Source organism: Rhinolophus sinicus, linkage group LG10, assembly GCF_036562045.2.
Source record: "Rhinolophus sinicus isolate RSC01 linkage group LG10, ASM3656204v1, whole genome shotgun sequence".
Classification (NCBI taxonomy): Eukaryota; Metazoa; Chordata; class Mammalia; order Chiroptera; family Rhinolophidae; genus Rhinolophus; species Rhinolophus sinicus.
In genome coordinates, this window is record NC_133759.1 from 13,382,071 (window position 1) to 13,503,966 (window position 121,896).

The window sequence follows — 121,896 nt, forward strand, 5'->3', positions numbered from 1 at the left end:
ATTTAATAAACCATTTCCAACTGGTGAACATTTACCTTGTTTCAAATTTTTATATTAAAAACAACGCTGCCCAGAACAATCTTATGTATACTTTCTTGTACATATAAGTGAAAATTGCTCTAGGGTACATACTCTCAAGGGTTGTATATACTCCAAAGTAGTCAAACCAAATTATACCAGAAGTATCAAAGGTTCCTGCTTACCCTCATCATATCCACACTTGGATGTTGTCAGAAATATTAATTTTTGTTAATACGATGAAAAGGTAAACCACTGATATTTTAATCGTACTTTCCTGATTCCTTTTTTTTTCTTATCACTTAGAATTTTTATTTTGTACTTATCTCCCTTTCAGATTTTTAAGACATGGATTACATATCACTTCATGAACACACAAAATAGAGTATGTAAAAGAAAACCTAATCATTTAAGGTAAAACTTCATAGAGTCTGACTCTTCTGAATCATGTAAAACAAAAAAAAACAAAAATACTTTTTATTGTGAGATAACTGTAGATGCACATGCCCTTGTAAGAAATAATTCAGAGAAATCCTGTATGCCCTCCATCCAGTTTCTCCCAAAGAGAATATCTTTCATAACTGTGCTACAATATCACAACCAGGAAATTTATGTTGATACAATCCACAGTTCTTATTAAGAGCTCACCAGTTTTTCATGCATTCATGTATGTGTGTATTCTGTTTTATGCAGTTTTATCACAGCGATTTTTATGACGACCGCAGTAAAGAACACAGAACCATTTCGTCACAAGGATTCCTTGGGCTCCCCTTTATCAGGCACACTCACCATCCTCTCCACTCCACCTCTAAACCCTGGCAGCTATTAATATGTTCTCCATCCCTATAACTGTGTCATCTCGATAACCTCACATATTATAGAATCGTGCAGTATGGAATCTTAAATTGATATGTAGTTGGTCTTCTTCACTCAGCATAATTCCCTTGAGATCCATCCAAGTCCTTGTGTATCAATAGTTCATTCTTTTTCATCGCCGAGTAGCTTTCTGTGGTATAGATGGATCACAACTGTGTAACCATTTACCTACTAAAGGTCATCTGTGTTGTTTCTAGTCTTCAGCTATTAAGAATAAAGCTGCTGTGAACACTTATGTATAGGTTTTTGTATGAACATAAGTTTTCATTTCTCTGGAATAAATGTCCTAGAGTGCTCCCGTAGACTGAATGCTTGTGTCCCCTCCCAAAAATCGTATGTGGAAACTTAATTCCCAGTATGATGGTATTTGGAGGTGGTGCCTTTGGGAGGCGATTAGGTCATGATGGCAGAGGCCTCATGAATGGATGCCTGCCCTTATTACTAAGGCCCCAGAGAGCTCTCTTGCCCCTACCACCATGTGAGGATACACTGAAAATAGAGTCATCTGTGAACACAGACGCACGTCCTCACCAGACATCAAATCTGCTAACACCTTGATCTTGGATTTCCCAGCCTCCAAAACTGTGAGAAATAAATGGCTATTGTTTTAAAGCACCTAGTCTGTGGTATTGTGTTATAACAACCCAGATGAACTAAGACAAGTGCCATTGCTGATTCATACGGTTACTTTTATAAGAAATTGCTAAATAATTTTCTAGCATGGCTATACCATTTTACTTTCAATGTATAAGTGATTGAGTTTCCCCACAGCCTCATCAGCATTCAGTGTTATCACTATTTTGTATTTTAGCTGTTCTGATGGATACATAGCGATCACATTATGATTTCAATTTGTACTTCCCTAATGGTTAATGATGTTGAACATCTTTTCATGTCCTTATTTGCCATCTGTAAATCCTCTTCAGTGAAATGTCTATTCATATCTGTTGTCCATTTTTCAATTTGATTGTTTGGGTGTTTGGCTTCCAAGAGAGTGTTGCAAAAAAAAAAATGAAGGCAGAAGCTGCAGATTTCTTAAGGTTCAGCCTCAGAAGTTACATAACATCCCTTCTGCTAAATTCTATTGGTCAAAGCAAGTCACCTGGACAACTCAGGTTTCAGAGGAAGTAAAACATACTCTGTCTCTTAATGGGATTTCCCAAAGAATTTGCAGCCATTTTAATCCACCACAATCAAGGAGATACTGCAACTGCTGCATTGTGCCTCTTTGGACCATAAATCTAGTAACAGGTCACTAGAATACTAATATAGAAAAGCCCAGGGTGGACGGATGACTCAGTTGGTTAGAACGCGAGCTCTGGGCAACGAGGCTGCTGGTTCGATTCCCACATGGGCCAGCAAGCTGCACCCTCTGCAACTAGAATGAAGTCAATGAGCTGCCGCTGAGCTCCCAGGTTGCCAGATGGCTCAGTTGGTTGGAGCATGTCCTCTCAACCACCAGGTTGCCGGTTCGACTCCCACAAGGGATGGTGGGCTGCGCCCCCTGCAACTAACAACGGCAACTGGACCTGGAGCTGAGCTGCGCCCTCCACAACTAAGATTGAAAGGACAACAACTTTACTTAGATGGAGCTGATGAGTCCTGGGAAAAACACACTACTGTTCCCCAATAAAAAGTCCTAGAAATACTCACTGTTCCCCAATAAAGTCATGTTTAAAAAGAAGAAGAAAAGCCCAACATCGCCCTGACCACACTTGCCAGCAATAACAGCCAAAGCACCAGGAGGATGGTTTCAGGAGGATGGTTTCCGCTATTCAAATCTCATGTCATCACATCTAATGCATGGAACCTAAATTCAAGCCCAGAACTCTATCTGCAAAGGAGTCTGGGAAATGTAGTTGCTAACTTTCTGGCTTGAGCACAGAAAGGTGTGGTAGAGGGCTGTTAAAGTGGAAGTTGAGTGCCTAAGCTATTATGTCCATCACAGCAATGATTGGATAGTGTCAGAAGCATCAACCAGCTCTATTTTCCTCCTTGGTGTGACACAACAGGTACAGACCAGGCAAGTGAGCCAGGAGGCAGAGGGAGGGCTGCTCCCTGCAGTCCACTCCCAGAGGCCTGGATAGGAGAAGGCATTCCTCCTGGATGTTTGTCTGCCTGGGCAGGGCATCCCATATGGATCCCTTAGGTTACAGATAAAGGGCTGACAGCTGAGGTCTAGACCCTGGGGATAGATGCGAGCCATTCAGCAGGGACTTCTAAAAGAGCAAAAGCCAAGGCAGTGTTCTCCCTTATCTTACCCTGGAAAGGGCCATTGATAAGAGTGTGGTTCTGGTGTTGCCCCAGGCGGAAGCCAAGCTCCCCGGGAAATGTGGCTGATCTGGTCCCCAACACTCCTTTCCCAGAATGGGGGCCCCAGAGATCCTGTTCTGTGCAGCCCTCAGAAACGATAAGGCCGCCTCCTTTCAACAGAGGAGTCCAGACAATTTTGTCCTCCCCCAGTGCACATTCAGGATGCCAGATCCCCAGGCCCGCCCCCAGGGACCCCTGCAGCAGCCACTGCCACTTACAGACCCTAGGCAGGTCACTCCTGGTCCTGTCTCCCACCATTGGAGCAATGAGGGGCCTGGAGAGATTGCCGTCTGCGCCCTGGCAGCCCAGAAGCTCTGAGCCTGTGAGAGTAGGAGGCAGCTCTCCTGTTCTCCTGTCACCGTTCCCTTGAGAAGCCTGCACTCCAGCCCCTGCCTCTTATCTCCTCAGAAGCTGATACACTTGCAGACAAGAGGCAGCTTTTGTCAGTCGCTGCCAGTTCTGAGTATTTTCTGGCCTGAAGCATTGACTTCCTGCGAGAAAACCAATTTCCCTACAAAGTCTTCTAAATTCTCCTGTCAGGTCTGGCACCTTTGTTCATCCACTTCTCTTGGGAGTGTGTAGGTGGCGTGGGGGTAGGCGGTTTACCAGCCAGGGCCTCCCAGGACTCAAGTCAGTGTTTGGATGCCACGATGGGGGAGGCAGCCGCAGGCAGTCCCTCTTTGGATGCCTACAGAGCTGTGGGTACCCTTCCTTTGTTACTGCACATTCTTGCAGAATGTTAGAGGAGAATCTCGTAATCCCAAGGCTTTTCTCTTAGAGATGGGGAAACTGAGGCTCGGAGGAGTCTAGCAATTAGCCTGCAGAGCACGAGGACGTGGGTCAATTAGGGCTGCTGACCCCACCTCCAGTCCTCTTTCTGTACCAGGGCGGTTTTCATTTTTAAGAAGCCGTGGGTAGCGGAGAGGGGCAGAAGCTGGGGAGGCTCAGAAGCTCCCTAAACATGGGCCAAGGATGCAGTCACGGGCCCTCTCCCCTTTTCTCCCACCTCAGCATTGGGGAGGAGATGTCTGACCAGAGAAACAAAGCAGCACAGAACCAAAAAATAAACTGTCTTTCATTTCAAAGTCCACGACCCCTGTTTCTGGGCAACCAGACCTCTAGCTGAAGCTCACGCACAGAGCAGTAGAGATTGAATACCTGAAGTCCAGGGTTGTTCCAGTTCTTTGGGGCTCAGGATAGTGGCTCTGACTACCATTTCTTCGAGAACCACACCTACCTCTGGTTTCTCTTCTACACACCCACACAGCCACACACTCACACATCCCTGAAGGAAGTACCACTTCTGTTCAAAAAGGTAAAGATGCCTTCCTTTTTACCTTTTAAATTTGCATTTACTTACATCTTAATTTACATTCAGGAAAATTCATCCTTTTTGCTACAGTTCTAGGAGTTTCTAACAAATGCAGAGTCATGTAACGACCACCGCTGTCAAAATACAGGACAGTTCCATCACCCTAAAATGCTCCCTCCCTCGTGCTGCCCCTTCATAACCAACCCCACCTGTCCCTCCATGCCCACCCCCTGGCAACCATTGATCTGTTTCCTGTTCCTTTAATTTTGCCTTCTCGAGACTGTCATGTAAATGGAATCCTATGGTATATATGTCACCTTTTGAGGACGACTTCTAATGCGCCTAACAGCACATCTGAGATTCACCCATGTCATGTGTATCAACAGAAATGCTTCTTAAAGGCATAAAAATCAAGCTGTGGTGGAAACTCAGTACCCAAGCACAATGCCCATCTGACCGAGGTCTCCAGCTCTGAGCACAGGTCACCAGCTCCCTATAACCCACGTCATTCTCCCCACCAATCTCAGGCCCATCCCTGCCCCTGATGTGCTTGCTCGTCACAATACAGCCGCCCGGAGCCAGCATTCCCAGCCTCCCATTGTACCACCGACTTCTGATTCTAGTTCGCATGGCTACATTGGGGGCTCCAGAGTCCTCATGGGGCTGCTTGGCCCTAATCCAGGAGAGAAAAACTCGAAGGCCTGCAGGGCCACGCAGATAATGTTAATAAACACAATATGATAAGGAGTGGTGGAAACCAACGAGAACTGGAGAGTGCGTGTCCCACCTAAAGACATTCACAGTGTAATAAACTATTTGACGATACACGGTACCTACCTTGTTGCCCCCCAACACACACACACACACACACACACACACACACACACACACACATGCATCTGTCGCTGGGACTCCAGTTTGCAGCCTCTGAATGTCTCACGCTGAACCTTTTCCTCACCGCTACTACCGCATTGACGTGAACTATGACAGGACGCAAGGCAACCGTATCACCGTTATGAAGGTGGCAGAACAATAGACTATGGGGAAATGGGATATCCCATGTGGACTTGGGTACTTACAGGAAATGTGCAGTGTGTAGGGAAAGCTGTCCGAAACGCCAGCCACGTGGGAAGGATAATGCCTGGAGATCACACCCCAGCCGCAGCAGTCTGTTGCTTCTCACTCTGCAAAACCCAAAGCCAGGGAGTTTCTCCGTGTACAGAATCCATCTTTGGCTCTTTTCTTATACCTGTCATATGGCATCCACCAAGAGCACTCCTGACTGCATGGGGGAGGAAATGTCTGACCAGAAAAACGAACCAGACCGGAACCAAAACATATTCTCTTGTTTCAAAGTCCACGACCCCTGTTTCTGGGCAACCAGAGCCTCTAGTTCAAGCTCATGTGCAGAGCCGTGGAGGCTGAATACCTGCCGTCTAAGACTGTCTAACACATACTCCCCCACATATACAACCAAGGGTAGAGGGGATGCTGCAGTGAGCTGCCCGGATGCCCTTTCAGGTCAGAGGTACTGTTGTCCCTCCAGCTGCCGGGAGTGTGGCTGCTGATGGCTCACAGCTGCGTCCCTGTCCATTGCCCTAGCCTCAAGGGAACTGCCTCCTCCAAGCTTATGGCCCCTCAGCAGGTGCTGTCCACCACCAATGACTGGTTGAAATGGAGGCAAAAAAGCTTGCTCACTCTCCTCCGGCCTCAATTTGGGACAACTCCAAGGGGTCATCGAGCTCCAGAGCTTCCTGTCGGCGTGGCTGAGGCCTTTGTTGCAACTGCATTGAGGGTCCACTTCTCCCTCTGCCGAACCCTGCATCCCTCACATCCTTACGGATGTTGTTCCCAAGTGTACCCTAGAAACCTCCTGCATGCAAATCTCTTTCTCAGGGTCTGTTTCTAGGGAACACAACAGAAGCAAAATCATGGATAGCCTTTAGTTAGTATGACTGCTTGGTTCTGTAAACTATTTATTCCATTTCAAACACTTTTCCACACGTTATTTCATTTGATCCTCTCAACAATTCAGTGAGGTGAGTATATAGTTATTCCATTTTATATGTGAGCAAAGAAAGGTTCAGAAATATTATGTGTCTAGTCCAAGGTCACATGGACAATAGCAATAAATTTGATCTAAGCTTCTGGCAGGCTGCCACATACAGTTGTGTTTCACACAATCTTGGGATATGATGCGCATTCCTGGTCATCAGAGATTTGTGTCTATTTCCTCTCCACTCTCCAGCAGATGGCAGTCAAGTGTCTCGAGGATCGGACAGCTCTTCCTCTTTTGGAGACTGGCCTCATGTGGGCTGGTGGGGAGCCAGCAGAGGCAAGGGGTGTGTGTGAGAGTGTGTGTGTGTGTGTGTGTGTGTGTGTGTGTGTGTGTGTGTGTCTGAGGGCACATGCAGGAGACAGCAGAGCCCATCTGGCAGAAGTCCATCTGATAAGGGCATTAGCCTGACCAACACCTAGGTATAAAGGAGAGATCACCCCCTTTGGAAGCAGGTCGTGCCCTTGCCCTAGACCATGAATACATTTCTCTTTTTCTCTCCTAAGGGAGAAGCTCTCGACTGCTCAAGCATTCAAAATAAAGCAAAGTCTCTTCCTAGGAGAACACTGAGAACCCACAAGAGTAACATCTGATTACTCCTTAAAATTAGCTGTGTAGAAACTGAAATGGGGGACTTTCTTCAAAATATAGTAGATTCGAAGCTATCTCTTGAGACTTCACCCAATGACAGTGAAATAATTTTGAAAGGCATAAACCTACAAGCACAAAATTTATAGAAGAGGAAGCAAGAGCAGATGTGACTAAAGTAGGTCCCGGTGGGGACCCCGTAGGAGAGGCCTCAGACGTCTCACAACGTCCCCAGCCCACCTTTCCTTGACCTATAGCTTAACAATGGATCATCCCCCTCTGCAGCTTGAGCTCAGAATGTCCTCTGTCCCAATTCCCTGTTTTAGAAAATTACCTAGAAACTTATGATTAATACCCTTCGACTCACTGGTCACAATCTCTGTGGTCTAGCATTCTTTCCAAGCTACTCCCATTATTGTTCCTGGGTTGCTGATGCCACTAGAGAATCATGTTGCCAGAGGGAAGGCTCCATGCAGACCCCACCGAACCAAAACCTGGCCTCTGGAGGAAAGCCCAGATTTTCCCTTAAGTACCCTAAGCCAATCTGAGAATGTAAGGCAGTGTTTGAAGGTGTTAACCTGCTGCCTTCTCAGACCACCACTGCTCTGACAATAAATGTTTATCCTATAGCTCAATTCCTGTGTTGGTCTATTGGCTGAGAGGTGCAGGCAGCATGAGCCCCGGACTCTGCTGACCTTCTGATTTCATGACAACTTTTTGGAAGTTTGAATGGTAACTGATAGGGAAGGCTGAATTTGACGTGCCCGCAGAGGGAGAGGTGCCAAAAGAAAGCAAAGGATGCCCTCCTCAAAACCCTAGAAAGTTTCTGGAGCTCTGGCACCAGGTACCTTTGAAGAGGGAGGAGAGTATGACTAAAAACAGAAGGGCTGGTAAACAGTTTGTATTACGAGCACCTGGGCTTCCAGATCACTCCCCACCCAACACAATCTGGCTGCAGTTACAGAGAATCCCTTCTCATTTGTTCACACAAAGAGTGGAAGAGAAGTCTGAAGGTGCGGGCTCTGTGGCTCACTCTCATCGGGCCAACATCTGCACATCTCCTGCCCTTCCCCTCATGGTTGTGCGATGGCTTCGTCAGCTCTAAGCATCGTGGCCCCTTTCAAGGCAGGAAGAAGGGCAAGAGGGAAGAGAGCTCACCCAGCTGCTCCTGTCCTCTTTTACCAGGAAAGCAATGCTTTCCCAGAAACCACCCTTCCCCAGCAAAGCTTTGCTTGTGACTCGTGGCCATTACCGAGTCACATGGCCAGTGCTGAGTACAGGGAAAACTGGAGAGGCAAATACTTAGCTTGTACAGCCTTCGGAGGAGAGCTAGGCAAAGAGCAGGAGGTGGGAATGCCTGTGGAGCGAGCAGTACTCCTTGGCAGGTAGGTGGGCTTTGCAGTAGGGGTGGGTGGGTGTGTGCCCCGAATCAGAGGGTTTTCTCTTAGGCTGGTCATTTCTCAATGAGGAATTCCCCAAGCCTTTGCCAGAGTTCTGGCACCTAGAAGAGGTAGGGAACCAGGGGTCTTGCTAGATCCCCTTACTCTCAGTAAGGTTCCTCACTCATGCCAGATGCTCCTTCCCAGAGCCAGAGGTTGCGGGGGTGGGGGTCACGGGGTAGGGGTGGGAGGTATCTATGGGTCTACGGGTTTTCCATCAGCCCTCCTGTTTTCAGCCCCAACTTGCACCTCTGCCTTTTAAGATGCCTAGTCAATTGTTTATGGGTTCTGAACCACAAATCAGCTTGCTTCTTCCCTTCTCTCATCTCAGGCATTATCAGAGGGAGGAAATCAGAAACACAAGCCAGTTACTGCTCTTCCATCCAAGGGCTGCCTTCAGTCCTACCTCCCATCCGTCTAGGGGAATGGATACATTTGGGTGGGTGCATACCACAGAACACCCTGCAGCTGTCAGAAGCAAGGGACTGGTTGCCTACACCCCCACATGGATAGAGCTCAAAAGCAGAGTGTTGGGGGAGAAAGATAAGAAAACGAATGAAAGTTAGAACAATACTCATTTCCATAAATGAAAAGCATATAACACACAAATGCCCAATAAACCATGAAAGAGCGCTCAATTTCATTAGTCATCAGGGAAATGCCAATTAAAACCACAATGTGAAACCTCTGCACACCCACTCAAATGGCAAATATGGAAGATAAAAATACCAAGTGCTAGAGGGTACAGATGAACCACAATTCTCACATGGTCACTGTTGATGGAGTGTGCATTGGTAGAGCCACTTTGGAAAACCGTTAGGTAGTATCTATTGAAAGTAAACACACTCTCTCCATGACCCAGCAATTCTGGCTCTCAGGTATGTACCTGGCAGAAATGCATACATATGTTCACTGAATTCCTGTACTTAGATATTCATAGCAGTGCTATTCCTAGGAACCCTAAACTAGAAACTACCAAACAGCCATCAGCAGTAGAGTGGATGGGTAAAGTGTGGTGTATTCACACAGTGCAATTCTATACAGCAATGAGAACAAACCAACTAAAACTACAAGTAATAAAGATGCATCTCACAAACCTAAAGCTGATTAAAAGAAGCCAGACACAAAAGTTCATACTATGTGATTCAATGTAAATAAATATCAAACATAGGCAAAACTAGTATAGGAAGTTGAATTTGAGTTTAGTAGTTAACCCTGAGGGAAAGGGGTGGTGACAGGAAGAGGGCATGAAGGGACTTCTGGGTGCCGGTGGTGTTTAGGATTCTTGACCTGCATGCTGTTTGTAGAAATGTGTTCAACTAGTGCGAACCCTTGAGCTGAACACTTAGGGTTTATGCACTTTTCCATGTGCGGGTTATCATTTGATAGAAGTAAAACAGAAAAAGAAAAGCATGGGTCAGTAAACATAGAAACTGCATAAGCACAAACAACAATACTACATATTTTACAAAGACGTGTACATATTTAAAGACCTGCTTTAGCTATTAGAGAGGACGCCTGTGTGGGGAGAGACATGGCAGTGAGATCATGGGAGCAAAGGAAGAAATAAAAGTAATACGGGAGAGGAGTCTTGTATGAATGCATGACAACAATGTCCTTAACCCAACTTTGAACCTGAGGTAAGGGGAAGTGTGGACTAAAGAAAACACTGGTTTTAAAAACCTTTGAAACCTCTGACTGTTGACTGCATGTTCCTTCTTTAATTAAATGGGGTCTGGAAAAGAGGAAGGACTTGTCCAGATCTTGGCAAGGGCTCCTTGTAGGCGGTGGTGAGCCAGGCCCATTGCCTTTCCTGCCGCTGCGGCCTCAGACCACCAGATATATCGGCTGAATCTCCACAGGGTCACAGCTCTGGTTGCTCCTCCTCATGGGTTTCTCTTTTAAATTTAAGGTGCATGTAGATTCATGGGGCTTAGCCCTCCTCTCCTGCTGGCAACATCCTAGCGCACAGCGCAGAGGAGGAAAGTGAAAAGTCCACCTCTGCTATCTGTAGATAAAGCAGGGGGCTCTCTTATGCCCACCTCCAGCAGCCTCCGTTCTAGCTCATCTCCTGCTTGGTCCAGTACCCGTTTGCTAGTTTGAATCCTCATTCTGGGCCATAGAAGCCAGTGGCGGAAGACTTCAGAGAGAACTCCACTTCTGCCCTCTCCTCCCACCAGGGGGTGAACTAAGGAAAGGTGGTCAGTCCCGCCCCCGGGGCTGTTTGAGATTGCCTGCACTTCCCCCTTTAGCCGCTAGTGGGAGATGCTGGCCAGCCTGAGGCCCGTTAGGGGGTTGGAAGCTTTGGCTGCCAGCCACCCAACCGGACCCTTGGCCAGAAAGGGTCCTGTGTCCTGAAATTTTATGTAGACTGATTTTCTTCCTGATTCAGGCCCCTCCTGCAAGCACAAGCAGCTTCCCAGTATATATGTAAGGCAGCCAGTGACCCTTGGAGCCCCACACGCTCAGATCCCAAAGGGACGGTGGTCCCCTGGTGACTTCTCCAAGATCCCAGTATTGGATCACAGGTCACAACCTCTGAGATCCCAAACACAGCGCTTCATTGCTTTCTGAGACCCCAACACCCTTTTGCCCTCCAAGAACAATTCTTACTTCTAGGAGCCTTGAAATTGTGTCAGGAGAGTAAAATGCTGCTGGGGAAGAAGACAAAGCGTGTGTGTGTGTGTGTGTGTGTGTGTGTGTGTGTGTGTGTGTGTGTGTGTGAGAGCGCGCGCTCCTGTGACGCTCTGGGGAGTGACCACCTTCAGGGTGAAGCATACCACCCCTTCCAACGAGGTTACTGGCCCGTGGGCAAAAGATGGTGGCCTGTTTTGTTTAAACAAGGAGTTTTGTTCCTGGGAGTGTTTCCCTGTGGGTCAGCCTGGGTGTGTGTGTGATTGTTTGTCAGTGTGTGGATCCCTGTGTCCCTGTGAGAGACCGTATCTATCTCAATGTCAACATGTGAGTGTCTCCCTGTGTCAAGGTGTGTGTTGTTTATAGCTCAAAGCGGTGGGTGTCTCCATTATTCCTGTCCTTGTTTCTGATCAGGGTGTGCGTTGGCCGTCAGCACGTGTGTCCATGTGTGTAAGTGTCAGTACAGGTGTCCACCACTGTGCAGACTTGGATACTGCCTGGGCTTGAGTCTCTAGGAGAATGTGGTTCTATGTGAGTGTGTGTCTCTGTGTCAGTGGGTGTGTGTCTCCGAGTCATGTGGGTGTCACTGAGTTTGTCAGTGTCTGCCTCGGTGACAGTGTGTCAGTGATGTATCTGCCTGTGTCCGTGTGTGTGTGTCAATGTGTGTCTGTCTCAGTGTGCAGGTGTGTTTGCCTCAGTATGGGTGTCTGTGTGTCAGGGTGTGAATGTCAGTGTACGTCCGTTTCCGCAGGGGAGGGTGTCTGGTGTTGGGTCCCCAAATCAGTGGGGATGTGTGTGTGTACTTTGGCCAGTGTTTGTCAGTGTGTGCCGGTCCATGTCTGCGTGGGTGGTTCTCTGTGGCAAGGCGTCCCCTGGTCGGTGTGGGTGTACCCCAGCGTATGCCGGTATCCACGTGTGTCTGTCCGTGTCCTCGTGGGCGGCTGTCTGTGACCGGGCGCCGCCGGGCCAGTGTGGGGGTGTGCTCCCCCGCGGGGGCTGAGGTGTTCTCCCTCTCAGCGGGCGGAGCGCCACGTGCGGAACCCAAGGCGCGTCGCTCTGGGGCGGAGCCAGCCCGGGGCCCCAAGCCCCAGGCCGATCCCAGGCGGGGCCCGCCCCCGACCCCGCCCCCAGCCCTAGCCCGCGCCTCCTGCGGAGCCCCGGAGCCCGAGCTGAGCGGCGGAGCCGAGACGGCGGCGGCGCCCGTGGGATGCAGGGATCGCGCCCCCGGGGCCGCTGAGACTGCGCCTAGTGCGGTGAGCCCGGCTCTGAGCGGAGTCGCACCGACCCGCCGCCCATCCCGGGGCCCCGGCCGGGGGACCAGCAGGTGAGCGAGCGCCCTGGCCCGAGCCCCTTCCGCCTGCCGCCGCCCAACTTTCCTCCCCGAGGGTCGCAGCCTCCAGCCCCTGCGCTCTTCCTCCTCTGTCCGGGTAGTGCCTGGCAGCTCTCTCCCCCATCACTGCCCCCGAGGGTGGGAAGGGGAGAAGAAGGAGCGCAGCTCTGCCTGACTGGAGGGGATCCCCCGGAGGAGGGCGTCTCTGATCGCCGCGCGCCCCCTCCCCTTCCCTTTCCTTCCGGGTTTCCCTGTGCGCTGTCGAGGGCCGGGGGAGGGAGAGCTGCGGCCCCGGTTTCCCCGCCGACCCCGCCGCACTCGGGGAAAGTCTGAGACTGGGGCCCGGATTCCCGATGCCGGAGACCCCAAGGTCAGAGCGGCGACTAGGCGCGCAATGAGTGTGGCTCCAGAGAGCGGTGAGCTGAACGAGCAGGGATGGAGATGGGGGAGGGGTCAAGCACCCCTTTTCTGTGGGTGGTTCGGAGCCGTCCGCCCCGGATGTCCTCCCTGGGACGAGCTCTCTGCCCATCCAGACCAGAGACGGATTTCTGTGCGCCCTGATGGCGGAGAGATCTCTGTGTGTGTTCTATCTCTGCGCACTCCGACTATGAAGAGATCTCTGTGCCTTCTGACACCCTAATGAAGCGGCATCTGGTCTCTGTGCGCTCTGAAGGCGGAGAGATCTGTGTGCGCTCTCACCAAGGGAGATCTCTGTGCGCTGGGACTGGGGCGAGCTCTCTGCCCTCCAGGCTCTGACCTGGGCAGATCCATGCGCCCTGAAGGGAGGCGGCTCTCACCTTCTGTTATTTGATAGTCTTTGGTGGCGTCCTAGGAGGAAGTGGAGGTGCCTCGCCTTGTGGGGGCCGGAGGTGTGTAGAGTGGTAGTGGTGGGGGAGTGCTGGGGACAAGGCCCTGGCGGTAGGCCCGTCTTGAAACACCTGTTGGAGGTCAGTGCAAAGCCGAATCGGGAAGCCATGGCTGAGGCTGTGGCAGGAGTCGATCTTCTCTCTCCTTAGTGCCTTGAGACCAGCCTAGAGTGTTGGGATCAATTTCCTCTTGGGGTCTTGGGCCAGCATTGCCCTCCCTCAGCTGGCTCCTCACCTCCTGCTGAGACCCCAAGCCCCAGTGAGCCTGGACAGCCCCAGAAGACAGGCACACCATATGACCCACCATGCCCCAACACCTCCCCCTCTCCCTGATTCCCACCATCCCCTCACAATCCAGAGGGACCCTGAACAGCAAAGGCTCCAACCACCGTGGCCCAGGCCGTTGCTGCTCCCTCACCTCCATTTCCTTGCCCTCAACTCCTCCCAGTTAGAACTGGGCAGGTGCATGTGCGTGAGAGATAATGGCACTGGAAGGTGGAATGAAGGTGGCGCAGGCTCAAGCCAAGTTATGCTAGACTGTCCAGCCATGTACAGAAATGAGCGTCACTGAACTTTTAATCAAGCACATTCATCACCACCACATTGTGCAGGGGGAAACTGAGGCTGAGAGTGGGTCAAGGACTTATACAAGGTCACCTAGAGAGTCAGTGGATTTAGGGCACCATTTAGGGTAAAGATTCATTGAGATCTACTTCCTGGGGACCAAACTGACCTAAGACTGACTAAGGAGGATCTGAGCAAAAGGAAACTGACCCTAGAATGCCAAGAACAAGCATTCAGCCCAATGTGGCACGGACAGCTGCTGTACCTCTGGGGTGCTTGGCCAATCTCTGTGTGGTGATCGAAAGTCCTCTGGAAAAATTCCAGGATTGACTCAGCAGGAAGAGCAAGCTCAGAGGAGTGTTGGGAAGCACCCGAGACAGCTGAGAGTTGGGGAGCAGGGAGGCTGGTGTCTAGGCAATCCAAGGAGGAGGGAGTCCTGGGGCAGCCTGGGGCGGCAGGCAGTGGCAGTCCCTGTTCTGTTTACAGGAAGTTCGTTCCTGCTGACCCTTGGGAAGGTTACTGGGAAGGTATGCATTCAAAAGAGGAGCGATGGCCTTTGGCCAGGAGAGTCAGGGGTATCTATCTAACAAATACAACCTTCCACCTGGGTTTTAAAGGATGAATAGGAGTTTTCCAGATAGAGAAGGTACAGTCCAGCCATCAGGACTGGCATGTGCCAACAGCACACGGAAATGTGAAACAGCACAATTGTTAGTTCAGTCCCCTGGTGAGAGACCCATTAAATCCCACGGTGTGAGGGAGAGGAGAGCAGAAGCCAAAGCCAAGGTCAGGATCCTAGGGGCCCTTCTGAGCTCTGCTCAGGAATTGGGAATTTATCCCCAGTAATGGTACTAAAAATAGCTAACATTCACTGACTGCTGTCTGCTGGCCTGGCAGAGCACTAAGTACTTTATATGGCTCATCTCACTGAATCTTTGCATCAATCCTGAAGGTAGAGACCATGATAAAGATCATTTTGCAGGTGATGAAACTGAAAGCCCAGAAAGGTTAAGTAACTTGATCATTGTCACACGTGTATTAAGTAGCAGGACTTGTTTGAGCCGAGGTGTCAATATTTATCCTCTCTAGGGAATAGTTGCTCTCCAGTGCAGACCACAGGTGCTGCCAAAAGTCCTTTAATTGAAGACAGGGATAGGCAGGTTACCACGAGTGTTAGAACCTGTGGCGTCCCAACGTCCTTCTGTTAAGTGATATGCCACTCTCCCATTCCTAACTTTGATGGCTCGTTAAGTGAGGTTCCTTGCCACCATATCACACTGTGAGAGAAGGAATGGGCGAGTGAAGTTTGGGTTGGCAAGCTTGATTGATGAAGAACAAAGGAGAAGTGATGGATGCTTCAGCATTCTGATTTGAACCTGTAGTACTTCCAGGGAGAGATGCCAACATCCAGCTGTCCATTGGAGGGAAGGGTCCAGTGTTCAGGAAGGAGAGCTGGGCAAGAGGTGGAAACTTGCAATCATCAGCAGAGGCTGACCATTGGAGCCATGTTAGTGAGTGAGATTGTCCAGCAAGAGTGTAGACCCGTGGTTCTCAACCCTGGCGACATCGGCATCACTTAGAACGCTTCAAACATAAAACAAAACAAATCTATGCTCCGGCTCCACCCGAGATTCTAATTCACTTGTCTCTGGGGTGAGGCCTGGGCACCAACAGTTTTGAAAGCACCCAGGCGATGCGAATGTGAAGAAGGTGAGAGAGGAAAGAGTGGCGCCCGGAGCCCTGAGGCACTCCAACCTTTGAGGCAGGAGAAGTCTGCAAGGAGGTGGGAAGGAGCAGTCACAGCAGGTGGAGGAGAGCTAGGAGTGGGAGGTGTCACAGAAAGCAAGGGGGATGCACCTCCCAGAAGAAAGGGGGTGTCCTGTTTCTTTCTGCTGAGAGAATTAAGAAGATCTGTTCTGAAAAGTTCACGGATACATTTAAAAAAAAAAAAAAAGAAAGCATGAAAGCATAATTCAAAAACGAGTGTCCATTAGACTGAGCAACGGTGAGGGTGCTGGTGACTTTGGCAACAGAAATTCCCCTCTTAGCATTTACAGCATATGGTGCCCAGCACAGATTGGTGAATGAATGAGTGAATGAATGAATGAATGAAAATAGAAGTCAGTTTGGAGTGGGTTGAGGAGTGAGCTGGAGCTGAGGAGGTGGAGACAGCATGCGTAGACAGCTCTTTCAAGGAGTTTGATGGTTTAAGAGGGAGGAGAGAGATAGAGGGGAGCCAGCAAAGGGTGGAGTCAAGGGAGGATTGTAGGGAGAGTCTGCCGTGGACACTGTAGGCATGTGTATCCATGCAGTGCATCCATGTGTGGGTGCTTATGGAGAAAACGCCTTTTCCTCACAGCTGGGGGCCAGAGATCTGTGAGTTAAAATTGTGCCCATGGGGTCTCAGTTGTTCTGGTTTGTTCAGTGGGTCAGTCAGGAAGACCCAGGGTGAAATAACTCTTCCTATGAGTCTCTGAGATTTTTGATGGCAGTGATTCCGGCTGGGGGTGAGGGACAGGAAGAAGATGGAGATCTTGCTCTGAGGAGAGAAATGTGTTCCAGAAAGCCGTGTTTGGGGACACATGAGGTCATCTAGAGCAGGTATCCAGGAGTAGAGGGGCTGGAGTAAAAGTCCTGTGGCTAAATCCACAAAGAAGCACAGAGAGGAGAAGGTGAAGCCAGGGGGCAGCCTGTGAACGGAGGCTGGACATTGCAGGGAGCAGAGCAGTCACAGGAATGGCTGGGGCTGCAGAGTGAGCCTAGGACTGGATGCCCACTGCCTTCTGCCAGTCCAGACTGGCCTGAGGCGGAGATCTGAGGCAGAGTTCATCCTGGGATGGTGGGAGAAAGCCCAGATAGGATATTCAGCACCTTACTCTGTGCCATGGAAGACTCTAGAAGGTGTACAATTCAGATACAATATCTGCTCTCATGAAGTTTACAAACTACTGGGGAAAGACAGACTGAATACCACTAAATAGATAAATGTAGAAGATAATTTTAGATAGTGACCAGTATGATAAAGAAAATAAAACAGGATGATGTGATGGAGAAATGAGAGTGACTCTTGCCTGGCTGATCAAGGAAAGCCTCTTAAACTGAGACCTGAATAACAAGAAAGCAGCAATCTTGAGATCTGGGAAAAGACTGTCTTGTAAAGAGAGAACTGCAAGTGCAAAGGCCCTGAGGCAGGGACAAACTCCTGAGACAGGGTTGGCCGCTGTAGCTGGAGCAGAGGAAATGGGGCAGGGTTGGAGAGGTTCCTTGCATCCATTTCCACCCCCACTCCCTCAGTGACCTGCCCCTTCAGACTGCCCCTTTGGTTATGCACAGCTTACACCACTCGCCTCGGGCTGGCAGCAGTTCCTCGGGATGAGACTATATTTAGACACTACTCTCCTTTCTGTGGGCCTAGAACATACCGTGTCTTTTTAAGATGATCAATATGGAATGGGTGCTATTTATAGAGACCCCACGTCAATTCCTGGGGCCTGAGACCCTCAAATGGGGGAGGGAGTCCAGGACCAGGCTTTGCGGGGACAGGCACCAAGGCTGGCATGACACTGGACTCTTTGAAACTTGTAGTACCTTCCCTGCCTGCCGTGCCACTGTCACTCCATCCCCTGGGTTGAGGAGCTGGTGCCCACAGCTGCCCCACCTCCAACCTCATTTCCTGGAGAGGTATCCGGTGTGCCCCAAGCCAAAAATTTAGCTGTGATTGTTGCAGTCAGAGTCCAGTGGGACAATTCATCAATCTCTCGTGCCTATTCCTCACTCTGTTTACTACTCTGGGTAGATAGGAAAGGATACTGAGGACCCTCAGGCCTCCCAGGTTCACTCACGGGCCAGAGAGAGATCTGTCTGGGACAGAGAAAATGCGAGGTTGGAGTCAGGAGTTCAGCCTCTGTGGTGGGAGGTTAATGTGGCCCAGAGCAGCCAAGGGAGGCTGCCTGGAGGAGGTGGGATTAGAGCCCAGCCATGGATGATGCACAGAATTTGGAGAGGTGAAAGGGATCAGATAGCCTTTGCAAGCCTGTTGTAGGAAGAAACTGTTTCTGCTCTGAGGCTGGACTTCTCTTTCTCTTCAGTTTCTTCTCCTGATTAAATCTCCCAGGGCAGCAGTGGAAACTTGAGTCCCCACGGGGCATTAACGAAGTAGAAGGACGGGGCTGCTCTCACGGCCTCTGTGTGGGCCCAGGGAGATCCCTCACCCACTTGGAGATGCCGCTGTTGTCATTTCCAAGGGCTTTCACTCCCCTCCTTACAGCCCTGGGAGGCCCAGGGTCTGCACTAGTCACCTGATAGGCTCAAGGTCACACAGGGCTGCAGGGAGCCCTAAGCCCAAGGCCCATGTCTCCCTGGCCCCACCTAGGTCTTGCCCACACAGTCCCCGTGCTTTCTGGGAATGGATTTTGATCAGTAGAAAGGCTCTTCCTGGCATCAGAAGGGTGGTAAACGCCTTTGTGGCGGGTATTGATTCCTCGAAGGCCTGTGTGAAGGAAGGGCCTGGCTCAAGAGGCAGTTTGCAGAGGGACGGCCAGGCAGGGAGAAGTAATGTGGCTGGAGGCCCCAAACCAGTTCTCAGCTGCATTAGCTGTCTCCCTCATCTGGGCCGGGCTGAGAGGTGCCCTGGACCATCTACGATAGGAGGGAAAATCAGACCAGGGGAAGGACAAGCCCAGCCCAATCAATACCTCCTGCATGGCCATCAAAGCCCCAGCCTCATCGACCCAGGCCGATAGCAGGAAAGTGGTCCAAATGAGCCCTTGGGAGCCCAAGTGCCTGCTGTCTGCGACCCAGTGCTGCTGGCTTCCCCTTGACCTCTACCCGGGAAGATCCCATCCCTGAGTCCATTCCCCACTGGGCCCAGGCCCACCCAAAGGACACCCAGCTGGTGTGTGGTGCAGGGAGGCTGAGGGACAGAAGCCTGCCCACCACAGCCAGACTTGAGTGGAGGAAGGTACAGGAACCACTGCGGTGGGTCAGGCACAGCATAGACTGCCAGTGCAATAAAGCATCAGCTAGTTGCTAGTGAAACTGGAAACCGAGGAAAAGCCCCCACTTGCTTGCTGGGCCTGGGTGCCTATTAGATGTATAATTGCTGAGCTCCTGTGTCAGGAAATGTCTGAGAGGAGAGAAAAAACTCCAAAGGATCCCCTGGGGCTGACCATGCCCAGAGATAGCTGGACTTTGCGTCCCTTCCAGCCCTCGCCTTTATGATTGAATTAAGGACTTGTCCCCAGATGGGTCACTTGTGTTCACAGTGCATGGCACAGGTAATTTAGATGGCTCTCACCAACAAATACAAAATAAAAATCTCAAAAGCGTTATGTTGACCAAGGACAGTTGACGCACCAGAGCCCATACAGTATGACCCCATATATGTGAAGTTCTGGAACAAGGAAAACTAATCTATGGTGATAGAAATCAGCAGATTGACTGCAAAGGGACAGTAGTGGGTGATGGGACTGTTTACTGTCTTAATTGGGGTAATAGTTACACCCAACTGTACACCTAAAATCTGCGCGTTTCCTTATGTATATATTATACCCCAATTTAAAAGTATTAAGGAAAAAGGTCTGTACGTTTGGCTATCCTTTCAGACACTTTTTATGGCACAGGTTCTGTGTGTTAGATTGGCTTATCCCCCTCTGGGGGCCACGAGGGCCTATAGTGTAGACCTCCCAGGTTTCTTTGGGGGCATTTCTGTCTCTCTCAGTGCACACAGTAGGTGCCCCTTAAATGCCTCGGTTGCCAAGGCATCAGTGCACAGTTCCCCTCCAAAGCCCTTTTTTCAGCCCAGGTAATGAGAAAAATAAGTTGGAAAAAAGGGGATTAGCAGAAGACTTCAGATGCTGATTTCTGTCACGTGGACACCTGTGTGCCAGGAAGAAGGGCTTTTCCTGGGCCATAGGTGGGCACCTTTCTGGCTAGATTGTGTGTACTGTGTGTATGTATTATGGGTGGTCCAGGGTCTGGGGCAGAAGTGCCCCTGGGTGACTGAGCCAGCTCTTTAACTTCTGGGAGTAGTATAGTAGTTCCCCCCTTCCATCCGTGGTTTCGCTTTCCACGGTTGCATTTACCAAACGCAGTCTGAAAATATTAAATGGAAAATTCCAGAAATAAACAATTCATAAGTTTTAAACTGTGCACCATTCTGCATAGCGTGATGAAATCTCACACCATCACTCTGTCCTGCCTGGAACGTGAATCATCCCTTTCATCCCTTTGCCCAACATCTCCACGCTGTATATGCTTGGACCCTTTAGTCCCTTAGTGGCTGTCTCAGTGATCAGAGAACGAGACCACAGTCACATAACTTTTACTACAGTAGATTGTTATAATTATTCATTTTATTATTAGTTACTGTTGTTAATCTCTTACTGTGCCTGATTTATAAATTAAACTTTATCATAGATATATATGTATAGGAAGAAACACAGTAGATTCAGGATTTGATACTATTCGTGGTTTCAGGCACCCACTGGGGGCCTTGGAATGTACCCCCTGAGAATCAGAGGGGACTACGATAGCTCATCCAGATTCACACCCTGGAGACCTAAGACCCAGGGGCAATGTTGGGCCTTGACTGACAGCTCAGTGCTGCTCAGCACATTATAGATCCCCTATGCATGCAACAGTAAAGGGGGTGACTAGGAAGACTCAAACTTGGGGAGAAGGGGGTGCCATGTGCCCTATGGAGGGATCTGAATGACCTGGGAAGTTTGCCGTTCCCCTGGCCTGGCAGCAACACCAGTGAACACTCAGTGAGACGAGTGAGCTGCTTCCAGACCCCCAAACCCTGTCCTTATTGTGGGGAAGATGGGATGAAAATACAGGGCACTTGGGCGGAATCCAGGACTCAGGCCAAAGGTGCCCCGCCCCGCATACCAGCTCTCCCCTCAGCTCCCACTCCAGAGTGGGGCCTGGTCTCAGGGACCCCTGGTTCATCCCTGCCTGGGCAATCACTTCCACAGAGCAAGCCGGTGGGGTTTTCGTGTCAGCTGAATTCACCTAGGCTTCAGCCAGAGTGTTGGAATACATGAGATGCAAATGTATGCAAATGAGGGCATCCCCGGCTTCTGAGGTGGGCGTGTGCACCTCCGGCAGGGATGGGGGTGATTCTGTAGGACTTCCCTACATTGCTGGGGCTGGGATGGAGATTAGAGCAGGAAAACCCCCTCAGAATCCCCCTTCCCGAGAACCGGACTACGGATTGGACAGGGTTAATGCCTGTGCAGCCTCAAAGGAGTGGAGCTGCAGGGAGCCGGTTAGCTGAGGCCCGCACAAGGACGTGCCGATGTGCCTTTGGTCTGGGAGCAAGGACCTGAATGCACAGGCCATGAGCACCAGCTGGCACCACCGCCGAGCCTTTGTCCAAGCCGTGACCCCAAGAGAGCCAGGATTGTGCAGATAATTGCCTGGGAGGGAGAGATGGTCTTAAACATGCTGTCTACCCCTCCCCCCACCATCCCAACCTGTGGCTTGAGCCTGCACAGCCACGCCTGGCCACTGCCTGAAACCAGGGTGGCCACTTTCTGGTCTCTGAGGACAAGACTCCTTCAGCCCACCCCCGACCCTCCACCCCCGGCCCTCCTCCCCCTTCATTTCCCACTCCCAGGTCTGCAGGCTACCTAGCCCCACAGCAGGTGGAGTTCTGTAAAGGTTTAGGACCCGGTAGCTGGAACTCTGTGGCAGCACCAAACAATAGAGATATAAGGTGAACTACAAATGCAAGTCACACCTGCAATTTTACAGTAGCCACATTTGACAAAGTAAACGAACCAGGTGAAATTAATTTTAGCACATTTTCTTTAGTCAAGTATATCCAAAATATTTTCAGTTTAAATTCTAATTGATATTTAAAAGTTATTCATGAAATAGTTGACATTTTTTATCATACCAAGCCTTCAAAATCGGTGTGGATTTACAACCTCACATCTGGATTGGCATTAGCCACATGTGCTGAATGGCCACCCTGTTGGACAGGGCAGCTGTATGGTGCCTGAGCTTGAGAGAAAACCTGCTAGGGAATCGTTTCTGTCAGGGAAGCTGCTGACGTGCAGAAATCGGCCACGTCGCCCTGGGAGCATCTGCCCAGGCGTGGGCACAAGTGGGCCTGCCCGGCCAGGCTGCACAGAGGAAAGACCAGCCCTCCGCAGAGGACAACGAGGCTGCCCCGTGGCTTTGGAGTGAGGAATCTCAGACACTCTCCATCCAGGTGGGAGGGCCACACTTCCTGGGTCCAGAAGGCCATGAACGTTCTTCCAGGCTGTCCGCGGCCTCAGAGGTGGGAGGCAGTGCAGTGCAGTGGTTAGGCTCGCATACCTGGCTGCACACAGACTGGGGCTTGCTTACTTAACCTCTGAGTATCTGCAAAGCAGGGCTAACACCCACCCCTCCCCATAGGATTGTTGCAAGGGTAAAATAAAGTGATCCACAAACACACTCAGAAGACACTTAGTACAGCCCCTGGCACATAATGAGCATGTGAGACTGCTGGGATGACCCACCCCAGCTCATGGTTGAGAAAACTGAGGTTCAGAAAGCGGGGGAAGGTCGGGGAGGGGGGACTACCGCGGTATCCAAGGTCACAGTGTGGGTTAATGCCTGGACAATAGAGGTTAATCTGGCACTTATTCATTCATTTGTTCCTTCGTTCACCAGGCCTTTGTAGGCACCTCTGTTGGGCCTGATCATACTTGGGGAGCTCAGGATACGGCCAAAGAGAGAGGCAGGTGTGGAAGTAAATTACTCTGCCCTGCACTGAAGCCTGTATGGGAATGCAAGTGTGCCAGGAATGCAGAGAAGGGACGGGACAGCTAGGCAGAGAGGACTGGTATGGGCAGCAAGGAAGGCTTTTAAGGGTTCTCTGAGCTGGATCTCTTAGGAAAACAATGACAACAATAAACACAACAATAGTAGCAAGTGATGATCAGTGAACATTTCCTGTGTGCCCAGCATATACAAGTATTAATACATTTATGCCTCACAATGGCCCTGTGAAATTAGCTCTCTTATTAGCCCCATTTTACAGATGGGAAAACTGAGGTAGAGAACCATGAATTAACTTGCCAAAGAACACATGGCAAGTAAGTGGCCAGAAACCAGATACACAAGCAATCTGGCTTCCAAGCCACAGCTCTAACCACTTCTCCCTGTCCCACATAGGAAGAGGAATCTTCCAGATGGGGAGCTGGCGGGAGGGGAACAGAGCTGGACACAGGGCTGGATTCTGTGGTCCAGGACATTTCCTCAGTGCCAGTCTCAGCATGACTGAACAGAAATTTCCTTACAAGCCACTATGGAGTCTCTTTGCTGAGGACTTTTCCTCGTTTCCCTATCATCACCTGTTGATTTGGGATCCATCACTTTGGGAAGAAAAGTATTCTATGCTGTCATTTGTAGGACCCTGTACACAATGGGTGCTTATTAAATGTTCGATGAATCATTCAATTAATGAGTCCACAAGTTGAGATGTTAATTAGTTCTAATGTGTTCTCCTCAAGGAAGAAATGAAGTCGCTCCTGGTGCCCTTATGTCCCCCTGTGTGGGGTGAGCCGCTGCCTCAATGGTACCCACGCCCTCTCCCTAAAGGTGAAGTGGAAGGCAATGCCAGGGGGCCAGGGCATAGGTGGAGCCAGTGCCCAGGGTGGTGGATGCTCCAGCCTGAGCTTCCCCCAGACTGCAGGGCAAGAGAGAGGGGCATGGCCCGAGATTTTCTAGGAAGCCTGGGAACCGCTTCCACAGAATGCTTTGCATAAATTTACATGGCAAAGAATATTCTTTGCCTGCTGTGTTCCCAGGGCTCAGATTCCTAGGCAATCAAAATGCCAGACATGACTCAGGATGCTGGTGTGTGCCTGCCTTCGGGATCCGGAAGGAGAGTGGGCAGGAAGGGGCTGCAAGATGGGGTTAGGCTGGAGTAGGGTCCGTCCTCACTGCTCCGTAGGGTGACCCGGTGTCCTGGTTTGTCCGGAAATGAAGGTTAAGGATATCTTGGGAGGCAGGAATTTTAGCGCTGACACTAGGGAAGTCCTGAGCATGACTCCTCTACCTCAACAGTACCCACGGCTTCATGTTCTGTGTCGTGGTGTTGTAACCACCATTGATGGAGCATCAGCTGTGTGCCCCGTGTATTCAGAAAAACCTGCCTTCAGGAAGAGATGAAAAGAGGAGCCGGTACAGGGGAAACCAGTTTCTGGTGTGACAGTCAATATGCTCCCCCCATAGCACCTCTGCCCCATATGGACACCCACACAAACAGGCCAGTGACTCCCAGGCGGGTGTCCCAGCCCTATCTGAAGAAGAGGCATTCAGGCTGTTTGGGGAGACCAGACCGACCCCATGGACTGTCAGAGACAGCTCAGGCCAGCCAGGAAGGGGGCAAAGGCTGCATCTGGGGCTTAGCCTCTCAGCCAGAGGAGGGAAGTCAGTGTGGGGGTGCAGTCAGAGACGGGGTCCTGCAGGAGGTGGGTAGTGAGGAGAGCATGACTGCCATTATACAGGGCAGAAGAAGTGTTTGGGAATATCTGAGCCAGGGAGTGGTGGGTGGTACACGTGGGGGTTGGGAGGAAAGAGGAAGGATGCTGGTGGGATGTAGGGATCAGCATGGTCCCTCCTGGCAGTGGCACTGGGGATGGAGGTTGTGATGTTTGGTGAGGGTGGGGGTGGGGGTTGTGGCCAGTGTCTGAGGAAAGGATGTCAGGAGGAACCAGTTTGGAAAGGAGAGGTCACCGTTTGTTTCCGTGAATTCTTGGGAGCCAGCAGAATCTAGGGAGAGATGTACCTGGTGACCAGAAGCTGATGAACTCAGGACAGGATGGAATAGGGGGCTCCTAGAGCTTGAACAAAGCTGACAGGATAGGGAACACTAACCCAGGAGGAGTGGTCAGCTGGAAGAAGCTCTCCCAGACTGGGAAGGACATGTAGGGCTGGTGCAGATGGAGACGCTGTCCTGGGCCGGGGGTAACATCTAGAAGCGTGGCTGTGGTCTTGTAATCAAATCAGAGCCAGGCTTCCTCCCATGTTGGACTGTGCGAGAGAAGCCCCCTGCTCTTCCCCAGCCAGAGGTGGGTCCTCCCTGGGGGTGGGCATGGGGGCGACCTCCTAGGCCTGAGGCGTATGGCTGGGCCTGAGCCTGGAGCGTGCTCAGACACACTCCCTCCCTTCCTTACCCTGGCATCACCGGAAACCTTGCAGCCAGGGCTCAGCCAGTCCCAGCCACGGTAGGGCGTAGGCCCTGAGCTGCTGAAGGAAGGGCAGGGCCAGAGCCAGGTGCAGGCAGCCAGAGAACAAGAGAGAAAATGGATCCTGCCCGCCCACCATGAGCTGCCTGCGGGGCCCAGAGACAAAGGACACTCCTAGCCCGTTTACTTTGGAACCTGAGGCTGCCTGGCTGCTGGGGAGCAGGGAACTTCATCTGGAATCTGGTTTTGGAAACCACTCAGCCCCAAGGGTATGAATGCCCCTCTGGGGGCCAGCTGGGGCAAGGCCCTTCCTAAGATCCTGGGCCTCTTTATTAATGTATTAAACAATAAGATCTAGCAGTGGGTCTAATAAGTATTGTCATTTTGAAGTAGCAATGAGCATTAATGATATTCTAGATACCTGCCACACCTATAATGGGACGGAAATATCTGCAGTTTCTGTTGGTCATGGTACTGCTAACAATTCCATTTTGCTGCCTACATTCATAATTGAAGGAAATGCAAAATTTCAGTTAGAAGTTAATGAGAATGAGATGCGGCTTCCCCCGACTTCTTTCCCTCTCTCTCCAAGGGGTCTGTTAGGAACCCCTGAACTACGCAGACAAGCAAAGTTACCCTATGCTGTTAGCAGTCAGGAGAGTGGTTACCCTTGGTGAGGGAAGATAGCTAGTTAGTGACTAGAGGGAAACCCCAATCTGAGGGGCTGGGAGCAGTTTATTTCTTCACCTGGATGCTGGTTACCAGGTGTGTTCAGTTTGTAGAAATTCATCCACCTGTATACTTAGGATAATACACATGCACCAATCTGCATGAATAGTTGACTTCGACACAAATTTTAAAAACACCTTTACTAGAACAGACATATATATAGGTGCAAGCTTACACACGCGTGCGTGCGCGCGCACACACACAAACACACACACACACCGCTGGTATGTACCAGGGAGCCTCTGCAGGGCCGTTGTGTACGTGTGTCTCCAGAATCTTTGCAGGAGCATGAACACAGATGGATAGAGTGAGACACACTATTTTTAGGAAATAATTCCAAGCAAAAGAGGAGGCTTCCTGATTTACGGGACCAGCGATTGCTCACTGTGGAAAGCATCGCCCTGCAAGGGGCTGCTTTCATCCAGTCTGGCTTTTTTTTTTTTGTAATAAAAAGAATAATGAGTTTATTGTTTTTGTAAAAATAATATAAGGTCATCATAAATAATTCAAGCACTGAAGAAAAGTAAGTACAAAGAAAAAAGTTTAAAATTACCCCCATTTCCACTAGCTAGGGGGAAAAAAAAATCACCATTCACATTTGGTGACGAGTATTATAGACCTCTCTCTTTGTTCACTCAAAGATGGAAAGTAGACTGGGACATGCTTTAAAAAAACGGAACCTACTCCCTCACCTGCTATTTTTAACAATGATATTCCTTTAACTACTTGAATGAAACGGAAGAGAAGACGCTGAAGGATGGAGTTGCTCTTGTAGGTCCTGGTACGTGCCCCTCCTCCAGCCTGCCCTCTGCCCTCAAACATTTCTGGCTGCACTTCCCCCACCCCCACCCCCAGGACCAGTGGCACCCTTCTGAGGACCGCCTGCGTTGTGCTTCCTTACTGTTTACCTGTCACCTGTCCAGGTACCTAATTTACAGCAAACCACAGTGCTTGGTGCTGGGCCCTTTGAGGGCTGTGTGCACAGGTCAATGTGGCAGCAGCTCGCTGGGGTCATTAGTGACACGTTTCACAGGAGTAAGATCAAGGCAAAGCTGGCCCTTGGTTAACAAAAAGGGAATCTGTCCTGGCAGAGATCTCCAACAGGTGTCCACCCTGCCCTCCTGAACTGGTGCCCCGCCATTCCCGCGTTTGATGTAATTAGTGACACATGGCCTCCTGGTGGAGCTGTGCCGACCACATCCTGTTTTGGTGGGGCAGTCGGGAGCGCATTCTTTGGCCTCTGTGTCATGGGCAGAGCATGTTCACACCGGGTCCTAGATCATTTGTGAGGCCACTTGGGGCCACATTCTCCCAGTTTGGCGTCACGTGCATGTGCTGGCTGGACGTCCTAGGGGATGACTGGTCACCATTGTCCGGTTTCACTGAGATCAGCCCTCATTTGTTCAGACTCGAGAGGAGGGGAGCGAGTGGAGGTGTGAAGCACCCGATATGCTCATCAGCGGCAGTGTTTCCCTTCTTTGGAAGGATGCCTCACCCTGGGAATTTCTTTGAGATGCTCTCAGCAGGGCTCTGCTGCAGCTGTGTACACCAAGGTGCCAACATCTGGGTGACAACTCCAAAGTTGTTACCCAGCTGTTTCCAGAAACCTACAGAACTTGCCTGATTCTCACTCATCAGACACAGATGCCCTGTCTCTTGCCAGGTATTGGGAGCTCTGGGCCCCCGCTCCCATGCGGCACATGGTGCTGTGGGGACAGCAGACAGTGTCCTCCCCCCTCTGGCCCCACTACCCTGGCTGGGGAATCTGCCTAGAAAAGAAGTCCAGTGTGTGATCACCTTCATCATAGACCCCAGGGTTTCCTACAGAAGGGACAGGCTTGAGAAGACGGACAGCACGGGGTACTTTCTAAAGCCCTTGCCTCTCACACACATAGCCGTCATCACTCAGTCCATCATTCATTGTTCAGGACCAGCCCTGCCAGGGAGCTGAGTTACAAAGATGACAGACCCTGCCCCCGCCCCATGGAGGGTCCCTCTCAGCCCAGAGTGTGGTGGCACAGTTATGCGAAGTGTCTCAAAGTGGGCTTGGTTATGGAACCAACAGCTGCGAGTGTTTCTTGCTGTGTTGAGTGAGTGAGTCAGAATGAAGGGGCTTCGATGGCACAATCACTCTTGCCCACTTGCATTCAAACATGCTCGTTGGGATGGGAAAGGGATGAGTTACCCTCTTGCTTGTCCTGTGTATACCTACAGCCTGGAGGGCTTGGGTTTACCCAGGCCGGTGTGCTCCCGGTGTGTTTGTGAAAAGGTGGAAACGCTGTGCTCTGGGAGCATCTTTGCTGCAAACAGGCCCTTCCCTCCACCAGCACAGCCACGCCCCAGCAGGTCTGGCCACCCTGCCCTCTGTCCCTGGGCACAGCGTCAGGCCCTTTGTCTGTGTCTTCCAGCTTCCCCACAGGCAGCGTGAGGAGAGCCTGTGCCCCAGAAGCAGGATGAGAAGATGGCAGACTTCCTGTTACCTCGGGGCACCAGCAGCTTCCGCAGGTTCACCCGGGAGTCCCTGGCAGCCATCGAGAAGCGCATGGCGGAGAAGCAGGCCCGAGGCTTGGCCCCCGCGCAGGAGAGCCGTGATGGGTTGCCCGAGGAAGAGGCTCCTCGGCCCCAGCTGGATCTGCAGGCCTCCAAAAAGCTGCCGGACCTCTATGGCAACCCGCCCCGAGAGCTCCTCGGGGAGCCCCTCGAGGATCTGGACCCCTTCTATAGCACCCAAAAGGTGACTGCCGCCCACCCCCTGCCCACACTTCTGTGCAGCTCCCCTGTCAATGCAGCAGTTGGGGAGAGGCTCTGTTTGGGGCGGGCTCCCCTGGGCTTTGGGGAAGTGAGTCATCAGTAATCTATATTCCAATCACCTTAATTTTGGAGTTGAAGAATAAAAGGCCAGAAATATGCAGCCTGAGATGGTCTGGTATTATGAACGAAAGCGAGGGCAGCCACAGTTGAAAATGTCTCCTTGTGGAGTACCTACTTTGCGAATTGTCTGAGATTAGATTTCAGCTCTGGAGGTCTCCACCCCATTGCCATGATGTGTGTGAATTGGAGTCAGGCCCTAAGTCCTGTCCTGAATTGACTTTGGGCCCCAGAGCAAAGCATGTGACCCCTTTCCTAACTAGGGACAGCATGCAGCCCCCACATCTCACCCCAGAGAACTTGCTGGGCATTGGCTGTGCCTCGGTGGCCCAGACTGGGGGCCACTGCAGCAGCTGCCTGGCCCTTGGAGGCTGGCAATGGAACCATGATGGCCAGTGGGAATTCTGAGAGGCGGAGAGGGGGTTGTTCTGCCACTGTCCCTCCTGATGTAGGGAGAGGAAGTAGCTTTTGTCCACTAGGCAGGGTGACTCAGGCTCCCTCCCAGCATGGATTTCTCCTCAGAAGGTAAATCCCCCCGTTGGGGTCCCCTGTCCTGGCCTCGCCTCTTAGGACTGAGTGCCCAGTCCTGCACCTGGCCAGACTACGGCACGTCGGCTCCTGCAGAGGCCTGCTCCCCAAGCTGGCTGCCCCCACTTTGGGCCTTGCTGCCGGAGGAAAGTAGGTTTGAACGTGGGGGAGGCCTTTCCCCGGAAGGCCAGGCACTGAAGACGGGGCGGCTTTCCTTGCTGCAGTCAGTCCCAGGGCTGAGGAAGCTCTGGAGGGCAGATGGGGTCTGTGTTCACAGGGCAAGTATGAGTCTGTGACAAGTGTCAGTGTTGTGTGTCTGTGTCATGGGGTGCCTGAGTGTGTGTGCGACCATGTTTGAGACTGCATTTAGGAGGCCAGAGCCTGAGGATGGGTGTGGTCGTGGTTATCTCCATGTTTTCATGCACGTGTGAGTGGGTGAAGGGAAAGCCCACCTCGTCTATATGAACAGGTGGGAGGAGACCTTGAACCTGGTCCTTGAGCCTGATTCAAGTGACGCAGGTAGGGTGGAGGTGGGGGGCTGGGGGCAGAGTTAGGCTGGAAGTTGGGATTAGTCAGGGTGGGTGGGCCTAGGTCATGGCTGGTCAGAGCTGGACCTAAGAATTCGGGTTGGGGTTAAGGCCATAGTTGGTGGCAAGGCAAAGTGGTGATTAACTTGTAGTTAGCTGGGACAGGCAGGAGTCATGGATGGGGGACCCAGCTGAGGGTGGCGTCAGGGCTGGGCTGAGCTTTTGGGGGCTGGTGGCAGTTGAGCCTGCAAGGAGTCAGGGACACTCTCTTCTGTCCCTGTGACTGGGAATACTTGAACCGTGGCCCAGGTATGATTCTGCTCTCTAACTTTCTGTCTCTCCTTTCTGACCCCTGGCCACACTGCCAGCGGCCCCCCGGGGAGACACAGGCACCAAGCAGAACTTTGTGTTCCGATATATCTGATCAACTGGTCTCCCCAGCCCAGATTAAATGGAATCTGGTCTCACCAGCCCAACCTTTGGAAAAGTGAGACCCCAGAGCTGTGCCACCTCGGCTGTGCTGGTGTACGCCTGGGTGCAGGGTGAGGGTGGGGCTGCTGTCCTCAAGGGCTGCAGGTGGCCCAAATACCCACTTGATGGGCACGTGGCTCCGTCTCCAGCACGCCCTGTCTACTCTATGCTCCATCATGCTGTGTAGACTGTGCCTTCTGGAAGCTGGAGGAGGGGTTCATGTTGGGCTGCTCATGATACCCCCAAGGAGAGACACTAGGTTGTGGGGTGGGTCTGACATCTGTCCTGGACTCCAGGAGACAGGGTCCCAGGAGCACTGTGCTCTGCTGGGCTGGGATCTGCCTCTTCCTCACCCCACAGTCTTACTGCCGACCCAGCTCCCTTATCAGCCCTTCACTCTCCCATGGGCCCAAGGGGAAGCCACGCAGGGAGGGGAGGGTTCAGAAGGGAGAAAGGGAAAGAAGGAGCATCAGCTGGGTCCCGGTCTCTGCTGTGACAGCAGCTCGGCTGGGATCACGAGAGGTCCCTTCTTGTTGGGACTGTAATTTTGAAAGTAAACTAAATCCCACCTACCCTTGACATTCACTAAACTTGGCCTCATCCCACCGCAGCCAAGTGTGACCCAGTGAGGGTCCACCGACCTGCTGAATGTGCTGGTCCCCGTCACGCCCCGAGTACCACTGCCCCTCACTCCTCCATCAGTCCCTCTCTTCCTCCCACCCTGCCTCTTAGCCAGGGCTCTAGGGTTCTGAGCCAACAGCTGTCCCCCAAAACCTGTCTTCACAGGGGCCTAGGGGCAACTGCCCCAACCTAAAGCAGCTCTCTGTTCACAGACATTCATCGTGCTGAATAAAGGCAAGACCATCTTCCGGTTCAGTGCCACCAACGCCTTGTACATCCTCAGTCCCTTCCACCCTGTCCGGAGAGCAGCGGTGAAGATTCTGGTCCATTCATATCCTTTACGGTCAGTCCCTGCTGTGTGTACCGGCTGGGCCCCACATGGGGGGTGGACAGGGGATTTAGGGCTGAGAATAGTAGAGTACTGATGCCTGGCTGGGCCTTGGACAAGCACCACAGTCATCACCTGGCTGCTGGTTGGAAATGCAGACTCTCAGACACCACCCCAGACCTGCTGAGTGAGCCTGCGTTTTAACAAGACCCCAGGACATTCTTGGGCACATGGACATGTGGGAACCCCTGCTCTGATTCTTCAGAAAAGAAATGTCCTGGAAGCTGAACTACTGAGGATCCCAGAAGCAATGAGGCCTGTCAGTGTCTCTTGGCTCTGGTATTGGCCCCAGGTGTTCCCTCCCACTGCACCCCCTAGGCCCTGCACCTCCCCCCCAACACACACACACACACACACTCACACACACATACACACACACACTTGCAGGGACTGGGGCTCAGCCAGGGAGAAACCACTTCCCGATAAAGAGGCCTCTGGTTCATTCACACATGGGCATCTTTTCAGGGAGGCAACACTTGGTTTTTGATTAGGTGTTGACAAAATGTTTGCAGTTTCAAAGTATCTCAGAGAACTGGTTTGCGTTCAATTATATAAACCATAGCCTTAAAAAGCTGCAGGCTGCAGAAAAGAGCTATCGGTGTGCTGCAGTGTAGTAAGGGGTATGTGCTGGCCTTTGGGCCCAAGAGGGGCCCCATTTAGACCACCCATGGGACGCGGTGCCAGCATCCAATGACGAATGTTCTCCAGACTTCAGAAAAGGGGCCCCACAGACAGAGCATCTCGGAGAAGGCAGGTGCAGGCTGCAGAGTCACAGGCGTCTGTGTTTTATCGTGATGGCCTGGGCAGCCTTCCTTTGACTGGCAGCTGACTCTGCTGTTAGTAGAATCCATGCTGCTGGGCTCAGCGGTGTGATTAGTTGTGGATGTGGTGGGCTGGCCCCATGGAGCTCCATACTCTATATGGCCAAGGCAAAGACCGCACCCCTTAACCTCTGGGCAGGACGGCAGCTTCAGGAAAACAGCTGCCCAGTGAGGGACTAAGTAACTGGGACTGCTGCTGACAGCCCAGGGGTTTTCCTGTCTGGGCAAACAGGAGGGCAGGCTCTCCTTCTTGGCTCCACTTTCTGCCCAACTGGGCCCCTTGCCTGATCCTCACCCCAGGGGTTAATTGGAGAGGCTCACAGCCCAATTTGTTCTCTGCACGCGGACGCTCTCTCCCCTTCTCCAGCTCACTCCTGCCTTTCTCACAGGGTTCCTGAGACACATGCTTGTCCAGGGAAGATTCCACATGGAGGCCATGGCAGTGCCAGCAGCGGGGTGGTCTGTAGGGTGGGTACACACTGGGAAGAGGGACTGCATTCGGGGGCAGCCTGCCGTTCACAGCTACATCTTACTTTGTGAGGCACGAGTGGTTCTAGATTTCATCTTGGGCCATTCTGCCACTGTTCCTAGCCCCCTGTAGATGCCAGAGCCTTTGCCGGGTATCCCGAAGGTACCAAGCTGAATAAGACCATGTCTTTACCCACTTGGGAATGTTGCAGTCCCCCTAAGGGGGAGAAGACAGCTATAGGAACAGTTGTCATTCCTGCCAGTGTGTGGGCACAGCCGGGTGAGAGCAGTGAGGCAGGAGGGGGAAAGGACAGTCTGCTTTCTTGTTCTGAGCCTCACTCCAAGGGCGTGGCCTCCCTGAAAGCATGCACTGCTCCCCCCTGGGGCTGCTGCTCCAGGTATCTAACCAACCCAGCACTGTTTAGCAGCCTGCACATCCCCCAGGGATGTAGCAGCAGCCCTGAGGGTCCCTCGTGGCCCTGGGCAGGGCATGGGGTGGACTGGGCCAGCAGAGGCAGGAGGTCCAGGAAGGCAGTGTAGGACTGGAGTCCACCAGCCTGGCCAGAGGCTCCATCAAGCAATACTCCGAGGCTGTGAGGTTCTGGTTGCACTTGGCAGGACGGGCCCTGAGGGCTCCGAGCCAGCCTGTTTCCCCCAGGGCAGCTGCTCCAGGGAAGTGGCTCAGCATCCTTGCGGCCCTGTGCTGGGCTCCTAGCAGCTGCCTTGAAACTCCACTGCCTGGGGATGGGTGCGCCCTGTTGGTCCTCAACAGCGCCCCTTGGTGGACTGGGGCGAGGGGCACTGCCGGGGAGGAAGGGCCTAGGTCGGAGGGGTTTAGGAGCAGCGCCTCTGTGGCCTGAGCCTTGCCATTGAAAGTGTGGTACACCCACCAGTAGCATCAACGCCATGGGGATCATGTAGGAATTCGCAAACCCTGGGCCCCACCCCAGAGCCTTCGTTTTAGCAAGGTTCCCCATGATTCCTGCGTGTACTGCCCAAGGTCAATGGTTTCCAAATATCAGCCTGCGAGGGCCACGTCAAGTCTCACCTGGAAAGTTTATTCAAATTGCAGATTCCTAGCCCTTTCCAGACCAGGATCGCCGGTGTGAGGGTTAGGAATCCACAAGCTCTCTGTGCGTTTTTTAAAAAATCAAGCTATAATTCACATACCATAAAACTTACCATTTTAAAGTGTACAATTCAGTGGATTTAGTATTGTCATAGTGTTGTGCAGCCATCACTGCTGCCTAATTTGAGAACATTGTCATCACCCCCCAAAAAAGCCCCGTGTCCGTTGGCAGTCACTGTGCATTCCTAATGCGCAGATTTCATGTTTTCAATTGTGAACTTTCTCTCTGCTTTCATTTTTTAAAACTGTGGTGAAAACCATAACATAAAAATGTACCATCGCAACCATTTTTTAGAGGACAGTACTGTCGTGTTACCTGTATGCACATTGCTGTGCACCAGAGCTCTAGAACTTTCTCGTTTTGCAAAACTGAAATGCTCTACCCATTGTTGGCTTACATCTTTATGTCCATTCAAACATCTAAGTCTCCAGTGTGCAGAGTTCTGTGCCAGGCCCTTTGGAAAGAGCAGGAGGGACAAAGACAGACTTGCAAAGGGGCAGTGACACAGCCCCTGTGCTCAAGACAGAAATCCTGCTCCCTGAGAAGCACCCAGGGTTCACAGTGACCTGACAGTGAGTGCACGATAGTTCACTTCACCTTTGCTCTGTGCTCCACGCTGGCAATGCGTCCCTGGGAAATGGCCGAAAAAGTAAATATGGGCATGGCAAATGATTTTTTCCCATGTATTTTTACTCAAATCCTGCAGAATGTGTTCCTGCCAGGATTAAATAAAAGGAACCAGCTGAACTCCAAATCCCACTGCAGTCACATTCAGAGAGTCCTCACATTCACGCCGAGAAGCAGTTTGCCTTCCTGGGTGCACAGGATCTGTTCACAAAATCCTCCCACGTTTCTCTGGCAGATTCAAATGGGCAATCAAATCGCCAGTTGTGTGTGTGTGTGTGTGTGTGTGTGTGTGTGTGTTCATTTAACAGCACAAATCTATGACAATACCCCCACAGTTAATGCCCTTCCCTTTGGGAGGTTTTTGATGCCTTGGGATCTGAAGACAGGCAGCCCAAGTTTCAGGCATTCCCCACAACCCCTGCGGGCGGTCCTTGCTAGCATTTTAATCATGAGGCTGGGAGTGGGTGTTTGGGGACAATGACACGACAGGATTGAAGATGTTCAGCTGATTCAGGCCTAGGGAGCTGGCCTTTGCCTCTGCCCACACATGGGACCAGCTCAGTCATCGGCCTGAAATGACCAGGCAGTGCAAACAGGTGTGCCCTGGCCAGGAGTGCACTTGACTCATCTCTCTGGTATTGACTGCATGCTGGGCTCCATGGGGAACCTGAGGATGCTTTGGGCAGAGTCACATGGATTAGAGGCTCAATCTAGATAGGAAGAGACCACACACACACACACACACACACACACACACACACACACACACGGGCACACACACAGGAGTGACAGAAAATAGTGGAAGGGCCGTCCTCCAGGCCAGGAGAACTACGTAGCGTTTTGAGCAGTCAAGTGGCAGAGACTAGAGCCACTTGCCTGGACCATTGCTGTGTCTGGAAAAGCCAAAACCCAGACACGCAGCTCCTGTCGTTTCCCACCATAGGACCCAGGCCCTGGTTGGCAGGACTCGGAGAGCTGTCTACTCTGGCTCTTCCCTAAGTTTTGATGTTAGAGTCCAGCTCACCTCCACCTGTGTCCAGCCAAGTCCTCTGGTCCAAGGCAGCCTGTCCACATGGCTCTCTGCCGAGGGGCCTTTTCTCCATTCTAGTAAGAGCTGTGAGCAGTCTGCCGCAGCCGGGAGAGGCTTGGCTCCTCAGAAAGAAGTCTCCCCGGTCCTCAGCCCACCCTGCTGCACCATGGCCAGCTGGGCTGAGTAGTTGTTGGAGGAACGCTGGTCAGCCTTCAGTGCCTGCCTGCCTACACGCTTCCTCTAGGAAGCTCACCCAGAGGCAGGTCAGGTTTCTCAGAACATCCCATCTCGGAGCAGGGGCTCCAGTACCTCCCTGTCTCCCACACAGGGCCAGGCACGCGTGCTCAGGTGACAGTTGTTCTTAAAAATGACAGATAATTCCACTCCTCCTGAATGGCCGTCTGCTCACACTTTGGGTGTGAGCCCATGACACATTTGGTTTTCATACTGCCCTGTGAGTGGCAAAGGCCAAGTGTGGAATAGCATTCCCCCTTAGCTGGTGAGGGCCTGAAGCAGGGGAATGGACCAGGTGACCTTTGGTGTCATTGTGCAGTGATGGCGTAGCAGCAGGTCTCAGAGTGGAGCCCCTCATCTGGGCAGCCAGGGCTGAGCTGGGCTTTGCCATTGACCAGCTTTGTACCTAGAGTCATTTTCTGTGACTGCTGTTAACAAATTACCACACACACTTAGCAGCTTCAAACAGTCTTACAGTTCTGGAAGTCAGAAATCCAGAAAGTTCTCACTGGGCTAAAGATCAAGGGGTCAGCAGGGCTGCGTTCCTTTTTGGAGGCTCTAGGGGAGAGCCTGTCTAGGCTTTTCCAGTTTCTAGGGGCTGTGTGAATTCCTGGCTCGTGGCCCTCCTCCATGTTCAAAGCCTGCGTGCGACAGCTGGTGTTGTGTTTCGCACATGCACCACTCTGACGCTGACTCTGCTGCCGCCCTTTTTCACTTGTAAGTACCCTGTGATGGCACTGGGCCCACCCAGAAAATCCAGGATTATCTCCACATCTTAAGATCCTTATTTACTTCTGCAAAGCCCCTTTGGCCATATCATTAACAGTCATAGTTTCCAGGAGTTAGGGTACGGTTGTCTTCAGGGGGCTGTTATTCTAACTGCCATAGTATCCTTAACTTAACTTCTCTGTGCTTCTGTCTCCTTATCTGTAAACTGGAGACCAAGTCCCCATCTTACAGGTTGTTGGGAGAATTGAATTCATGGATACAGAGAGCAGAGCGTGGCACCCAGGAAGGGCTCCGTAATGCTTGCTCTTGGCATCATTACTTTCATATTTCAGGAAGCATCTGGGCTCCTCAGTAGAGGGCCTAACAGTGGATCTGTGTGGATGAATAAAGTCTGGTTGAGGGGCATGTTAATTGTCTGCTCGGTGAGGAAAGCCTTGGCATGGAGCCCGAGTGTGCAAGACGTGTGTGTGTGTGTGTGTGTGTGTGTGTGTGTGTGTAAAGGAGAAGGGATGTATCTAACTCTGCCCTTGAAAGCTGGAGAAGGAGGTAGACCTGCCATGGAGACCCCCACACAGGCAGAGGGATGCAGATACCAAGCTGAGGGAGGGACCCTAGTATCTGGGGAGGTGCCCCCTGGTCAGGGAGCAGTCGAGCCTTCCCGGGGCCATAGCTTCTTGTCTAAGCAGCTCTGGTTTGATTAAGGGGACGTTCCAAAGCCTGATTTCCTCTCAACTTAGACGAGAAACTGGAGAATTTGTTATAAGCTAGGGGCCCAGTTTGATAAGCTATTGCCTGATTCCCTAGACCTTCTAGACAGATGACTGGAGGCACAGAGGGCATCCACCTAGATTCCTCAAGAGGCCTCACCTGTCTCCCCAGCCGAGGCAGAAGTCACCACCCCAGCTCAGCCCATCTCCAGTCTGGCTGCATTGGCCTCCCGCATCAGGCCTGAGGCTGGGCCAGGCCTTGGAAAGGGGTGGAGCTGTGGTAGGGAGGAAACAGGCTGGTCCCTGGAGCTCAATTACTGCAGCTTCTGGGCACCCTGTGGGAATCTCAGGGCTGAGGCTGGGGCGATTTGGGGAGCCTGGGGGCAGCTGCAAAGAGTGGGAGGCCCAGCTTCTCCTCTCATGCTAGGGAGGGAATTTGTGAGGGCAGCAGAGTATCCCTGTCCCAGGCCAGGCCCCTTCGGGGTACCACAGCCCCGAGGAAGCCCAGGGTCTGTCCCTTGCTCCTCTGTAGGTCTCACAGAGGTGAGGGAGGCCGTAGAGATCAGTCAGAGCTTCGTCCAGCCTTAAGCAGCAGCTGGGACTTGTAGCCAAAGAATCAGGGGTCAGACAAGGCCTGGGGCAATTCAGCTCAAGGCCAAGGGCCCAGAAGGATGCCCAAGACAGAGTCCCAGCATTTGAAGAACTTACTTCTGGTGGGAGACAGGTGGGCATTACCAGTCAGAGAGCAACCACGTGCTAAAAGAGGGATGTGGGGTGTTCCTGCTGAGGGGTTCGCCTGCCGAGGGGTGCTCCTGTCAGGGTGTGTTCCTGCTGAGGGGTTTCTTGGAGGAGGAGGAGGCATGTACTAGGTGGAGCAGAAGACAAGAGTGAAGAACACACACAAAGGCAAGAGGCAGCCGGAGAAGCAGTCCCCTGCTTTGCCAGGGTCAGTGTGTCCCAACAAGGTACATAACTTTTGTCAGCAGAAAGCTTCAGAGACGTCTTAGGCCAAAAGTCAGCCTGGGCTGCTCCTGTAGAAGTGGAGGGGGGCGGGGAACTCAGACCCTGGACCGTGGCCTTCCCCTCCAACTTCCTCAGTGGCCCCCGAGGAACGGCTTGTAAGTGCCAGCTCCCTTCAACGTGGCTGAGGACAGCGCTCCCATGCAGCCATGGGAAAAATCCTCTGAGGTCTAGGGGTTGACCCTTCCTCCCTTCCATCCAGGATGGACCCTCCAGGGGACCTGCTAAAAGTGCACGTTCAGGTGTCTGGTGCCTGTCAGGGGCCGTGGAGCAGGGCAGGTATCCAGCTGAAAGTGCCAGGAGGAGACAGAGGCCAGCCTCGGTGGGGAGGGGTTGGCAAGGCCTGGGCACAGCCCTGGTGTGTCTCCTTGGAGCTCCGGTCTCATGGATGTGACAGCACTGGCTTGGCAGTGACGACCCCAGGGCCGGGACCCTCTGGCAGGGGTGGCCTGGCTGACCCCCCATGTGGATTCCTTGACTCCTGCCCCACACTCTTCAGCATGTTCATCATGTGTACGATCCTGACCAACTGCGTGTTCATGGCGCAGCACGACCCTCCGCCCTGGACCAAGTATGTCGAGTGAGTATCTTCAGGGCCTCTCAGCCGGCCCCTCCCTCCCTTCCTTTCCGTTCCATGCTATGGCTCCGAAAGTCACCCCAGAAGAAGTCTGGGTCCAGGCCCAGGGACTCACCCAACTGGAGGGGTTATCCTTGGCCCAGCCCCTACCCTCTTTTTCCGCCCTGACTTCTGCCGACTTCTTGCTTCGAGTTGTGCTCTCAGAGGAGGAGGTCTCCAGGTTGGCAAAGTGGGGGTTCCTCCCTGACGCATCCCAGAGAGTGTTGACAACTTTGGAGAAGGCTCTGAAATAATAATAATAATTAATAATAATTGATTGAGCACTTAGTGCATACCAGGCACTATCATTGAACAATAAGCATTAGCTTTTTTAATCCTCATGGCAACCCAGTCGGGTAGGTACAACCGCTATTCCCATTTGACAGATGAGGAGACTGAGAATTAGAGAAGTAACTTGCCCGATACCATGCGGCTAGGAGGTGTGGCCACCAGGGCTATCCCCGCGTCACTACCACACTCTGCTGCTTTTCCCCCCAAGTCCTGCCTCCTTTAAACATTGCAGTTTTAGCAAACTGCTTCTCATCCTTCTTCCCAAAGGAAAGCACTTTACCCACAGGTGCTAAGCAGACCTAGTAGGTGCATTTGGCTCCTGTGTTTAGGAGACTAATAGAATGTTGGGGACAACCTCTCTTACCAAAGCTGCTTGCCTGGTGGCTGTCCCCATGCACACAGCTCCCAGCAGTGCGGCCAGTGCCAGCGCCTGCATCCAGTCGCTGAGACCTGGAAAACACATAGGTGTGGCCCTCTCCCATTCCAGCCCTGTGGGCCACCAGGCATTTGGGATTCTTTAGGCTGCCCCAGGCAGAGAGAACAGCCCCCCACCCAGCCTCAAGTGTTAGAACGTCAATCCCCTTTCTAAGCTCAAGATAGACAGCTGTACCCACCTCTTCTGTAGACAGTTGAGGATGGACCATGCTCTCCTCACTAGCTGCTGAGGACCCACAAACAAAGGCAAGGGGCCATGGCTCTGAGTGTCCTTACTGCCTTGTGAGGCAGATCCAGTGGCCACCACATACCTATGTACGTGGACTCCCAGGACTGGAATGAGGAGATAAGTGGAGGGGGTCCTTACCTCAAGACAACCAAGAGAGAGAAGATAGAGTTTCAGATGGGTCCATGGATGTCACTTGGTAATGCTGGATAAACAAATGGGAAGATGGGTTAGTTAGCCAGAGGTCTGAGACAAAGCTCCAGCCCTCTATTCCAACTCTGTGGGGGCATTGCAGAGAGCCTGGTCTCAGGGCCCCTTGAGAGAGGGGGGCTGCACAGGGCTCGTGCCATGTGGGGGACCTGGCTAAGCTGGCCCGTGGGCTTCCACCTCCCTGAGAACCCCGCCGGTCTCTCCTTTCCAGGTACACCTTCACTGCCATTTACACCTTTGAGTCTCTGGTCAAGATTCTGGCTCGAGGCTTCTGCCTGCAAGCATTCACCTTCCTTCGGGACCCATGGAACTGGCTGGACTTCAGCGTGATTGTCATGGCGTAAGTATCTTGCGCGCTGTGCTGAACTGTGCCAGGCCAGGCCACCTGAGGGGCAAGTGCACCACCCTGGCATAGAGCTATAGAACAGCCCACCTTCCTGCTATGGCAGGAGGAAGACGGGACGGAGACCCTCAGCTCATTCTGGTGGGGAGAAATGGTCTTCAGTAGCTCAGGCGGGCCATCGTGGTCAGGTCTGCTGGCTCTTCTGTGGCTCCATGGCAGCCCTGTGCTCAAAGGACACCATTAAGATTCTGGTTTAGCACTCTCTGCCCTTTCCACCAAGGGAAACCAAATCTTATAGCCTGAAATCTCTGGACCACTGAACAGCAACCTGGATTCCAAGGTGATTAAGAATGAAACTAGTAAAGGGAGAGAAGGGGCCTGGAGAGGTGACCAAGTATCCCCAGGATCTCATGCCAGGCCCACCAGCACGTCTGCTCTCCACTCATAGACTCCATGCCTGGCACATTTTAAGGTACCTAGTCACTGACATGATCCAGTGGGTCCTCACACCAGCCAGAGAAGTAGGCTGGATGGGGGTTCCTTACCCCCATTTTACAGATGAGAAAACTAATGCCAAGGACATACAGGGAGCCTTCCAGAAAGTGAACGTGACCTCTGACCTACTGCCACGCAGGCTCAAACCCCCCTCCTCACCGGGGAGGAGACCCTCACTGAGGGGTTGGGTTGAAACTCTGGATGTCTTAGGCAACGGGTGCTGTCTCCTGGTGGGCACTGATCAGTATGGGCCTTCCATGCAGGAGTTGTGATCACAGGCTCAGTCATCAAATCCTTCCTGAAAGCCTGATATGTGTGGAGAACCCACTGCGTGCAGGGCTGGGCACTGCACCTTGGCAAGGAGCAGAGCTGGTGAGGGTTGTACTTCCTGCTCTTGCAGAACCTCAGTTTCCCCACTTGTGAAAGGACGGTGGTTAGCCTAGGGGGTATCAGAGGTTCAGTTTAGCGCCTACTTTCTATGATTCTTGGATTCACAGAATCCACCTATTTATGATAAAGTCTTTTTTTAACCCCAAACATAAGCAGTCCTGACCTCAGCTGTGCTGTGAGGGAGGGAAGAGAAAGAGGGACCTGCTGATGGGGCACTTTCAAGGTAGATGGAAACCCTGATAGTTAGAAAAGGCATCAGAGCCTCTGTTTCTAGGTAGCTGTTTCCATTTTACAGATGGAGAAACTGAGGCTCAGAGGTTACCACTTGCCCCAAGTCCAGTGCAGATTTAGGCCTGGGCAGAGCTGAGTGAGCCAGAGAAAGAGTAATGGGACAGGAAGATGCAGCGTGGTGGAGGGGGACAGGCTGTGCGGCCTTACAGGCCGTGACAAGAGCCAAGTGTCATGGGAGCCACTAGCGGGTAAGAATAGGGAGCGACATGATCTGATTTACGTTCTGCAAAGATCACCCTAGCTGCTGTGTGGACAGCAGATGAAAGGAGTGAGGGTGGAAGACACAGAAGTTGGGAGGCTGTTTTTGTAGCCAGGAGAGAGAGGATGGCGGCTGGGACCAGGGTCCAGGTGGACAAGGTGAGTGACGTGGTCGTAGTCTGGATATACTGTGTTAAGTAGGGCTGACAGGAGGCCTCAGGGTAGTTTCTGGCTTGAGCAGCTGGATGAATGGTGTTGCCGTTTGTCGAAATGGAAAAGGGAAGGAGGAGCTGGCTGCCGGAGGAAGGGAACCAAAAGTCCAGTTTGGAATGTATTATTTGAAAGCATCCAGGGTGAAACATTGAGTTGGCAACTGGATATTCCAGCCTGGAGCTCAAGAAAGAGGTCCGAGGTGGAGATATAAATTTAGAAGCCATTAGGGTGCAGGTGGTATTTAAAGCCAAGAGACCAGATGAGATCATCCAGGAGTAAGTTAGCCAGAGAAGGGAAGCTGCCTGGAGACCGTACCATGGGACGCTCCGACGTCTCAGCGTCAAGAAAGAAGAGGATTGAGGGAAGAAGACTGGAGGGAACTGCCAGGGTGGGTGGTGGGAAACCAGGAGAGAGCACTGTCCCAAAAAGCCAACTGAGGGACGTGACTCAACTTGAAAGATAACGCGAGGTGGCTGAGGAAGGCGAGAACGAAGATGGGACTGTTGGAGAGGACGACGTGAACATCACTGATGACCTTGACAAGAGAGGTTCCAGAGGAGTGGAGGATGGACGCCTGATGAGAGAGGCTCAAGAGAGAGCGGGCGGAGGGGAGGCGGAGCGAGTAGAGACACCAGTTTTGTGGAGTTTGCTATAAACAGGCTCGAAAATAAGGTGGTGGCCAGAGGGGAAGATGGGTGAACGGACAGTTAAAGAAGGGAGGTGTCTTTGCAGGCTGAGGGGAGGGATCCAGGAGAGGGAAGTTTGACGGTGGAGGGTGGGGGCGATGGGGAATTGCAGGAGAGAAGCCCTTGAAGCTGGCCGCAGCTGGGGGAACCCAGGGCCTAAAGGCGCAGTGGCCTTAAGAACAGGGAAGGCAAAAGTTCGGGTGGAGACGGAGGTGGATGGATAGAGTGGATGATGAGAGAAATAATTTTTCTTCTGATTGCTTCTATTTTTCTCAGTGATAAGAAGCACGATCATTAGCTGAGAACATCTCTGAGGTCTGAGGAGAGAGGGAGCTGGGAGGTTGCGTTGACTTGGGAATGAGTAGGATGGCTGCTGGGCCCAGGCTCCAGGGTGCCTTACAGGAAAGGCGCAGTGAGGGCCTGGTATCACAGGAAAGAGGCTCCACGGCTGAAGACACAGCGCCTGGCTGAGCCGTTCCTACCTTCCCTACCTTCCCATCCTGGATGCCCCAGCCCTGGAAAAGGTGCCACCCTGGGCCCCTTGTGGGACAGCGGGAACCAGGCTCTGGCCTGTCGTCAGCCCATGACTCTGGGAAATGCTCTGCATGACCTCAGGCCCTCAGCAAGTCCTCCTGTCCTCTCTTAGGGGAGCAGCCTGGTCTCTATCCCTATGGGGTTCCACAGGGACCTGCTACTTCCACTTGGAATCACAGAGCAGGTGTGTTCTCCTCTCACCGAGGCCTGCCCGCCTTCACTCTGTGCAAGAACCCGGGGTGACAAAGCAGAACAGGGCCTCAGAGGCCACCAGACTATTTCCACATTTGTGAATGTCTCACAGAAATGGCACCCTCCCTTCTCCTAGGGCTGCAGGGACTCAGTGGAATGTCAGCCGTGTGCCCTGGGCTGCATGGGCCCAGCAGCTTTGACAGGGATTCTATTATACCTTATGAAAAAATTAGCTACTGCCATGGTAATGCAGTGAAATGCATTTTGCTATAGCCAACGTGGTTCAATAACAGGCGACTCCTAGGATCACCGAAGGAGTCGTAAGTGGCAGAAAAGTTCTAATCAATGAAACTCCCAATCTCACCTCTATTTTACAGATGGAGAAACTGAGGCTCAGAGAGAGGCTGCTCTTGCCCAAAATCATAGAATGAGCCAGCAGCAATGCTGGGACTAACACCAAGTCTCCTAGCTCATAACCGTGAGAGGCACCCCAAGTCTGATGTTTCTGGCCGGGTTTCGACCTGATCCCCCACCTCCTCCCAATTTAGAGTCTGTGGGAGGGTTGGAGGGGGTGGCCCGAAACCCGACAGCCTCAGCTTGCAGCCCTCCAGCCAGAGCTTTTCCTCTGGCCCCCTCCCAGCTGGGCATTACCTGCTAGTTAGCACAGCCTCCTACCTTCTGGGGTTGTTATGGAAACCAAACCTGGAGGGGAAGGGGGGGAAAGCAGAGAGAAGAGGGTGGCAATCATGCAGTATCTAAAGTGCTGGCTGTACCCTCTGCCTAGCAGCCCAGGAGGGGCCATCTGCATTGAATGGGAGGGTTGCACAGTACGGTAAGGGTGGGGCCAGAAGAAGGCCAGTGTCTGTCTTTCCTCATGGTTACTCAGCCTCCAAAAAAGGCCCCTCTGCCCTGGGGCTGGTGTAATGAGGTGGAATTCTCACCTACCACCCTCTGCTCTTTCCATGTCAGGGCCCACGCCCCCACCCCCGCCCCACTGTCTGCCCCTGCCCAGCAGCTTGGCCTTGGCAGAAAGAGTAGAATGGCTTGGAGGAACGTTTTGCCAGCCTGAGGGGCAGAGCTCCACGCCAGCCCCCACCCTCACCTCGCTACTGCTGATACAGATACGGGTCTCTGCTGCCTGGCCACACTCCAGGGCCCCAGAGAGGCCTTGCTGGGGCCTAGGACCCCAACATGGGGAGCATCCTGGCCCAGGCTCTGAGTCTAGTAAGAGTCAACAGCCCTCATTTCACAGCCAGGGTCACAGACACACCATGCCCTCATCCAGCGCTGTGCCCCACGGTCAAGACTTCTTCCTCTGTAGGACTGCTCTCCCACATGTGTGCAGACTTCACCAACACGACCAGCAGCCTCTCTTCTGTCCTCAGCCACTGGGCTGGCTTTCCCAGCCTGTGCGAGCACACACCTTGGGATCTGGGGATCTCGGCTTCTCTGAGCTCAGAACCAGCTGCTGGGGGGGCAGGTGACCAATGGAGGGCAAGTACTGTCTGTGCTGGGAACCCTGAGGGCGTGGGGGAAGGCAGGTTCTGCATGGCCAGGCAGACAGGTAGAATCCACTTCACTGAAAGCACCAGGGGACAGACAATGTCTGTACGTGACAGGAGGGGAGAAGCAAGGACAGTTGGTTCCCTCTCTGGTCTGCACAGTGCTCCCCTCACTCCCTGTAACCGGAAGACACAGACTTGAAACCAACGTCCCAAACAAGAAAAGCTATTTTCCCAGGCCACACCCATTCAACCAGCAGCAGGAAACTGGGCCCAGAGCAACCAGCCAGTGAAAAACCATGGCTTCCATGCGATGGCAACATTGGCAGTGTCCTAGGTTCAACCTGACAGTCTCATGGCAGCACCACATCTGGACAGAGAGTCCAAGCCTGAGAGAAGAATGTGGAAGAGTGGCCTGAGCCTCTGAACCATAAAAGAGAATGGAATAAACATCCAAGGCTGAGAGAGAGCTTGGACCAAATTAATAGGCATATATATATATATATGTATGGGCCAGAACAAGGAAGGTGACTTCTGCTTCCCACTGCAAGATGGGGCTGCATCCGATGGCTGCACTGGAGGAAGATTTATAAGCTGACTTGAGTCCAGGGGATGCAATGGAAATCACACCACAGAAACGATCTGTTGTGTGACCAGAAGGAACGCTCTGCTGACTTCCCATCTCTGAAGGGATGTGATGAGTTAGGAGGGAGCGGGCAGGGTCCACAGGGCCCCATGACGATGGAAGGGCCCATGAATGGACGTAGAGTAAGCTGGTGTCAACCCAATGTCAGAGCTGGATCAGACAGGACCCTGCGGACCCCAGGACACTGAGTCCTTTGACACAGCCTGCCAAGTCCTTCCCTGTAGACACCCAAGCCTGAGGGCAGATTCAGGAGCTCTGAGTCGGGTGGAGGAAGCTGGAGGTCCAGACAGACTGGCAGAGTGAGTCCAGCTGCACTGTCCTCCCACCCTTGGCACTCACTCGGTGTCGCTGGGCTGACGTCCTGGGTCTGACATCACGCGGGCACCAAGTCAGACACACTTGGTTAAACATCAGACGTCCTGAGTCCACTGTCCTTTGTTAAACATCACCTTCGGTTAAATGTCAGACACCCTGGATGCGAAGCCTTTGGTTAAATATCACAAGTCACTTGCCATTGTCCCGATGGCCCTGGTCACACACTGTCCTTCTATCTCTCAGACATCCTGGTCATGTGGCCCATCCACACGTGTCCTCACACTCTGCTTGGGCAGGTCCCTGCCTCCCAGAGATGTCTCCTTCCCCCTGTGCCTGTGGAGGCCATGGATGGACAATTGTCCAAGGTGCAGGAGGGAGCCCCACAGCCACTCAACCCTGCTGAGTGTCACTCAGGCCCAAGCAGACCCCGAAAGCTGCTCATCTCCAGATATCACTCCTTTGGAGATCCAGGGCCTTCCTTGGGGGACACTAAGGGTCTTGGGGTGAGACTGGAGTGGACTCATGGGGGAGGGGCCAGATCGCCTAGGACCCCACATCCTGCTCTTTTCTTGTGTTGGCCACTGCCTGTGACTAGTCAAGGAACTAAATGTTCAGGCAACGTCCCTTCTCATCTTCGAAAGCATCACCTTGGGAACTCTGCTTCTCCGGTTGAGTACTCAGGTTGCCTCCACCTCCTGACATCAGAGACTCCTGAGCGCCTCCTCGCAGTTTGTGGTTGGAAGGAGAAGGGCAGCGCTCAGAGACCCAGCCACACCTTCGTGGTGGTCTCGGCCAGGGCTTCAGGATCCCGTGGATCCGAGCAGCCAGGCACGAGCGGATCACTGACTGCAGAAGACGCAAAGCAAACCTAGGACCGGAAACCCACCTGCTTCCTCTATCACCTGGCCAGTGCCTCCCGGAAAATACTTTCCCTCTTCGCCCCGCTGTGTCCCCATCCTCAGACCTCACTACATGGTTTCATGTCATGGTCCCCAGTCTTGTGGGGAGTGTGGCAGAGTAGTTGCCTCCTGGCACTGGATGTTCACCAGACCATCACTGAGAAAGCCACCTGGGGGCTTGCTGTGTGGACATCCTAAAGGGACCCTTACTGAGTTCTCCATGTCAAGAGGGTTGAGATCAGGACGGAAATCTGGGGAGGGGGCGGTGTCGGGCCCTCCACAGCCCTCCCTGTGGGAGGGGGAGAAGGGAGAGGGCTGGCCGGGAGGGCAGACTCAGGTGCTGCTTTGTAATTCCCAATAACTGTGGTTTGATTCTGCAGGTATGTATCAGAAAATATAAAACTAGGCAATTTGTCGGCTCTTCGAACTTTCAGAGTCCTGAGAGCTCTAAAAACTATTTCAGTTATCCCAGGTAAGATGCCCAGGTTTGCCTCTCAGATCTCAGCTACAAGTGACTCTCTCTCTGTCTCCCCTCCCCCTCCCCCCACCACTGTGTGTCTCTTCCTGGCGTGTTGTCACTGTCTCGTGTATGAATTTCCCTCGTTACAGATACACAACTGAATTTGTGGACCTGGGCAATGTCTCAGCTTTACGCACCTTCCGAGTCCTCCGGGCCTTGAAAACTATATCAGTCATTTCAGGTGAAAATCAGGTTAAACGCCAAGGCTGGAGGGAATTTCCAGCCACCTGGGAGCCACAGCGACCCTCAGGAAGGCCCCTCGAATGTGCCTGTCACCAGAATACCTTTCCCAGAGCTTGGGTGTGGGAGCAGTCGCCAGTGGACACGGCTGTCCCCTCAAAACCCACTCTCACAGACACCAGAGGGTGTAGAGCACCCCATGGCAGGTCCTGGACAGAACGCAAATTCTTCCCAAGATAGTGATTTCTTTCCCAGACTGAACTTCGCTATTTGAATAGCTAAAAGCTTGTGTGTAACTTGCTTCCACCTGAAGCATCATCCTCTGGTAAGGATACCACAAACACACCCAGAACAAAAATGGAAAACTCCGGCCTCGTCTTTTATGACTGAGTGCCCAGTCCCTGCCTTGGGACCCTGCTGGTGATCTATGCACAGCTGGAGCCCCAGCCCCATTTTGTGAAATGGAGCGTACTCTGTGGACAGGTGTCGTCTGGCCTTGGCGTCTAACTGCCCTCGCTGCACGGTGCGGTAGAGGTTTAGCAAACCATGCATGGTAGCCTCAGGAAGAAATTCTCCCTGACAGATGTTGGCAATTGTACCCGGAAATCTTCTAAGCCCAGATGGCCTCTCTAGAAAGTCAGTCAACCCCATCCATCCAGGAAAGCTCTCAAAAGACGTCTGATGATTTCAGAGCCCAGAGGGCAGTTTCCCGAGGCTGCTTCCAGAGCGTGTTCTGAATGCAGCCGCTCTCAGAACTGGAGAAGGCACTTCTTTTAAGAAGGCAGCTGGAGACAGGTCGCACGCCGCTGTTCTGGAGAGGTGGCAGAGCTGAGGGAAGAACTCAGGGACCCATATGGTTGTCTCTACTCCTGGTTTGGAAAGCTAGTGGGTCCTGACCCCTGGGCCTGCCTTTGGCTGTTACTGCCCCCAGGAAGGCAGGGGCCCTGCTCTGAGCTCCCTGGGGGCGTTCAGACTCCCCATGGTGGGGTTTGTTATCTTATAATGGGAACCTCCACTTAATGCTGTGTTCACACCGAGCCTCGGAATGTTCCTTCTGACCTCCGAACTCACTCTAGGATGTGCACACGGCCACTTGTCCTCCATGCCTTCCCCGAGGGGCCAAACCCCTGCTAAGAGCCAGTAGCAAGTGGGACTGTCTGTCCCCAGCCACTCACATGGAGCTGCCCCCATTGAGACAGACGGCATTTGCCTTGACAAACACATACATGCTCAGAAGTCTCAGGGTCTGTCTTCTAGGGTCCCAGGGACAACCTCACAGCACACACCCCACGAGACTGGATAAGCACACGGACCACAGCAGTTAAGGAAAGGCACGTTCCAGTCTGTTTTATAAGAATGGATGAAAAAGGAAAATATTTCTCAGTCCTGAGGAGAAGGAGGAAGCCCACCAACCTCACCCCAACCCCTTTGGATCTCTTTCAACTTTAAGCTGCCAGCAACCCAGTGAGGCAGCACACAGTGAGGCAGCACACAGCAGTGAGGCAGCACACAGTGAGGCAGCACACAGCAGTGAGGCAGCACACAGTGAGGCCGCACACAGCAGTGAGGCAGCACACAGTGAGGCCGCACACAGCAGTGAGGCCGCACACAGCAGACCCTGAAAGTGCTCATTAGAAAAATGCTGTGGTCCACATTATGGAAGGCCCACTGGAGGAGGTGTCACCGAATCTGAGTTCTACATAGCTTGGCCCTCTCCAGACCTTGGTCTCCTTGCCCATAAAATGGGAATGAAATCAGAATGATTGGTTTCCGAGGGCTCTTCGCCCAGCCAGTGAGAACTTCAGTGGCAGGAGAATTTTCCATTTGATCCCCCAGGACTCATCGCTTGCTGGGTCTTTTGAGAAAGAATCCCATTATTTCATGGTCATCTTGCCTGACGCGAACTGTGTCATCAGTGTGAGAAACACTAAAGGCGTGGGTCTGTGCTCACCAACTGTCCCCACGGAGTCTCCACAGACCAGGAGGTGCCTTGCTGGGCCTTAGACCAAAGACGCTTTCGCTTAACAGCTGAGGCAGAGTCCAGTTGGGTATGCAAGCTGCTGCCTACCACTCCTCACTTTGTCCTCCACCACTCGCCACGCGGTGGCCAGCGTCTCCGGGTCTGGTGGGCAGAACCAGTGTGTCCACCTAGGGGTTCTAGAACCTCCACTAGAGATGAGAGAGCTGGACTACAAGGGGCTCGTGACTCCTACCACCACCACCACTCTGCCCAGACCCCTGCAAGGTCCACCCACTGCCCAAGCAGTTGCCAACATCTGCTGGGACAATTTCCACAGAGAGTGCTGAGTGCCTCTGAGCCCTGGGCAGACGGCAGCATTAGTGGCACCATGGTGGGGACTTCCTCTCCCTCTCCCGTGTTTGCCCATAGCTGCCTCCGTGTCTCTGGGTCATGGGCACAGCAGCCTCCGGCACAGCTGCCACGGGTGCTCCTAACACATTAACCGGCTGGACGATGGATGGATGGAGCTTAATCTGAGATTTGGCCGCTTGTGGGGGTAGTGTGGGGGTGGTTGAGTGGGGCAGGGCCCTGCTGCTGGCAGGGAAGCCCCCTCGCTCCCCATGCTCTGCTCGAACATGTCATAGGACAGTAGCTAAAGTGTCAGACCGAATGTGTCTACACGTGCTTTTCTGTCACTCTGCTGTGTGGCGCTGGCTTCTGCAGGGAGCTGGGCCGTGCAACTAACAAATCATGGCCTTTGCTTTGGGGAACGGGGTGGGATGGATCCCAGAGGGACAGAGAAGGCAGAGGAGGAAAATGCAATATAGGTCAACTCCTCCCCTTCCCCTGAACCTTTCCCAAAGGGGCGGGGGGCAGAGCCAGAACAGGCCCCTTAGGACATTAACCACCATGGCCTTTCCAACCCCCCAGCACATGCAGTATCTTCCCCACCAGGAATGGCTGTGTCTCTCCCCATCTCAGGATCAAGGTTCCATCATCCTGGAATGGGCCTAACCTCGGTCTGCTTTCCGTAGGCTGCATTTCAAGGGGCAGGCCTGGCATACCTTGGGGACAAAACCAGAGGGGGACAGTCTTTGAGGGCATTTTCCACACCTGTGTCATATATTTAGCTAGTGGAGAGCAAAGAGGACTGGACCCTCGGGAAATGCACGACCAGACTGGACTCCTGCCCTAGGATATCAGCAGAGGAGAGGGGACTTTGGTCTGAAAAGCCCAAGAGAGGCCTCCTTCCCTCTGCCCCCACCTCATGGCTGCCCGCCTGGCCCAGCACCCCCTCAGGCCTGCCCCCACCCAGGGGAGCAGGGAGCACAGTGCCTTTCGGTGACCCCATGCTTATTCCTGCCGCCCCCAGGCCTGAAGACCATTGTGGGGGCCCTGATCCAGTCCGTGAAGAAGCTGGCTGACGTGATGGTCCTCACGGTCTTCTGCCTCAGCGTTTTTGCCCTCATTGGCCTGCAGCTCTTCATGGGCAACCTGCGGCACAAGTGTGTACGGAACTTCACGGAGCTCAACGGCACCAACGGCTCTGTGGAGGCCGATGGCCAGGTCTGGGAATCACTGGACCTCTACCTCAACAATTCAGGTGCGGACTCGCCCTGCGGCCCCGGGCAGGGCTTTGTGAAGTGTCCAGGGCCCCCAGCACCTCCCACACAGGCCTCACCAGAGGGCAGGCCTTCATCCAGGGTCATTCAAACCCTGCTTGATCCCCCGGAGAACCAGCTGTGTGCTCAGGGGCTCCAGCCCCTGCCCTTTGGGCTCCAAGAGAGGACAGAAGGGGACAAGATTTAAGGCCTGCCCTCGTGAGTTGTCAGGCTAGATGGGGAGATGATGCTTGAACAGGAAGGATGGGGTTCAATGGAGAGCCAGACAGGGGACAGCAGCTGTGACATTTGGTAGGGGGACTAACCCTAGAGTGTCACGAGTGGTAAGAAGACCATCTTCCCCGCAGAGAGAGGAGTGTTAGCTTAAGAAAGGGTGGGACAAAGAGCTGGGGACAAAGAGTGAAGCTTCAGAGTGGAGGCCCCATGTGATTTTTCAGTTGATTTCTGGGTTCCTTGCAAAAATGTTAATTCCGTACACATGCTCCCCAGAGCCCCGCAAGAAGGACGGGACAAGCTCAGTGATTGCACAAAGTCATGTGAGCTAGTCTTGTTTCACTGCCCCAAGGTTTACACTTCCATTGTCCAGGCAGATGGCCAACACCTCTGTTGGGTAGTGGCATCAGTCTGGACCAAAGGGAGACACTGGTACAAGGCCAGATTCCAGGCCACAAGGACCCTGAGGGCCATTCTGAAGTTAGGGCCTCTTACATGCACCAGCAATCCACTTTGGAAAAAGAAACATAGACAGAATCTCAATGAGGAAATTTGCTTATCGTTCGGCTGTGGCCACATAGCATTGGTTCCAAAACCAGTGTGCACCAGAGTCCCCAGGAGGCCTTCGGAACACACAGACTGCGGGCCCATCCCCCAGAGTTTCTGAGTCAGTAGGTCTGGGTTGGCCCTCAGGACCTTTCTGTCCCGTTCTCAGTTGATGCTCGATGCTGCGGGTCCAGGGCCCACACTTTGAGAGCTGCTGCCTGAGACTAAGGCAGGTAGTGGTGAGTGATGGGGACTGACAGGTGGGACTCACCTGGTCTGGCCCCAGCCCTGTCTGAACAGACCACACTATGGCCATGGTGACTGGCAGCCATTATTTCTACCACCTTATACATAAGGAACTGTGTCCAGACAGAGCTGGGCAGTAGCCTAAGGCCACCCAGTGACTCAGTAGCCAAACTGGGACTCTGTCAGTGACTCCTGCATCCTAGTTCAGGGCCTCTCTTGGCCCTGGTTGACCCCCCCTGAGTGGCTTGGTGCTGGGTACACAAATTCCCTGTGGGAGCTTCCGGAGTCATTTGAGAGTATTGGGGACACTGGCAGCTGAACATCTGAGGAGTAGCGGGAGGAAGGCCAGGGAAGCAACTGGAGTTGCCTCAGACCTGGACAGAGGGTGGGGACAGGCCAGGGGCAGCAGGAGGTGGGAAGACCACAGTGGTGTCTCTACCCTCCAAAGCCCTGGGTGCAAGGCGGGAACCCAGGAGCCTGGGCCACACATGCCCCTCACCGCCGGATGTTTCTCTTCCAGAAAATTACCTGCTTAAGAATGGCACCTCCGATGTGTTACTGTGTGGGAACAGCTCTGATGCGGGGTATGTGGCACCCACCCCCCCAGGACCACCTCGCCCATCCCAGGGAGTCTCCTGGTGGTTTCTCAACTGATTGTGCTTTCAGTTTTTGCCATTGACCCCAGGGACAGCGAGACCTCCCCCTGCCTCCTCCCCTGCCAGGCCCCTGGCAGCTCCTCTACCCCACCCGCACCACAAGGGAGACAGCTGCGAAGGGGGTAAAGTTAAAGAATGGGATGAGGGTATAGCTCTGCAGAGAGGACGAACAGAGTCCAGAAGATGGGGCAGGACTGGGGGACAGCCCAGGAGGCCCTGCAGGGCCCCCCACTAGCTCAACCCTAGCTCCATTCCTTTCCAGAAGCCCCCCAGGGCTGCTCCCTTTCACTCGGTCTTCACTCCCTCTCTGCTGATCTCTCCATGGGTCAGCAGTGAGTATAGCCTCCACCAGCAGCCTGGACTCTCCTGCAGGGCATACAGGCCCCGGACCTGCAGCCTGAGTGGTACCCAGACTGCCCCGTAGCCATGGCAGCTTCCAGTGCACTGTGTGCACTGGAGTCTGGGCCAGTGTGACTGTGCTGTATATAGGTTGTGAGGGGGAGGAGGCACATAGGCTCACCTGGTGGGGGAGGTGCTCTGTGAGGCTGTGGTCCCACATCTCTGAATATGAAGTTCCAGAGCCCTTCCCGTCACTAAAGAGATTGTCTGGAGGGTCTTAGGACATTAGCAAGGCCCCGTGGCTGCACCCTCCCACTTGCTGAGTCCCCCTTGCCCCTTCTCTCTCATGCACGGCAAGCAGGCACGAATCCAGCCCAGCGCTCCCTCTCTGGGAGAGAGGCTGTCTCCTCCAGCATGGTGAACCATGGGTCTGCCTCACTGCACCTGTGTGCCGGTCATGCAAATGGGCCCGTTCTCCAGATGTGGCCAGGCCCCAGCCGTCCACCCTAGAGTTATCCCTTGGTTCCACGGCCCAGCCTTTGCCCTGGGTTCCATCCTGTTCAGCTGAGCCAAGCCTCACTGCTCCCCTGTGTGCCTGCATTATGCTCGCTCTCCGTGGGGTGGGCAAGCAGAGGAAGCGATGTGAGCCAGGCTGCGAGGGGAGAGGCAAGTCAGCAGCTGGAATGGTATGTCTTGTGGGCAGAAGGTGGCTGGTTTTAAGCCTAGCAGAATACAGGTGGGTAGAAAAAGGAGGTGGTGTCCCAGGGTAGAGGCGCAACATAAAAAGTCATTGAAATAGGACCCAGCAGCGTGGTGGCCTGAAGCAATGGGGCATACGCTGGCTGCCCAGGCAGACAAGTCAGGGGTCTTCGGGGCAGAGGCTCCCTTACAGCATGAGACACAGCCTGCATGTCTGGCTCCAGGTCGTGTCCTGAGGGGTACCGGTGCCTAAAGGCAGGCGAGAACCCTGACCACGGCTACACCAGCTTCGACTCCTTCGCCTGGGCGTTCCTTGCGCTCTTCCGCCTGATGACGCAGGACTGCTGGGAGCGCCTCTACCAGCAGGTGCGTGGGTGCGCGGGCCAGCAGAGGGACACCAGCAACAGGCTCAGGACCCCACACCAGGAACCAGGCTCTGCTAGCCAGAAGCGGCCCCAGCAGCTTTTTCACTGGCAAGAGCTCAGGAAGGGCAGAGGACAGGGGCCAGGGACCCTTGCACCTGAGAGATGGGGGCTCAGCAAGTAAAGAAACTTCTTTTTTGCTGATGACCAAGTACCCATCCCTTCATATAGGACACTCTATGCTCTGAGAGTGGGACACTCCTCCACCCTATGTGATGGAATAGTCCCCTCTGTAGGTACATTTCCTCTGTGGACTGTGACTCTCTGCCTCCGTCTGTGGGTGGCACACCACCCCCTGTATGTAGGTCATTCTCTGTAGGTTAGGACACTTCTCTTTAGAGATGGGACATTCTCTACCCCTTCCCCAGGCTGTGGTCATTTGAACCCCTGGCACAGCCATACTGGGCAGCTTGGAAATACCATGACCATGACCTAGAAGGGGCCTCGGTGGGGATGACATCTGTCCCTTGCTCCCCAGACCCTGAGGTCCGCAGGGAAGATCTACATGATCTTCTTCATGCTTGTCATCTTCCTGGGTTCCTTCTACCTGGTGAACCTGATCCTGGCTGTGGTCGCCATGGCCTACGAGGAGCAGAACCAAGCCACCATCGCTGAGACAGAGGAAAAGGAAAAGCGATTCCAAGAGGCCATGGAGATGCTCAAGAAAGAGCATGAGGTGGGTGAGTGGTACAGCCAAGGAGCCTCCAGACCAAGCCCTCACCTGACAGAGGGTGCCAGCTGGGTAAAGCTGGTGCCTGGAGGTGTGGTGCCAGCTGGGTAAAGCTGATGTCTGCTGGGTGAAAATTTGGTTCCTGCTGCATAAAGACTGTCTACTAATGAGATGCATGGTAGATAAATGTGATGCCTGCTGGGTAAATATGGTGCCTACTGGGTAAGATGGTTCCTGTGAATGTAGTGTATGCTGGATAAAAGAGGTCCATGTGTCCATGGACATAGTTATCCTGGTCAGGGATGCCTTCTGGTGGAGCAGTGAGGAAGGTCCAAGGTCAGAGGCCTGAGTCAGCTCAGAAAATAAGCAGTGGCAGTGCTGCCCTGGCTACCCAGAGTTCCACACACACTGGGTTCTGGAGGCAATCTATAGAGCAAGCCTGTTGGAAGCCAGGCTGTGGACATCTACTTTCTTCTCACTGCCTCATGCCACCTCCCACAGCGCCCATTTTGGCCAGCCAAACTTTCTAGAAGATCTGCTGACCTCTAGTGCTGTCACTTCCTCTGCTCATGAACAACCTCTTCCACCTGTCCCCCATACTCCCCTCTTCCAAGAGCTGTCCACATCAGCAGCTACTCTCCTCCTCCCTGGACTTTGATCTTTCTCAAAACATCCTGGGTCTGTCTGAGCTTATCTCTCCCTGATGCCCTTGTTTGAGGGTAGGTAAGGTTTCTAGGTGGGAATTCCCGCCCATTCTCGTGAATTTTTTTCGCTTTCCCGTTCCTGAATCCCAAGAAAACTTGGTCAGGAAATCGGGAAAATCGGCTCCTTGAACCCAGTGATACCCACAATGGGAAATAAACGTACTACTCACAATGTATCTCTTAGACATTTTTCCTATTTACCCTAGGGTTTCCGGGCGGGAATTCCTGCCTGTTATCGGGAATTTCTTCCGCTTTTCCGTTCCCGAATCCCGAGAAAAGTTGGTCAGGGAAATGGGGAAAATTGGCTCCTTGAGCCCAGGTGGTTGGTAGTATCCGCCGTCACTTTGTGGAAACGATTCATCGTGGAGAACAGAAAACAGTTTGTATCTCGGGATTTGGGAAAAGGAAAGCGAAAAAAATGTCATGAGAACTCTAAGGAAACCCTAAGGGTAGGTGTGGAAGTCCACTTACTGATGGGAAAAACCGAGACACTGAGAGTTGCCTGTCCTGTCTTAGCCAAAGTCTCAATGACCAAAACTTCCCTTCTTCCACCCTTTTCCAGGCCCTTGCCATCAGGGGTTTGGACACAGTGTCCCGCAGCTCCTTGGAGATGTCCCCTTTGGCCCCAGTAATCCCCTATGAGAGAAGGAGCAAGAGAAGAAAACGAATGTCTTCAGGGACGGAGGAGTGTGAGGATGACAGGTTCCCCAAGTCCGACTCGGAGGATGGTCCCAGAGCAATGGTAATCCCCGGCCGTGGCTCTGGCCCTTTCAGGGTGGATTTGGCATCAGAAGCCCATCATACTAGGCCCCTGGTTCTTTCACAGCCCCCATGGTTGAGCCATCCTCGAGCCCCCTTGCAGTCCTTCTTGTTTCCCATGACCATTCTCAGAGTGTGGATTGGTAGGAGACCAACACCATGCCCAATGAGCGAGGGGCATGAATGACTGTCCCAGGTAGGTCCTGATCATGCCGGGCTCATCGGCATAGCGGGAGCCTTCCTGCTTCTTCTTCCTCTGCCAAGCCTTAGCCCTACCTTCAGGCCTAGATGAGCTTCAGTCTCAAAGCACCAAGAAACAAGCTCGAGGTGAGCAGAGATCCCAGGATTGCTCACACCCTACACCTGTTCCCTGAACTCCTAGTTCCGTGTGGCTAATAAAATCCTCAAAGCTCCAAGAAGCTGAGCTGGGGCTGATGCCACAAGAGATAGGCTAGGAGCACTTGAAAAGCTGTCTTGGTCATGTCTTCTCTCTCCGTGCCCTCAGAATCGTCTGAGCATCACCCACGGCCTCAGCAGGAACTCCATGAAGCCACGTTCCAGCCGTGGGAGCATTTTCACCTTTCGCCGGCGAGACCTGGGTTCTGAGACAGATTTTGCAGATGATGAAAACAGCACGGCAGGAGACAGCGAGAGCCACCGCACGTCACTGCTGGTGCCCTGGCCCCTGCGCCGGCCTAGTGCCCAGGCACAGTCCAGCCCTGGGACCTCGGCTCCCGGCCATGCCCTCAATGGCAAAAGGAACAGTACCGTGGACTGCAACGGAGTGGTCTCCTTGCTGGGGGCAGGTGACCCTGAGGCTCCCTCCCCAGGGAGCCACCTCCTCCGCCCTATGATGCTGGAGCGCCCCCCAGACACGGTGAGCCAGCCCCATAATGCAGCACCAGGGCAGATATGGTCTCCCAATTTGTCAGCAGTGCCAGGTCCAAAAATACCAAGTACTTACTGAGCACCTGGTGTGCTGGGTTCTGGGAGTGTGTTGTGGTGATAAACAGGTGTTGTAGTTAAGTAGTTAGCAATTGGTAAGGCCCAGGCTTTGGGACACCACACAGTGGCACAGCACCAGTGTCCTGGAGAACCTGTCTGTGCCAGGGGTTGGTCCTTAGAGCTGCTGGACCCTAGGCAATCCAGGGGCTCCTGGGAGAAGGGCTGGAGGGACAAAGAAATACTTACCAGGTTCTGGGCAACACTCATTCACCAAGTTTGAATTATTTCAGTACTTTAAAACTGATAAGTCAGTATTAGCTCAAGTACTAAGCCCTGTGGGAGGACAAAAGCAGGAAAGAGGGAGGAACCCTCCTCATTAGGAGGCATTTGTAACAAAGATCTGAAGGAGGTAAGGATGGGAGCCAGGCTGCTTTCTCAAACTCTGAGGGGTGGTAGAGAAGGGTGCATAGCACCTAGATTCTGGAGATAAACTGGGTTTGAATCCCGGCTCATAGCTTACCAGCTGAATGGCCGTGGGTAGGTTACTTTATTTCTCTGTGTGTCTCTCATCTGTAAAATGGATTAAAAATCTCCAACTCAGGATTGTTGAGAGAATGAATGGGCTAATATGGGTGCAGCAATCAGGACATACATAAGTATGTTGATGTTGTGATACTGTCATTACATCATCTGGGCAAAGCATGTTCCAGGCCTAGAGAGCAGCAAGTGCAAAGGCCCTGAGGTAGAAATGAGTCTAGCCTATCGGAGGAAATGCCATGAGGTCAGTGTGCCTGGAACCCAGGGAGCAAAGGGGAGAGGAGTTGGAGTTATTGTCAGAAAGGTAACAGGGAGGGACAGGCCAGATCATGAAAGGCCAATTAGAATTTTGATCACTCACTCAGCTGGTCCCTTGACAGACTGGTGACTGCCCAATCAGCTATGCTTGCTGTCCCCTGCTTGCCCCCCAACACAGTACCCACAGCAGCCCACCTAGAAAAAGGGTAAACATGGGGTTCAGACCCCAGTGCCTACAGGGAGATGGATGAGGGCAGACTTTCTGAAGCAGCTAGCACAGAACAGGGAGACTTGATCGGCAAGATGGAGGTGGGGCTGCAGAGACAGCTCGTGGTGGCCAAATGACCTGTTTTGCTCCAGCTCAGACACTTGCTCTAGCTGTGAGACTCTGCACAGGTTAATTCATCTCTCTATGCCTCAATTTCCTCATCTGTAAAACAAAAATAAAGTTACTGTCCACGTCAGCAGATTGTGGCAAGGATTAAAAGAGTTAAATCTGCCCGATGCTTAGACCAGTACTTGCCTCATTTTCAAGTCATTATTATTATTATCTGCTATTCTAATTATTGAACAGGAAGGAGGAAAGACTCCTGGGGCACATTGCAAAGTGCCTGGGGCCCTCCCACTCCTCTGGAGCAGAAAGTCAAGGAGAGGGTCCTGGGAACCCACTGGGGGCAGACCACAGCTTCTGGGTGGGTCTGGGGAAGCCCCTGGCCATCATCTGGAAGGGGGGCTGTCTGGCTTCCCAGGAACACCAAACCAGCAGCTGCAGACACCCCTGAGGGTCTCGCCCTAGAGCCCCAGCCTTGTAGAATCAGGTCAGCAGCCTGGAAACTAATAGAATTTCCTAATCTCATTAGGAAGAAAATCATCTCATTGTAGTGCACATGTCAGGAGGAATCCAAGTTCAAACACTTCATTACCGAGAATTCTGACTTCACCCATTCTCACTTCTGTGGGGCCCATTTGTAACCTTAAAGGGATTAGCAAGCCAAGGGGGTCATTTGCAAGGAAAGTTAAAGGAATTAGTGGAGCAAGATGGAGACATTGAAAAGTTAAAGAGATTAGCGGGCCCTGGGCTCCTGGGGACACCTTCTTGGCTTCTGTCCAGTTCTAGTCCAGTTCTAGTCTGAAAACAAAGCACAGTGTCAGGCACATAGTGGGTGCACAGTCAACATGGGAGGGTGGGGAAGAAGGGCCAGCTCAACAGGCAGCTCACGTTGAATTTACCATGTTGGAGGGTAGACGGTGGAGATTTACTTTGTCTGCTGGTCTGCATGACACTGCCTGTCCCTGAAAGGCCCCATGTGGCCCCAGGAGGTGCACTAAACAGCCATTCTTCTCCTTCCACACTGTAGACTTTCATCCTCCTTCCCCGTGGCCTTCCAGCAAGTTAGAGGCAGAGCTAGAAGCTACTTCTACCCCAAGTCTCATGATTCCCTACTATTTATCCAACCAATTTATCCAACCAATATTTATTAAGTGCTAGACTGCTGTGTTGGGTGCCAGGCAGTGTTTGAGGTTCCAGGGTTATAGCAATGAACAAAACAGACAATAGCTCTGCTCTCGTGGAGTTTATATTATAGTCAGGAAGACAGATAGGAAATTGATCAGTATTGCCAGGTAGTCATAGGGTCAGGTGATAGAAAGTTGCTAGGGGAAGCGTTGGGGATAGAGGCATAAGAATACCCTGGGAAGTTCTTCCTGCCGAGGTGACATTAACATTGACAGGCAAATGATTTTAGGGACCCAGCCACGAAGACGTGGAAGAATGGTGTTTTAGGCAGAGGGGACAGCAAGTACAAAGACTCTGAAGAGAAATAGGCTCTATGTGTTCAAGGAATGAGAGGGCTGGGCAGGACCATGTGTGGTGGAACCAGCAGAAATGGATAGACATAAAATGAGTTTGATGAGTTAGGATTTGGACTATGCGGAGCCTTGCAGAGGACAGGAATGTATGGATTTACTCTGAATAAGATGAGCAGTGGGCTGGAAGGAGCTGTTGTTGATCAGAGGAGTATCATGATCTGATTTTTAAGGGACTTCCTTTCTGCTATGTAGAGAATGGAGGGAAGAGAAGAAGAGGCCAGTGAGGAGGCTGTTGTGGTAGTTTTAGGAAAGAGATGATGATAGCTTGCACTAAGATGGTGTATCAGTCAGCTATTGCCACAATAATGCTGTGTAACAAACGACCCCCAAAGTCAATAGCTGACAATAAGCCTTTCTTCTCATGCTCACTTCTCTGCAGGCTGACCGTGATTTGGCTGGTCTAGGTTGGGCTTGGCTGGGCAGCTCTGCTTCAGACTTCACATTGGCTTGGCTCCACACTGTGGATCAGGCTCAGGACTGCTCCTCTAGTCTTTGTGCTGAGGCCCAGGCTGAAAGGGTGGTAGCTATCTGGGGAAGCTCTTTTCATAGAGGATTACTGGAGCACAAGAGCAAGGCAAACAGCACAGTGGTTTAAGGCTTCTGTGCACATGCCTTACTAACATGCCTACTAACATTCCATTGGCCAAAGCAAGTGTGTCATCAGTAGGGCAGGGAAGTTTATTCACCCACAGCAGAAGGCAGGAATATAGATTTGCTAAATGGCAACTCACACTATCAGATACCGTGTTTCCCCGAAAATAAGACCTAACTGGAAAATAAGCCCTAGCATGATTTTACAGGACACTCGTAATATAAAATAAGCCCTAGCATGATTTTACAGGACACTCGTAATATAAAATAAGCCCTACCGTATTTCCCCGAAAATAAGACCAGGTCTTATATTAATTTTTGCTCCAAAAGACGCATTAGGGCTTATTTTATATTACGAGCATCCTGAAAAATCATGCTAGGGCTTATTTTCGGGGAAACACCATAGTAAAGGAAGAGAATTTAAGACATGCTGGTGAGTTAAGCTGGCCAGATTTGTGATTGCATTGGACCTAGGGTACTACTGTTAGACTAGCCACCTCAGCCATCGCAGTTGCCTTTGCTTGACTACTTCCAATGACTGGGAGCTCACTACCTCCCTAGGCAACAGTTCAGGGTCATCCCAACAATTGCAAAGGTTGACATGAACTTGAACCCAGATCAATTTGGGATGTACTCCAGGCCCTGGCTGTGCCACCCTGGGTAGCCTGGGCCCATCTCCCCTGTGACTTACAGAGATTATAAAACCTCACTCTTGTACTCTGAAGAGCCCAGTGTCTTTAGCAGCCCCAGCACAGACTCCTGGACTGTGGTCGTTTAGGGCTGAGCTGATGTGAAGCCTTTGTGGGCCCCCCTTGTTGCTTCTGTGGGAGGCTCTGAGTAATGCTTGCTGCCTCCTCCCTCCATCAGGACATGCCACATCTCCATATGCATGCCTGGCTCTTTTACTTAGAAAAATCACGCAAGCACGATGAAAACAGATCCAATGGTGCAGAAGTACATGAAGTGAAAGGGAACCTCCCCATCTCCTTCCCCTCCCTCCACAGTCCCATTCCCCGGATCTACCCACTTTAACTGTTCAGTGTATATCTTCCAGGTCTTTTTCTTGTTTTGTTTTGTTTTGTTTGTTTGTTTTCATCAAACTGTTTGTCTTAGAGGTGCTCCCAAGGGAACACACACACGGAACTTCTTTGTTCTCTTTACTGTCTGTATCAGAGTCCAGAGTGGGACTGTACCCATAATTGATTTTAAAATTCTTCCTATTGATTGGTTGTTTTGTTTTTATGGTATGAAGAACAATGCTTCAATGAACATCATCGCATGTATATTTTTGGTGCATGTGTATAATTATTTATGAAGTTAGATTACTAGATGAGGAATTACAAAGGCAATTTAAAATTTTCTTGGTAGATAGAGCCAAACTGCCCCCATAAAGTTTCCCACCAGCTATGTCGAAGCGTTGTGCTTTATGCTTCTATTCATATCATCTTAGAGCATGGTAGATTTTTTTTCCCAGCTTCTTTATGCTCTTTATTCTAGGGAGATTGTGGTCAGTTAAGATTCCCAGATCATTTTTACATGGGTTAACATGTATGACAGCATCTGGTTAATGGAACTTGGTACTTGTAGTTTCCTGTCCACACTCAGGTATCACCACTGATGAGAGATGGTGAAGAAGAAAGAGAATGCAGGGGATGATTGACAGGAGGGGTGGGGAGAGTTGTCAACCGGGAGGAAGTTGGGTACAAAGAAGCCCAGTGCCTGTGTTCCATCAAGGCCCCCACCCTGTGTCCCTGGGAGCTCCTAACCTGAGTCTGGAACAGCTGTCCCCGGTCCAGGCGCTGTCCCAGGTCCAGCAGGCCCCCCGACCCTGGCTGACATGTATCTCCTGATTGCACGCAGACCACGCCGTCGGAGGAGGCAGGCCGGCCGCAGATGCTGATGCCCCAGGCTCTGTGTGTGGATGGCTTTGAGGGGCCGAGAGAGCGGCAGCGGGCCCTCAGCGCAGTCAGCGTCCTCACCAGCGCACTGGAAGGTCAGCACCCCCCAGTGTCATCCAAACACTCCCCGCTTCTGGTCTAGGCACCCTCACCGTTGTTCTGACCTGAGCCGGCCCAGCTGCCTGGCCTGCCTTGAACACCCCCACAGCTGTTCCAAACTTTTCAGTCTGTGTCCCCTGCCCTTGGTGTCTTTTCATTTGTTTCAGCTTGTTCTTTCCTGGACATTCTTAGGAGTCATGGCTGTATTTCTTCCAAACATTCCTGCACCTGTCCTGGCTATCCCAGGGTCCTACCAGTCTCATCCTATCCTCTCCCAAGCATCTCCGTGTTTGCCTGGGACCTTCCTATCCTAAACATGCCTGTTTTAGCCTCTCTGCAGCCATTCCCAGACCTACCACAGGCTATCCCAGGCATCCTGCATCTGCCTCAGCCACTCCCACCCTAGGCAACCCCACATCTGTTCCATTCTGAACTCGGCACCCCCACTTCTTGGTGCCTCCTGTCCCATATGTATCCACCTTTTTTCTGGCCTTTCCTAGGCCACCCCCTATCTGTTCTAATGTGTCCCAGATGTCCACATCTATTCCTACCAATTCTGTTCTGGGTGTCCTGACATCTGAAGGCAGCTATCTCAGGTGTTGTCTCCTCCTTTTCATTTTGTCCTCCTAATGGTGTCCCCATGTGGGACTGTTGTCTCAAGAAAGCCTACATATGTCCTAATCTGTGCTGTCCCAGCTGTCCCCACGTCCATCCTGGCCTCCTGTCCCTGTGGCTCTCTTCTTTCATATTTCCAGGGTAAGGAGTCAGGACACAGGCTACCCCTCCCCTTAGCCTTCCCTGCCCCTTTCTCTAGCCCCCTGTCATGTATCAGCCCTGTCATCTCCCCAAGTAAGTCATACATCTTTTCTTGACTACCGTGAATTATATATGAGTCAGTCAACAAAAACAAACCATCTCACTGGCTGTCCCCCCAGAGTTGGAGGAATCTCACCGCAAGTGTCCTCCATGTTGGAACCGCTTCGCCCAGCGCTACCTGATCTGGGAGTGCTCCCCACTGTGGATATCCATTAAGCAGAAAGTGAAGTTCATGGTCATGGACCCATTTGCCGACCTCACCATCACCATGTGCATCGTGCTTAACACGCTCTTCATGGCACTGGAGCACTACAACATGACAACTGAATTTGAGGATATGCTGCAGGTCGGGAATCTGGTAAGCACCACCAGCAGCTGACTCTAAAATGGGCGTCCTGGTATGAAAGGCTCTCGGCCACCTGTCATAGCCCTCATGAGACAGGGAGGAGGGAGCCAAAACATAGAAGGGTCTTCTGATGGGGGGAGGCATTGTGGAAGACATCTTAAGTAAGGATCTGCTTTTAAGGAGCTAAGAGATGTAGTTGGGAGTGAAAGGTTTGGGGATAAAGGTTAATGAATATGCCCAGAGGCTAGAAAAGAAAAGTGAGGTGGGGGTGAGCCTGAAATGTGTGAGGACACAAGCAAGATTTGGCAACAGGAAATGCAACAGGGGAGTGTGGCAAAAAGGGGCCATTCTCCTCTAGACAGAACTTGCATTCCATGAGCACCAGTGTTTGGTGGATGGAGGAAAGAATGGATGGATGGTTAGATGGAGAGAAGGAGGGAAAGAGAGAAAGAGATGGATGGATGGATGGATGGATAGATGGATAGATGGATAGCTGGGTGCAGTGAGTAAATCAGGCAGAATTAGATTTAATTCTGTCTCAGCTCTTACTAACTATGTATGTGACCTCAAGCAAATTACTAAGTCTTAGTAATTGGCACAATACATATTTGTTGAATTTAATAAATGCAAAATTAGTATGACTGTTAACATCATAGGAAGCTAATGACGACTGAATAAGATAATCTGCGTAGTGTGCTTGGCTCAGAGTTTGATAAACAGTAAGCACTAAAGATAAATGATAAATGTAGTTGTTATCATTGTGATTATTAAAGAGACTATCCCTGGAAGTCAGAATATCTGGGTTCCAATTCTGATCTTTTTTTTTCTTTTGAGATCCAATTAAGTCCTACCTCTTCATTTTAAAGATGGGAAACTGAGGCCTGAGAGGTGACATAGTGGTAACATAGTTGGGCATGTAGCTGCTGTCTCCTAATTCTGAGCAACAGGGTCCTATTGGCTCTGCCCAGGTAAACAGTCAGCCCTTCTTGAGGGGATCCTAGGGTAAGGCTGGCAAAGAGCCCACTGGCCTCTGCAAGGAGCTCCTGGGGTCATCACTAAATTTGGGTGGAGGGAGGAGTTCATTTGGTCCAACCTCTCTCTTACTACAGATCCAGCCCTGTCTTCTTCCTAGCAGCATAGGTGCCTTCCCACACCCCCCCAACCCTCACCCTGCCCCATGTCCCCAGGCATGCAGGTCTCCCACACTGTGGAGTAAAGACCATCTTCTCTTAGTACTTTCCATATCCAGGACTCTAGAGGGTTCTCTAGAGGATCTATTCACATTTTTTCACAAATATGAGTCCATTTGCTATAATTCTACTTTTCTATGCTAACAGAAGGGAAAGCTATATCTCAGTCTGTGGGAGCCTCCCTTGTGTTGGCCTTCAGGTGGTGGTTATGTAGGGTTTTAGTTGAATGCGGTTTCAATGGGATGTGACTATTGGGTTGTTCTGAGCAGCAAGTCCAAGGTGATGAAAAGCAATGGTGGCTTCACCGGCTCACTAAGTCATGATTGAATCGTAGCTGTGTTAAACTTGTGGTTCAATTCTTAGTAATAGGTCATATAGTTGGATTATAACTCAATTCTGTTCTATTTGGATAGTTTTATTGCTAGTATGGAAGGTTTTTATTGTGTTGCAGTTCATATGTTTTACATGGTTTAAATATTAAATGGAAAGAAACAAAACCACAAAAATAAGCGTGAGTAAATGCTCTTGGTATGGGGAAACGCCTTTCTAAGCATGTCACTGAAGACAAATTCCATAAAGGAGAAGAGTGATAGATTTAAGGAACTTCTAGCACCTCGTATACTCAGAGGTAAAAGGCAAATGAAACTTCTGTTCCTAGCAATATTGTAGACAAGAAAACCTGAAAAGCCTCTGGCTCTGAAACAGTTAAAAATATAGCAAACATTCCTTGACATGCAAAGTTCATGAGAACTTTTGGCCCTAGTGCCAAAAATCAGAGGGACTTTAAAACCTTAGCAGTAAACATGTGAGATGGTTCTGTAGTTGCCCTGGATAGTGGGGGGGGGAGTTGATGACTTGAATAATCTGGAGGTTTGGATTTCAGTGACCATGTAGAGACAAGCCATGTCTTTGGGACAGTGCGAGTAGGGGTTGGAACTGTTGCCCCATAAGAATAAGACCCTTCATTCAGTAAAATGGTAAACCAGAAAACATCCACACACTGACACTGAGAAATGATAAAAAAGGAAGCTTGTCAGTCTGAGCCACCAAATACAGTACTTAGAGGGAAACTTATAGCCTAAAGTAGATACATTAAAAAAGAAAAGTTGAAAATTAAATAGCCAATCATTTGCTTCAAGTAGTTAGAAACAAAATAAGTGAAAACTCAAAGGAAATTGAAGATAAGAGTAAAAATTAATAAATAATTTTGAAGTTTAATTAGGGAGAAATTTTTGAGAAAACTTTTTCAAAAGACTAACAGACAAATTTTTAGCAAGATTAAAATAGAAAAAAATCGAAGGCACAAATAAATAACGTTAAAAATGGAAAAGGGGGCATAACTACATAAACAGCACAACTTAACACAGTATAAAACATTATAAACAACTTAATGCCAATAAATTTTGAACAGACTAAATGAAAATTTTCCTAGAAAAATATGTCACCAAGAAGAGATTTAAGACTACAAAGAAAAGAGAAAAAAATAAAACGAAGCAAATCCACCAGTGTATGCGTAAGCACATGGTGGCAAGTTTGCAAACCTAATTGTCAGACCTTGTATTAAGATATATTGTAAAGCTATAGTTATTCAAATATTATAGTGTTTGTACAAAAATAAAAAATTGCTACAGATTGAGAACTTAGAAATAGGAAATGCAAATTTGGAGACTTGATAAATAACAGAGATGGCACTATAAGTACGTAGGAAAAGACAGACTACCCAATAAATAGCGTTGGGCAGAATGGTTATCTATATGCAAGAAAATAAATTTAGATCCCCACCCTACACCATACTCATTAATTACTTGTGTGGTATTGAATTCAACACCTAAATGTGATAAACCAAAACTTTTAAGCTTTTAGAATAAAAACGGGGGGAAAAAATTTATGGTCTTGGGGTCGGGAAGGCTTTCTTCAACAATATAGACTTTATGCCATGAAAGAGAAGATTGATAAATTTACCTGTTTTAAAATTTATAATGTCTATACAACAAATGATATGATAAACAAAATAAAATCACTACCACAAACTGGAAATTGGTATTATGAAAAGCATTTCATGACATGAAATCCAGAATAGGTATTAAATGCTTATACATCATTAAGGAAAAGAATGACAACGGAATGGCAAAAACATAAGTACAACCATGAACAAAGAAAACGACAGGCAAATCACAGAAGAGGAAATTCAGATGGTTATAAAGAAATTAAAAGAAACAGAGAGGAATGCAAATTAAAGCAACATTGAGCTACTATTTCTCACCCATAAGAGAATCAAAAATAAATTTACATGTGTTGGCAAGGAAGTGAAACAGTGGGAACTCACACTTCATAGGAGTGTGGATTTGGTACAGCCGTTTCAGGGAGCAATTGCAGAGTATCAGGTAAATCACAGATGTGCATACCCCATAACTTAACAATTTCAGATATGTGCATATATGTATATATGTGTGTGTGTGTGTGTGTGTGTGTATATATATATATATATAAAAAGTCTCACATGTCTGTACAAGGAGACCTATACAAGAAAGTTCTCTGCAGCAGTTAGGTATAGAGAAAATTGGAATCAACATAAATGTCTCTCCATCCATTAAAAAATAGATAAATAAATTGTATTCATACAATGCAATACTGTACATAATTAGAATGAATACATACACATGTATCAACATGGATCAATCTCATAAACAATGATGTTTAGAATAAAAGGAACTTGCAAAAAAACATGCAAAAATAGCCCATTTGTATAAAGTTTAAAACAATGCAAAAACGCTATATATTGTAATTATATACATTGAAACTATAAAAACATGCACAGAACGATAAACATCAAACTCAGGATAATGATTACCTTTGAGTAAACGTAGTACTACACATGGCTTCAGTTTTACCTGTGATGGCACATGGTTAAGACTTTGTGTTCGAAGCTGAAGTGCTTAGGTTCAATGTCAGGCTCCATCATTTGGGCCAGTGGGCTAACTTCTCTGTAGTATCTCAGTTTTCCTATCTGTAAAATGGGGATAGCAACAATGCATATCTCACAGGGTTATTGTGAGGATTAAATGACATGATAGATGTAAAGCAGTAGTACAGTGCCTAGTATATAGTAAATGCTATTTAAGTCTTTGCTATTATTTTGTATGGAAACATAAAACAAGATTTGAAACACATATGGCAAAATATTAATAGTTGGCAGAGTTCAGTGGTAGATGCAGAGGTATTCATTATATTATTCTATACTTTTCTATATGCTTAAAATATTTTGTAGTTTTAGAAAATACAATGACAAAGGTAAATGACAAACTAGGAAAATTGTTGCAATACATACAGTAGACAAAGAGATTATACCCTAAATAGATAAAGTATATTTATAAGCAACAACAATAACAACAAAGGTAAATACGCTAATAGAAAAAAATAAGCAGAGGACATGAACAGGTGCTATCACAAAAGAAGAAATACAAACATCCAATAAACAATAAAATAGGGCTCTTGTCCTGCTCGATTGCAAAGGCTAATGGGAATGGCATGCCCAGTATTAGTGCGGTTATAGGAAAACATTCACATGCAGCTCATGGAATTAGTTAAAAATGATCTCTGAGGGTCATGAACCAGTATGTGTCAGAATCTCTAAAAATGTCCGTTGACTATGCAATTCCATTTCCAGGCATTCATCCTAAGAAAAAATTGGGCAAATTGTTTTAAAACATGTATGTAAAAGGATCTGTATTATGACAGTGTTTTTAACAGGGACAAAACAATGCCCATCACAGGGAAACGGTTAAACTGTTTACGGCACATCTGCACATCTACACACAACCGTTAAAAAAGACAGGAAGAAAAAGAAAATGATGCTGTGTGTAGGTCACGTTCAGTTGGCATGGAAGGATGTTCACAAAGTACTGTGCTTTAAAAGCAAGTTTACAACGTAGACAGTATGATCCCATTAAAAACTTACGCCAAGGTTTCCCAAAAGTCCACCCACTTCCTGGGAAGCCACCATTCGCACCCTGGTTCAGTGGACCTGCCAGGAGTCAGGGAAGCGGGTCCCCAGGCTCACAGCCTCTGTCTGCCGGGTCCCTGTGATCCTGTAAGTCAGGCAGAGTTGTTTGTATCTGAAGGCAGCCCCTGCCTGGGTCTGGAGCTCTTGGCCACTCTCCACAACCTAATAAATGCTGTCGATGATAACAATAATTGCCCTCTCATAGGAGCATCCACTTTACATCCATTAGCTCTAACTCTGAGAAACCTCCTATGGAGTTATTAATATCCCCATTTGACATATGAGAACACTCAAGGCTCGGAGAAATGAAGAAACTGGCCCAGGCTCACACAGTGACAGACCCTGCTTTGGAACCCGGGTCTGACTGCCATTCTCTGCACATCTGGAACCATCCAGCTTTGATCACGTGGCCTTAGAAAGCCTGGGGTGATCTTTTAGAAGGAGAAGTTCTGGTGGCAAAAGCCATGTACTTCTAAAGCACTGGTTCTCAAGCTTAGCTGCACGTTAGAATCACCTAGGAAGTTTCTTTAAGTCTCAATACCTGGGCTACACTCCAGTCCAACTTAATTCAAATTGCTGCAGGTAGGACCCAGGCATCAGTATTTTTAAAGCTCCCTAGGTGATTCCAAAGTGCACCAAGTTTGAGAAGCAAAATAGCACTTTTCAAACTTCAAATTGCCTGGAAATCTAGTCAAAATGCAGATTCTTCTTCCTCAGGCCTGGGGTCTTTGGGTTCCTGCATTTCTAAAGAGCTCCCAGGAGATGCTGTTGGTTCTTTTGCTTCTCACCTCCCCAAAGGCATTCCCCCAGAGCCTCTGCCATCTCCTTCTGTCTTTTTCTCCTGACTTCCAGCGCCAGTTAATATCTGCTGCTTTGCTGCCAAAATAGCTGTGAACCTGGGCAAAGTGAGGCAGGAGATCTTTCCTGAGCTCCTTTCCCCCAAAATGAGTATTAGTACCTGTAAGCCTGTCAAACAGGTCTTAGAAACACACCCCCACTCGCCCACTCAGGCAGGTGCTGGGGGAGACCAGAGGGCTGGGGGTAAAGGAACGGGAGCCCAGACCTCACCCTAGGGCCTTTTGAGGAAGCCCAGGGCAGCTGGGCGAGAGCTCCAGCTGGGTAGGGAAAGCCTCCTGAAAGATAGGGAAGTGGAGCTGGGTGCTGCAGGACACTGGGCGCTGAAGGTCACAGGCCCAACCGTTTCTCTGTCTGTTGAGAAAGTGGGCTGGCAGCGTTCTAGGTGTAGTAAGACAGAAAAGGTTCCCCTGCTGTGGAGCTTCCCATCTAGCCCAGAGGAGACTCAACAAATACACAACTACATACAGTATGTCAGATGGGGTATGTGAGGGAAAGACAAATAAACAAGGAAGAGGGATAACGAATGCGGTGGGAGGGGCCACTGTGTTATGTGTCAGGAAGCATCATCCATTAGGTGGCTTTTAAGCAGAGACCTGCAGGGAGTGAGTCCTGTGGATGGAGGACGGGGGCGATCCAGGGGAAGGGAGCAGCAAGTGCAAAGGCCCTGAGGAAGGACCAGCAAGGAGGCAGGCATGGCTGGAAAAGTAGTAGGGGATTGGGACAAAGGGATGGAAAAGTTATGGGTGCGTAACCTGGAAACAGGCCTGGGTGCTGGGGGAAGGGACAGAACCGTAGGGTTCCTCTCCACATGTTGGGGCAGCCCAGGAATTTGAATTGTGGTTGGAGGCTATTGGGGGGCCCTCCCTCTCCCAAGACGCCAGCCAGGGGAGGAACAGTTCCCTCTGGGTACAAGCACAAAAGAGACCATTAAAGTCATGAGGGCTGGGCTGGTGGGTGGTGCCCTGTGTGACAGTGCAGAGGTGCCCCCCACCTGCCATCCTAGTGTTCCCTCCGCCAGGAACAACACAGTCCCCTGCCCCCCGCCATGGGGGCTCATCTGAGCACAGAGGGAAAGGGCTGGTACTGGGGTGACTGACAGATGCCTCTCCCCTCTTTTCAGCACAGAGCCCCCTAGGGTGGGTGCTAATGTCAGGGTGACCCCCCTCCTGATTGCTACCCTCAGCGATACGCCTCAGCTATGCCCCTGTTCTCACCTTCACCTCCTCCATAGCTACTACTACAGGCCTGACACTCTCCCCAGGGGTAGCCGGGCACTTTGATGTCAGAACTCACCTACAGAAGACCTCAGTGCCTCCCCACTGCCCTCAGGATAACCCCCTAACCCCAAAAAGGCCCTGGCTTCCCGCCAGCCACGGCTTCACAGGATATCCCTTCCTCCTAGAACCGTGCTTCCTTCCATTAGAGCAGTTGGCACACCTCGGGCAGTTGGTTGTGGTCCCAGCTGCCTGGCCCACCACACAATGGGCTTCTTGACCATGGGGCTTTGCTGGCAAAGGCTGGGCAGCTCAGGACTCATGAGTCAACCAGGTGAATCCCAGCCTCTGCCTACCTCAGGAACATTTCCAGGAGGGAGAGATGGTTGCTCTAAGTCTTGAAAGATATCACAGTGTTCATCTCCTGGTTCTCAAACTTACTAGCTACATGACCCCAGAGAACTTACTTGACCTCCCAGTGCCTCAGCTTCCTCACCTGAGATGATACTTTCCTTGTCAGGTTGTTGGACAGATTAAAAGAAACAGCACATGCAAAGCGATTGAGCCCAGCTCGTAGCACAGAGTCAAGCCCTCAAGAAGCAGTGGCTGGTTATTATTACAGTGAGAAGAGTTCAGAGTGCAGACGCGGAGGGAGCGGGCATAGCATGGACAAAGGTCCTGACCCATGAGAGCCAGGAGTGTTTGTAGGAATGCATGTACTGGGCACGTGTGGAGCAAGGGTGCGTCCTGGGGCAACACAGGCTGGAGGGCGACTGGGCTGGGTCATGTCACCGCCCACCTTAGCCTACCCTGCCGTCGGGTGCCTCTGAGACTGTAGTCTCTGCAGAACCTGCCGTGGCCTGGCTGTTTCTGAGGGCCAGGTGGGTGGGTCATGCTTGGTGAACAACAGAGAGGGCCGGAGGTACCCCTAAGGGGCTGAGGAGCAAGAGTCGGGACAGAATGCCCCTGACGGCCAGAGGGTCTTTCCAGTCCAGACGTTGGGGACCTCTGATTCCCGCTCCGTCCCCAGGTCTTCACAGGGATCTTCACAGCAGAGATGACCTTCAAGATCATTGCGCTCGATCCCTACTACTACTTCCAGCAGGGCTGGAACATCTTCGACAGCATCATCGTCATCCTTAGCCTCATGGAGCTGGGCCTGTCACGCATGGGAAACCTGTCGGTGCTGCGTTCCTTCCGCCTGGTACCAGCGGGGCCCTCTGCAGGGGGCGGGGTGGGGGCCTGGGGCACTCAGTCACCCCAACTCTGATCCGTCATGCCTTCACCCAACAGCTATTTGCTAGGTAGCCCTGGGTGCAAGGCCCAGTGTTGTGATGTGGGGGGCACCAAGGTGGGCAAGACAGAGGAGAGATCCCTCCAGAGGAGCAATCAGGATTGCCATCCTGATGATTTGCAAAGCCCTTCATGGTTCACCATGACCTCTTTAGTTCTCACAGGAGCCCAGGAGTGGGGCTGGCATTACTACATCCCCATTTCACAGATGAGGAGACTAAGACTCAGAGAGGTGAAACCATTGCCCAAAGCCACATGGCAAGTAGCAGCTGGAGCTAGTTCTGCGGACAGCTCATCTGGGGCACTGCCTGCTGGTTTCAGAATCAGCATTTTGGAAACTTTACACACAAACCGCCTGGGGATCTTGTTAAACTGTAGATGACGGTTCAGCAGGTCTCAGGTGACGCCAGAGCTCCTGGTCTGTGGACCATGGTTTAACCTCAAAATGCCAGAGAAGTCCAGACATGGGGCTAAGGGTAGGTCAGGGAAAGCTGCCTGAGGAGGTCTGAGCACTATTGGTGGCTTCAGTGGGGGCTAGGAAGGCAGGATGGTGGGGACAGTAGAGAAAGGCCAGGCTGTGGGTTCTAATCACGACTCCATTGCCATGAGCCAAGGGACCTAGACAAGTGACTCCATCTTTAAGGGTTGGCTTCTTCTTCTGTCAAAGGAGATAATAATAGCACCAATCTCTGGTGGTTATTGGGGGTTCTGAATGAGCTGATTCATGCTCAGCACAAGGCCTGGCACAGCAGGTGTTCAGTGAATGCAAAGCACTGGCTCCCTGTCTCTGTGGTAACTAAGAGGAGAGAAAAATGGAGGCAATCGGGTAGCACAGAGATGGTTTGAGTTGACCTGAAAGGGTATCTGATGAAGAAGGGTCTGGCAAAGGAAGGACATTCCATGTTGGGGGAATCTACTGGGAAGTTCCCGGAAGTGACACCGAGGGGAGTAGGAGAGGGGTGTAGGCACCAAGAGGGGTGTGGGGGAGATAAGGCTGGAGCTATTGATTTGACTCCCAGAGCAGAGCCCGCTGCAGCCGCCTTCAGGCTGTGGAAAGAGACAGTAGTGTGCACTCTTGGAGAAAGGGTACAGCAGGTGTCAGTGACCTCCAAGTGCTCCCTGGGTTTTCAGGCAGGAGCCAGGGAGATAAGGGTGCCCCTCACAAGGACCCTTACCTCCCCAGCTACGTGTCTTCAAGCTGGCCAAATCATGGCCCACCCTGAACACTCTCATCAAGATCATCGGGAACTCAGTGGGGGCGCTGGGGAACCTGACGCTGGTGCTGGCCATCATCGTGTTCATCTTCGCCGTGGTGGGCATGCAGCTTTTTGGCAAGAACTACTCAGAGTTGAGGCACCGCATCAGCGACTCAGGCCTGCTGCCCCGCTGGCACATGATGGACTTCTTCCATGCCTTTCTCATCATCTTCCGCATCCTCTGTGGCGAGTGGATCGAGACCATGTGGGACTGCATGGAGGTGTCTGGGCAGTCACTGTGCCTGCTGGTCTTCTTGCTCGTGATGGTCATTGGCAACCTGGTGGTAAGTTGGCCAATGGCCTCACACACACGCATTCACCTACCCGTCCATTCATTCACCAACTACCCATCCACCCACTCATGCATCTGTCCATTCACTTACCCTTCCTCCCACTCATTCACTCAGCCATGTATCTACCAAACCATCCATCCATCCACACATCAATCTGTCATCTATTCATCTGTTTACCCATCCATCGGCTCACTTACCCATCCTTCCATCTATCTACTCATCCATTCATTAATTTACTCACCAATGTACCCACTTACCCGTCCATCTATGTACTTTTCATCCATCTATCTATTCACTTACCTATTATTCTTCTGTTTTTCTACTCATCCATACATCTTCCTATCCAGCCATCCATCTACTCACAATCACCCACCCACCAACTCATCCATTCATCTGTCCACCTCTTTGTCAATCTGGCTACTCAGTTACCAGTCCCCATATCCATTTATCTACTTACTCACCCATCCATCCATCCATCAAACCCCATCTACTCATTCACTTACGATCCATCCATTCACTCATCACCTATCCGTTTATCTGTCTACAAGCCACCCATCCATCATCCCGTTCATTCATACACAAACATACACACACTCCTATTCATCCATCACTTACCCGTTCATTTATCTACCCATTCATTTGCTTGCCCACCCATCCATCCCTCCATTCATCCATCACCCATCTTTCCATTCACTCATCTGTTTCTCCACTCATTCATCCACCCCACATCCGTCTATCAACCTACTCATCCATTCACTCATTCACCAGTCCCATCCATCTACTCATTTATCTACCTATTTACTCAGTCACTCATTTACCTATTCATCCAGTTACATCATTCTTCATTTTTTCATTCATTCATTCACCCACTTATTTGCATATTTATTCATTATTTACTCGTTTTGTAGTCATTATTTACTCATCTACCTAGTATGTTATTAGTCATTCACTGTCAATGATTTACCACATGGTTTTTCAATTCAGCTTAACAAACTTTGCTGCACCCCTATTGCATGCAAAATATTGTGCGAGAGGCTGTTGGGCATACAGAGGTGAATGTGACCCTCACGTTGCTTATCAACTTGAGAGAATGGGGAAGTGGGGGATTCAAACAGGCATGAAATAACTCTCAAGCTGATCAAAATGATCAGAGCCATTAAGATGGGTGTTGATCCTCTCCACCTGTGGAAATCAGGGGCGACTTCCTGGAGGAGGCTTTGGAGCTCACCTGATAGACAGGTGGTGCTAAAGAGGGAAGGAGCAGGATGAGCAGAGCACAGGTACAAGCTGGTGATGGTCCAGGTGAGGCGGGGCCTGTGGGAGCCTAGTATGTCACCCTGGGTAGCTGTGGTAGGAGTTCCTGCTGTCATGAGGCGTCCAGGCCTTTGCTCTCATGGCATCTGTCTGTCAAGGGCAAGTGCATCTTGCCTTGTGTCTTTTACAATGTGGGGAATTCCAGAGCTGAGAGAGATCAAAATCTAAATGCCAAAGAAGGGGCCTTTGGAAGAGGGAAGGTTGAGGCAAGTCAGTGTTTCAGAAAGAAGTCAGTGTGCACTGTGGACATGGAGCCACCTTCCTGGATACACACCTGTTTTACACATGCTCAGATATCACACCTGCATGGTCTGGCTCCCGAGGGCGTGAGCAGCACGTCATTTCATATCAGGATTTTAGGTGGTATGAATACTGTGGGCTGCCGATTCCAGAGCCCTTCCCGAGACTCGCCTGCTTTCTGCTCCCACATGTCTTAACCAGGGCAGGGCAGACCCAGACCGAGATGGGGTCAGCATCCCTGAGGCCCCACAGGTGGAGCCGAGAGAGGAAGCTGGGCCTCCATGCACAGGGCTAAGGGAACCCATCTCTGGCTGGCCGCACAGCCCCCTTTCCATCCCCTCAAACTGGCCACCCATCAGGATGGAGCCTCACTCAGCCCCTGGCCCAGCCCCAGGGCCACCAGACTCTGTGTGTGCTAAAGCGGGTGCAGGTACGCAGAGCTCTCAGCCCACAGCCAGGCTGAGCTGCCCTCACACACACAACCCTGCGATTTCCAAGCAGATCTGTCTGGGGATGAGAAGATTAGAGGCTGCTGGGGGAGGGAAGCTAACGGCCCACGCAGCCCCCTTCCTGGCCGCCTCAGGAATTGGGCTGCTGCCTGGCGTGGGTGGAAGCAATTGCCATTAAAATGGGAAGCGATGATCAGGCAGGGGCTGGGGCGCAGCAGCGTGATTGACAGGGAAAGCACAGGAAGAAGCCAAACTTCTGAAGCCGGCAACAAGGGAGGTCCTAGTGTCCTGTGTGGGTGGACAAGGCGCCCAGCACTCCCGCTGCCCTGCCCCCAGCCTGGGCCCCAGACGCCTGGAGATCAGGGAAGGTGGGGCCAGGTGTGAGTGAGGGCTGTGGGAGAGATTGAGGGGGGCAACCAAGCACAGAGGCGGGGGCCAGGCCAGAGGTCTGAGTAGACAGCAGCTCCAGATCACATCCTCATGAATGTATGTTACTTTTTAAAGCAAAGGCAAGTGTCTGAAGCCTGGCACACCAACCTTACCCACTGCTTTCATCAGAATTCTCATTCCCTGCCTCTGACAGTGTCTGAGGGGCTTGTGAGAGCAGGGGGTCAGAGTGGGTTTCCAGTGAGAACTGTGCCCCGTGTTCACATACCACTGAACTCCCTTCTGGGGGTGGCTGGGAGGAGGAAACACCAAGCCCAAAGTGGGGAGGGGAAGTCGTGTCTGTAGCCTGTTGGCCTGGCGATACTTGTGCACCAGTCTGACCCACATGAAGGAAGAAGCCCACCACCGTCTTCATTTACCCTCCATGAGACTGGGAAATGGGTCCATACTCAGCCCCTTGTTACTCAGCCTAAGTTCTCTTTTGTAACAAAAGCTAAAACTTCAGGTTTTCAGGATGGTTTAACAATAAGCAGCAGTCCAGGTCATCCAAAGACAGAGGGTTATGCAAACCCCGCCTTAGGGGTCTTAAGTCCCTAACCCCTAAGAAATGAAGTAAAGTACTGTGCTCTCTGGCACCTCTGAAACCTCAGCCCCTCCCCGGATGCCCTGAAGCAAATGGGCCTTGGAGTCTGGGCTGGTCCCTGGCACCAACCCTAGGTCCTTTCACCCCACCCCCGTTGTCCGGTCCCACACATAGCACCCATCCAGGTATCCCTCACCATGTAGACACAGCCATGGCTGAGTAGCCTGACCCCGCAGTCAGTCCCAGATGCTTGAGGACGGCCACCTGGGTTCTTTTCCTGCCATCTGCCACTGCCCCTTCCTATGCTCAGTCCCCCCGTCCCTCACCTTAAAGTGTAGTCAGCCGTGAGGACACAGATAGAGTATGCTCCACAGCAGGAGCCCCAGATTTTCAAGCTGGCTTCACTGGAGAGCTCAGAGGCACATCTCTACCCCTCGTTCACCAACAGATACAGAGGCCTCTCCCCAGGAAAGCCCGGCAGCTCTGAGTTGCTTCTGAGTGGGATTCTGTCTTGTCCTTGGTGACCCCAGATTAGTCCCTGCTTCCCAGGAGCAGCCCTGTGCTTACTTTTTCTGCCCCCCATTTCTCCCAAGGCAGCCAGGCACCATCTGCAGGCTTTGACATTGGTCAGACACACACTGAACCTGGACCAAGACAAAGAGACCTGTGTCTGTACGCCCTCAACTCAGACTATCTGAGCCCTTGGGAGGAAGGATTAGAATTTGTCTTTTTATAGCCAAATTCTCTATATTCAAGAGAATGGGTGGAGGCTTGGGGGGGTTAGGGTCAGAGCTCAGGGTTCGCGCCTAGAGCTGTTTGCCTTTGGCCGTCCTTAAGGGCCCTGTGCCTCAGTTTCCGCATCGTGAACCTGAGGCTGAGCGCCCATGGCATGGCCCCTGCCTTGGTGAGCCTGATCTGTTGTCTCCACAGGTCCTGAACCTCTTCCTGGCTTTGCTGCTAAGCTCCTTCAGCGCAGACAACCTCACAGCCCCTGACGAGGACGGGGAGATGAACAACCTCCAGCTGGCCCTGGCCCGTATCCAGCGGGGCCTGCGCTTTCTCAAGCGGACCACCTGGGACTTCTGCTGTGGGCTCTTGCAGCGGCGGCCTCAGAAGCCTGTGGCCCTTGTCCCCCATGGCCAACTGCCTGGCTGCATTGCCACCTCCAGCTCCCTACCACCCCCAGAGACAGAGAAGGTGCCTCTGGCCCGCAAGGAGACACGGTTTGAGGAAGACAAACAGCCAGGGCAGGACATCCCTGGGCATCCGGAGCCCGTGTGTGTGCCCATTGCCGTGGCTGAGTCAGACACGGATGACCAAGAGGAGGACGAGGAGAATAGCCTGGGCACAGAAGAAGAGTCCAGCAAGCAGGTGAGCCCTCACCCCAGCCCCTTTCTCCCGTGTGTGTGCAGCATCTACTTAGATAGCGCCCAGGACTCTGCTGTCCCGGGCACCCAGCCTTGCTCAGAGAAGCTGCCCCTGCCAGACTGCCACAGCAGGCCTGGGACAGAGCTAGCAAACAGGCCATCCCCCAACAGCCAGCCTCGTAGGGGATCAAGCCTTTCTTCAACCCAGCCCAGTAGGGGATCTTGAGAGGGGCTGCTATCCATCATCTATCCCCTGGCTGGGCAGCTATTTGTACAGAAAGGGAAACTGAGGCGCAGCAACAGTGAGAGACTTGCTAGGAGTTCCTCGTGCGTCTAGGGCAGAGCCAGGACCCCTAGTCCCCACTCTGACCGTTGTTCCCCACCAGGACTACCAACGTGGAACGTCTTAGTGAGGGACCAGTGCAATCTCCTGACCTCTGACTGCCCCTTCCCCTCCTCCCAGGCCCAGGGCTAATTCTGAGATTTAAAAATAAGCATCCCGAAGATGGCAGGTGTCAGAGACAGCACTATCTTATCTCCCAACCTGTTATTTTTAACACTTAGGACCAGAGTCTGGGCAAAAGAGACACCCCACACACACCGCTCCTTCAGTTTTCCTTTGGCCTGAGCCAGGCTCAAATGGCTTCTCCTTAGTTCTTTAGGTCAAGCAATGAGGACCGGCTCTGGGTTTACTTGGACCCATCCTGGCCGCTTCCTCTGGGCCTGCACTGGGTGGGTCTGGCTGTGAAAAGCAGCAGCTCCCCATCCATGGAATTTGATCTGAGGCTCCAGGCTTGGTTCCACGGCCTCCTGCCTTCCTATGGTCCCAGAGGCCAGCTTCAGCTCTTTTAGTCAGGCTGTGGGACAGTGACAATGTCAGCTGGGGGAGGGGAGTGTTGGTATTGCCAGGACCGTGGCTTCCAGTTATCTCCAGGATGCTCCCAGCACAGGAGTGGAATTCCAAACTGCCCCTCCTTTCCCTCTCCTTTCCTTCTCTTGAGCCTGTTGGTTCTGGCTCCCTGGGGCGTGTGTGTGTGTGTGTGTGTGTGTGTGTGTGTGTACACATGCACAAGCAAGCTGGGGGTGTCATGGGAACTTACAGAAAAAGTCAACATGTTCTTCTGAAGTGGAGTTGCCACATTTGGGAGCTGGGCATGGCGGCCCACCTGCACCCTTCCAAGGAATGGGAAGAGGGGGAGATTTATGTCAGGCTGGCCAAGGGTTTTAGCTATCGGCCCTGTGCCTGGACCGTAGGCAACTTCACCCACTCAGGGCTACTGAGGAAGGGTCTTCAGTGAGATAAGCCTGAAGGCAGGGGGCAATGCCCCAGTTGTATGGTCAGGGCCCGAGACAGAGCCAGGACCCTGGAAGCGTTCTGGCCAGGGAGCTCATGGGTTGGGGTCTCTTCAGCAGGAACCCCAGCCTGCATCCAGTGTCCCAGAGGCCCACCCAGAGCCCAGGACCTGGAGCCAGGATTCAGAGACCGCCTCCTCCGAGTCCGAGGCAGAGGCCAGTGTGGCCCAGGCAGACTGGCGGCAGCAGCGGAAAGTGGAGCCCCAGGCCCCGGGGTGCAATGAGGTAACACACACCTTTGTCCCTGAGGCCAGCGGGGCAGTGCCACTTGGGCGGGAGCCAGACTCTGAGCGGTCCCGGCACACGCCTTCATTGGCTGCTAGGATCCATGGCCGCTGTCACAGGCAGTGTGGGAGACCCGTCTGCAGAGGCGAGCATAAGCAGCCCTGCCCTGACAGGGGAGGGATGGGATGGCATGGAGCCCAGAGCCATGGGGAAATTCTGGAAGCAGCCAACCCTGCACCGTGATGCAGGACTAACACAAAATCTGTGTGTTCACCCCTCCCCACTCAGTCCCTGTGCTTTGGTCCTATTTGGCCAGTGTTTGTCCTGTGAATGGCACCATCCCAGGGGACTTCGGGGAGCTCTGAGAACAAGGTCTTTGTACATTGGCCGCCAGTTGCTTCTCACCTGAACTAAAGCAGGGGCCACAAATGGAAGGCCTACTACAGGCTTTTGTTCTGGCCACAAAAGCATTTTAATTTGAATTAGCTACCAACATTTAAAACCTGGGAGCTTTCATGTAAATTATCTGCATTTCTGGTTTCTCTTTTAAAAAATTGGAAGACCCTTCCTGCTGGAGACATTGGTCACTGCCTCCTTAACTGGAGCTCTCTGGTTTGCCTCAGAGATCACCTGCCTGACTTCATTCCATTACCTGCCTGACCCCCATAAGCATTTGAGTTTGCAACCCCTGAGCTAACGGATTGTGGCACTGCTAACTGCATGCCCCTCCCCACACACACATGCGCACACACACACTCACGCCAAGCCTTGTGGAAGGTAGAGGTCATGTGTTCAGAGACCGTGCTTGGGGGGCATTGTCCTGCAGCCTGGCCTCAGCCCTCAGTCCAGCAGTTGTAACTTGCTGCAGGGGAACATTTCTCCTTTGCCTTGCCTCTTTCTTGGGATGGGCCTATGGGAGACTTTGTGATTATGGCCAGTTTTGGGAGCACAAGGTCCTGATTGTGACTTGTCTCCCCATGGAGGGTCTGATACTCAAAGGCATGTGGGAACAGCTCCACTGTCTGAAAAGTAGTGTAAAGACCTTCTCCAGCTGTGCCTTTTCTAGCTCAGTGCCTCACAGTGAAGCTGGGAGGAGAAGGGAGTGACCTCAAAGCCACTGGGGACCACAAAAGCAGAGCCTCATCCCTTGGGCCGTGGCTCCGCACCGCACCAAGGAGCATGCTCCCCTTTCCCGCCGGGACTCAGCGCTTATCCATCGCAAACCTCAAAGTTAAAGAGGACTTTAAGATACCAGCAGAGTGAGTCATGGAAGAGAAAAGAAGGCTGCTGAGGAGCAGAGGCACACAAGCCCTCCGACCAGTGTGTCTCCCAGTGGAGCCTCAACCTAAGCAACAAGGCAGGCCAGCTGCGCTGGGGGACTTAGGGATTTAGATGTGATCTGAAGCAAATGAAGGCATCCCCTCCTTCACAGAAGCCCAGCCCTGCCACACTTGTCTTTAGAGTGGGTTCCTAGAGGCAGAGCCTGAGACAGGCTTCCAGTACAAAGGATTTATTGAGGAAGCGCTTTCAGGAGAGACCCACAAGGAAGTGAGAGAAGCAGGACGAGGCAAAGGAAGCAGCTCTGAAAGGCATGGTAGTGGATTCTAGCCTTAGCATGGTCCCCTCTATATCACTCAGTCACTGGGTGTCAGCCCTTCCTGGCTTCGATCATAACCCAGAAGCCATTTCCAGAAATGGCAGCTCCTTGGCTAAAGACAGTTTTTGCAGAAAGGGTCAGGTAAGCAGCCAGTGTTCACAGCACGGGCCTAACAGAGGGGAACTGGGCAGAGTACCAGCAGTGGCCACTACAGCACCCCTGTACACTTGTGCCTGCCCGTGATACACACAGACACCTACAGGGCACACCACGTGCACACACCTCTCTACAATCAGGTGACAAGAGGTCAAGGCAGCAGAGCCCTGCCTAGGCAGGCAGGGATGGTTCCAGCACCTTCTCACTCTTATTCCAGGTCCAGCACCCATACAAAGCGGGCAAGAAACGTGGGCTGGGTTGCTGGCCTGTTCTATGCATGTCTGACCTTGTGCCTTTGTGTGCCCGGGATCCTGGTTCTGCCTCTGTTCTGGCTGTGGCAGCCTGTTTCCTCTGCGTGTGCCAAGCTAGCCCCATGTGTCCGTGTCCCAGAGTGTGTCTGTGTTGCCACCCCATGTCTGTTTTGTTTCCCGCTGGACGCAGTGTTTTCCCAGATGCCTTCACATCCCATGCACCCCTGCCCTAGACCCCAGCAGATCAGAACCACAGACCCAGACGCCCTGAGGTCCAGTCTCGGCTCAGCCCTGACTGGCCCTAGGGGACCTCCGGGGCAGGTTTCCATCCACCCCAGGTTCAGATTCCCCAGGCGTGCCAAGGAGGGTAGTCTGGGCACCTCCCCTCAGGGAGCCCCAGGCTCGCCCAGACTCTGGGCTAGAGGCTGGAGGCTACTACATGGCCCACGCCATGCCTTTGCCCGCCCTACCCCACACTCCTGCCTGCAGACCCACGAGGACAGTTACTCTGAGGGGAGCACTGCAGACATGACCAACACCGCTGACCTTCTGGAGCAGATCCCTGACCTCGGCGAGGACATCAAGGATCCAGAGGATTGCTTCACCGAAGGTACTGCCCTGGGTGGCCCTTTGCCCCAGCTTCAGCCCTGCCTGGAGGGGCAGGAAGACCAGCAGCTCCTTGGGACACAGGGCCATGTTGCACCCCATCCTGCCCCGGATTCCTGCCCTCCCTCCCCCATTCCTTGTGACCCTGGGGGCTCCCCCATCATGACATGAGTCATGGCAAGTCGGCCGCTGGTGTGCTGCGCTGGGCAGATGTAGGTCAGCCGCACCAAGGATGGTGCCACTGCGTTTGTGGGGTGGTAACATGCACGATCTTCTGCCCCACAGCAACAGGGACTGGGTCTAATTCACACCTTCCCTTCAGGTGCTGGTACAGTGCCTGGCATATAGGCGGCCCTCTGTAAACACTCAAGATGGGTGTGACATGTGGCCATGTTGGTGACTGGCACCTGTAGCTTTTATGAACTGGTGGTATATTTAGAAGGCACCTGTGGATGAAATGAGGGATTGCCCTCCATGTGGCACATCACTTGGGGCTCTCAGTGAGGGCTCCACCCTTCCCAAGGCCCAGAAACTGCAAAAATGGAGAAGGCCCAGGCACAGAGCACCACAGGGAATTCTGGAACATTCCTGCAGGGGGAGGGTTTCCCAGATGAGCAGAGAACAGAATGGAGCCCATCCAAGCCTAGCCTTGCCCCTGCACACACCTGCCAGGCCCTTGATCCACTCTTTGGGAGCCCAATCCATCTGTCCTCTCCACGGAGTGCCTGCTGAGTGTGGGCCCCTGCGGACAGCTCCCCGACACCCACAGCCCCACCTACCATGTTGCGCTGTTCATCACCCCATCGTTTTAATCTCTTTCAGTTAGTCATTCCTTCAACCATCCGACCTTCTGCCATCAGACGTGGGCATTTGCATGGCCTGGGCGGGGTCTGACCCCTCTCCCTTCCCCATAGGCTGTGTCCGGCCCTGGGCGGGGCCTGACCCCTCTCCCTTCCCCATAGGCTGTGTCCGGCGCTGTCCTTGCTGCGCCGTGGACATCACACAGTCCCCAGGGAAGGTCTGGTGGAGGCTGCGCAAGACCTGCTACCGCATCGTGGAGCACAGCTGGTTTGAGAGCTTCATCATCTTCATGATTCTGCTCAGCAGCGGAGCACTGGTACCGTCCTGGGGATGCAGGGCTGGGCAGGGAGGGGTGGAAGAGGGAGTCTCCAGCTGGAAAGCCAGGTCAGAAACTGGGGCAGAGCCTCTGCTGAAAGTGTGCTCCCCCAGGGCCCCGATCAGGAATCAACTCACAAACTCTCAACATCCATAGCACATACAGAGGTCAGAGCGAGAAGGGCTCACAGAGGTCATCTGTGAAGGCCCCCCTTGTTCCGTGAAAGGGAAATGATTTGCCTCAGATCACAGTGCACAGCTGGCATAGGTCGCAGGTCACCAGTCTCCCACACCGCGCTCTGCTGACACGCCCCCTGCTCACAGCCTCAGGCACTCCCGATTCCCGTGCAATTCCCAATGCTGGCTGATACTATGGTGCAGTCTTCAAGGGCTACAGGCCAAGCTCTGCAGTTCACACATGATCACATTTCATCCCACAACTACCCTTTGTAGAAACATTAAGTAACTTGCCCACAGCCCCACCACTCACAAGCAACAGATGCAGCATTTGAACCCAGATTTCAGAGCCCTGTCTTGACCGTCCATTTGTTTAGTAGGTCTTTTTTAAGCTCTCCTTGAATCTAGTCCCGTGAGCCATGGGGAGCAACAGGAGGAGACCCCTGCCCTGGCATCAGGGGCTCCCAGTCTAGTTGGGGAAGCCAGATTCAGCAGGTTTGAGATAGTCAGAGATCAGCACAAAAGAGAATTGAGCAAGAATAGAGTAGAAGAGTCAGGGTGATGGGAGGTCAGGGGGAACTGGAGCAATCAGGACGACTCCCTGGAGGAAGCAGGGGGAACTAGATTGTAGCGCACAGGGAGGTTTGTTGAGGCCAGGAGGAACAGTGAGGCCTTCCAGGGATGCCCCATCTGGCTCCCAAGCATCATGCTCTGATCTCTCAGAGTGTTTCTAGGAGGAGATAGAACAGCCCTGGAGAGGGTTCTGGAAGGTGCTGGTGAGCAGGTAGAGGGGTGATCAAAAAGCCAGATGAAACAAACTTTTCTGGCCCAGGGGGAGCAAGCGCCTGCTATTGTTGAGGTGAGAGCAACTGACAGAGAAGCTTTGGACTCCAGAATGGGAGAGGGCCACGTTGACCCGAGACTGTATAGGTGCTTCCTGTGTATGCTGCCTCCTGTGGGGGCAGGCCGTGGGGAGGCACTGTGGCTGTCCTTTCTAAACCTCTGGGCCTCCCACCCTGCCTCACCCCTGGTACAGAGTGGGCCCAGAGCCATGACTGGCAAGCTGCATGTGCTGTTTTACCATTGGCAGCTGGAGCAAAATTTCTGTAGGCTTCAGAGAAGGATGATTTAACAATATGTTAACAAGTTTTGTTTTTAAACAACCACAAACAAGGGCAGCCAGAGCCATTTAGTCTGGGCTGTGGAGGAAAAGCTCAGCCTGGCATAAGTGAGGAGGAGTTTTGGCAAGCGAATGGTGAATCTAATCAGGGTAGACAGCCAAGCACTGTTAAAAAAAAAAAAAAAAAAAAAAAAACGCGTCAATGATATATTGAGAAAAAGAAGTCTGAGTGTGTTATTTAAAGTTATAAACTTGTTTAACAGAAAGCAGACTATAGATCCCTTCCAAATTGCCGAAGGAAAAAATTCCTTTAAGAAAATAGAGATCTGACAGCAAAAGATAGGAGTAAAATAAGCAAAAAGAAAGTATTAAATCAGGAAACAGAAAATAATGTGGCAGAGGCAAGATCAAACGTGTGTTTTAATAATAAATTTAACTGGATAAAATTTATCTTTTAAAAGAAAAGGACTCTGAATAGATTTTTTAAAGAAAAACTTCAGTTATGTGCTCTCAACTGACAAACCTAAAACAAAGTGACTCAGAAATATTAAAAGTGAAAGAATGAGATATATCAGGCAAATGCAAACAATGACAACAAAAATTAGAGTGTTTTTGTTAATATTAAACAAGGTTGAGTTCAAGGTAAAAAGCATGAGATAAAACAAAGAGGGTCCAACCTACAATAAAAATGTAACTATTATAAATATATTTGCTTGGGATTGCATAACACTTATATAAAGCAAAAATCATTGGAAAAACAGTGGCAATAGGGCAATAGTACAGAGAGATTTTACCACACTTTTATTAGTTCTTGACAAATCAAGCAGAAAGACCAAGAGAATGAGAAATCTAAATATATATATACATATATATATACACATATATATTTAGATAAATTTGATCTAACCTAATAATAACGAAAATAATAGCTAACACTTAAATAGCATTCACTATGTGCCAGACCCTGTTGTAAACATTTTACAAACGTTAGTTCATTTTATTCTCACAATAGCCCTATGAGTTAGGTACTATTAAGCCTGTTTTGCAGGTAGAAAACTGCCAGATAGATAAAAAATAGATTAAAAACAAACCCTTGGAAATGTAAAAGTCATTCTTAAACAAATCTTGGATCAAACAGAAAGTAGTTTGGTGGTAGGTTCATGGGTGTTCATTATACTAATAAGTAAGCAAATAAATAGAGAAACTATATTCATGGACCAAAGATGACAGTGTGCTGTTAATCAAAGATTATGATTCATCACTTTGTAAATTATATAAATGTCTAACCACTATGCGGTACACCTGAAACTAATATAAAATAATATTGAATATCAACTGTAACTGAAAAAAATTTAATTTTCTTAAATAAAAAAAAATACCAGGGGTGCCAAAAAAAATGTATACAGGTGGACACATTGGTCAACGTTGCTCAAGCAGTAGTTCGCCATAATCAGAAGTGTCTGGATGCTGTTGGTAACCACTTTGAGCACCTCTTGTAGTTGCAGAAATCAAAAATGACTTGTATTCATCTTTTGTTATCGGTATATATTGAGCATTACAATTTTAATAGTTTTTCTTTTCTTAAAATGTGTATGCATTTTTTTGGCGCCCTCTGTATATATTAAGGATCCAAATTCAGTTCGAAGACTGGAGAGCAAAGGGGCAAATATTCCCCAAGGAAAATTATTTAACAAAATACAGCTGCTAGCCACTACGTGAGCATCCATTTTGGATGCAGGGCGAGTCATGCTGCCTTGGCTGGTGTTCACGCCCTCTCGTTTGGACTGAGTACAACAGGTCCAGCACATCTCAGGGATCAGGAGATCCGGGCTTGGCTGGGCCAGCATCAGCTCACTCACAGAGCTAATACCTCAATAGGGATAAATATAATAATCGGTATTTTTATCCCTGATGTGTTTTTGAATTGTCTCTCAGCCAAGCTTGAAAAATAATATATTCTGAGCTATATCAATATAAGTTTTAAATTAGTCTGAGTTATTTAAATTATTCTAATACAGTGAAAAAGCTTGAAATTATTTCTTACCCATGTAATAATCGTTCTCATAAAAAAGCCATTCATGTAAAAATTCATCAGCTGAAAAATTGGTGTAAATCAGTTTCAATTCCAAAGTACAACCAATTCATATTGAAAGTCTTCTTTTAAAAAGGTCAACTTCATGCTGAAGAGGTAAGAAGAAATAATTCACATGGAAATTTTAATTTAATACCTTGAGTATATTTTTTAAGTGGCTCAGTGTCTGCAAAGTGTCAACAGTCACTTGTACTTGAAGAGAACTCATTGTCTTGATATGTCCATTTACATTTTTTTATCTCAAACAGTAAAAGAACACGAACTTCCTTTTCCACTCCTCTGAATTTTTCATTAAAAAGCTCTGAAAAACCTTTAAAAAAAGATTATGATTCAACCAGTTCTTTCCACCTGAAATCTAGAAAAAGAAGAAATGAAAAACAGAGGTAGAGAAAAAAACTGTGATGGGGGAGGGGAACTAGATAAGTAACAATATTGAGAATATTGCATGTGGGATATAGGCAAAGCTGTAACAAAAGTAAAATTCATAGACTTACACATTTTTATTATTAAATAGAAAGAACATAAATTAATTATTTAACTCAAGAAAGTAGAAATATAACAACAAAATAATCTTAAGGAAAGCAAAGGAAGTAATTAATATTAATGAATTAGAAAATAAATAGGAAAACGGATAACATTCCAAAGCAGATTCCTTGAAAAATTAAAAAAAAAAAAGATAGAACACTAGCTAGTCTAATCTCTTACATCTCCAGGGGTGTATTATTTAATATACTCAAGGAAGAAAATAATCCCAGTCCTATTTAAAATATTCTAGTGTATGAAAAAAGATGCAAAGTCTACAAATTCTTTTTATGAAAGCTAAATAAATAATGCTGATTTTTAAAACCTTAAGTATCCTAAAAGGAAAACTATAGACCAGTTTTCATACTCCATACATATGAATAGACAATTTTTAAAACTTTGGTGAGAATAGAAATAAAATATATTTCCTTAATTTAGTGAAAAATTTACTCTCAGATTAATTTCTATCATCATCATTAGTAGTAAAGCACTTGAAACATGTTCATTAAAGTCAGAAATAAGAAAAAGGAAGATTTAACTACTTTTTGCTGCTATCCATTACTTAATAAAATCTTGAAGTACTAGCCAGTGCAATTAATGAAGAAAACTGAACACAGTATAAAAATTGGAAAATAGAAGAACTGAAGTTAGCATAGTCAAGTATAAAACAAGAGTTAAAAGTAATAGAAATGTATCATTAATTATGATGATTGCCTAGAAAAATTTTTAAACATATTGAAAGCATTGCATGACCAGTTATAAAATATATACACAAAGAATTGTTACTGTTGTTGTTTTATACCAACAGAAACCTTTTAATCACAAGTAACATTTCTTGAATATTCCTTATATGCCAGGCATTGTAAACATAAAGTAACTGGGAATAATTATAACATGAAATGTTTAAGAGGTACATGAAGGAAACTATAAACCTTTGCTAAGGACTGTAAAAGAAGACAAACAGATAGATAAAAATACTTTAAATATCTTGGGCAGGTCTTGGGCAGGAAGACTGTATTGGTCCCTAAAACAGGTAATAAATTCAATGCAGGTCTTGGGCAGGAAGACTGTATTGGTCCCTAAAACAGGTAATAAATTCAATGCAATAGCAATAAATTTTAACAATATCTTTGAGGGAATTTGACAAGACATTGCTAAAGTTTATCTTGAAAATTACTAAAAAGGCCAGGAAAATTCATATAATACCAATTCAGGAAAAGACAGAGAAGTAGAACCACATAGAGAGGTCTGAAATAGACTTAAGTAAGTATACAAACATAGTATATGATAAAGTTGACTTCTAATCTGTGGATTTTTTTAATAAAGTGTTGAGACAGTTGACAAGTCACTCTGAAAAAAATATTAAAATGGGTATTTGCTGCCTACCAAAATATATTACATTTTTAAAAATTATAATATAAAGCAATGAAACCAGAAAGTTAAAAAAATAAAAAGGAAAGAAGAGTTATTTTTTTTCTAGCCTTGGAATAAACAAGGTTTTACTAAATGAAAAATCATAATAAATGATATAATTATATTAAATTATATAATAAGTGAAAATGAAATGTAGAACTTCAGTATGGCAAACAAAAGTAAACAAGATTTAAAGGCACACAACTAGGATAAAGTGTATCAAATAAAGAGTTAATGTCCCCAAATAAACCAGACACTCAAGTGTAAAAAAAAAAAAAAATAGGCAAAGGAAATAAACAGGTAATTCACAAAGGGAACACTGCAAAAATCCAAGGAAAGGATGTCAACATCACTAGTAATAAATAAAAACATAACAACATACAACTTTTGTTCATTAGGCTGGGAAAGTGACAAAAAAGAAACACCACCAGTGTGAGTGGAATGGTGGGGAAAGAGTCACCTTCATGCACTGTGGAGGGAGTGTCAAACTGGTGTCCTCTTCTGGAGGTCCTGTTCCTAATCTGTACCAAAAGTCCACCTTTGACCTGGTACCCCAATTCTAGGAATTCATTAACAGATAATCAGACGCACTGTTCATTGCAGTGTTGTTTCTACTAGGGATAAACTGGAAGCAACAGAAATGTTCATTAATAGGTTTATTGGCCAAATAAACAATAGTATATAGTGAAATATTATGCAGCCTTTAAAAGAATGATATTGTATGTACTCACATTAGTGAGTAGATAAATGTTCAGAAAAGATTGCTTAGTGGAAAAATAAATTTCAAAGCAAAATATTGAATATATCATAGAATTGTGAGTTCACATACACCCAACACAGTGAGTGTTGAGAATGTGCACCTAAATGTGGGCAATGGTTACTCCAGTGTCATGAAATTGGAGGTGACTATTCTCTTTTTCGTAATTTCTGTATCGTTTAGTTTTTTAATAAGGAGCACACATTTTTGTAATTTAAGAAAATACACCTACTTTGTATCTTGAACAACTGCCAAAGTCCCTTTGAGGACCTGAATTACCCTGTTGTCCCATGTTCACTGCCCAGTTTACCCACAAGGACGCCTTGGCGGTGCGTCCTCGGCACTGCTGACAGCGCTAGCCGCCTGGATCACTGCGGCTCACAGAGGCCCCACCAGAGCGGCAGGTGGAGGCAGCTCCCCAGGGCCCTCAGTGACGCGTTCCGTTGCCTAGACAGGGAGCCTCAGAGCACACTCCGGACAGGGAACAGTAACTCGAGAGGAGCAGGTACAAATCAGAAGGCTGGAGGTGGAAAAGGGCAGCTGGGAGCCATCCCGGTTTCTCTGTTGGCTTCTGAATTTGGGTTGAGGCCGAAATGAAGAGGAAGAGAAAGACAACGTCTAGTATTTTAGAAACTTGGACTCCTAGATTTGGAGGATTGCAGGAGGTCTGGCTTTATCTAGTCCTGTGTTTTCTGAACTTCCCACCTACAAACGGCCTTTACTACCCTTTATTTAAAATTTTGCTTTAGATCAACACTCATTGTTCTTGTTTGGTTAAATAAATTTATTGTAAAGGGAAACTTTTAATGATTGTTATCATTGGAAACCAATATTGTTGCCTATGAAAAGTAGGTAACTACATAAAGTCAATAGCGTGAACACACAAAAAAAGAGTTATGTTGTTTGCAGCAGAAGGTGGTGAGCTGAGTCTGCACACCTCTCTCCTTGTTAAAACGGGAGATCAGCAAGTTCTAGAAAGGTCTTTAACATGCACTGGCCCAAAACTGAGACTTGCTCTTTAAGGCAAAGGAAGAAGTGTACTCACTACACGTTCTGCCTTACTGTCCACACTCCACGTCAGGTCACTTCATGGTTCACACGCTCTTTGGAGAGCCTGCCGATGTGGTCTGCTGCTGACCGCGGAGGAGGCCCCACACTGTGCGTCTCTTCCCCGCTCCCCGCCCTCCTGGGCGGCAGTTCCTGCCAGAGGTGATGCCCCCTGCAGGGTGGGATTGGTGATGATCAGGACATCATGTCCGCTTTGTCCCGCCTGATCTGCAGGCCTTCGAGGACATCTACTTGGAGGAGCGGAAGGCCATCAAGGTTGTGCTCGAGTACGCCGACAAGATGTTCACCTACGTCTTCGTGCTGGAGATGCTGCTCAAGTGGGTGGCCTACGGCTTCAAGAAGTACTTCACCAACGCCTGGTGCTGGCTCGACTTCCTCATCGTGGACGTGAGTGTGGCGCCCGAAGGGAGGAGAGGAGGGGGAGACCCATTGCCAGTGTGAGCAGAAGCCGAGGCAGACGGACGCAGGGACAGAAGGACAGGGCTGGTGGGAGTCAGCACGTGGAGGCACCGGGCTGTGCGGTGGGACAGGCAGAGAGGAAGGGGGCTAGCGTCTGGGGTCACAGAGGACAGCCCCAGGCCCTACCCTTAGGGTCCCCAGTCTGGAAGAAATGAGGAATAGGAGACCGGGGCCCTGCCACCAGAACCCCCAATTTGGGGAGACAGAGGAGCAGGGGAAAACCTAGGCCTGGTCCTCAGGAGTCCCCAGGCTTCTGGAGGAGACGAGACTCACCACGGGAAAGGGTAAAGAGCAGTCCAGGCAGGGGTGTGGGGCTTACCCTCTCCAAATGGCCAGCAGTCAGGGGGTGGGCAAGCCTATATTGTAGCAGTGACCACAGCAAGTTGTGAAATGTCTGTCAGGCCCACTGAACATATGGCTGGTTAAGAGCCTCTGCACACACACAGGAGGCGGCTGTCTGCACAGGTGACAGAGTGAGCCAAGGCCAGAGGGGACAGGGTTGGTGAAGAAGTGCTGGCAGGCAGGAGAAAGCTTCCTGAAGGGAGAGAGGGAGGGTGGAGTCACCTGCGAGAAGGAAGAAAGCCATGAACACTGGCTGAGGGGTTCTGGGTGGTTGTCCTGAACAATTGGGTAGCTGGCAGGGCTTGCCTGCCCAGGCTGTGTCCAGGGAGGGCCTGGGGCAGGAGGTTGGCACATCTTCTGAGCACCCAGTTGGCAGATGGAATGGGGGCCCCTGCCCCACAGCTACCCAGGCCCCAGGACGAGCAGGGTGAGTGCAGGGTCCACTGGGGTTCCTGAGCACAGTCAAGTGGGAGAGTGGCCAGAGGTCAAAAAATGAGACTGGGGTATGGAGCAGCCTTGGATCTGTGCTCCCTAAGGGCAGAGGGAGCCCGGCAAAGGCAGAGGGCTCAGGTTAGGGCTCATGATCCAGTTGTGGTGGGTCCCACAGAACAAAAGGTAGGTCAGGATCTGCAGACTAGGAAAAGCGTTCCGGAAGGCACCCACGGCTTCTGGGCTTGGCCTTAGGTTCTGCTCACCATCAGGGGCTGTCCTTCCTGTGGTTGCAGAAGAGGTTCAGACCTGTGCTCTGTCCCCACAGCCCACTCAGAAACCAAAGGGAGGGACTCAGTCCCCAGTCCGCCTGGCGAGGGTCCAGGCTGGGCAGGAGGTGAAAGGAGGGGCTCCTTGGGTGAGAGTGTGCATGGAGACACAAGTCCAGGTCATTGGACCTCCAGTCCAGGCCACTTTCTATCACCCCAAGTGGCTGACGAGGATGCTAATGCTGGGGTGAGGGCTGCTAGGGGGCAGAGAGGGAAGGAGGGGGCTCTAAGTGCCCTTCCAGCCTGGAGCCCTCAGCGCCTACAGGAGAGGGAGGAGAGGACCACTGAGGCCCCCGCCAAGGGGCTTAGGAGGGTCGGGGGCCCTGGCAGCTCCTCCTGGAGGCTCCCCTCACCCAGCTCATCCTGCAGCGTCTTGGGTAGCGAGGCCCCAGGGCAGGCTGGAGGGAGTCTGCAAAGAATTCTGGGGAAGCCCACCTACACCCCACCACCTGCCACTTTGGGGAACACAGCTGAGGCCAGGCAAAGGGGGCTGTCATTGCTTCCTGCCCTGTCCCAAGATTGGACAGTTAGCCTGTGGAGCAGGAAACCGAGGCTCACAGCAGAGAGGGCCTTGCCCAAGGTGAAGCAGAAGGAAGTGGATGCTGGAATCCAGCTTTCCTGGCACTGGCCATGCTGCCCCCATCCCCACACCTCCAGGCCTCAGGGTCTGGAGAATGATGTTTCCAGGATCAAATCATTCATGTTTTCAATAAACACTACTGAGTATCTATGTGGAAGCGCTATTGCAGGCACTGGGGTTCTCAGGGAGCAAAACAGACAACCTGCCCGCATGGAGGAAGGCGAGTTACTAAGTAAGCCAATTTTATATCATGGCAGAAGGTGATGTGTACCATGAAGAAAAAGGAAATAGAGAAGGGGTTAGCAGGGCCCAGACACAGCGGGAGGGGGAGGTATAGATCGTAACTTTAACTAGGCTGACCAGGGTGGGCCCACTGAGGCAACATCTGAGCAGAATTGAAGGCATGAGCCAGGCAGACAGCTGCAGAACATTCCAAGCAGAGGTTGGAATGGCAGTGCCAAGGTCCTGTGGTCAGTGAGTGCCTGGCACACTTGAGCTACTGTGGAGTAAGTAGGAAAGGCAAGTACAAGAGATGAGAGGCCAGATGCATGGGGCAGAAGGGGAGCAGCCTTTGGAAAACAGGGGCTTTTATTTAGAATGAAATGGGGAGACATTGCAGGGCTTTGAATAGAAGAGTGACATGAAGTGACTCTGTGTGGTGGCTGGGGGGGGCAGGGAGGGGGCTGGAAGCAGGGAGAAGAATTGGAACGCCATGGCAGTAATCCAGGGGGGAGATGATGGTGACCTGGCCAGGATGGTGGCAGTGGAAGTCGTGAGAAATAGCTGAACTTCTGCTGTATTTGAAGACAGAGCCAACAGGAAATCCTGATGGGTTAGATGGAGGGTGTGAGAGATAGAGAGGAGGCAGGGATGACGCCAAGGCTTGTGGCCTGAGCAGCTGGAAGGATGGAGTTGCCATCATCCGAGATGGGGGGACGATGGGTGGGGCAGATAGGACAAGCTTTGGAAAGAACAGAGGGCAGGGGTGGTCTGCCGGAAGGAGGCAGGCAGACTAGCCCCTGGAGCCTTGCCCTCAGGAGGCGGTCCCTGAGAGATTCTCCCCTGCCTCTCCAGGAATGGGGACCCACAGCCTGGCATCCTCGAGTGGGGAGTGGGGGTAGCACAGAAACCGGTCCTAGAATCTTCCTCCTCCCAGCCCCTCTGCCCAGCCTGCTCCCACCCAGTGCTTCCAAGCTTGGGAGGAAGCTGTGGGCATCAGGCCCTGCCCACCGCTCTCACCGCCCCAGGCTGCCCTGAGTGCCAAGGTGCTATTAATGGTGATTGCAGGCGAAGTCAGGCAGGAGGCCATCTCCAACCTGTGATGCCAGGCCAGCACTGAAGTAAGAGGGACGGGGTGCCCATGGAGCTTTAGACGGATAACACCCCTGGGGCAGAAATGCCATGGTTGGGGGGCAGAGCAGAGGGAGGACAGAGCTGAGGCTCCCATGGCCCCAGAATCTCCACCTGGGCCTCCCTTCTCTGAAGATGTCAGAATGTTGCATAGTCCAGCTTTGGGGAAATACCCCAAGATAGTCTGTCTGCTCATACCCAACCCAGGACGGTCCTTCCTTCCCCCAAAGAAGCGTCTTTGGGGGAAGGAAGAGGCAGGTCAAGAATTTGACTTAAAGGAAAACACATGGGGACCAAAAGCCCAGGCTTTGTGTCCCTGCTCCTCCATACCATCAGGCAGCTTTGGGGGCTGTCAGCACAGGTCTGAAAGGCAGAATGTACTTGGGCTCCCCCACCAGCCAGCCTCTTGGGTCCCAGGATGCCTCCCCATGCCTGTGAAGACAGTCCAGCTGGGAATAATAAAGCCTGGATACAGGAAGGCCTGCTGGCTCTCACACCCAGACCCCTTTCAGGTGGGCCAGAGCCTTTCCACTTGTCTCTGAGCTATCCCCGCACCCCCACTTTGCCTCCCGCAGGTCTCACTGATCAGCCTGGTGGCCACCACCCTGGGCTTTGCTGAGATGGGCCCCATCAAGTCGCTGAGGACGTTGCGTGCGCTCCGACCCCTACGAGCCCTGTCACGATTTGAGGGCATGAGGGTAAGAGGGATGGTTGCCTTCCAGCCAGGCAGTGGGAGGTGGGTCCACTGAGGGGCCCTCGGGCTCATTGCTGACCAAGCAGTCCAGCTTGAAGCTGGGACCATGGCCCCTGACTTAGTAGGAACATGGGGGAGGCACCACTGGGCTTGGGGGCACCCAGAGTGTGGAGAGCTGTGAGAACCTTCCCCCAGGCCTGCCACCTGCAGCCTCACTGGACAAAGGAGAGGAAGCAAAGCCCTGGGGCACAGGTGTCTTGCCTGCAGCCCCGCCCCACTGGCTCTGCAGCCCCTGGCTTCTGCTCTCCGGTGGGGCCTCATCTCTGTGTGGGCCCCCACTCTGCGTGCCCGCCTGCATCCCCTGCCTCCTGGCAGACACAGGACACCTTCCCTCTGTGATGGGCAGCAGGGCTGTAATACTGAGGGTGAAGGAAGCAGAAAGGAGCACCTGTATTCTCACCAACAGATGTCCGTTTGCATTTGCGCTTAGTAAACTCTTTTGCACTATTTTCTAAGTGTAGAGATGTATGCATCTTTCAAGTCACCAAGTTTTACCAAAGAATATGCACGTAGAAGGCAAATGTAAAAGCCCACTAAGAAAAAGCACTACCTATAATATAGCAGAAAACAAACGTGTGTATGTGTGTGTGTGTGTGTGTGTGTGTGTGTGTACACTTTTGTTTACAAAATGTGCACAGTCTGTTGTGGCTTCGGCAGATACATCTGCGTGTGTCTCACTGACCCAGGAGGCACCATCACATGGCCACCATTTGGTTAATGGTTCTGAACTTTGCCCACACCCCGGATTCATAGTGAAATAAATCGCTTACTCACAAGGGAATAATCCGACCTAAGTTAAACGTCTCTTTGGGAGCAAGGACATTTGATTCCAGAGGGACGTGGGTGACATGCTAGTTGCCAGGAATGCCTCTGCTGTGGCTGTCGGCCACCGAGCTGGCCGAGAGCAAACCTGAGAGTTGGGTTTCCCACCTTGTTCTCGGGTTCACCATGTCTGCCAGGAAACCAGGGACCTCCTCTTGCTCGTGTGTGTCAGCATTACCCATCTTGGCCCCATACCCACCACACAGCCCCACACCAGTTTCACTTCCAGCCTGTTTGGCAAGCATGACACCTGGGGACTTGGTGAGTGGAGTAGGGCACCTCATATGCCTTTGCCCAGAAAGCCTCTCCTGGGGACTGAGTTTAGATAAAGAGCATGAGGCAGTGTCTCCATGGGGCTCAGAGGGCCACTCCCTGGGGAGGGCGGAGACACAGGGAGCCCTCACACCACCTGCCCTCCCAGCCCTGCTCCCATCGCGGCACTGGAGAATTGTCAGACACCCTGCAGACATACCACACAGAGGTCCCTGGACACACTTTAAGGGAGAACGCCCCCAACCGGTAACAGCAACCTCAATATAATCTGAAAGCTGAGGTCAGAGAATATATCCTCAGAGGCCCCTTTCCATCATTCTCCGGCATACTCAATGACAGAGAGCCTGTTAAAAATTAAGTTTGAAGGTCATGGATTCAGGCAAGGCCAGGAAGAGAAAGGCAGGTGTTCTGGAGTTGCGTCAGACTTTAGGGTGCAAAGAGAAAGATGTGTGTGTTCTCTCACTCTCACTCTTCACCAGGGCTTCCAGCCATGGGTTGCCTGCCCTTCCTTGGAGACAAGAAGTGTTCCACACCCCTCCCCCCGGGGGCCCACAGGGAGTTCAGTAGGTGGGCGGGGACCCTGAAAAGGGCATATGCTCTGCGCGCCCCTGGGCACTGAGTCTCTTCTCTGCCCACTTGAGGTTGTGGTCAATGCCTTGGTGGGCGCCATCCCTTCCATCATGAACGTCCTCCTCGTCTGCCTCATCTTCTGGCTCATCTTCAGCATCATGGGCGTGAACCTCTTCGCGGGGAAGTTTGGCAGGTGCATCAACCAGACTGAGGGGGACCTGCCTTTGGACTACACCATCGTGAACAACAAGAGCGACTGTGAGTCTTTCAACGTGACTGGAGAATTGTACTGGACCAAGGTGAAAGTCAACTTTGACAACGTGGGGGCCGGATACCTGGCCCTTCTGCAGGTGGTAAGTCTCGGGGAAGAGCAACTTCCTTCCTCCCACTAATTGTCCAGCAACAGGCATCTTCATCCATGGTACGGGCAAGAGGGGGCCAGTAGGGCCACTCTGGTTCTTCACAATAGGGTCACATTGCCCAAAGAAGGCTCGGGGTTCTCCAGAGACTTCTTGGCTCCTTGGGAAGCCCCCAAATCTTCCATTCTAGAGCAGATGTCACATTCTCCAAGGTGCAGGCATGGGCTTAGCACTGCAGCAGAACCAACTCCCCAGCCAGTAGTCAAGTTGACCTCCTCCTGCTATCAGTTTGGTCGTGTGATGGCACAGGTTAAAAATGAAAGGCCACAGATTCCTAAGGATGGAAGTATTAGCAAAATTATGACTCTGGCCACCCCTCTGTTACAAAAGGTAGTGATAGCTCCTGCATTGTTTAAAATAATATATTTACTTCCATCTCTGATGTGTAAGATGTGTGATGTTTAAACACATGTGGCCCTAGTCCATCTTTCCCAAGTTTTCATTGATTTGTGAGGACGATGGCTTCAGTAATTATAACACATGCCATAAAAATAACCTACAGATAGCCTTGACAGCAAAAATGCAAACAGAACCATAATGCATAGAGCTGCGCCTTGCTTTTCTTCTATCCCAATCTCAAGCCCAGACACCGACCTGTCTCTAGAGCTCAAAGCAGAGGAAAACTCAGTGGGACCCCCATCTGAAAACTTACTGCACGTCCACTCATGCCTCTACCCACCCCTTAAATCCCAATAGTAGCTTTCTCCAAAGACTCCCCTGAAATACCTGTGGAGAACAGGATTAAAGCCAAAACCAGAGAGCCTGCTGTCATGTGACAGTCCCTCTGGATATCATAACTTGGAAGGAAAGACCCTTTTTCCGTAGACAGAACTGCCTGTCTTTCCAGACAGAACCATGTAATACCTGGAAAGAATTCAGTCACGGGCATCTCGTAACCTTGGGTGGTGCCCAGCAGTTTCCAAAGCATTTGCAGACCTCTCTGGACAGGTGAGGGCCTCATTCACAAAGAGCTGAAATAGTTTGCCTTCTGTGGGGCAGCCTCAGTTTCCCCTTCTGCCCTGCTGGCCTCATAAAAACTCTCAGACATAGAGAATTTATGTGGACGAGCTTGTCCCTTGAAAGGAGGCTCGGGGCGGGATTGGATTTTGCCCAGGACACAAGTGAGACCCACTGGGCAGTCGGATCTCACCACCAAGCCTATCTCTTCATACCGTGTTTCCCAGAAAATAAGACCTCCCCCGAAAATAAGCTCCGGTTAAGATTGTCAGCCAGATGGACGTATTTAGTACGTTATGACGATGTTCCAGAAGAAGATGACATGACTGTATTTGAATAAATATAGATTGTACATGAAAAAATAAGACATCCCCTGAAAATACACCCTAATGCGTCTTTTGGAGCAAAAATTAATATAAGATCCAGTCTTATTTTCGGGGAAATACGGTAGCAGCCCAGCCCGGGGCTGCCAGTGCAGCCAGCTCCCCGGCCCCATCTCAGGTGCCCTCTCTGTAGTGCCTTACCATAGTGTGCTTGTGTGGGCTCACAAGAGCTAATGGTTACATTTTCAGATATTTTGCAGGGCATTAGTAAAAATTAAATTTTATAAACTTGTAATTAAGTAAATGATATGAAAACTCATCATTACCGGTTAGTATCATCTATGCTCTTGAGATTATTATATCTGTTGTACAGTGGAAATGCTATAAAGCTACGCTCCTGTGCATCTATCTCTTCCCGAGTCTGTGTTCAGTAACAGCACACTGGCAAGTTGAAATTAGCCGTGGTGGGAGGAATGACACAGGGAAATTGGCAAACTCAAGAATTAGGGCTTTTTTTTTCTTTTGAAAAGTCATTTGTTTGCCATTTGCCCACACACCGCTGGCAAAAGTACAAGGGAAGGTTGGGATTCTTCAGGGACTCCTCTGAAAGGCTGTGGAGCAGAAGCCACAAGGTTCTCTGAGGTGCATGACGAAGGGGACCAGGTCAGCCCTGGGGTCCACCTTAAGCCAACACAGAGAGCCCAAGCCCCACCTCACTGTCCATGACCCCTGCTGTAGGAATCGCTGTTGTTTTAGAATCTGAAATGAATGCAGATCTGAGAGGCAGATCTCCCTCAGCACTCACAAGTCTCTCGGCCAACATCACAAAGCTCATGTCCCCCACTGTGCGGTCTACTTAGGGTGTCCACTCGGCAGGCCCTCCTCCACTCCCAGTGCTGAACAAGAAGGCCTTTCCCTGACTGCCCAGCCATTTTGGACACTGATGAAGGGGTGGGGGGCTAGCTTCTTGCAAGAGGCTACTTCCTGCCCTCACCTGTCCAGACAGGGGCTGTAAGTAGCTCAATCAATACAGAGTTAAATGATTTTCTTACTCTTCTCTCTTCCTTCCAGGCAACCTTTAAAGGCTGGATGGACATAATGTATGCGGCCGTGGACTCCAGGGGGGTAGGTTACCACACTGGCCACCCCACCAAATCAGGCACCTGGGGCTCCCAACCACTTGGCCACTGGGAAGTCAATGTCTGCATCTGAAAGCTCACCCCATAAAGGCCTGAGCTCTTGTGTCAACCTGGAGTCGAGCCTCTCTGGAATGCCCAGGCCTGGCTCTCGGGCAAGGTTGCGTGATCTCCCAAGGAGTCCCCAAATTCTCAAATAGCTTTCAGATTCAATTCACCATAATTTATTTGAATCTTTAAAGTCTTACCCCAGGGCTAAAAGCCGCAGAGATTCAAATCAAGCTTCTTCTCTATCCTGGCGCCTCACCCACCCAATCACACTGACAGTTCGTTGAAGACTGAGAAGCCCCATGTTCTCAAACCTCCCAGTGGCCCAGGGGCAGAATCCATGCAGTGACGCTGTGTCAGCCCTGAGCCCTGCATGCCTGCTCTCCTCACCTGCCACCCCCACCCCTCCTTGGCCCTGCTCTGTACACACACTCCTGTGCTGATGACCTTCCTCTGGACACACCCTTTTCCCCAGAGAGGACACCCCTGGCAGCTCGCGCCCATTCCTGCCTGTCTGATGCCTCGTCTGATTTCTCCCCCTTTAGTATGAAGAGCAGCCCCAGTGGGAATACAACCTCTACATGTACATCTACTTCGTCGTGTTCATCATTTTCGGGTCTTTCTTCACCCTGAACCTTTTCATTGGTGTCATCATTGACAACTTCAACCAACAGAAGAAAAAGATACGTAGAGCGCAAGCTCGCCCTGGGCTGGCAGGGCTGGGTGCCAGGGGACTGAGGAGCCATTCTGGCTCCTGGCCCCCTTTGGGCTTTCTGTTGGGGATGGTCCTCTGCTTGCTCCTGCTGGAGTCGTGTGGGAGAGGGGTGCGCCCGTGATGTAGCAAGCCTAGGCCTACCAGAGTGTACCAAGGGAGCCATGCCTGCCTTAGTCTACCTGAGAGATGAGTCTCCTTAGAGAAGCTGGGTGACGGTGGGGATCCTTCACCTGGGCCATGATCAGGGACAGTGGGTGGAGCCTGTGCAGAGGCCAGGGTCTTCCCGGAACTCTGTCACAGCGGCCATGACTGGTTTGCAGGCAAACCAAGTGGTCAGGAAGAACCTGCAGCCTGGCTGCTTTGTGCAAGGGAGAAGGTAGGGGGTGGGAGTAGCATTTTCAGGTCACAAAACCAGAGAGAGCTCAAGGTAAATAGGGACAGGGACTCTGCAAAAGAAGGTTTGGGGAATAATCTCTGGTGCAGGATAGGGACATACTTTATGTACCAGGAGACGAAGCAAGAAAGAGGCCCACCCTGGCACCTTCATTAAGGAGGCAAGGTCCCTGTGCCCTCCATGCTGGAGCCTCTGAGAACCCCAAAATGAGTCTGGTGCCTGTCTCTCTGCACTTAGGGGGCCAGGACATCTTCATGACGGAGGAGCAGAAGAAGTACTACAACGCCATGAAGAAGCTGGGCTCCAAGAAGCCCCAGAAGCCCATCCCCCGGCCCCTGGTGAGCCAGGCTTCTAATTTGGCAAGAGTAGAGAGAATCTGCTGGGTGCGGGGGCAGCTGAGAAGCCCCCACACCACACGACTTACTCTCAGGGCCTCTTCACGTTCCTTCCACCCAGCCTGGGGCCCTTGGCCAGTCCAGGGAAGGAGGGGCATTCTCAGGTGTCTGACCGTACACTGAGGTCTCAGTCTCGTGGAGACAGTGAGGAAGCACAAGAAGGCTGTGACAACCAGGGGCACTCCCCTCCCAAAGGAACCCTTCTGCCTCTGAGTGAACCCCCCTAGTCCCCTGCAAGGATGCAGGCTTTCCTCATGGAGAGCAGGGCAGCCATCACAGCCCCAACTCCCATGCCTACAACCCCCTGAACAATAGAGTCCCCTAGTGGGTGGGGCCGAGAGGGGTGCTGGGTCCTCTGCCAGACTGACTCCCTTGCCTGATCAAGCCATTCTCTAAAAAAGTGTGTGTGTGTGTGTGTGTGTATTGGAGCGGGGGCAGGGGGGTAGGCAGGTAGGCGGGGGAGAACTCAAAGAAATTAGGTGACATAATCTAAATCCCTAGCTAGTAAGTGGCAGCCCCCGTTTTTTAAATCTAATTCATCAGTTTCATCTGATTCTTCCTGTTCATCATTCTCTGTTCTAGGTTAGTTGTGTGTGTGCGTGTATAACTATATGTGAAAGCGTGTGTGTATGTTTTCACTTATTTAGACTCTCTCGTCCCCAAAATAATCTGGGGTGGCTTACAATTAAAGACACATACAAATATAGTTAACAGAATAAATAAAATCAATTCCTTAAAAAGAGTGGAGAAAATTTATTAACCTGAGAGCTGATACAATTACTAGCTAAACTTCAAATTTGACCTTGAGCCTTCAGACAGTGAGAACAAAAAGAGGACAAGGAGCAATGTGCTAAGGAAACTCAGAGGAGAAATCCCTTCCTGAAGATCCATCAGAGAAGGCCTCAAGAAAGAGGGAGCCTCAGGATTGGGCCTTGAAACCCAGGGGGCATTTCAGCAGGAGAGCCAGGCTATTTCAGCCTCCTGACTTCTTCCTGTCACAGTGACAGCCTAGTGGGGCATTGGCCTCACCAGAGGGTGGACGAGGAGGGTTGGTGATCTGGTCCCAGAGGCAGCAACAGGGGGCCTGTTAATCTACTGCTGTCCCTGCTGAGTGCATCTTCTGCCCCTCCTTTCAGAACAAGTACCAAGGCTTCATATTCGACATTGTGACCAAGCAGGCCTTCGATGTCACTATCATGTTTCTCATCTGCTTGAATATGGTGACCATGATGGTGGAGACAGATGACCAGAGCCCTGAGAAGGTCAACATCTTGGCCAAGATCAACCTACTCTTCGTAGCCATCTTCACGGGCGAGTGTATCATCAAGATGGCTGCCCTGCGCCACTATTACTTCACCAACAGCTGGAACATTTTTGACTTCGTGGTTGTCATCCTCTCCATCGTGGGTGGGTATACAAGTTGGCTGGACAGAGAAGCCCTCCCCTGGCCCGGTCTCTCCTCCAGCCCTGGGTCTGTACTTAATGCCAAGTACACTAGGCTCCTTCATTCTTTTCTCTCTGCATTTCTCACCTCTCCCCCATCACACACACTCAAACTCTTGACACTGCCCCCACAGAACTCTGTCTTGGGATAACTGACTTTCATCTTTCTGCCATATACAGCCCCTGCCTTTGGTGAATTCTGAGGGAAATGCAGGGGCTGAGGCAGGGGCTACTCTGGCCACAGTGATGGGCAGATGATTAGAATCTACAAGTAAGGTCGGGAACTACTGTGGAAGGTCCCAGGCAGTGGGGAGGGTGAGAACGTGCCTAGTGGGACTAGAGAGAAGCTTTAGAGAATGCAGGATGTCAGCAGCAGGAATGGAGCTATGGAGGGCCAGTCTTAGAGGCTTTGGGAGGTACAGCATGTACCTCGGAACCCTTACTCGTCCCGGTGCTTGACCGTAACAGACAGACGTAGTTAACAGGTCAACTTGGAGCCAGAGTGTCTGAGTCAAATCCCAGCTTCTCACTGACTAGGTGGCAACTTGGGTAAGTTACCTCACCTCCCAGTTTCCTCTTCTGGAAAATGAGGATGATGGTATCAGCTTACCTCCTAGGGTGACTGGAAGGGCTTAATGGATGATATAAAGCGCTTGGCCCAGTGCCTGAATGACAGTAAACACTGGACACATGTTAGCCAGTGACATCATTATTATATGAGGTGTCTGGAAATGTCACTTAGGCCAATACGAGGCAAGTTAATTTCACTCTTTCTCCAATAACATCCCTGCTCCTTAAAACTCTAAAAGAATAGTCGATAGAGACCCAGGGCTAGGAAAGCCCTAGAAGCTAGCAGAGTTGGGAGGGTGATAGGAACCATCTCAGAGAGGCTGAGATGCAGCAGGCGTGGCGTGGCGTGCTCTAGCACAGAGTGCTGACTTCTGGGCCAGTGCTTCTTGCACTTCAGTGTACCCGTGAATCACCTGGGCTTGTTAACAAGCAGTGGGTCTGAGGATGGAGCTGAGGTTCTGCATTTCTGGTAAGTGCTCAGGAGATCCCAAGGCTGCTGGTCCTCAGACCACACTTTGAGTAGCAAGGAGCTCAAAGGCCTGAGTTCTGTTTCAAGCTAGGCCACCAAGATGCTGAGCAAGTCCCCTCAGGCCTCGGAACCCATGACCTAGAAGAGGGGCCTAATACAGCTCTGTTGTGCAGGTATTCCCAGAAGACTAAGGAACAAAAGGGCTGAGAAGGTACTTTTTGCAAAGGATGTGGGAACTGTGGGCCCTCATTTTCTGGGTCATATGCAGAAATGGAGATGCAGAGAGGCGGGTGGCAGGGCGAGCAGGGTCCTTGCTGTTAACCCAGTCCTCCTGGAAGGGCCCCCTGTCCCTGGCTCCTGGCTGTACCGAGACCTCACCCAGTGAAGCTGGGCTGGAGGGAGGACATAGGTGTCACAGTGGCCACAGTCTCTGTTGTTTCCCACAGGCACTGTGCTCTCGGACATCATCCAGAAGTATTTCTTCTCCCCCACGCTCTTCCGAGTCATTCGGCTGGCCCGGATCGGCCGCATCCTCAGGCTGATCCGAGGGGCCAAGGGCATCCGCACCCTGCTCTTTGCCCTCATGATGTCCCTGCCTGCCCTCTTCAACATCGGCCTGCTGCTCTTCCTCGTCATGTTCATCTACTCCATCTTCGGCATGGCCAACTTCGCTTACGTCAAATGGGAGGCTGGCATCGACGACATGTTCAACTTCCAGACCTTCGCCAACAGCATGCTGTGCCTCTTCCAGATCACCACATCGGCCGGCTGGGACGGTCTCCTCAGCCCCATCCTCAACACGGGGCCCCCTTACTGCGACCCCAACCTGCCCAACAGCAATGGCTCCCGGGGGAACTGTGGGAGCCCGGCCGTGGGCATCCTCTTCTTCACCACCTACATCATCATCTCCTTCCTCATTGTGGTCAACATGTACATCGCCATCATCCTGGAGAACTTCAGCGTGGCCACGGAGGAGAGCACCGAGCCCCTGAGCGAGGACGACTTTGACATGTTCTATGAGATCTGGGAGAAGTTCGACCCGGAGGCCACCCAGTTCATTGAGTACTCGGTCCTGTCTGACTTCGCTGACGCGCTGTCCGAGCCGCTCAGACTTGCCAAACCCAACCAGATGAGCCTCATCAACATGGACCTGCCCATGGTGAGTGGGGACCGGATCCACTGCATGGACATCCTCTTTGCCTTCACCAAGAGGGTCCTGGGTGAGTCTGGGGAGATGGACGCCCTGAAGATCCAGATGGAGGAGAAGTTTATGGCGGCCAACCCGTCCAAGATCTCCTACGAGCCCATCACCACCACGCTCCGGCGCAAGCACGAGGAGGTGTCGGCCACTGTCATCCAGCGTGCCTTCCGCAGGCACCTGCTGCAGCGCTCCATGAAGCATGCCTCCTTCCTGTTCCGCCAGCAGGCCAGTGGCAGTGGCCTCTCCGAAGAGGACGCCCCTGAGCAAGAGGGCCTCATCGCCTACATGATGAATGAGAACTTCTCCCAGCGCCTCGGCCCGCCCTCCAACTCGTCCGTCTCCTCCACATACTTCCCACCTTCCTATGACAGCGTCACCAGAGCCACCAGCGACAACCTCCAGGTACGGGCGTCTGACTACAGCCGCAGCGAAGATCTTGCGGACTTCCCCCCGTCCCCAGACAGGGACCGAGAGTCCATCGTGTGACCCTCGCCCCAGCTGGCCAGGACACACTGCAAGGCAGCCTGTTGCCTCGTGGCAAACCCAAGTGCTGCCACCAAGCAGCATCTGCTGGGCCTTCCTTGCGTTGGGCTTTGGGCGTGAGATGAGCCTCAGTCCTGTGGATCGACGAGGCAGAGCTCCGTGGCACCCGTGTGGTCGGCCGGAAGCACCTGGCCAAGCCAACGGCTTGGGCAGCCCATCCCTGAAGGCCCCACACATACCAGTGGCTGGGTCTGGTCAGACAACACCCAGGGCTCAGAAAAGCAGCTCCATCCCAGTTGCTGAGGCGAAATATAAAACTGAGACTGTATGTTAATGTGAATGGGCTTTCATAAATTTATTATATTTGATATTTTTTTACTTGAGCAAAGAACTAACTTTTTTTCCACGGACATGAGCAGCGATTCACACTGCCTCTTCTGAACTCTGAACAGGAGTGTCTGTGGAGCTGCTGGAACTCTGTTCTCAAAGCAAAAGTGGAATCCAGTGTGGTTCCCATAGGCCTTCGCTGCCCAGGGGCAGAAAAGGGTTTCCCTGCTGCTTGGGCTAAGGTACCAGGAGGGCTGAACCCCTTCCCTTACACACACGTGTGCACACACTCAACACACACAGTGGCCAGACACGGGCTCCTTTCAGACGAATGTCACATAGCTACCCCTGCCCCAGCCTAAGGGACACAGACCTGTCCTTCCAGCCCCCAGAGGTAGGGTTCTTATCAGCAGGGGCTCACTCTGGCTTTCCATCGTCCCCAAGGTCCCTTTTTCCACCTGTGTTTTTATGCAGGCCATACTGGGGTCAGTTCTACAAAAATAAAAGGCTTCCAGAAGGCTGTGGCCTTGGTCCCAGGGCTGGTTCTAGGCACTGAAGTTGGCTTTTCTTCCCAGGAGAGCTTGGCCTTCTGTAAGAGTATTAACATAAAAGTGAAGGGCCTGAGGGAGCCAGCCCCACTCGTGCCCTGCCCCACAGGCCAGAAAGAGTAGGCTGAACCCTGTGGGTTTGGGACTAAGAAGCTCAATAGCCCTCAGTCCATTTGAAGAAGGGAACCAGTTGTCATCACCGGGGTCACTCTCTGGACCTTTCTGCCTCTAACCATGGAGGCAGGGGGATTCCTGTGTGGTCCCCAGCTTCTCTCCAGACGAAGCAGCATGGGAGTGGGGAGGGAAGCTTGGGTTCTGTGCAGGAGAGAGGCCTGGGGATGGTCAGGCCCAGTTCCCACGCCCTGGGAGGGGAATGAACCATGGGCCTCCTTGGGAAGAGAACATGGCCTTGGACCAACCCTTCCAGCTCAGCCTGGGGTCCTGGTGGCGCCCGCACACAGGACCTTCTTGGGCAGTGTCCCCGCTGTCCCACAGGTCTTATGAGAAAGCCTTTTCAGGGAAAAAAAATACTTTTTTCTAGTCCAATTATCCCCCAGGGCCTCTTCAGCTACTGACAATCCTATTTAGCATATGCAAATCTTTTAATGTAGAGGACCGTCACCCTGAGAGTGACAGTGTTGGCTGGTGGAGGCTGAGCAGTCTCGAGTTCGGCTGCCCAATTCCAGCTCTCCAGCACGGCCGCCCTCCCCCAGGCGTGCAACCTCACTGGCCACCTCTCGGGGCCGCCCGGGAAGCCGGAAACTGGCTGCTCCTAACCTACCTCGCCAAGCTGTCAGAGGGCTGGACGTTCTGAGCTCACGGCAGTGCTGATGGCATTGCCAATGAGTAAAGTATTACATTTCTTCTTGTCAACCCAAGTTCCCTTGGTGGCAACCCCAGCCCCCACCCCACCCCTAGTGATTTCTCTTCTCCTATGTTCCCTTTGAGTCCAGTGTGGGATGTGGTTTTAACTATCCCAGTGACACTTCTCCGAGTGGAAATCTTATTTTTGTAGATCTCTGTGCTTTGCTTTCAAGACGGAGAGGTGCGTGCCCTCCCGGCACAGGCAAGAATGAGGTTTGGGAGGCAGCCAGGCTGCCAGCCCAGCTGGCCGGAAGGAGACTGTGGTTTTGTTTGTGTGTGGACAACCTGGGAGTCTTGAGACAGGTGTCCAAGGCTGGCTGGTGACAGCCGCCAGCGGCTGCGCATGGTGTGGTTGAGGGCAGGGACAGGCTGGACTCAACTCCTTAGCTTTTAGTGTGGCTCTCTCTCTCTCTCTCTCTCTCTCTCTCTCTCTCTTTCTCTCTCTCTTTTTTTTTCCTAGAACTGCACAATGACCAGCAGGAGGGGAGAAGAGGGTAGGAAAAAGGAGGGAGGGACAAGCGTCAAGTGCCAGCTGTTGTCTGAACTAATTGAGCACTTCTCACCAAACTTCGTGTATAAATAAGATACATATTTTTAAAACAAACCAATAAATGGCTTCCATGACCTGGACTGGGCTCTGTTCTTGTGCTGAGATTTGACAAGGGCTGCGGCCTCGCCCCGAGCACACCTGGATAGCAGTGCTGGTGTGGGGAAAGCGAGGTGAGATCCTATGAACCATGCAGGGCTTCCAGTTGTCTTCCCAGGAAAATGGCCAGGTCATGGGCTGGCCCAGGGGAAGTGGGGTGTGGGCAGAGCAGTCTGCCCCCACGAGAGGACACCCAGGGCCTGCCTTCCAGGGCTCCCAGTGTGGGGCACTGCAAAGAGGGAGAGATGTGGGGTTCATACATGGGAAGGACTTGGAAAGGTGGGTGCAGGCAGGAGAAGCTGCCGTGGAGAACAGGCAGATGGTGGCACCTGTGTGTCAAGCCAGGCCTGGACCTGTGACGTCTGACACTGGCTTCCTGGCCCTCATGCCTCAGTCACTGCACCTCACTGCTGCCCCACCGCCCCACCAAAAGCGCTCTGCCAGCCAGCAGGCACCTCCTCGTGGCTGGGTCCAGCACAGCCTTCTCAGTCCTCACCTTGCAGCTCCGGTCCCGCCTGCAGCATTTAACTCAGCAGACAGTAGCCCCTTCTGCGAACCGTCTCCTCCTTAGGCTTCTGTGGCGCCACCCTCTCCAGGGCTTCCTCCAGTCTCTTAGATTGCCTCCTTTGGGGGCACATCCTTAGTGTTGGACTGAATGAATGATGAAGCCCTCTAAGCCCTGACTGTCTTCTAGAGGGAGAGTGGGAAACACCCTCTCACCCCCTGCCATGCTGTAAAGAAGAGACTTGAATCTATCTGGAGCTTAAGCCGCAGGCTGAGCCCCAGGCCAGCACATCCGGCCGCCTACTTGGGACATCCTGAAACTTACAAGCCCAGCACGTCTGACACTGAGCTCCTCTGTCTCACCCCCAAGCGGGTTGGTGAAGGCACCCCCACTGATGCCATCTTTAACAGCACGCTTTCCCTCACCCACTCGCCCAGTCCACACCCTGTCGATGCTACCTTCTCAGTGTCTTTAAAACCCTACCACTTGGTTCCATCTTGCTGCTGCTTTCCTGGTTGAGGCCAGCACCTTGCCTCATGGCTTCCCTTCCTCTATCCTCATTCCATTCCAAACTACTCGGCTACCTGGGTACTTCAATCCAAGATCTTTGCCTCCTGGATAAAACCCTTCAATGGCTTCCTGTTCCCTCAGGATCAAGGCAAACCCCTCCCAGGGCCTCCAGCCCTGCCAACCTCTATAACGGCATCGCTCTCCAACCCCTCAAAGGCCAGGGCTCTTCCTCCTCTCAGCCTTGCCAACTCTGTTACCGCCTCCCGAGACACTCTTCTCCTTTCCCCTCAGCCTTCAGGCCTCATCTTACCGTCACCTCCTCTGCTGGCTCTCCCTGCCCCTGCCCAACCCCCTCCCCATCACCTGCCCCTCCTCTTGGTACTTCCCTTGTCACAGCACTTAACATTCCTCATTGCAAACACCTGCAAAGCCCATGTGTAAACAAATATGACCGCCCCTAATGGCATCAAACCCAACCTTTATTTTTGTCTCTTCCCATCTCTCTCAGGTTTATTAGATGCAGATAATCTTCCCTGGGTTTGGATGAAAACCGGGCTGACTCTGTGGCTTTTCGCTGCAGTCTTGGGTAAAAGAACAGCCGTCTACAGTCTCTTTATCTTGTAAATACAGTCTCAGCCTCATCCTGAGGGTGTCCAGTCCCACGAACAGTCAAACCTAAGGTGGCTGGGCAGCTCCTGCTCCCCAGCCCAGACATGCACTGTTCCAGGTCCCCCCGGTCCCTTCCTTTGCCCATGGGCAGTTGTGTGTCCCCCTCTAGCCTCTTCCTGCCAAGGCCCTCGATCCTCCAAGTGACCCTGTCATGCGGCCCTCTCTCAGCCTGCCACCTCTGCTCCACAGAAAGCCCCAGCAGCAACACGCTCCATCGCCACCACCAGAACAGCTGGCCCGAGACCCTCCCTCCAGGTCTGTTATGCAGGGTGTCATGCGGGGTCTCTGGTCCCGCTCCCCACATAAGAACGCAGGATACGGTGAGGCCAAAAAGGAACATCCACGGAGCCATAAATAGGGGAGTCATACCACTATAGTCTCCCTGGCTGCTGGGTTGGAGACACAGGAAGCAGGAGCCACATGATCTGCAACCTGCCGTCCGCTTCTCTATCCACCAACCAACCCCATTTGCTAGCTGCAATCCGCCCTGCTAACTGCAATCTGTGCTTGCTAGGTCATCCACCATCTTCTTGCTAGGCCCCAATTTGCTGCTAGCAGAGCCTCGGCAGTTATATTAGTGGCCAATGGCTCACTGGTTACAGCTGACGGCCAACTAGCCACAGCTGATGGCCATCCAATCACAGTTGATGGCCATTTACTACCTGAACCAGCACCTTTCCACATGAGGCCGAAAGCCTGGAAACTGCACTCCTGGCTCGGTCCCCACAAGGTCCCAGAGCCAGAGTCAGGCCCCTGTCGCCTGTCTACTTGAGTTTTCTCAAGCCCAGCAAGACCTAGTCCTCCACATCTCCTACGTGTCAAAACTGTCCAAGAAGGTCTTGGAAGCCACTTTACCAGGCCTGGGTGAGAAAGTGACACCACTCTGCCCATAGGCTCTTTCCTTTCCCAAGGAAAGGCCACAGACAGGACAGTTCTCTTCAAAACAAACAAACAAACAAGCAAACAAACAAAAACTCACAGTTTCCCTCGGCCCTCTGCTCCCTCGGACCCCTTTTTGTATGTGACTGCAGGTCCCAATGTCTGGCACGTTTCCTATATAAACGATCTGCATGAGGGCCTGATGGTTTGGTATCCTGAAACCCTTGGTATTGGTCTCTTGGTCAAAACTGGGGAGGGGACAGTCCATTCGAACCTCCTGTGACACTTGTTTCATCATCTTTCCCTGACCAGACCGGAGCTCTTCAAAGGGCAGACCACATCCCAGTGTAGAGGGCTACGACCAGCTTTTTAAAAAATATCAGAATTTAAAATAGCTGTGTGTCCTATGGGGTAAGGATGAGTGCTGTTTTGTGAAGCTATTGTTTCAGACACATATGAACCTTGGGTGAATGCCTGTGTATACCTACCTGGCTAGTGATAGGAAATATATTTCTTACTAGAAATCCCAGTGAAAAGAGTGAAAGCAACATGAAGACAGAGTCCGTGTCTTTGCTCATTGCAGCTGGGACATAGCTCAGTAGCTGGCATAGGGCAATAAGTCAATAAGTCAATAACTCAATAACTCTGTGTGGAGCCAGCCCAGTGGCTCAGGTGGTTGGAGCTCCGTGCTCCTAAAGCCAAAGGCCACCAGTTCGATTCCCACATGGGCCAATGAGCTGCGCCCTCTTCAGCTGAGATTGTGAACAACAGCTCTCCCTGGAGCTGGGCTGCCTTGAGCAGCCCAGAGGTTGATGTGAGCTGCCGCAGGCTGCGGAGTGCTGCCGTCTGCTACCATGAGCGGCCGGTGGCCTGCGTGAGTGGCCGGCAGCCATTGTGAGCAGCTGGCAGCCAGCGGCGGCTGACCGATGACTGGTGACCGACTCCTATACATCTAGACTGAGAAACAATGGCTTGAGCTGGAGGTGGGGGGAAGGGAGAAAAAAGATGGGGAGACAGAAAAAAGACGGGGAGATAATAATAAAAATAAAACAGAAATTGAAAAAAAGAAAAAAACTCTGTGCCTGATGTGGGCAAGAAAGAGGCTGCGCCCACCATGAACGGGTCATGAAGGGGTCAGGCCTTCTCTCTCACAAACCCCGGGGCACGACACCCACAGTCTGGGTCAGGGTCAGCGTGGCAGCTTCCTCATCGAGGGTTGGTTCTCGGAACCAAGGGTTGGAGTCTGGCCTTGGCTGGGATTCTTGCCGGGATTCTTGGGCCCCTTGCGTGGGGTCTTCCATGGCTGCTTGAGATGGGCTCTCGCCTGTGTTCACCGCAATGCAGCAGCTGTCACTGGCCGCTCTGGGGTGAGGCTGGGGTCCAGGCGGCGGGCAGCTCTGTGAGGGACGGATGCCGGCTCCTGTGTCAGCGGGAAGGCATGCAGCCCAGGGAGCTCAGTCCTTGGCAGGGAGAGAGATGCTCCTGGACAGACGTCAGCTGTCACCCTGGGGCCGCGGCATTGGCAGCTCCTCCGCCCACCAGCCCTGACAGCCACCAGACTCGAGACTCAGAGTGGAGCCTGGGAGGGCAGGAGGACAGGCGCTCCTACAGGCGGACATGGCATGCGTAGCTGCCACAGGCCACCGCTGATGGGATCAGGGAGCCCAGGACTGGTGTCTCATGCCCCCAGCTGCTGCTTGAAGCCATCTGTGCTGGCACAGCACCCGCACCCCTCCAGGGCTCTGAGCCCACTGCATTGCACGTGGCCCTTGAAGCTGAGAGCTGGGCAAGGCCAGGCCAGCCAGTCCACTGACACCATGCTCCCCAGCCCCCACCCCAGTGCCTGGCACAGATTAGGAGCTGGGAGTGTTTGCAGAAGAGATAAGCCAGTTAAGTTCACTGTCCACTGCATTCACCTGAATCCTCTCCTCCGTCTGAATCATTCCTGTCCTCTAAGGTCCCTTCCCCTTTTTCTCACCAATAGTCCTACCTTCCACTCTTCTTTCTTCTGGAAGGTGGTCAGACACAGGGCCATTTGAGACCCTCACCTACATGGAGACATGTGCGGATTCACACATATGCCCCCTCTCACAGTAATCGGGTCCGTGTTGAGGGGGAAGGGCATGATCATGGGGAGATGCCTGAAATCCCAGGAATGAACTTCAGGCTTCCTGTCCCAGTCCCACTTGGACCAGGGGCCCTCAGGACATTCCCAGGGACAGAGGCAGGCAGACAGGCCAGACAGGACTTCAGAAATGACACTCAAAGACTGGTAGCTGTCAATGTCTGGGGGGAAGGGGTCCCTGTCAGAGGGACCCTGGGAGCCCTGCTGAGGATACCACTCCCCTGTGGGTGTCCCAAGTCGGCCTGAATGGCAGAGGTGGGAGCCAGGCCAGCCTGAGCCCAGAACATGTAATGACCACCCTGACAAGCACTTCCTCCCATGCCAGCTCCCAGGGCTGGCATCCCCAGGCAGCTGCCAGGCACCTGCTGCTGGAGAGAAAAGCCCTGTCACCCCAGCCGCTGTGGAGAGATGGGCCAGCTCAGATTCCAGAAAGGCGTGCAAGTTGAAGCACAGCCCCCCTCCCCGGATGTGGGCTGACCGGCAGGCGGTACGTCCTGTCCAGCCCCACTACGTGCCGGTCTCTGTGGCGAGAGCCTTGGGAAACGAGTGCTGGGATTTCAGGTGTGACCAGCCAGGAGCCTCAGCTTGCCTCTAGTATTTGTCCTTGGGGACCATCTGAATCCTTCCTGTTGCCTGTCACTCACGCTCATTCAGGCGGCACCCTCACTTCCTGGAAGGCCGGGAACCAGGCTGCTTCTATGTTCGAGGCTGTGGGAGGAGCTGCAAGGATGGTGGAGGGTAGGGAGGCTTGACCAAGAAGAGAGGCTGGCTTAACAGAGATAATTGGGCCTCCTGTATCCTGTGTAAATCCATCACATTTATAGTCTCTCCAGACAGGAGACAATGAGGAAATGACAAAAGCCAATAAGGCCAATAAATAGCGTGTAATGGAATAACCAGTATGTGCAGCCCATCCCCTGAGCCCCAGAGCCAGCAGGAAGGCTGAGCCCCTCCCTTCTGTCTCCGTCTGGACTTTGGCCACAGGCCCCAAGGGACAGTTAAAACTAGTCAACAGTCCCCTCAGGGGTGACCGGCTGAATTTCCAGCTGCTCAGGCCAAAAACCTTAGCGTCATCCCTGCTTTCTCTTCTCTCCCCCTGCACCCCCCCCCCATCCAATCTGGCAAGAAATCCTGTTGGCTATGCTTCTGAAATGTATCCCAAGTCCAGAGACTTCTCAGCACCTCTGCTGCCTCCATGCTGGTCTGAGCCACCATCGTCTCTTGCCTGAATTCTTGCAAAGGCCTCCTACCTGGTCCTGCCCCAGACTGTTCTCAACACAGCAGCCAGTGGGTCTGCTGAAAGGCAAGGCGGATCATGTCACCGCTCTTCTCAAAACCCTCCACGGTCCCATTGCCCTTGGAGTACAGCCTGAGCCCTCTGCGGCCCCCATGATCTGCCCCAGGCCCCAGTGCCTGCCTGAGCCCCCCTACAGCTCTGCCCTTCACTCCACTCAGCCACACCGGCTCCTTACGGGTCCCTGGCCACACAGAGCACGCCCTGCCTTAGGACTTCAGCTCCTTACACCTGCCACACTCTCTCCCCAGACAGCAGCAGAGCTCCCCTCCTTCCTCTTTCAAGTCTTTTCTCAAATGTCGACTTTGCAATGAGCATCCTATTTTCCACCCTCTCCTACCCACTGTTTCTATACTTAAAGCAGGTTCAGTGAGGTATAATTTACATACAATAAAATTCACCCTTTTAAAATGCACAGTTTGATGAGTTTTGACAAACGTAGGAGCAGTATAACCACCACCAAAATCAAGGTATCAAACATTTCGATCATGCCAAGAAGTTCCCTCACGTTCTTTCATAGGGAACCCCGTCCCTGGCCCCAGCCCCTGGCAACCACTGAGGCGTTTACTGCTCCTAAGGATTTGCTTTTTCTGGAGAATTCATGAAATAATGTGCATGCATGCTTTTGTGTGTGGCTGCTGCTACTCAGCATAATGAATTGAGACTCATCCGCATTGTTGTGTGTGTTGGTTCATTCCTTTTCATTGCTGAGTGTATTCCATTATGTGGATGTACCCCAGTTCATTTTCCATTCAGTAGTTGATGGACATTTGGGTTGTTCACATTTTTTTTTAAAGATTTTATTGGGGGAGGGGAACAGGACTTTATTGGGGAACAGTGTGTACTTCCAGGCCTTTTTTCCAAGTCAAGTTGTTGTCCTTTCAATCTTAGCTGTGGAGGGCGCAGCTCAGCTCCTGGTCCAGTAGCCGTTACTAGTTGCAGGCGGTGCAGCCCACCATCCCTTGCGGGAGTAGAACCGGCAACCTTGTGGTTAGAGGACACGCTCCAACCAACTAAGCCATCCGGAAGCTCAGCGGCAGCTCAGCTCAAGGTGCCGTGTTCAATCTTAGTTGCAGGGGGCGCTGCCCACCATTCCTTGCGGGACTCGAGGAATTGAACTGGCAACCTTGTGGTTGAGAGCCCACTGGCCCGTGTGGGAATCGAACCGGCAGCCTTCGGAGTTAGGAGCATGGAGCTCCAACCATCTGAGCCACCTGGCCGGCCCTGGGTTGTTCACATTTTTTGCTATCATGAAGAAAGCTGCTGTGAACATTTGTGTTCAGGTGTTTGTGTAGACATATGTTTTTATCTCTTGGGTAAACACCTAGGAATTGAATTTCAGGGTCATATGATTAGCGTATGTTTAACTTTATAAGAAGGTGGCAAACGTTTTCCAAAATTGTTGTTCGCTTTTCATTCCCACCAGCGATGAGTGTTCCAGATGCTCCATATCCATGCCAACATGTGGTGTTGTTGGCTTTTTTTTCTTTAATTTTAGCCATATGAGTGGGTGTAACCCATAATTTAAATTTGCATTTCCCTGATGACCAAGGATGTTGAGAATCTTTTCATGTGCTTACTGACCATTCTTATGTCTTCTTTGGTGAAATGTCCACCAGTGTTTTTAAGGAGCTCTAAACAAATGCTTTATATACTGACATCATCACTTGAAGAAGCAAGTTAAAGTTACACTGTTATACATTTGTCATCCCTGTGCAGTGTGAGGACATTCTATTGCTCTACCATGGGCTGTCGTATGATCTGAAGATACTGACCTCACTGTGCTAGTCTCCATTTCCTCATCTGTAAAATGGGCATAACAATACTTACCTACTAGGGTAATGTGAGGATTATGTAAAGTGAGACAGGTAGAAAATTTGCAATATCCCTGGTACATGGTAAGCACTTAGTAAATGTCCAGTAGGATAATGACGATTATTATTACTAACCCTGACTTGTTCATGTCAATCCCATTTCCCTCTTCAAAGCCCTGTGTTTTCATCTGTAAATTGTTGGGGACAATCTCTAAGTACCTTCTAGGAACACCCATTGATTTCCTGCGTTGCTCTGTTTACTAACACACCCTTTACAGGTAGCCTCCTCCACCCAGGGGCACCCCCGACAGCCACCCACCCCTGGGGACACTAGTCACACACACAGCAGTGGAAAGCTCCCCCAACTCCTGACCCACAGAATGGCCTAAGGCCCAGCTCCTCAGTCACCAGTAAGGGACCATGAGAAACTAAGAGGACCAGTGGAGACGGAGAAGACTGAGTTAGAGTTGGGAAAGGCAGATGACACCAGGCAAGACAACTAGACCCCGGGGAGGCTGAGAAAAGTGGTGTGGCCTTGCAGGGACAACAGCCTCTGCCCCACATTGGCTGGCATGCTCTCCCCGTTCCCCCCACACCTCATTCCTAGCTCAGCTCTGCAGCGCAGCTCGGGGTGGGCCAGACGCTCCATCAGCCCCACCCTCACCCTAGCTGACCTCTGGAGGAAGCTGGATCCCCAAAGGAGCCCCTCCCAGGGGAGCCGGGTGGGGAGGAGAACGGGAGTGTTGGGAAATCAGTCCACACAGATCTGGGGCCAGTGCCAGGGTGTCACAGGGAGTGAGGAGGAGGTGATGAGAGAAGGGCAGGCCAGCAGGGCCCAGGCCACGGGCAGGATGGGCCAGGGGCAGTGGCTGGGGGAGCCACTGGGGGAGGAGATTCTAGGGGCTGCAGGCCTGGGGATTCTAGAAGCCCAGAGCAGGGAGCATAGGAGGCACTGAGGGCCCGGAGTGCAGGAGGAGTGAGGAAGCTCAGAGCAAGGGACAAGGCGAGGTCAGGGGGAGATGGAGCTCTGACCTTCCCACCCTCCCAGTCCTTCAGTCCCACTAAGCATGCTCTTCATGCTCATTGTCACCTCCTCGATTGTGGGCGGCCCCGCCCGGCCTGCCCAGCCACCAGTCCCCCGCCAAGACTCCGGCACCCTGGCCGCCCATGCCCTCCTCTCCTCAGGGCGAGCCACCTCAGCACCACCTTCACCACCCATCTGCTGCCAGGCCCCAGCCACAGAGCCCCCCAAGTCAGTTTCTCTACTCCTGCACCCCAGCTAAACGATAGACCCACTACGAAGTCATGCGTCTGCCCTCCGCCAGCCCAACCTCCCACGTGACACAGCCACCCTGTCTCCTGTGGAGACTGACATTTGCAGGATAAATGAAAGCCGAGCAGTGGGGCCAAAGCCCAGCCAGTGGGGCCAAAGCCCAGCCAACAGGGCTGACACCAGCGGTCCACCCCAAGAGTGAGTTTCAGTAGGCCCAGAGCCACAGAGGTCTTCCTCACTCACTCCCACTAAGTAATGTCAGCCTACACATGGCACCAGCTGGGGAAACTGAGGTATCTGTCCATTCTTTCTTTAGCCAACACCTATTGAGCATATTATAACTGGAGTTATAATAATGTGCCAAACAGACAAGGCTGCTGCCCTCATATAAGTTGAGTTGTGGAGACAGATATTAACCTCAAAATCCACAAACAATGGTTGCTAATAGTTACAAAATTGGAGGGGTGAGGGGTGACGGGTACAAAGTGTAATGAGTGAGAATGTCCAGGCGATGTAATCAGGGAAGACCTCTGTTGAAGACGTAGCATTTTTGTTGACCTGAGTTGGGCATTTCCAGGCAGAGAGAAGAGCAGATGTGACAGTCCTGAGGTGGAACATGGCCCATTCCACAAGGGAAAGATGGCCCATGTGGCTGGACCCAGAGACTGAGGGGGAGTCCAGCCTGGCAATCCCCGGGAAAGGAGTCTGGACATGACCGAGACACTGGGGGGTGGCTGTTGGAGAGGTTTACTGCTGTAGACACTTTTATTATGTGGGGGGAGGAGCACAGCTGCTAACTGGGTTTGTACTTTAGAAAGATCCCACCTCCTGCTCTGAGGGAAAGGTTTCTGGGAAACAAGAATGAATGAAGGAAAACAGGTCAGGTCAGGTAGGGCGAGACAATGGTGGCTTGGACCAGGATGGGGACAGTGGAGAGTGAGAAAACTGGGAGCTATTTAGGACACTACATTGGTAGACAGGGCACCCAAGGGCAGGTGAAGAGCCTCCTCTGGTCTCTGGCCAGGGCAGTGGGGAGGGGCCCCCAGAGGTCAGCTCCTGAGCTGGCCCTCAGGCCTCGTACATCTGCCCTAAAGAGTACTTGGCAAGCAAGATGGATAATCCAATGGAATAATTCTTCTATTCAAGAACTAATTCTAGGTCCCATCTCCCCTAATCCTGCCTCCTATTTCTACCATGGACAGCACAAGCTCCACAAGATGGCAATTCCCAGTACCTCGCTGGTGATGGGGAAAATACTGGCCTCTCTGGAAGCTGTGAGGGCAGCTGTTCCCTGAAATGTCCCCTGAGCACAGAGTACACCAAAGTGGCCTCACTCCACTTTTAATTTTTTTCTATTAACCAATCAAGAATTTATATGACAAATCCAGTCCCTCCCTTATGGGAACTTCACCTTGAATTGTTTAAAAACCAAAATAGGGGTTGGGGGCTGAACAGCACTGCCATGTCACTGCTGAGGACACCTGGACACTTCACAGATTCCAGTGCAGGCTACCACAAAACAGTGCCATTCTCAAAATCAAGGGGAACCCCAGGGAGTCCCCACTTTGCCTCACCTCTAGGTGACAGTGCTGTGGATAAACAAACCACAGTCCCCAGCTGAGAACACAAGCACAGTCTCAGCAGGGCAGAGTCTCCGGAACTCTGACTCCATGCTAGCGCCAGCCTCACCCCAGGCAGACACAGGCAGGCCCGCTGTGAACCTGTCACCACCCCAGGCCCATGTCCCTCAAGATAACTTCATTTCACTCCCCGGCCCAAGGCCTTTATGGCGGCCACCCCACTCCTCCCCCACAGGTCTCCTTTCCTTCACATCTTGCACTGAGAGTGTTTTCTTCTCTTCCAGAGGCTCTGGGCTCCTTCTGTAAATGAATGCACTGCTCCCAGAGGCCAGCTTTGCGTACTAATGATCTCAGGGAGAGGAAGCCTTGGGTGTAGTCTCAAAATAGCTAACTGCCTGCAGGAGGGGGACCAAGGCTACCCACTCTCCCTACATTCGCTTTACTAAGAAAGCCATTCAAGTGGCCTTCACTGGACTCCGGTCGGTCACTTTCTTTCTAAACCGTTCCAGCCCCAGAGCCTTGAGGAGGCTGACTTGGAGAGCACACCGCAAACAGCGTCCCCTTCACAGCCTCCGTACAGGCTTTGGTCTGAGTGCTTTTCATGCAGGAAAAAGGAACGTTTCCAGGTGGAAACCTTCCAAATGTGTCTTCCCCAATCACCTTGTCACCAGATTGTTCTAAGCAAAATCTTTCTCGTAAATTATCTTTGCCTTTGGCTGTTCACACACAAAGGTCACATAGTTGTCTGCCTTTGATATCACACACGTAGCTGGGGAAATGGTTTCAGAGGTTCCCACAACTGGAATCCACAGAGGAATTCTGATCAAGAAAGAGGAGATGAGGTCATGATGAAGTGGAAAAGGCAGGAAAGACCCAGAGGGCTGGAGAAGGAGAGGGAGTCTCTGTCTGGGCCCCTCGCTCCTTTCCCCCCTTCCATCTCTGAGCTGCAGGTTCTTCAGTGCTCCCCCCTCCACACATCCGAGTGAACAGATAATAAAAACGGTCAACTAGAAGCAGTAATATCCCAGTATCAGTGAGCACACGCAGCAGCAGATCTTGGTTTCTAAATACCACTCTCCAGCTGAAGGTAACAAGACTCCTTGGTGACATGGCCGATTCATAGCCAGCGCAAATACAACAGGAGCCCGGAACATCTAGTGCCAAAAAGTAAGAGAGGGTTCAAAGACTGACAGAGACACACCCAAAGACATGGATGCCAGTTTGAGTGCCAATTAGTAAGTTTAGAAGGAATGATGGAGTAGAAAATCATAGATGGATGAAAACTTTGATGAGGGACAGTCTCAAAGCGTTTCCCCACAGTTAGTTACTTTTTAATTACAAAAAGAAAGTAGCAATTCTACAGTGGGGGGGCTTGGGGCACACCACCTAAACCACGTGATCCATGACAATATGTCTAACAAATGGGGACAGGGCCCTTGTGTGCTTCCTGAGGTAATACTCTGAGGTACAACTCTTTTGTACTCATCTTGCCCAAAATGCATCACCTGAAACACAATGAGGAAACAGCAAACAGAATTTGAGCGATACCATTCTACGAAAGTGGCCAGAAGTCTTCAAACATGTCAAGTTGAAAAAACACAAAGCAAGACTGAGGAGGCCAACGGGACATGACAAGTAAATGCAGTGAGTAATCCTGGAACAGGAGGAAAAATACGCATAAAGGGGACATGACTGAGACAACTGATAACATTTGAATATGGACGGTGGACAGCAGTATTGTATCAATGCTAAGTTTCCTGATGTGGGTAACTACTGTGGTTTTGTAAAAGAATGTCCTCGTCCTTACTAATACACACTGAAGTATTTAAGAGTTAAAAAGGCATGATGCCTTCAACTTCCTCTCAAGTGATTCAGAAAGAAATATGTGTGTTATATGTGTAAAGACTATGTGTATTACATATAGATACAGAATATAGGGTGTATTATACACACATATGTAGATAAAGAATTATAAAATAGAAGTAACTGGTGATGATAAACGTCTAACTATTACATTGTTTTGTGCACCTGAAAGTAATAAAAAAAAAAAAGTTAAAAAAAAATAACTGGTGAATCTGCATAAAGGGTATATGGGAATTGCTTGCAACTTTTCTATAAGCTTGAAATTACATTAAAATAAAATTTAAAAAACAATATGGCCAAAACTTATGTGGTGCTTACTTTGTGCCAGGTACTGCTCAAAACACTTTACATGTATTAACTCATTGGACACTTACAGTAGCAACAGTCCTACAGAGTATGTAGTACCAGCACCCATGCTGTCATCTTCACGTTACAGATGGGGATACTGAGGCACAGAGCAGTTAAGCAACTTGTCTCGCCCCCACTTGGTAAGATGGCAGAGCTGGGAGTGGAGTCCAGGTCAGTCTGCCTGGCTCCAGTCTGTGCTCTTAGCCAGTGTGCGCTGCTGCCTCATCGACTGCAGAGGCTGAGAATGAAGCCACAGACGGGAACACACGCCAAGGATGAGCACACGCTTACTCCCAAACACACATGGATGGGTTGCCTGGTGCAGAATGGCTGCAGCCTGAGAATCAAAATAATCTTGAGATCTGAACATGGACGAGATCCTTTGAGGAAGTAGAAGGGTCGTCCAAGTTCAGTGCCTGCAGGCTTGGGGGCCTGGACAAAACCCCTCCCTCTCTCCTTCCCTCCCTCCCAGGAGGTTTCCTGCAGACTGACATAGTCCTATTTGCCTCCCCCACCTTCCCTAGAGCTCCAAGCTGCTCCTCTTCCTCCCAGCATTCTCTGATCCCCTGACCCTATGCTCACAAACCCCAAAATAAGGAGTTTCTGGCCTTGGCCTTCCGGTGAGAAAGATGGGCCCAGATGGAACAGTGGCCCCAAAGCCAGACTTGAGGGCAGATGACTGAAAGCCGATGGCCACAGGTACTGGAGGAGACGGGGTGAGGAGACAAGAGGACTAGCCTTGAGGTGTGCCCAGGGACGAGCACTGGGGGTGCCAGGCCCAGCATTACCGTGTTTCCCAGAAAATAAGACCTAACAGACCATTAGCTCTAATGCATCTTTTGGAGCAAAAATTAATAGAAGATCCGGTCTTATTTTACTATAAGACCTGATATAATACAATACAATACAATACAATACAATACAATACTATACTATACTATACTATACTATACTATACTATAATATACTGGGTCTTATATTAATTTTTGCTCCAAAAGACGCATTAGAGCTGATGGCTGGGCTAGGTCTTATTTTCGGGGAAACAGGATAGTCGTGGCAGGTGCAAGTTTGGCAGGGGGTGACCGTCCTCCTCGACAGTTTGCCAGACAGGACTGAGGGAGGTCCATTCCCTACCACCAGAAGAAGCAGAGGCCTCTCTGGCAGAGACAAAGTCTCAAAGCAGGGGGCTGAGTGTCAGAGGGGGTGTCTGCTTGGTTGGGCCTGTCCAGTCTGGCAGAGAAATGGGGGTGGGGAGGAAGATGCGACATCTGAATTCAGAAGTGGAGTGGACCCCCGCCGTCCCCTCCTTGCTGAAGGGCCTGTCACAAGGCGGCCATGGCTCACACCTGCTTATCGGGTCGGGGTGTGGAGAGGGTGTCGTGGACGAGAGATAGGGCTGGGACAGGGCTGTCCACACCCCCTGCTCTGCCTCCCTCGTTCACACCTCCTCAGAGGCCCCTCAGCCCACTTATCCCCTGCGGCCTCCAGCTGCCCCAGCTTGCCTCCGGCAAACCACCCCTGCAGTTCTCCTTTCTGGAAGGAGTGCTCTGCCCTGCACGGTTAAGACTCCACACAGGGAAGACGCTGGAGGCTGTCCAGCCCAACCTTCACTTTACAGACAGGGAAATGAGGAGATGCTACTCACCTCAAATCATGTTTCACGTACACACAGGCTCGGCTCAGACACAAGACCTCAGTCTGCGCCTCAGTCTGCGGTCCCAGGGCCACAGTGAGGGGGACTGAGGGACACATTTCGCCCTGAGCACCACCAGTCCATCCAAGTTTCAACCTCATGTAGCGCGAGGGCAGACACGTCATACTGTCCTGGGC

General features: G+C 51.5%; 1 protein-coding gene across 3 annotated transcripts; it reads left to right on the plus strand.

The window, feature by feature from the left end:
• The first annotated feature begins 12,308 nt into the window (after positions 1-12,308).
• Positions 12,309-107,190, plus strand: SCN5A (sodium voltage-gated channel alpha subunit 5). Of its 3 annotated transcripts, none has more exons than XM_074312597.1 (28): positions 12,309-12,560; positions 28,323-28,648; positions 31,142-31,259; positions 38,573-38,663; positions 40,073-40,201; positions 46,946-47,037; positions 50,598-50,828; positions 52,373-52,436; positions 53,771-53,912; positions 54,447-54,644; positions 55,905-56,084; positions 56,607-56,978; positions 62,162-62,294; positions 63,234-63,472; positions 71,756-71,929; positions 73,202-73,558; positions 77,471-77,911; positions 79,318-79,485; positions 81,979-82,099; positions 83,058-83,212; positions 90,574-90,747; positions 94,425-94,547; positions 96,340-96,621; positions 99,039-99,092; positions 99,697-99,838; positions 100,498-100,598; positions 101,792-102,062; positions 103,584-107,190. In XM_074312597.1, the coding sequence occupies exons 2-28, from the start codon at positions 28,376-28,378 to the stop codon at positions 104,822-104,824; spliced, it is 6,066 nt and encodes a 2,021-aa protein (XP_074168698.1). In that variant the 5' UTR covers positions 12,309-12,560; positions 28,323-28,375; the 3' UTR covers positions 104,825-107,190. The 3 variants fall into 3 exon arrangements, with proteins under 3 accessions (XP_074168698.1, XP_074168699.1, XP_074168697.1); XM_074312596.1 differs by lacking the exon at positions 46,946-47,037 and adding an exon at positions 47,175-47,266 and having other exon boundaries at positions 12,314-12,560; positions 31,142-31,260; positions 38,574-38,663; XM_074312598.1 differs by lacking the exons at positions 46,946-47,037; positions 55,905-56,084 and adding an exon at positions 47,175-47,266 and having other exon boundaries at positions 12,310-12,560.
• The last annotated feature ends 14,706 nt before the right edge of the window (positions 107,191-121,896 follow it).

Coding starts and splice junctions, on each gene's coding strand:
- SCN5A (XM_074312597.1), top strand. CDS start 28,376: ATGGCAGACTTCCTGTTACCTCGGGGCACCAGCAGCTTCCGCAGGTTC. Junction 38,664..40,072: donor CCCTGGACCAAGTATGTCGA/GTGAGTATCTTC, acceptor TCTCCTTTCCAG/GTACACCTTCACTGCCATTT. Junction 63,473..71,755: donor TGCTGCAGGTCGGGAATCTG/GTAAGCACCACC, acceptor CTCCGTCCCCAG/GTCTTCACAGGGATCTTCAC.